Here is a 144,179-nt window from a genome sequence, read left to right as displayed (position 1 = left end):
ATACTTGCATCTGTGGTTTATGAAGACTCTACATAGGCATAATGGTTTCATACTGTACAAACTGTATTTTCTATCGCCCTACACCTAAAACCTACCCCCTTCAGAAAAATACTGCCAATTTTTAAATTTCATAAAACACTGTTTTGTATGTTTTTTTGTTTTTGTTTTTTTAAACAGTTTGTTTTACAGGGTTCCATTTCATTATACTCATTTGTGTCCTCATAAACCATGTATACCAGTACACACACACACACACACACACACACACACACATCCAGTTCTTATAAATCACTGTAATAGACACTTTAACTGGCCTGACAAAAACAGGCCCCATTGAAGAGCACTTACGGGTGACTGCGGTTTGTTAAATAATGCCTAGAGACGACCCCTGACACGATTGGCAGTGGTTTTGAGATTTTTGAAATATTTTTTTTAATGATGTCAGATGACTTTTTTTCTAAAGTATTTTTGATGCCACCAATGGATTTTTCACACTAACACCATGGACGTATGAAAAAATTAAAGTAAGGGTCAATGGGGATATCTGGCTGATTTACACTATTAAAATTATGCAGTTCAACTTTTAGTGTACATTCTAATAGACCCACATATAAGGCTGCAGGATGAATAGAATTATGAAATTGCGAAGGTCAGCAGTTACATTCAATGTATGCGCAGAACATTTCAGAGGGAAGCACAGCACTTTGTTCATTTACTCGCTAACAGTTGGTAGTTGCTCGGTTCACAGTAAATTTTGAAGGAAAAAAATCATAATGTAGAAGTAATGGGCTATTTTCTATCTTGTTTTGGATCCTCTCTGCAACAAATCCTATTTTTATGAGCGGGGCGCATTCAAGGCTCGCAAGTAAACGGCTGCTGCTATGGTTGGCAACAGTTTTGTTTCTTAAAATAACAGATGGATGCTGCTGTGACATACTCTGAAAACATTTGGCTTAAAAATGTGTAAATACTCCATATAAATCAAACGGTATATATCAAATATATATAAAACAGTAGCCTTTATATAAAAAATATAAATGTTGCAATAGTTACATTTTTTAAATGTATTAGATTTAGTATTAATTAGTCATTTATTCATATTTTATTATTAATTCTTAATAATTGTTGCTATTATTAAAATTGCAATCACAATTATTATCAGAAAAATTGCAATTTGATTAATTTCCTCCCAATCATTTAGCCTTACCTACCTATATGAGTTATGCGTATTTGTGCAATAATGCCTTTTTGGATTTTATTACAACACATGTATGATAAAAATAAGAGATGCAAACTTCAGCTACATCAATGTTTGCATTATTGCATAAATGTAGAATTTGCGAAAATGTTGTTTTAGGCCAGTCGTCTTTCTTGCCAGGTCTAGCCTGGTTTCTCCCAAGGTTTTTTTCTCCATTCTGTCACCGATGGAGTTTCGGTTCCTTGCCGCTGTCGCCTCTGGCTTGCTTAGTTGGGGTCACTTCATCTACAGCGATATCGTTGACCTGATTGCAAATTAAAACAGACACTATTTCAACTGAACAGAGATGACATCAATGAATTCAATGATGAACTGCCTTTAACTATCATTTTGCATTATTGAGACACTGTTTTCCAAATGAATGTTGTTCAGTGCTTTGGCGCAATGTATTTTGTTTAAAGCACTATATAAATAAAGGTGATTAATTGATAAGATGTGAAAACCTATTAAACATGACAAACCTGCTCTGCTGTTTTATTCATATAACACAAACCCAGTTGAGTATAATTTATTAATACAGGCCGCCAGATTTAGCTCTCGTTTTAGTGACGTTAGCCTTCACAGTTGAACAGCTACTTCTGCAAAAGAGTCCGACAGTGTGATCATGTGATGCAGGGACATTTGCGATGAATAAATAATCTGCTGTGTTTAACCTGGGGGGGGGGGGGGGCATTATCTTACTCTCTTTTTTCTGTTTTTTCCCTTCTGAAGTTTTAGAAACAAACCAGGGTAGAACCAGGGTTTGAGGCAGTCTGTCTGGTGTTTTGAATTAGAATTTTCATACTACAGAAACTTCACTCTCAGCATGTAGAACTATTATGACTATGTTGCTATTATACTGTCAGGTCTACATGCTTAAAGTCTCAATCAATCTGTCTTTTATTCCAGGGGAGCGTTTTCAGTGGTGCGACGATGTGTGAAGTTGAGCACGGGCCAAGAATACGCCGCCAAAATTATCAACACGAAAAAACTCTCCGCCAGAGGTTAGTCAATTCCTGAACATGTTTTTCTTTTTCGGAACATTATAATGGATGGGTTTTAATTCTAGGAACAATTTTACAACTAATATACAACGTGGTAAAACATTGTCCTTTAAAGTTGCAATGTTACCAAAGTATTCTTCTGTACTGTGACATACTTCTGAATGAAATGGATTATTGAAAAAGAAAAAAAAATGTTTTAAGGGAATTTGGCTCTATCCATCAGTTATGGCATTTTGATTAAAAGGTACAAGGTCAAAAAATATCTTGAAAATATGAAATGTGCATGAATGAATAGTTCACAGTAAGATCTTTAAGATGCATTTAGAAAATGGATGATGAATTTCCAGCTCGTTCCATTTTCACTATGTGCAGTGATGGTAGATGGTAATAGTATGATTCTTTTATATGCAGTATGGTTCTCAAAAATGATAAGTTTCATGTATTGTTGTATTTACATCAAAGGATACTGTGGTACCAGTAGGGTACCACTCTCAGAAATTCAGTTACAGAACATTCAAAGTAGACTCAAAGTTCTACAACATGCTGATAACTATATTTAAATCTGCTTCCATGGTTACTGTCAGTGCCAAAGGCAGATACAGACATCATGGTAATGAGACAGAAACTACACCAATGAAATGGCAGAAAGAGATTTTCAGTTTTTACGCCATCCCGCTGTTGAGGGGTGTGAATCTTTTTATGCCCTTTTGTCCTCCCTCCTGAAACTTGAAGCCAGCAATTGCTTTGCCAAAGTGTCATCCTCGTCATGTCCCTTCAGCTGTGTGGTCATTGTAGTGAGAACGTGTAATGTGGAGAACAAGCACTTGACATGTACTTGATTCCGCAGGCACTGAAAAACATTTTTAAAATAGACCCAACAACCCTCTAAATACAGCTTGTGTGGAGAGACACAATGCTTTCTGATTTCTGGTCAGAGGAAATCAAATTAAGGTTGGGAATGTACTGTAGATTAGTAAAATAGATTAGTCTTTTAAGTGTTTACTTTTTTGATGCACTCAAGACTGGTTATTATAAAACCTGTCAAGATTGTGTCCAGGTTGTCTTTTCGTTTGTGTGTGTTTTTCACTGTGATATGATGTCATATACACTACCATCCATAAGGGTCAAGATGATTATTTTAAATGCTTTTAAATTCTCTCTCTCTCATTCATCATCTCTCATTTTTCTTTTTTGTAGCTTTGTGTTATTGTACCATTTTGTCACAAAAAAGCAAGTATAGGATGATGAATGTTTACAGTGTAGAATTTAACATTTATTTGACAAAATGTAGCGCTGTGTCGGGTCGTGTAGATTAGGAGGGACTGTCTTTAGGCTGAGAGTTACTCTGAGGAGAGAGAAACAATATGATCTGTCAAGAGGTTAGAAGGAGGGTGGGCATGAGAGAGGGAATGTGACCTAGATATACAGAAAGGGAATGTGTGGGAGAGAAAGAGAGAGAGAGATAAGGAATCATCATGAATGACTGTTTGAAAGAAAGACATAAAGAGAGGTCTGACAGTGAAAGCACCTTTGGCACTTGGCAACTGTGTGTGTGTGTGTGTGTGTGTACGTGCATGCGTGCGTGCAAAAGAAGCAGAGAACAAGCATAGTTACATGCCTGGAGCACGGGACTCTCATCTGACCCAGAGAGATGGACATGACCCTGGAAAAACGAGCAAATGAGTTCATGAAATGTGAATTGTAATAAGACCCATTAGAGTTGCGTCGTAGTAATAGTCTAGTAGTCTAACCATTGATTTGTCTACTGGTTTATCTTACACTAATTATTTTAGTTATTATTATATTTTAAGAATGCTGCAGTTTAGTTGTATGGTTTGTTGTGCACTTCGCCCTGTACAATCATCTCAAAAATAGTTGGGTACTTAAAGGGATACTCCACCCCAAAATGAAAATGTTGTCATTAATCACTTACCTTCATGTCGTTCCAATCCCGTAAAAGCTTCGTTCATCTTCGGAACACAAATTAAGGTATTTTGGATGAAAACCGGGAGGCTTGTGACGGTCTCATTCACTGACAAGTAAATTACACTGTCAAGGTCCAGAAAAGTATGAAAGACATCGTCAGAATAGTCCATCTCCCATCAGTGGTTCAGCCGCAACGTTATTAAGTGCTGGGAATACTTTTTGTACGTGAAGAAAAAAAAAAATAAAAAAACTTTATTCAATTAAGCGTAAATGGATGTAGAAAATGTATTCTTGTGTCGCGGCTGACACAGAATCGTGTACGCAGTTTGCGTTCAGCAGATGTTCTTTGAAATGGCACTGCGCTAATGGGGAGAGACACAGAGGAGACAAATTGTTGTATAAATCGTTATTTTTGTGTACTTTGCATATGGAAAGTATTATTTTTGCTTCATGAAATTAAGAAGGAAACACCCAGGGGAATCACTGCTAGATGTTGTTCATTTTGAAAATATCTAGTTTTTCCTCTTTTTTTTTACTAGCAAGGCATGGTTTTAACCTTGAAGTTTATATTTTGTTTAGGAAATTAAGTGTGTAGTGGTTTATTAAAGGTATTATGTAAAAGTGGTATAGGAAGAGAGCTTCTGTGGGGAACTCATTAGCTCCACTGGAGCTCTATAGCTGGGTTGACAGTGTTTGGTGTTGGCGTTCTATTGTTGCGACAGCTTCAGGAGTATGTGTACAACTCGGAGAATGCCCAGCAGCTGAGTTAAAGGTCAGTGCACATCAGCAACAGACAAAGGGGTGGGATTCCAGAGACATTTTTTTGTTGTTGTTGTTGTTAGCCAATCAAGAAGCCTATCTCTATGGTAGGGGATAGTAAGAGTAAGATAAGGCATTGCAAAGCCATTAAAGGAGTCCTATTATGCTCATTTACAAAGTCTTGATTTAGTTTTGGGGGTGTACTAGAACAGGCTGTCACACTAGGTTGTTTGATTAAAAAAAAAAAAAAATATTTTTCACATTTTATATTATAACAATATCTCTCCCCAGTCTGGCATGAACGGCTCGAATAGTTCCTGTATCAAATGAAGGCCGGCCTTCTGACATACGATATGTGCTGTGATTGGTTAGCTGGGCCAATGTATGTTGTGACTGGCACTACTTGACACCTGGTTGGGAAATGTCATGCTCCTTACCATAGCCGCCTGCAAGCTTCAGTGTAAATATTGATTCAAAATCAAATCAGTTTGAGTGCGATTTAAACCCGGATGATTATAAATTTGTCTGCCTTGGGAAAGCTAGAGTGTTTTCGACACTTAGTGACAAAACGTAGTGATATCACAAATCCCGGGAAAATATGCGTAGTAGTCCAAACGAGTCGTTTGTTGAAAAGGGATTTCTGTTAACAATAAAATACTGAATAATAGGTAAAGGTGGAACATGATTAAATGAAGAAAAAAAATAATTCTGAATCTGAACCGTGTAATTGGCTCTTCATATGAAACTCCCTATGTCACTGGGTGATGTATGCCGCGTTTCCACTGAAATTACCCAAAACAAATGTACCAGTAACTTTTTTTTATGGCAGGAAATCCCCCTTCCAGACCTGTTGCTTTCTGCGTTTCCACCACAGTCAAAGTAACCATTTTCCTCACTTTATATTTACAATAAGATGAAATATGATATAAAAGAACACTGCCTCCTTTTGTTTTCATTTAAACATATTAATAGCTACAGAAATGTCGTTCAGAGAAATATGTAGACTAGGGCTGCATGATATTGGGAAAAAATGACATTGCAATATTTTATTTTTCTGCGATATATATTGCGATATGAAATCTAATAAAAAAAAATTCTTACAAACAAAAATGGGGTGAGCACACTTACATTCTCATTTTAAATGATTTAAACATCGACACCATCATGTCAATTGATTAATATGCGCGAGGGAGAGAGAGCAAGACAGCGCTCATGTTGTTTGAAGATGGTGAGCGTGCGGCTCTCTCACTCGCGCTCTCTTGCTCTCTCTCTGTCTCTCTATCACGCATGCTTTCTTGCTTTCTCTCTATCTCTCTCTCTCTGTCAAAACTTTCACTCTATGATAGTTTAGCTGTGCAATTAATCCGCAAATCACATTCGTCAAGGGCCGGGGAGCAGCTGGCCGGTACGTACGGTTAATGAATAACGGATCAACTATGACAGCCTACATCGCACATCCTACGATGTGACTATCGTGGATTCGTACATCGCGATATCGATGCTTAAACGACACATCGTGCAGCCCTAATTTAGGCCTGTATAGCCTGCGTTACAATGAAACGAAATATCATATAGAATAGTATTGCCTCTTTTTATCTTAATTTTAACATATTAATAGATTAATTGAATAAAGACCTAAGATTACCTGTTAGATTTGCCCAAAATTAATTATATTTTGTTTAGCGACTAAAGTCAGAAGGACTAGCCGAGTCGAGGCTGCTTTCGTTGGTAAACATGAGCACTGAGCTCCCACTGATCGTCTCCAAAATTGACAAAACAAATTTTTAAATATGCGCTGTCTTCAAAAATAAAACGAATATTTGAGTTTTAAACAACTTTTTTTACCCCCAACTTTATTTAGATCCTGGTTCCTGCGGTGGAAACACACCGAGTACCAGCCCAAAGTCCCTAGTTCCTGGGTAAAGTTCCAGTGGTGGAAACATGGCTATAGTCAGAGGTGTAAAAAGTACTCAAACATTTTACCAAAAACATACTTGAGTAAAAGTAAAAACTTACAACTTTAAATTGTATTCAAGTTTTAAAAAAGAAAAGTACTTTTTTTTTCTGACAGACATACAGAAGTTTGAATAAAGGGAGAAATCAAAACAAAATGCACTGGTCAAACATATATCTAGGGCAACAACAAAAACAATTCAAATGAAGCAAAGTGGAACACACAAAACAAAAAAAAAATACAGGGAATGGGATTAAAAGGAAACTCAATCCTTCCAACCCTCATGCCATCTCATATATATATGACTTTCATTTATCAGATGAACAAAAACAAAGAGTTTTAGAAAAGAACATCTCCCTTCGTATAATGCAAGTGTATGGGGCATCCAAAAATGACACTTCAAAAACTACTAAAGTGAATATGACAGTAACTCATACAACCACTGTTGATGAATCAACATATTCTTATGCAAAATTATAGACATGTGTAAAAAAAAAAAAAAAAAAAAAAAATTAACTAATAAGATTTAAAGAGTGACTGTCTTATTACACTTTGTGTAGTTTCTGAAGTGGTCCTGTCCCCTTGCATTATATGGACTAAAAATCTTTTGGATGACATGAGAGTGAGTAAATGATGAGAGAATTTTCCTTTTTGGATGAACTATTCCTTTGAAAAGCAAAATGTGATGGAGCGGCTAGAAACATATTCCAGGCAGAATTCAATAATGTGTTGAATTAATGAGGAGAGTCATGGAATTAAAAAAATACAACATTAATGTTTTAAAAGGCCACTTTTTTGTGTTGTCTATTCAACATCACTGTCTAAAAGATAAATGAAACTTTTAATTGTTTATTTAGGGCATTTAGAGTTTTTCTAAACATAAACATCACTAAACATGAATTACAATTAATTTGATATACAATGTTCATTTAAACACTTTTTTTGAAGCTGTGTAATATTTAATAAAAAATAAAAAAAACAATAACTCCCACAAAAATATTGAGTCTGTGTCTGTCATTAATGAAAGCTTTTTTTTTTACTATTGTTTGTGTTGCTGTTGCATTTCGTTTTTCTGATACGTCTTGAGGCGTTATTTGTGCTGCTATCAGTTTGCGGAAACATTAGACGCCCTTCTAGAGCATAAATAATAAGCTTAAGACACATTTTGTCGCCCTCATCCATCTTGGGCTTGATGGGGTTTAATGCCATCTCTCTTAATTTTCTCTGTTGATTTTCAAGAAGGGAGCATTTATTCCGCTCTTATAGTAACTCATCATCATTTGCATCATCATCATTATTGTAATTAACAGCCTAGTCAGTTCATTGTCTGTCGAGATGGGCTAGTTGAGTGCTCTTCAACAACCATGACCTATATTGAAAGGTTTGTTGATATATATATATATATATATATATATATGAGACATATGGACAAATGAAGGGTTGAGATCAAGCCTGAGATGACTGATCAGAAGAAATATAGATTATATATTAGTAGGAGTGTAACAATATTCAAACGTAATAAAAACCTGCGATACATAACCCAAGATTACTGTTAAACACCCAAAATTGTATCTTTGCTCTATTGTGTTTATTTGTTCTGTTGCATCTACTTTTATTTTATTATTATTTTTTTTTATTGTTATTTTTTACATTTTATTTGAATATAGTCCTTTTTCTTTTCTTTTTTTTTAGCATATCAAACATATGAACCACGAGCAATTTTTTTTTTTACTGTCTGAACCTTAAATCTAATCTGCAGTAAAAGTGAAGGTGTACATCTAAACATTGTGCTGAGTCTCTAACCATCCTCAATTCTGGGCCATACTGACCCTTTTATCAAGACTGAATGAGATCTAGGACGTTGATTTAGCGCAACTGTGACAAGCTTATAGTTTGTGATATCTACCTCCTTTTATGGTTTTGTGCCAAATGCTCAAGACTCGACACAGGAAATAGTGATGATGACATATTTAGAAAACATAATGGCATATCAGGTTGGTGATTATGTCATTACCAATGGAAACATGATCTGTAAGTCGTTTTGAAATGCACACTTTATTGGTACCATGTCAAGTCAAAGATTTATTTCATTTTATTTTAATCAGTATTTATCAATATAATGTGATAAAGAGATTTGATTTTTATCATTTTATTGTGTTAGGACATGTAGCTTCAACATCAAAATAAGTACAAAAAGAAGGTTTATCAATACCAATACCTGGGCAGTTTCTTTACAGCTGATATCACACCGTTCAGTGATTTATAATTTCTGCTTTTCTGTGTTTGACCCTCAGACCATCAGAAGCTTGAACGGGAAGCTCGAATCTGTCGTCTGCTGAAACACTCCAATATCGGTGAGCTGTACCTCCACCAATTAGAATCAGAGACATGTATATTATTAAACAGCATTTTAAGCATTTAAACTCTTAATGGGCTTTTGACAGTTTATTATTCTCATACTCTTATGTCAGGTGGATGTTGTGTGATTTTGTCGCTTCAGCCACAATAAAATCTAACTTCAATTCTCTGTTTTTGTTTTAGTTCGTCTGCATGACAGTATATCAGAGGAGGGCTTCCACTACCTACTGTTTGATTTGTAAGTGTCAGTGCACTTCCTGTCAGAATGTTCCTCAGTTTCCTGTCATCAAATTAGCTTTGACGTGAGGAAGAGCGCAGCTTAAAATGGTTCATACTTCATATGTTATGTGCCTCCTGAAGCCTTTCATCAACATTCTGATTTTCTGCACTGTTAAATGGATAGTTCACGTCACTGAACACTGAAAGATCGTTAAAGGAGCACTGCAGCTGAATGATTGTATTTATGATATAGGACACATGCACAAATTGTTATTGATCATAATAAGTTGTAATTGCTGATTAATTTTACAATATAGTTTATATGTATTTTGTGCACTGGTTATGAAGACCAGTGATCAAATTGGCTAGAAAATACTATTCATTTGCCTGTTTATACACGGTGAAAGGCTTGCATGGAAAAACTGGCTTTCATGTGGCAGCACAAGTGTGATAAAATACACTGAAAAAGCATAAATTCCACACCTAAAATGCATCTAATCACCGAAGTTCTATTTGCTTTGTTCTTAATTTTGCTGTACTATACTAGAATAAAGCTTATACAGTATCTTTGACAGAAAGTATGGGTGATAAAATTGGCCAAGACATTTGTTTTTTTATTTTGATTGATTGGACATACATCCCATCGTAAATAGTTTTTTTTAAGTAGGAAATTACCAAGAGGACTTTAAAACATCTAGCTGTCATTCAGGCTGCTGTTTTCTGATGAAAGTGGATAATAACTAGTGGCTGTCAAGCTCCAAAAATGTCAAACAAAGTGGTACATGTGACACATGTTCTGTTGTGTCATTCAGTATTATTTATATGCTATTAGAGTATTTGAATTGAGTTATTATTATATTTTCAGTTTTTGTTTTAAGTGCTTTTGTCAAGTTTATTCGTTTTTATTAATTTTTCTATTTGGTTTAAAAATGTATTATTACTTTTTTTTTTTTCAGTTTAAGAATTTTTCATATTTTTAAAAAAAGTTTTTTTTTCCGTTTATTTTATTTCAGCTTTATTTAAATGACTGTAAGCTATTTTTAATAGCTTATTTTTGTAAACCATAATAACACTGGAGTGCTGTATTCAAAGTCTTCAAAAGCCACTTGATGAATTTATTAAAAAAACTAATTCTCAAACCATCCTTTTAAGAATATATGGGCTTCATAAGTGATCATTTTTAAGAACTGAACTAAACCATGTTGATAGTAAGTGTATTATGTTTTAGGATAAAAAGTTATCATCAAATAGGCAACAAAAAAAAGTGCCTCCCCGATGGCATGCCTTCTTTGTGAATCTTAAAAACCTTCTACTTGGTTTTCACAGTTCTAGCTTTCTGGAGATTTTTTACATTGGATTCTCGTCTCCATGGAAACTAAGCTTGAAGAAGGGATGTGCACTAGAACATGAATTCTGTTTGAATTAGCAAATAGCCAGGCTGAACTTCCTGTGTTTTAGGGTGACTGGAGGTGAACTGTTTGAAGACATTGTAGCCAGAGAGTACTACAGTGAAGCAGATGCCAGGTAAGAATGCTTCTCTTAATGCTTTCCTTTTCTCTGTGCCTCTCTTCTGCCCTTTCTTCTCCTCTCTTATTGGCCCTAGCTCGTTACACCCATCTCCACCAAATACACATTGCCTTTGAGTTTGTTTTGCATTTGGAGATGTTGTTTGAAGCAGCATCTCCCATAGTGCAATACACAGATCTTGCTCGTTGTCCATCACACTCAAGGACGACAGAACTGGTCACTAACATTGTTTGAGAAAATGAACTGCATCCTGTTGTGTATAGTTTAGGTGCTTTGTGTAATGATATAAAGTTCTAGAGTGTTGCTGTTGTGTCTTTTGTCTCTCTGTCTCTGTCTCTGTCTCTCAAATGTCTTCTCATGTTTTTTCTATTGATCTATCTCTGTCCTTTCATCATGCATTATGTCTGTCTCCCTCTCATACACACACTCGCACAAACAAACACAGACACAGCCCTTCTGCAGGCATTTTTGGCTTTCCTGTACAGATCACTTTCCACATTGTGTGAGTGTGTTCTTGTCACCAGGGTTTGCAGTATGTAGTTGAAGGTGTTAGTCCTGAGCATTATCACCTTCGAGGTCCAGCCCATATATGCAGTTTCACATAATGACTAACGCTGACTTCCTTGCGTACATCGTGTGGGTGTGTGTAACACATTCATTTTGACCATCTCACTTGTGGGTTTTTTTGACCCAGTGCTTGTTCCATGGTATTGTTCATGTTGGGAGGCGTAGTTTAGTAGATAAAGGTCTGACCTGCTTACTGAAAGTTAGAGATGAGACGGTCAATAGACTGTCACTATTTTGCCCTTGACATTTAATAAAATTTTTCTTTTAGGTTAGTGTATTTGTGCCATTTAAATTAATAAGCTATATATATATATATATACAGTACAGACCAAAAGTTTGGACACACCTTCTCATTCAAAGAGTTTTCTTTATTTTCATGACTATGAAAATTGTAGATTCACACTGAAGGCATCAAAACTATGAATTAACACATGTGGAATTATATATGGAATTATATACATAACAAAAAAGTGTGAAACAACTGAAAATATATCATATTCTAGGTTCTTCAAAGTAGCCACCTTTTGCTTTGATTACTGCTTTGCACACTCTTGGCATCTTTCAGAAATCATTCTAATATGTATATTTGATGCTCAATAAATATTTCTTATTAATATCAATTTTGTAAACCTTTTTGCTCCTAATATTTTTGTGGAAGACAATACATTTTTTCAGGATTCTTTGATGAATGGAAGGTTTCTAAGAAAAGCATAACCATTAATTTGAAATATTTTTTTGTAACAATGTAAAATATTTATTGTCATTTTTGATCAATTTAATCCATTCTTACAAAAAAAAAAAAAAAAAAAATCCATATACGAATTTTAAATTGTTTGTTTATTGAGCTACTTTATAAATTATATATATATATATATAAACTTTAATAAAAGTATAATACGTAAATTAAGGATTCATGATATTGGATGTTTGCTGATATCCGATATGCTGATATTTTTCAAATAATTTTGGCCAATACTGATATATTTCCTTTTTGTTTGGAATTTGTTTGTAGAAACAGTCTCTCCTTTGCAGAAATTATAAGCAAAATATTTTTAATGTTGGTTATGTTTTTAACAAGAATTTATTTGTTAGAATTAAATTAACAATAATGAAGGTTTTTTAACAGTACATTTGAAGCTTTGAAAATAACTATAGCCTAAATAAATCAACATAGATAAAATAACTGCTGATAGTGAGCTATGATGTCAGATTGCTCTTTCAATAGGACAAAATGTCTCACCTTTTAATAGTCAATCATATTTACAGTACAAACCTTGTCAGTGAACTATGAGGGCAAAAAAACACAACAGAAACAAAATAATCGTTCATTAATCGTATTCGAGGTAAAATGTTCAATTAATTGAGGTTTTGATTTTAGGCCATAATCGTCCAGCCCTATTAAGATATTTAAACCACAGTTACAGAGCAACACCACCTTGATCTGTCAAAACTATTAAAGCTGAGTGGTGTGTTCTCATGACCCAGCTGTTAGTTACAACTTTGCCCTTTAGCAGGCGCTCCGTTAAAGTGTAGTTTATGCTCTTATAATGCACTCGCATGATGCTTTTACACTGTAATTACTGCAATTACATTAAGTATATTGCACAGGGGCTCTTATAGTTGATATATATAAAGCACACGGTGGCCTCTTGAGATGAAATTATAGGCTGATAACTGTGTCTGGTTGAATCAAGTGCTAGCTTGTAGCTTCCGTTCCCTAGATATCCTTGTTAAATAAAGTGCAGGTTATCACAGCACAATTGTGAGTGTGAACATTATCTTACGTAACTTACATTTCAGATACAACAACAATAATAATAATAATAACAATAGTAATAATTATTTTATTTTATAATTATTCTTATTGTTATTAATGCATTTTAAACATTATTATTATTATTATTATTATTTTATGAAACGTGCACGTAAAATTATCAAGTAAAATTATTATTACTTTTCATATACCGCTTTATACAGATAACATTTTTTATTTAAATATAATTTGTTACGGGAAAACAATAAAATAATAATAATAAAAAAAATCTATCTTTAGGAAGTTATATTAAAAACATTTATAGCCTGGATACTCTGTAAGTTGCTTTGGATAAAAGTGTCTGCTAAATGCATAAATGTAAATGTAAAGTTCAAATGTGACTGAGAAATCAAATATTTGTGTGTTTCTTTTGTAGAAATAGATGCAGGGAAACATATCAGCTTCTTCTCTTTTGTTCGTCTCCTGCTGTCCTGCTTCCAGGCACCTGCTGCTCTTCTCTCTTTCCCTTCTTTCCTTCTCTGTTCTTCTTTCTTTCACTCTAAATGTCCCTCTTCTTGTGAAGCCCTGCAGCCTTGCGCTGCCCCCTGCCTCCTCAGAGAGAGGGAGAAACTAGGGCTCCAATTAACACAAGTAATTAGGGCTTTATCTTTCTCCCCTCCTCCCATTCTCCACCTGTCTCTCTCTTTTTCTGTCTGCCTTCTCTTTTATTCAGATATTTTAGCTCTCTCCGTCTGTGTGTGATAGTGTCACTGACACCTTCTCCACTGTGTTGCGGCTCTTGTTGTTGGATGTGTGACAGAAACAGGGTATGACGCTATTTTGTATTTAAGTGTATTTAAGTGCAACTTATAACATCCAAGTGAAAGATATAACACCAATATGCCAGAAAAAAAAACAAAAAAACAGAATAACGGAGTTAGAAAAAGGATCACCTCCTGCTAAAAATGACTTGTAAACTCAATCAGGTGTAGCTAATCACCTTCTCAATGTCACACAAAGCCATTTGACTTTCATCTGTGATCAGCTGTGGTCATTCTGATTAACTCTGCATGAAAAGAGCTTTCCTGGAGCATTTTAGTTCTTGGTAATACAACTGAAACAATCAACAATGGGTGGCAAAGCACTATTAGAAAATATTTATAAAACTTTTTTTTTTAAATAAATAAATCACAATATTTCTTTCATGTTTTAATTTTAAAATCAAATCCCCTTTATTTACCAAAAATAAAATGTTTACATTTCATAAATTAAAAGACAAATTAAATTTGGGTGAAACTTGTTTACTATTTTTCATAATTATATAACTTGTAGAAAGCTTTAAACACAATTGTAAATAAGTATAAAGAATGGCATTGGTTTATTTTTAACGTTAAAACGTTTTTTTTTTTTTTAATTAGCATATTTTTGTGTTTTGCTTTGGTACCAAAATTGGTAGCGAGAACCGTGGATTTCCACTGGTATCGGTACCGAATACTGAAATTTTGGTACCATGACAACACTAGTAGAGACAAATTGCAAACAATCTGTAATTAAGGTGTTTTACTAGAAATGTTAAAAGTACTAGCGCAGGTAGACAAAAACAAACATATCAGTTATTAAACTTGTGAGAAAGTTTGTATTTTTGTCTCACTGGATAGTGGAGTCAGCTATTATGTTTTGGTCAGGCATATACAGTATATATATACTTTAGGGCTGCACGATGTGTCGTTTAAGCATCAATATCGCGATGTACGAATCCACTATAGTCACATCGCAGGATGTGCGATGTAGGCTGTCGTAGTTGATCCGTTATTCATTAACCGTACGTACGGGCCAGCTGCTCCCCGGCCCTTGACGAATGTGATTCGTGGATTAATTGCACAGCTTAACCATCATAGAGTGAAAGTTTATCATTGACAGGGCTGAAAACCACATCCAAGTTTAACAGGGCAGAGAGAGCGCTCGCGCGCGAGAGAGAGACAGAGAGAGAGTGCGCTCGAGAGAGACAGAGAGAGCATGAGAGAGAGAGACAGAGAGAGAGCGAGCAGTCTTCAAACAACACGAGCGCTGTCTTGCTCTCTCTCCCTCGCGCATATTAATCAAATGACACGATGGTGTAGATGTTTAAAGCATTTAAAATGAGAATGTAAGTGTGCTCACCCCATTTTTGTTTGTAAGAAAAAATATCGCAATATATATCGCAGAAAAATCAAATATCGCAATTTCATTTTTTCAATATCGTGTAGACCATATATATATATATATATATATATATATATATATATATATATATATATATATATATATATATATATATGTGTGTGTGTGTGTGTGTGTGTGTGTGTGTGTATATATATATATGTATATATATATATATGTATATATATATATATATATATATATATATATATATATATGTGTATATGTGTATATATATATGTATATATATATATATATGTGTATATATACACACACACTACCAATTAAATGAATGGAGTCAGTAAGATTTTTTTATTGTGAGCATTTTATTCATCAAAGAATCCTGAAAAAATGTATCGGTTTCCAAAAATATTAAACAGCATAGCAAGCAAGTTTCTTGAGCAATATCAACAGCATATTTTTTGATTCCTGAAGGATCATGTTATGTTGACTTGAGTAATGATGCTGAAAATTCAGCTTTGCCATCACAGGAATAGATTACATTTTTAAATATATGGAAACAGAAAATGGTTATTTTAAATTATAATAACATTTCACAATAACATTTTTATTGTATTTTGAAATAAACCCTTGGTGAGCATTAAATACTTATTTCAAAAACATCTTTGACCCTGAACCTTTGAACAATATTACGTAATATATAAAACATATCGTTATAAATATTGTATGAGACAGAATGCCCTTCAAAGACACTGTATGTATGTATGTATGTATGTATGTATATAATATAGTAAATCTCCCCACACCAGCATTTATATATATAAATACACAAACACACACACACACACACACGCTCACATCCTACAGATTTAAAACTCACACATACACACACACAATCTACTTACTACACCTGTTCTTCCCCACCTCACCTCCCCTCTCTTACTGTCTTTCCTTCTCTCTCTGATGTTGTTCTTATTGTTGACAGTTGTGTGTTTCATGTCTAAATGGTTCTGTCTCTTCACCTCCAACATTCACTTTCCTCTCTCCTTTTAATTCCTCCCTCCATCTCCCTCTTTTCCCAATCCTGTATGCGTCACTCCTCCCATCCCTTGTGTATCGATTCAACCTTGTTTTTTCTTATCATATCCACTGCTTTTGTTCAATGCACTGCCATCACTCCATCAATTGTTTGATTCCACTCTATCCATCCTCACGTCTCCACCTTCACCTCTCATTCCCTTCCTCCCTCTCTCCCTTCCCCTCTTCTTTTTCTTTTCTTCCGTTTTGTCTTCACAGTCACTGTATCCATCAGATTCTAGACAGTGTCCATCATATTCACCAACATGACATAGTGCACAGGGACCTGAAGGTCAGTATGTAGCTCACACACTGCCTGTAAATGGCCTGTCTGTTTGCCCCTGCTTGCTCTTGTCTGTGTGTCTGTTGCTGTAGCCTGTCTGTCTTGTCTGTCCATCTGTGTTTGGCATCATGGGCTTCTCCTAATCCATTGACTGCCATCCCAAAATTCCCAAATCCTTACATCCTGCTCTTGATGCGGTCATGCAGAAGATCAGAACTCGTGGATATTTTTGCTTGTGAGGTTTTTCTTTTTCTTTCTTTTTTATTGCTCCCTCAACTATTAGAGATAATCCACTCAAAACTGAAACGTTTGTCATTATTTACTCATCCTCATCTTGTTACAAGCCTGTATGTATTTTTGCATGTCCACAGAAGACAGTTAGCCGAATAGGTTTGGTATGACATAAGGGTGAGTAAATGATAAGAACTATGCCTTATATTATATTTCAATGAATATTTAGGCTAAAGTATTATCATGGTTTTTTTGTATAAACATCCTTGAATTACTATAAGTTAAAGTGTTCGCTAGTATGTACCATGTTATCTTTGTCAAAAACACTGGACAAACAGTTTTTAGATGTAGTTGAGCCCTATTTTAAAGATTTAATTAAATTTTAATCAATTTTAATCAAAAGCATGAATGAACTTGAACAACTTTTAATAATGTATCTTTTTATTTATTTTTTACAGTAATATGGCCCTATGAAATGTTTTATTTTTTCCAGAAATTGTGGTCTGTTTGAATTTTTCTGGATTCCGTGCTTTATGATTTAACGCAAATTTTTTAGGAAAAATGGTGGTTATCAAATAAATGCATACAATTTTATCAGTTTAATTAATCTTTTAGATATAATGAATTTTGAACAATTTGTTAAATTTTTTGGCAATCGAAGTGCTGCACAACAATGGTTAAGACAAATTGTATAATGTTATATGTATAACGTAATATTCCTTAAAACAAAGATCAGTTTCAGTACAGTGTATCAACAGTATTATGAACGGCCAATCATTCTTATTTCAAACAATAGTAGGTTTTACTGTCTTTACACAGATACATAATTGTAGATTTGTAATTTTACTTCTTGCTAAAGTTAGTGGTTAAATTGCTTATTTACATACCCTTATGAAGCGTGGAAGAAGAGACTTGAATACTGTAATATTTAGTGATGTTAGTACAGGGAATATAGCTAATATTAGAGAAGGCAGCACAGTGAGTTCCAGTATGTCATTTTTGTACATGTTAATGTCCACACACAGCAGTTCTTTCAAGTGGAGTTTTTGTGCTGAAACACATTGACACTTCCTGTCTCACCTCTACACATACACACAAAATCACACAGTCATACACACATCTTCGCTTGCAGACCAGCCATGATCAGCAGCTGACACTGGGGGAGGTGTGAAGAAACACACATGCACACACTGTGATGAATGCACAAAACATTACATGTTTTTAAATATATAAATATCCGTATATGCATTCATGCATTTAAAGGCAGGGTAAACCGACAGATTCACTCTCAGAAATGGGTTTATTCAGAAATGTCTTGCGCTTGCCGTGACTATATGTCATTCTTTGTGGTGTTTTAATGGTAGACATTTACAGCCCTGAAGTTTACTGCCATGCCTTAACTTTACACATATGCATGTAGTATAACTCATGTAGTGCACACTGCGCATGGATAATAATAATCATGGCTATAACTCTATCTAGGCAGCACAGTCCCAATCAATAATGTCTAAACGAGATTAGATTGCTTTAGACTAGATTGATTTAATTCGTTTTATGTCAGTCTAATAATGTAGACTGTTTGCCTTTTAAGGGCAGATGAGAATGACAGAATCATCTTCCAGTATGTGTGAAAGACATATTTTGCTGATTAAAATGGTTTTAATTTGAATTAAATGCAGCCTTTTAAATTTGCAGTTTATTAAGGATAAACGAGTCAGCAAATTGACCAGTTAATGCTAATTGTAATTACTAAATTGATTTCAAGATTGACAGTGTCAGATGCAAAGCTTAAGTCCAAGAAAAAATCTAAACATTGATCCTGTGCATATTAGTCTTACAAAAGCTTTTATGTCTTCAAATAGCACAATGTCAAACACGATATCGCCTAACTTGTCAGTGAACTACGGCTCTGTGTAGTGAATGCCGCTCAAACTGAAAGCAGGTGATGATGATTTACTACTAATCACTGGACCAGCTTTACTGATGAGATGCGCATGAAAATCAATGCGATTCCTTTCACAGCCCTAAGTCAGTCTGCCAAATCTATTACATCTTAATATAGGAGTTTTCTTAAATTATAATAGTCTATATGATCTAATTTTGCTTCTTGCAAGAATGTTATTTAGGTGAAAGGCATTTGATCCGTTCAGAATAAAACTTTAAATTATTTATTCGAATGAAATTATTGCCTACACTACAGTTCAAAAGTTTGGGTCATATTTAGAAAAATTGTTTTTGAAAGGTCTCTGATATTCACCAAAGCAGCATTAAAAACAGTAATATTGTGAAACTGTTTTCTATTTTTATATATATTTAAAATATAATTTATTCATGTGATGGCAAAGCTGAAAATTCAGCGGCCATTTACTCCAGTCATCAGTGTCACATGATCCTTCAGAAATCATTCTGATATGTTACTTAAGAAAAAAAGAAAAGTTGTTTTTTTGTTTTTTGTTTTCAAAACCATGATAAGAGTTTTTCAGGTTTCCTCGATGAATGAAACGTTTAAAAGAGCTCCATTTATTTGAAATGGAAATCTTTCGTAACATTATAAATGTCTTTACTGTCACTTTTTTTGTATTAACTTCTTTCTCAAAGAAAATCTGACTGAACTTTTGAATGGTAGTGTAAGTCAGTTTGTAGCTTTAAAGATTTCAATACAGCAAATGTCATTCACAGTTACACCATATCACATGTCCTGCGCACACACACACACACACACACACACTGCTCTCTCACTTCAGCATGCAAACCCTCTTACTGTTCACCCTCCATGTGCTGTGTGATTGTAGAGCAGCTACAACACCCCCCATCTTTTTCTTCCAGCACCGACTGATTTGACTCATGGGATATGCTGTATATTGGAATAGCTTTGACCTAGAGAACCATTTACAGCATTAATTGATTTACACAATTGATGTCTTCTTTTCCTTTACCATCAACCTCAGTCACCCTCAGTGTATTATCACTAGGGTTTCGGATCTGGGTTTGGGCTGTTAAATAGCGAAATCATCTTTCACCCTGGTGTAGGCTGTACCTGTGCATAGCAACATTCAGGGGTCTCTTGGCAACCAGCTCATATGCGTGCGTGCACGTGTCACTGCTATCCTACACTCCTTAACACGCACTCAAACAGCAATCACATTACACTCCCATGACACTATATTTATTAAAGACGTGCATAGATATACAGCTGTGTTACTCTGTATGGTTTACTACAAGGTTTAATTTCTAAAACGCTATTTTACTGCCCTAGGGAGGAGAAGAGTAGAGCTGCAAGCAGCAATTAGCAGAATCAAGCTGCCATTTATTTAACAGCCGCTAGATTTTCAGCAGTCACTACTCCAGTTTTCAGTGTCACATAATCCTTCAGAAATCATCCTAAAATACTGATTTGGTGCTCAAGAAACATTTCTTATTATTATCAAAGTTGACAACAGTTGTGTGGCATATTGTTGTGGAAACCATGCTAAGTTTTTCTGATTCTTTGAAAAAAAGTAAAAACGGATATTTATTTAAAATTAGAAATCTTTTGTAACAATGTGCAAGACTTCACTGTCACTTGTTTAAATCCCTGCTTAAATATTAGTATTAAGTTATTTTAGTTTTTGTAACTAATAATTAGCATTTTTGGCTTTTTAGTTGATCTCAGATCCATTTTCTTGCCTTCAAGAAAAAAATATGCTTCCTTGAGGCTTATTATTATTATTTTTATTATTAAACTGAAGTTTAAAGCGGTTCATACTTAATAATAGGCCAGTTAATAAGCTATAGGAAACTAACACAGGATTCGTAAATATTTGAATCTATGATCTGTTTACCACTTTTACACTGAATCATAACAACATTACTGTATCCACCAAAAAAAAGTATTTTGCTACCTCTTATATTTATAGTAATTTTTAAGTCCTACATATGTTGGCATAAGAAAATAAAAGTAAATTCTCAAAAGACGCAAAGCATTGCCTCCATTATAATAATGTTTATATTGTACCCAAATTTAAATAGATCACAATTGAATCAATTTATATTAAACAAATTTTTTATTTCTGAGGGGATGTTTTGCTTTCAAACTCTTAGGGCCCTATTTTAATGATCTAAACGCAAAGTGTGAAGCGCAAAAAAACTTTGGACCGAAAAACGGTTGTCCCTATTCTCGTAATGAGTAATGGGTGTTTTTTGTGCATAACGGGCAATAAACCAATCAGAGTCTCATCTTCCATTGCCTTTAAGAGCCAGTTGCGCTCGTGCCATGACGGATTTGCTATTTACACGGCGGAATTTGGCAAGCGCAAAGACAGAACATATTATTTTATTAGCCTACAAAAAATTCTTATATATTGCAATCCTTTAATTTTTTATATTTGGCATGTTTGTGTGCTGCTGTGCGTCCCTGTGTATAATAAGCAGCGTGTACGCTCTTTAAATAACAGAAAAAAAATTTCAGCTCCTTAAAATAGCAATGCACCTGAACACACCTCTTTTTTAGACCAGCACGCCCATGGGTGCACAAATGGGTGCAAATGCATTTGCTTATTAAATGACGTGGCGCTGGATGGGAAAATGCAAACAGCGACGGACTGAAACTAGCAAACACACTTGCGCTGCGCCTCCACCTGCAGTTTTGCAACTGTTTTTTATTATCATTATTATTATTTCAGTTATTGTGTGCTTATATTTAGCTACATGGAGGCAAGGTTGAGTCTAGAGAAAGATACCCTTCCCCTTCCCTTTTACATTTTTACCTGCCCCAAATACCCATCACCCAAGGCCTGTGCACGGGACTGTAGCGCTGCTCAAACTAACCTACGCCCCCTGCTGTTTGCATGCAGTCACTGCATCCAGCAGATCCTGGAGGCGGTGCTTCACTGCCATCAAATGGGCGTGGTGCACAGAGACCTGAAGGTAAGTGACAATTGTGATGTGTGTGAACTTGTGTATGTGCTCATAAACTTGCTATGTGGAAATCTGTGCCTACTACTGTGTAGATTTAAAGGGCACTGACATAATTGCTGATAGGAACTCTTGGTCTCCCTTCGAAAATGGGTGGAAAAAATATTTAGAAATGGGAGGTCAGTCCGATTTCACACAGTGATAGTGCATGGCATACATGCTTGAGTGTTGCAGTGTTTGACCATTGCTGGTAATAAATTCACTTTCATGAATGTTCAGGTAAGACTGCGCTAATTGGACTGACTTAAAGAGCTACATTAATTTTAGTTTATTGATCAAGACAAATGTCTCTTTTGCACTTCAAAAGTGTTCCCACTAAAATGAATCCCCTGCAATTATTATCATATAATAATATAAATAAATATAGACCAAATTGAATGAACTATGACAATGTAACTCTTATCTAGATTGCTTTTATTGACCAGAGAGTCAGTGTAGACATCAGGGTCCCAGTCCCAGACCAGTCCTCATGTCCAGGTTTGAGTGCACTGCAATGCCATTTGACTGCTCCCTTCTGACCTTTGACCTTTTCTAAAATGCAGTGAGCTTCGGGAAAGTGTTGTTCCTAGACATAATTCAACTAATCTCACGTTACCTGGCATGTTTTGCAGTCGGATTACAGTGCAAACTGGCCAGATATTAGCCTAGGATGCTTATCGTAACTGGCACAAAAAAATGTATGACTGCTGGGTGAACACCGCTTCAGAATTTATGCTGCATGTTTATGTATGCATGTATAAGTGGTTTGATTGTGACTTGGATCTGTGATGTCACTTTATAAATACACATTTATCTGCAGCTTTTCTTCAATATGCACAGATCCGGTACACTTTATATTATGTACTTTTATTGACATGTTGACTCCGTAAAGAGCATGTGCAAAATAATATCCAGATGTATATCAATAAATCAGGTGCTTTAATCTGATTTAATTAGTAATGCACAGAAGTTATAGTTTTAGCGAAACATGAGACTGAAATTTAAATTGCCACTGAAAATTTTTTGTAATAATTACATTTGCGTAATTTGATAATTGACCTCGGTATGCTGTTAAAGGTGTTGTGTTCTAAGATGATAAATTAATTTAGTCATAGTAGTTTGGCAACAAGTCGCCTCTCAGCATTTCAAAATGATTTAATCTGAAACCAAAAAATCATTACTTCTTTTGCTGTTTTAGCCAAATATTGGACCGTGAACACTTGACATTCCTCCCTAGTACAACTGCAGCCATAATTATTTACAAGTATTAATGTCTAGATCTGCGATAGACTTGCATGAAATAGTCAAACGACTCATTTAAGAAACGCCAATTAAACATCACTCATTTCGATCAATGATTTTGGCGTTTTAAAACCTTTTCCTTTGAAAACTGAAATGAGTTCTTTTTTGCAGTTTTAAACCAAATATTTTAAATTGCTTTAATTTTGGTGCATCACTAGATTTAATCCGTATACATTTAGATTCAAGCCTCAGTTTCACAGTAGCAGCATCAAGAAAAACGAAACCAGGTAAATGCTAAAAATGGCATTTTGGTTTCACGCTCTCAGTGTCTGCCCTTTAAAATGGAAGCCTGGGGCACGCGATCTTCCACAGCTGGAATCTGAGTGGGCATGACAGGAATGCCACTGCAGAAAAGAGCAGCGGTCTTGCACATATATTATTGCACATACACACAATCTCACACATCTACCAACACCCATGATTTTTTGGATTTTACTGAGCAAAGCAAGTAAACTAAACCAACTCATGCCAATTTAATCGGTGCACCCAGCTGTGCTTTTCAGTATATGCATATACATGTATATAATGCATATAATTTGATTCGTAGCTGTGCCCATGCTGATGAGATTTTTGCTAGGAAGTCATGTCATTGATTTCACTGCAGAGGTTATACACTCGTGAAAGAGCATTGGAGAGCTAGATTTGTTCTCAGAGGGTGCTGTTCATCAAAATTCCTCCCACTACTGAGCTTTAAGGCTGGGATTAGCTCCTGATGTTCCAGCCCTTAACAGAGTGCATGTTTAACCTCTTTTTTTTGGGGGGGGGGGGGGGCAATCTGCATTAGCTATGCTATATGAGAGCTGCTGAGGATGGAGACAAAATCTAGGAAATTTTTAATGAAGGGAAGGTTGTGAAGTAATTGTGATAATGAGTGTTATGGAATGTTATTAAAAAAGTAAATGCCCCCTGGCTTAATTAAACATGGGCAAGCTGGTCTGTGAGCATTTGAGAGCAAGTTGACTGTGTATCTGCATGAACATATTCAGATGTATTAATATCTAGATGTTTTTCATAGGACTTAAGTTATAATTACAAATGTTAGATTATTCTGCATATGCAAAAAAAAAAGTAAATATTGATGATAATCAGAAAAAACCTACAGTCAGTCTACTCTTAGCTTCTAATGAAAGTAGTGAATTAATTATATATGAACGAATGTATATTTATTTATTTAATTATTTTTCCTGTGATCGCAAAGCTGTGATTTTATCAGTCATTTATGACTCTTTAGTATTGCTTGATCCTTCAGAATCATTCTGATTTGAAGGTCAAGAAACACAGTTTAATATTACAATTGAAAACGTTTTTGCTAGTTTATATTTTTTGTGGAAACAGTGACCTTTTATTTTTTATTTCTTAAAGAAACGAAAGTTCAAACTAATGCATTTATTTGAAATTGAAATCTTTTGTAACATTATAATGCGTAATGAGAAACATCTGTCACTTTTGATTAGTTTAATTCATCCTTGCAGCATTAAAGTATTGATATCATTTTAAATAGTCTTACCGACCCCAAACTGTTAAACGGTAGCTTATTTTTTTTAGTTGTCATTTCTCTCAGTTTAAATCATTTTAGTAGCAGTCTACAATGTGAATAAGAGAGTGAGGGAAGTGGATGTTAGATCAACCAGACCCTGCAATGCAGGAAAATCTCCTTGAGATTTCACTCTCTGCTGCAGAGCTAAAGGTGTGTGTGACTGATCTATAAGGGCTAGCTAACAAACCAAATAGCCTGAGTTGCTAGCACTATGATTTATAAGATCGTGTCATGTGTGTGCTAGCAGAAGGCACTAGAGGAGATATCACATTATTAGCATCCATCAGTGACAGAGAATAATGAGGATGGATAATCTGGGTCAGTTGGGAGGAAAACATGCCCGCACAAACACACTTATTACCAGTGAAGAACTTTTTTTTTCTTAATCCTTTATTTAGAAACATTCTGCAGTCTGAAAGTTCAGCGAAACCCACCATTCAACTAATGTCTAACAGAATCTGATTTGGGGAGGTTGATTATATTATACACATTTAAAATGTGCGCTGGTTTTATGTTAAGAACACGTGATAGGTATCTGACTATCTATTGTTGTTGTGAAGTGTGTGTCAGCATGCACAGTGTGTTTGTTACTGTGAGTGTAAAGTTGTGTGTTAAGGCAGGAGAAATGTTGTCTTCACTCTCCCCTCAGCCAGAGAATCTGCTCTTGGCCAGTAAGTGCAAGAATGCCGCTGTGAAGCTGGCCGACTTTGGACTGGCCATTGAGGTGCAGGGAGACCAGCAGGCATGGTTTGGTATGAAGATATTGCTACAATGACACAAACCTGTAGTTTGATATTGAGAGACGCCCACACGATTTATAACAAACACTTTAGAACTTGTTTGTACTGCTTACACCTTTATTATCCCATTTTACTGTGCATTTACAGGATTTGCAGGGACACCAGGTTACCTGTCCCCTGAGGTGCTGAGGAAAGAAGCATATGGCAAACCGGTGGACATCTGGGCCTGCGGTAAATAAACTCAAATTCAGTGACAAGCACATGCTCCTTTTGAAGAAATTACAGGAGTTTTATGTGCTTTGTGCCAAATCTAAGTGAGCTGCCTTGCTGTCTGCTTCACCGTCTACCTTCCCTGCTGATATAAAGCTATTTAAACCAGCCCTAGAGGGTTTTCTGTTCTCAGTTGGTTTCCTCTTCTAGTCAAGCTGGTCTGGTTGTCTTTGTTTTAGAGGGGTTTTGGACACTTTCTAATTTTTTTGGCCCGCCAGCTAAACAATCTAAACACCAGCTTGACCAAGATGGAAGAAATTGGACTTAGGCTGGTTTATTTGTTTTCAGCAGGGTCCTAAAGGGATGTTCATACATTCAGAGATTTGCAGTGACAGATAGAAGTAGTCATTAATTTTCAGTGAGAGTTGGTGATTTCCATTAAACCTGCATGATACCAATTAAGCCTACAAGCAAACAAAGGCAAAGAGACTCAGCAACCTCATTTATTTCGTACTTGTTTTGAGTATAGAACAAATAATATAACTGGCAAAACAGTATAACTGGCTGTACTGTATTCAACAGCCTTAAAATTGGTGCTTACCTAAGCTCTACTTGGAACAGATAGATAGTTTTTTAAATTTATTTTTTAATTGTCTTTATTAAGGTGTGATTCTGTACATTCTGCTGGTTGGATATCCACCTTTCTGGGATGAGGATCAGCATAAACTTTATCAGCAGATCAAAGCGGGAGCTTATGATGTGAGTTTTATGATCTTTTCAGTTTTGCGTTACTGTATTTACCAAAAAACGCCAAAACTTTGATATGATGAAATGTGTTGGTTTTCAAATTATCAAAACACTTAACTGCTATCACAAGTATAGAATATCATATTGAATGTTTTATTAATTTAACTTTAGATGGCACAATCAATTTTTTAACACTTAAAGACATTGTTTGTCTAATAGACTGCAAAAAAAATTACGTGATACATTTTTAAAATAGAAATTGCCTATTTCATAGAATAGACTGATTTATTTGATAGATGCAGCACAAGTGGGGGATTTTTGATAATATTGATATATTAAGTACTTTTAGCATCATTTTATATGGTTCAAAATTTTTTGGGAATATTGATTCATATTAGTTGTCGACTGGTATGGTTTTTTTCAGTTTTGCTTGACCCAACATTGATTCATGCATCTTCATAATGCCAGTTCATTAAATTGAGAAAATTGAACTTCAATAGGTGTTTACATTTTCTTAGAAACGCACAATTTCTAGTCAAAAGTTACAGAAATTGCTAATTTCAATAGATGGTTTATATGATGCAGTGCTTGCTGACAGAGCTAATCTGTTGTTGTATAGTAATCGCATTTTTAAAATGTATTTCTCTAATAGTTTCCATCTCCCGAATGGGACACAGTTACTCCTGAAGCCAAAAATCTCATCAATCAAATGCTAACCATAAACCCTGCCAAGAGAATCACTGCACAGGAAGCTCTCAAACACCCATGGGTCTGCGTATGTATTCACCAACGCGCAAATGCAGACATATAGAACACTTAGACAAAAGCAGCAAAACGCAGATGTAGATATACAGTAAAAATCTTTTCCCTATTTGTTTCCATAGCAACGCTCTACTGTGGCTTCCATGATGCACAGACAAGAAACTGTGGAATGCCTGAAGAAGTTCAACGCCAGGAGGAAACTCAAGGTGTGTTTCTTGGTGACACACACATGCTCACTCAATTCTAATTTTACACACACACACAGGTTATATTTCCTCATTGTCCTCACAGGGGGCCATCCTCACCACCATGCTTGTGTCACGGAACTTCTCTGGTAAGTTATTCGGGTGTGACGAAGCTGCAGATTAACCTTGGAACTGTTTTGATTGACAGCTGAGTTGATGAATATGTGTGATTTCTGATTGGTCTGTTCTGTGTATGTTCTGATGGTTCTCCAGGGAATCATCTGTGTGTCTTTTAGATCCCCACTCCGTCTTGATGTGCTTTTGTTGTCTGTTGTCTGTCAAATAAATACTTGAAACCTCTTGCTCTCATTAAAAGTGACCTTTGGGCAAGATTTGGGCTGCACAGATTTTGGGGCCATAAAAAGTATTCGATGACTTAAGTTGTACTTAGTGTTATAATGTTATTGCATTAGATATCAAACCAAATGGTACCTAAAAACAAATGATGATAGAGAGTTTCTCCAGTTTTTTGTGATTCTACTATTGCAAAATCACCAATGTGGTATTTTCATGATCCTGCATAATAAGCCATTTAACCACCAAAAAATTCAAAATACAAAAAAGGCAGTGCTACTTAATTTTATTGACATAGTGTCATTGAAAACATGCATGAATGAGAAAATATAGTAAAAAAACAATTAGATTTGATTATTCAATTTCTGAATGCTTGAATATTTAACCAATGTGAAAAACTATTTGTCCTATTGTTTGTAATTTATTTTAAAAAATCATAATTATCTTGACTAAACAAATTACCACCTATGAATGCCACTTGGGTCAATATCTAATGTGATGACATTGATACATTTTTAAGTGTGGTTTAACGGTCCACATACTTTTTGGGACAACTTTCTTTATATTTTTACGCCCTGCCCACCACTTACTGTACATACAACCTTTTCCTCTCCATCTTGCAGTTTGCAGTTTTAATGTAGCTCTGACATCACAGATCTCATGCATAATTCAAAATAACATGCATTTCTAGACTTCTCCCTGCACATGTAAATTGCCTAACTCTCTCTGTCAATTCTCTTTTTTTTTTACTCTATCCTTAATGAAAATTCAAGTACCGGTAGTTATAGCAGCACTTTCTGCCTTCTGAACTCATCTGTGATGCCAGGGCTCTGCTTGTAACTGCTTCAGATGATGGTCCAACAAAGGACATTGATAAATATATGTGGTTTGAATGTTAGGATTTATGATTCCCTCTGGGTCAGAGTCTTGTTTTGTTGTACTTTGGTTGTAATTAAAGTATGGCTCTTGTTTGAGTGGGGATCATTTTGTTACAAGCCACCTGTCTCTCAAAGAAATAAAAAAAATAAGAAAATTGGTTTGACGTGTTCTTATAACTGACCGTTTCTTCTCCTGTAGACTAATGAATGGTTCTCTTTCACTCTGCCCCCTTTCCTCTTCCCTCTCTCTCTCTCTCTTTTTGTTCCTCCCTCTCATTGTGTGTGGGTGGGTATGTGTGTGTTAGTGGGTAGCAGACAGACCACGGCTCCCGCCTCGGTCACTGCGGCTGCGGCTGCAGTAGCCGCGGCTGCAGGCACCACAGCAGGGCTGGTGGAACAAGGTAGCGCCGCCCTGCGGGGCACAACTCCTCTGCCCCTTTCTGTCTCTCCGCTCCTCTGGTTATTCCTACCATTCCATTATTCTCTATTCACAGTGTGCTCCACAGTTTTTCTCCCCCCCCCCCCCCCCCCCCCGTTTATCTGTTCTCTTTCCCTATTGTCCTTGAAATTTATTTTTCATTCTTTTATTTTTTTCCTCTATTTTCCCTTGTTAATTCCTTTTTTCACTTCCCATATAATTTCCTTTCATTTCCTTTTAATTACCATTATCTGTTTAATGTTTCCTTTCCTTTCCTTTCCTTTCTTTTACTATTTCCCTTTTACTTTGTTTATTTCCTCTCTCTCCTTTTCATTTTTCCTTGCTTTACCTTTTCCATTTCCTTTTCTGTCCTGTCCTTTCCTCTTTACTTCTCTATTAATTTCCCTTCTTTTCGGTTTCCTTTTTCCTTTGTTTTCCCTTTATTTCAATTAAAATTGCCCCTTCCCTTACCCTTTATTCATCCTTTTCTTTCTTCTTCCCTTTTTCTTACCCCTTTTCCTTCCATTTTCCTTTTCTCTATTTATATCTTTTCTCTTTTTCTGATTAATTTCAGCTTTTCTTTCTTATTTTTATCTTATTTGTCTAATTCATTTCTTTTTCACCCCCCCCCCTTTTTAGTTAGTTACTTCTACAAAAGAAAACTTTCTGTATTTCATCCTCCCTCTACATCCTTTCTGTCACTCACTAGTCCATGATTGTCTCTGCATGGGGCTAAAGCATGAATGATGACTCACCCTCTACCTCTCTTACCAGCTGTTTCTTCTGTTACTTTCTTGTCCTCCACACTTTTGTGTCATTATTCACCTCATTTCTCTTGTGGTTCATATCTTATAACATGTGTATTGGTTATTGGTCCTCTCAGTGGTCTGTCATTGTCATTTCATTCATCTTTCATTTATTTCACAGAGGATCTACACCAAGATCTTTACATGATGAATGTATTTTCCCCTCCCACTCTCTTTTTTGAGTCCTGTTCTCTCCATCATTTCTTCCTTTCATATGTGCCATAAATCACTGCCTCTTTTTGGTTTATTCTTAACCTTCTCTTCATTGCCTTTCTTTTCCATTTTTATCTGACACCCATAAGCCTTCTTCACTTTCATCCTCTATATTCTTCCTTCCTTCCTTTACTCTGTCTTTAATATGGTCTGTGAAGTTGAAGTTCACCCCTGTTTCAAAGGGTGGAACAGTCTGCCTGCTGTTGTGCTGAATGCTGCATGGGAGGTTGGACTAATGCATGTTCACTAACTTGGGGGTGTGATGTGCTGAACGAATCTGGTGCACTCGTGCATGGTCAAAGCTTCTTGACAACAGTTTTGTTTTTTTTAGCATTTTTTTAATCAGGATTTCATATTTGTGTATGGACAAGATGTAGAATTATGTAGAATTTTAGTTAACATTACTTGTTGTTAACATTACTTGAAACTGGATCCACGGTATGAGGGGAAATGCATGGAAACAAAATCTCTTTATTCCATTTTGGGCTATAGTGGATATACAGTTGCAGTATACTGTATTTGTTTTATTTTGCAGGGTTTAGCATAGATGACTACACTATGTGTGCAATTTACAAGCCTGTCATTTGGAATCTTTTTCTTGCGCCTTACTTTAAAAATTTTATAATCATTGCATCTCCTCCAGAGCAATACAAAGAAAGCCACTGCTAATCTATCACAAAACAAATCAATTCCAGAGCAAAGTATTATTTTTTATTTTTTTGACCCGATAGTAAAAGAAAAGCTGATGACAAAATACAAGATGGGTTTGATTTGTTTAATATTTTCTGGGTCACTACATTATTCCTCCACCACTCCACTAGTGTGGAAGCTAATAGAGTTAATTTTGTAGTTTCGACTGGATGTGTTGTAGATTGACTTACTGTATAGTAGATATTTTTCAGCTTTTTAATTGTATTCAATATCTTGACATTTATTTATTTATTCTAAAATGGCTTAAAATGGTGTTTTTCTATCAGTGGAATTATCATTTCGACCAAACAGCCTTTGGCATTTAAGCGTATAGGCAAAAAAATGTGATCATTTAGAATTTTTAGATTTATCCAAGCAGTTGTTCTGGAGGAGCCAGTGACATTGTCTTGCCATTTACCTTTTTGAAAGGGCAAAACATGATTTGGGTTTATTTTTCAGCTTTTCTTTTTCCTTTCCTTTCCTGTTTGTTTTTTGTTTTTTAACATAGAGTGCATCATGAGTGAGGCAGAAGGGTTGAGCTGGTACATTGAGCGTGTGCTGTGGCTCAATGTGAAGGCTGTGCTTTATATTCAATGCTCCCTCCACATGCCTGCAATCAAATATTTATGTAGTGCTGCCTCTCTCTGTTGTCCTTCTACTACCCCCAGCCTGAGCAACCAGACTACTGCACTATAGGCAGTTACACTACATATGGGACTGACACCTGGATCCCTTCAAATCCTCATATATGACTTTAATATGGTGCATATAAGAGAATATATTTATGTATTATACTTTAGGTTATGTGGACACCCATTTTTTAGTTTGGGCATTTTAGTGGAAGCTGTTATAACCGCAAATGATGGATCAACTCCCCATTTATGCCCATAATGTTGCAAAAAGCTGTCTTCTCAATCGATAATTATGCTTAGTTTTGCTTGTGCAACTGCTATACATTGCACAAGATGGATTGAAATTTTCATATATATATATATATATATATATATATATATTTTTATTTCATTTGGTTGTATGTTTGTTTAATAAAAAATATATTGTAATTATTAATTTATTTAATGTTTACTTATTTGAAAAGCATTGGAGAACATTTGAGGAATAGGTTTTAGAGTAGTGAAACTGCTTATACAAAACAGCCTGGCAGAAACCTGTTTGCCTGCTATTTTTTGCTAAACCTTATTTGCTGACTCTCTGCAAGGTAGATAAACTCTGAGATAAATGATGACTACTGAAAACAAGTTGACATTTTTTTTGTTCTTGAGTCCATGGATATAGATACAGCTCCATAAATAGTCGTTTAGTTTCAGCATTCATAGATAAACCACAAGAGATATTTTGACCTCTTCTCCAATACTCTTTCTTTTTCTCTCCATTCTCTCTTCCTCTCTTTCTTTTGCTTTCTGTGTTAATGGCAAGGTAAGGAGCTCCACTCACTTTAGAGTATTAGAGGTTACTTCACTTCTGCTGCTCTTTCTACAGGGACACATGCTCATTTCTTCTCACTGATCTCTTTGGGCCACCAGATGGGTGGATTGGTGGCCCAGATTCAGTTCTAGGAGGATCTTGAGTGACCCTGTTCTTTTGTTTATTATCAGAAATACAGCAAATACATTCAACTTTGACTTAATTTCTTGTGCAACCTCTTGCTATGTTGTACCTCTTGCATTTTTTAATGCATAATTCCAGCTCATGCCATCTTAATGATGACACCGCTGTATCTGTAGGATCATTTTACAGAATTTTCTGAATGACAGAGTTTTGCTGAAATTATTGTATTAAATGAACAGTGTCTAGAGCTGTTGTCTCAACCGAGACGTTAAGATATCCTTAATAGGGATGGGCACGAGTACCAGAGTACTCGGAATGTAAATAATGAAAACACATTTGTTTCGTGTCTCAGTTTGAATTTGATGTTGTGACAGCTATACACAAACATACCCAAAAGGTGCTTCAAAGGTGCTTGACAGAGTGCGTGTGCATTTATTTGCATATTTATTTTTGATCATGAAGTGGTACAAGAACCAACCATGAATGACAGTGATTGTGTCAGATGCTTCTTTATACTCATTAATGATTGCTTTATATTAATTTAATGAATGTTGTTCACCATGATGCTGTACAGAACAATGAAAAGCATAAATGTATTTATTTTTAAATTATCCTTAGTCCTTGGATGGATAAATTTCACTGTAATCTACACTGTTTGGCTGAACCTAAAAACGCTCATTTTAAGTATTCAGTTGTTTCCCTTCCATATGATTGTTTCTTTTCCAAAAGGTTTATAAAATTAAATAAAATGTTAAGAAATGTAGATTGAGTAATGAGATATTTGTGGCAGCGTTGTTTCTATGATAATGAAGCAGATAAAAATGTGTAGCTTAATTATAGATTTCTCTGCCGCAGTCTTTCCTGTAAGATGTATTTTTAAATGTTATTTTTATGATTTAGACAATGGGGAACTGTTCAATCTGAGGGGCCAGTAATAAATCTTAATCTGTTTAAAAGTCATTGTTACTTTTATATAGTACTTAATAGATCATTATTTTTTAACAAAAAAATAGTTAGTTATCATGAAACATTGAATTGTATTTCATTTCATACACACCACCCTTCAAAAGGAGGGTTGGTTAAATTTTTTGTATAAGTGATTAATTTTTTTATGATTCCTTGAGGAATAGAAAGTTCATTTTAGGAAATATAGCCTGGGTAAATGGAAATTTTGTAATATGCAATGTGGTGTTGCTGATTTAACGTCTCTCTCTTATTTCCTCCCATTGTAGCAGCCAAGAGCTTGTTGAACAAAAAAGCTGACGTTAAGGTAAGACGATCTGTCGAACTTCTGACCTCTGGGACCCAGACATGACCAGATGTCTTCTCTCTTTTCACTACTCCGTCTCTCTTTCCTTTTATCTTCCTGGCTAATCTGTCAGTGCTTGCTTAGAGTGTGTTTAAAGTGTGTTCTTTATTGCATGATTGTTTTTTACACAAGTGTTATTAGTTGATATTGTGTTTGATGTGTGTGTATAGATGTGTTTGTTTTAAGACATGAGAGATTTAAAACCTGACCACTGACACCTAAAGTCACCTTATAAAAATACAGTATATTTCAGTGTCGTTCTGATTAAGTCTAGTCAACCTCTACTAAAAAATTACTTTACCTTACTGACAGATAAATAAAAAAAAAGATTAGAGATGTCTAGTCATCATTTACTCAAAACTCATGTATTTCTGATTGTAGTTTTTACATTAAACACTAGAAAAGTTTAAGCTAGCTTAGCACAAAATGTTTAAGCTGCACTTTTTTTATACAAGGAAAGCTGATGGTAGATAATGGCTGTCAAGCAAATTTATGTTCTTCACGCAAAGCTTTCGCATATCTTCAGAAGACTTGTAAGCTAATTTGTTCATTGACAGCTAATCTTTACCATCCACATTCATTTTAAGGAAAAGAGCAGGAAGACTGGACATCACCTTTTGTGTTTCCATAAAGAAAAAACAAAAAGGATTTGGACCGATATGGTAAATGGGTGAAATATCCCTGATTTTTAATTTAAGGGTAAAATGTAAATATATTTTGCTAATTTGCTTATTTTTCAAATGATTAATCGCATCCAAAATAAAAGTTTGTGTTCACATAATATATGTGTGTGCGATGTTTATTTATTATGTGTATATAAATACACATACATGTATATATAAAAAAAAAGATTTATGTATATTAATATATAATTTAGATTTATATATAAATATTTTATATATAAATACTTAATTTTTCTTATATATGGACATGTGTGCGCATCATCTAAACACAAACTTTTATTTTGGATGTGATTCATCGTTTGACAGCCCTATTATCTACCATTAAAACCTTCTTTAAATCCGTCCCCAAAGATACCACACATTCACATGGAAATGTAAAAGTATAAATGCCTCTGAGTATTTTAGTGAATTTTCACAGACTCTCCAGCAGTCATATGAGCATGAAAATCCATGATTATTAAGCTACCAAATGAAACCTACCTTTAACACACCTCTCTGTATTTAAATACATCCCACAGAATTCCACACATTAGCCAAAAAGTAAAAATCAAGTGCAGTTTACACAATGAACCTTGCTGTGAGAATTTCAGTGAATTTTCCAGGCTCTCTAGCTGACATAAGAGCATTGAAACATCAAGTATTACCAAACACTATAATAAGCTCTATCCGGTCATGAAGCCAGCAATACCACTGAAAGATGAGACGAAATTAAGGTTTATTTCCATCACCACCTTTAGGCGTGTGGGAGACATTTAGGTGAATGATATAACTATGACGGCTGTAATGCCATTGAGGGATCTATCTAGAGTAATTTGATTCATGAAAAGGGATTTTCAAAGATGAACTGCGCTTAACACTTAGGGAAGTGTTCACAGACACACACTCAAACACATTTTTCTACCTGTGTTTACTTTGTCGTCACCCCACTACCCACCTATGTGACTCACACCTGCTATCTCCATGTGTATGTGTGTACATATGTGTGTTTGAGCTGAGAAATAGTTCAATGGGGAATGTGACTCTGCTTCCAAGAATAGCCCCGAGTCTGAAACCCTGGAAACTCTGAGACGAAAATAGCAGCACAGCCCTCCTCTCGTCACCTAGCAACAGGCTCCCCCACGTCCTCTCCTGCCATTTTAAAATATTTCTTCTGTCCTTTTCATGATTACTTTGCTCTCTCTCTCTCGCTTTCCTCCTTTCACCTTTATGCTCCATCGCTGTCTTCGGAGTTCAAGCCGAGCTGATCTTTATTTAGTCTCTTGTCACTATTTTTCATATTAACGGAAGCTGACTTATTTACTTTTTGTCTAAATCTTTGCACTACCACTGGTTATGTAATTCTGCTTTAGAATTGGAGGCATTTTTATGAATTTATTTAAATATGGTAGTTGCAGCGATTGGAAGTTGTGCTGCTTCGTTTTCAACCAAAGCGCTTCTGAGAACATTCTGTGCTTAATATAACTTGTTCTTGGCTGCCCTTTTTTTTTAGGACAAAAAATATCACTGAACCGCACAGAATCTGCTTGCTTCCTCTCTCAGCAACCCTACCTGTCCTTGCACGTCTTTCCTACTTTGTGTAAGCTCCTGCATTGTTTTCCTGCTTCAGGTTCAGGGCCAGATGTCTCTGAACGGTAACTGTCATATGTCACAAACAACTGACCCCAGATCAGGTAACTTTGGTTACGCTGATCATTCCTCAGGTGCACTTCAACTACTCTTCTTCTAGTAGCATGTTTCTCTCTCCTTTTTCCTCCACTTGACCCACTACCCTTCCTTGTTCCTCTTTCTCCAAATCCTCTTGTACAGAAGAACCTCTACATATTTCCTTTCTCTGAACCCAAACTTTCACATGCACTCCAAAATAATTTTTCAAATCATTTTCTTTGACTAAAATACACACAGCTCTGACTGCATTTGAGATCTCCTCCCAGCACTTTTCTCTTCACTCCAAATGAACATGGTTATCAAACAAGCCAACAGCTACTTTTTTATATTTCGTCTCACAGTTTGCACCATTTTTATCACTTCTCTCCTTTTCATTCTCTCTGTAGAAGCGGAAGTCGAGCTCTACCATTCAGTACATGGTGAGAATCTTGTTTCATTTGCACCCTTCTTTTTACTTTCATCATCCTCTTCTTGTACCTCCACCTACTGTACCAATGCAACGCTTTCTTCGAACGTCTTACTTATGAAATTATTGCCAGCATAAAAAAAAATATATATATATATATATATATATATATATATATATATATATATATATATATATATATACAGTGGGGATCGAAAGTTTGGGCACCCCTTGCAGAATCTGTGAAGATATGAGTAATTTTCAAAAAATAGGAGAGATCATACTAAATGCATGTTATTTTTTATTTAGTACTGTCCTGAGTAAGATATTGTACATAAAATATTTTAACATTTATTCCACAAGACAAAAAAAATGCTGAAATTATTAAAATAACCCCACTCAAAAGTTTGGGAACCCTTGGTTCTTAATACTGTGTTCTGTTACCTGATGATCCACGACTGTCTTTCTGTTTTGTGATGGTTGAGCATGAGTCCCTTGTTTGTTCTTAACAGTTAAACTGAAAACTGTTCTTCAGAAAAATCTTTAAGGTCCTGCAGATTCTTCAGTTTTCCAGCATCTTTGCATATTTGAACCCTTTCCAGCTGTGACTTTATGATTTTGAGATGCACCTTATCACACTGAGGACATTTGAGGGACTCAAACACAACTATTTAAAAAGATTCAAACATTCACTGATGCTCCAGAAGGAAACAAGATGCATTAAGAGCTGGGGGGTGAAAACTTTTGGAATTTGAAGAACAAGGTAAATTGTACTTAATTTGTGTACCGGGAAACATACAAGTATCTTCTGTTGCTTACGAAGGGCAGAACTAAATGGAAAAAAAAGTTCCTTGGCCAGAACGCTCTGTGGACTAGACTTTTTGGAGTTCAGATATGGCTTTGTGAGACCACTTGGTTGCAGTAAAAGTGTCCTGCTTTCTTGAGTGTTTTCTGACAAACACCAGGTTCCTCCTCCTCGTTGTTCTTTCCTTTGATTGAATATTTTTGATTGGCTTCCATGGACACCACGAACCTCCTGGATCTCATGGTTAATACTGACCACTCTGGAAGCTTTAAAAGCAGGTTTAGGAGAGGCCTTTCTGTTCATACACAGGTAGGTACTGGAGTAGTCATGCAGAGTAAGACCCTTTGTTTTGCCAGTGTTTTTCCCAATATTTCCATAAGATCTGGAAAATCCTATTTATACACATCCCAGGGTTCTGACTGCACCAAATCTTGCTTCCTTTAACTTACATTTTTTTTGCAGGATTGAGGCTTATATTCTCAGTGTTCAGGAATTTTTTCTTATGGGTCCCATAAGAGGATAGTATTGCTGGTTTTCTTTCCTGACAATATTCCAGTTTACTTGGATAAAGTTGGTCTTCAATGGAGATGCATGACCATCTCTGATAAGTTTTTGAGAATTGTTAATGAATTCTGTAAGTTACTAGGAACAGTGTGTATTTGAATGGATATGTGTGCCCAGATGTGTTTTTACTCGTGTATGTGAATTTATTTCATCCAGTAGTTGTGGGCTGCGGTTCATTCATCTCCCTTGACCATGCTTCCCGCTCATAGACGCATTATAACGACATTCTCGCATGAGTGCCGGAGCTGTACAAGGGAAAATGGACCGTTAGATACCACTGCAAGCTAATAGACATGAGTCCCGAGGGACACTGAGTACAAATAAACACCCCTAGCTAATCCGCCTCTGCATGTTATGTAGCTGATTAGCAAAAAACATTTTATAGATTTTAATAATGACCCTCCCTCCCCTTTCCCTTTCGCTGCTAGAGAACATTGTGCCTCAATGAATAACACCGTTTTCATGTAAATGGTTAGTTGGCACTACATCAGTCAGTTACTTTAAAACAGATAATGACAGTACCCTACTGCATGTGTTTGTGTGAGAGTGTTTGTGTACATGTGCATGCCGGACTCTCCCTCGTTCTTTCTTAACTTGACCCTTGCTTAACTGAATGTATGTTGTGTTTTCCTGCACAGCCCCAGACAAACAGCACCAAAAACAGCATAGTCACCAGTCCCAAGGGAAACCTCCCCTCTCCTGCACTGGTATTTACCTCTCTAGTCCTTTTCTTTCTTCCAATCTATCCTTTTTTCCTCCCTCTGTTTGTGACTGTACTTGCAATCTTTAGGACAATAAGGATTTTTTTTGTTTGTTTGTTTTCTTATGTGCTGTTTTACCAAATTTACATTGCATCTGAGTGCAAGCCGACTGTATATAAAAAATAAATAAATTGCAGTTTAAAGCTAGTAGTAAAATGTATTAAAATAAACTATGTATTTTGCATTGAAAATGTTAAATGCAAAGATATTGTGTTTAGAGCAGAGAATAACATGTATGTAGAGTATATACAGTGCATACAGTGGCCTTTGTGTCTTTGCATTTGTGTACTGAAGCTGCCCTTAAATGGTATAAATTTCAGTGAGTTGGATATCAAACCAGTTGCATTTTATATTAAGGATATTTGATCTGTGAGCAGTGTCCAGGCCATTTGCAGCATCATCATTATGTTCTGGATTGGTTTGGGGATAGGAACTCCTCCTAGAACTCTTAATCAGTAATTAAGCTGTTCTTACGGTTTCCTGGATGCAGTGTTGAGAAGAGGATGTTTGGTTCACGGCAATCCTTAATGGTGTTCCTCAATTAAATCCACTGGGTCTAGTATACTAGTTGTCAAGTGAGTTGAATGTTTACAGTCCTGAGCAGTGCTGTTGCCATTCCAACTGTGTTTGAAGTTTGAAGATCAGCATTTATTTGTAAAAATTTAAAGGTGCAGCTCTATTCCATAGCAGGTGCCATCTAGTTAAATGCTATTATAAGTGCTTTATGAACATTTTAAATGACCCAGCCTTAAAGTGGCACATCTTTTTTTTAATTGAGCCCTCAACTTTTTGGCTCTGTCCATGGACCCAATTAATCTCTGTTGATTCAGTTGCATGCACTCTGTCATTCTGATATATTACTATACACTATAGGGCCTTTCGCACCGCTTTAGTTCCAGAACTAAATGTACAGTACTAAATTACTGGGACGATTTTGTGCGAACTATTTCCCAGTGTTTCGACAGCTATGTCATTTCTGCGTGGTGTTCAACAGCGTTAACAAACGGAGGATGGAGGATGCTGTGATCGGAGCTGTGTTTCGTGGGTTTCACTAAAATGGATGTGGAATGTAGAATTATAAGGGATTGAAAGAACGTAAAAAAGGAATCGCCAATGACAACTGGCAGTGCTACATTTGCTACAAGTGTATATTTATCGCCATTCATCATACTGCAAACACTGCGTCTAATTATCTCGCAAGTGTCTTTAAATGCCATTTTAAATCGTGGAGGGTGAGGGCATTTTCGAACATGTCTGGCCAATCAATGTCTACTTACGTCATGGTTAGTAAAAGTTGTGCTGGTTAGACCCTGCTGTGGAGTAGGAGCTAATTTGGTTCTCGAAAAAGGTAGGTCGCTACTAAAATTGCACCTAGTTCCGGAGGTGCGAAAATGCCCAAAAGTGGGTAGTTCCAGTTTGTTTTGCGAAAGGCCCTACTCTAGCCACACATTTATGGGGTTGTTTTTTTGTTTGCATAATGCCAGTTTGTCTTTCAGTGTCTGCTTTGATCGGTAGATAATGAAGGTTGTTTATCGCTTGGAGCTGGCAGGGAATTTAATAAATGTCATTATGCCAGCATGGAGGGTACATGGGTGATGTGATTATTTAATGTTTAATGACATGCTTGAGTGATACAGATGGATAGTCTATGTTCTGAGGGGAATTTTGTAGATTTTCTGTGGTCTGTAAAAGTACTGTGAAGAGGTTTTAGAGTGAGCCACGAGCATTAAGGAAGGAAGCTCCTAATGAAAGCATGACATGCATTTCATGATATATACAGTTATTGCAACACGTGGCTCAATACATCAGAATTTTAGGATCTTTTATAGTTGCCCTTTAATGCAGCCACTGTGGAGTTTGTGTTCTGTTTGTGTTTGTGCGTTTTATGGAGCAGATTTAGTTACTCAACCTTGAAGTGAAGTGAGGAGGTGTTTATGGTCAGTAAAGACTCAAGCCTTAGTGCTTCGTTCCATGGGTTCCCTTCCAGCTTTACTATTAACTCTACAGTTATGTAGGACTGGATGATATTTTTATTTTGCAATTTTCATTTTTGGATGAACTTTCCCTTTAAGGGGGAAATTAACGGTTAGCATTTGCAGCTTCTTATAGACTCTTTTGTATATATATATATATATATATATATATATATATATATATATATATATATATATATATATATATATATATATATAAAATCATTATAATTATTATATTATGTTCTTTATTATAGCTCAGTGGTTCATAGTAACCTTAGCATGCAATTGCTGCCTGTTGCACGGGGCAACGGTTGTCATGGTGATGAATACCTGATAATGACGGGGACCACAGGCTGCCGATTGGACAGTGAGGGAATGTTACTTCCTGCAAGAGAGAAGTGTTCATTACAGATTTATGCGGTCTGATGTGTGTCTAGCTAGCAGGTTTCTGGGTTGACACATAAGGAGACGGATTAAAATAAACATGTTAGTCTAATGGCTGCGATAGCATCCAAAGTTGTTCTGTCAAAATACCGCTATTCCACTTTCAGCGGTACGATGCTTGTTTTGTGCATTCGTAGTTGGTGGTTTAGAAAAATTAGAGCCCAACATGCAGTAATTTGTTTTCTGAAGCTCTCTGCTGTTGAACCTCTGGTGGTTTTTGTGCATGTTTTGTTTGTTAATTTTTACTGGGTTGGCAATCACAAACACCCATCCACCCACACACACATACTCTCTCTCTCCTCTTTTTTCTCCTCATGTTTTTCCACCCCCTCCCCTGTCGCTCTGTAGGAGGCACAGACCACTGTCATCCATAATGCAGTGGATGGGATTAAGGTAACCCACCACCACCACCACTCTTTTTCTTTCCTTCCCACCATCCGTCCTCTGTTTGATCTGCATCCCCACAATGCATTTCTGCTAATGTGTCCACAGACTATGACATCATCTGAGCGTGTGTGCCTGTTGGCTGCATGCATGACCTTTTTGAAGTTTAATGTGTTCTCTCACTAGTACTCTTTAAATCTGGTTGAATAACAAATTGCATGTTTTAATTAAACATTACATGCAAATGAGTATACATGTTCCTCTCATGAAACGCAATTCCAGTTGTTTGTGTGGCGCTCCTTTCCGTGCTAGTGCGATTGTTTCGCGATTAATCGACGGTCTGTTTAGTAGTGATGTTTATTCATGATTGTGATGATGGGAAATGACTCTTGACACATCAGACATTTGCAGTATTAGGCCGAAGAGCAACTTTTAGAAATCTGTGTCATGATGAGAATATTAAACCTGCTGTCTCGGGTCTCTTTTGCTTCCGGCTGTGTGGCGTAGAGACCTCTTGTGGTGCTCATTGATAGTGCGACTTGCAAAACTATCTCCCTTGACATGAAAACATTTATTTTTGACAGTAGCATTTTGTAGTACTCCTAGTGGAAGATAATTCTTTTAAAAAATAAAACAGAATAGAAATCAAATGGAAGAAAATAGGTGTCGCATACAGTGATGTCGCACATCACACTTTGATTTTCCCAGGAGGCAGTAGTGAAGTCTAGATCTGGGCCGAGTTGTTCTGCCAATGGTTGCTGTTCTGTGTGAATTCTGAATTGGTCCTAAAATTCCCCTTAGAAAATGAGCTACTAGACCCTTGCGTGGGACACTGTCTGTTTTGCTAAATTTGCCACTTTCTTTATATAGGTGTAACAAGGTCTGTAGTGCAGCATAGATGATGGAATAAGAGTACAAAAGCCTTTTCAGGAGCACCTAATAATATCGCCCCACATACTGATGGCCTATTTACAGCAGGAGCTGGTGTCCTTGGTGATTGCTACAGTTACGCTGTGACAGGTGCACAGTCCCGTATGACAGGTGACCGTGCCCCCCTCCTCCTCATTTCCTATTGAGACATCATTCTGTCGATTAATTCAGCTGAGCGATAAGGTACAATGAGAAGTGCTGCCGTGTGTAAATGCTTACCACAACAGTGTGTTTTTGCAAACCCTTCAGCTTTGACTGTTTTCTCAATACAGCTGGGCTCATTTGAAAATAGTTGTTAAATGCTTTAGTAAGAATTGCAAACCATCAGGACTCTGCTTTAAATTAGACATCAAGTGGTGACGTAACACAGGACTGAAATGATTTATAAAACAGGTGAATGCTGTTCCTTACACCCATATGCTGCACGTTGAAGCGTTTGCCGTACTCTTGTAAATTAGTGCATCTCTCAGATTTAAGCACAGGATATTGTGAAATTAGGAAAGAGTATTGAGTTCATAATGTTCATTCCTGTTGGAGGTGTGGCCTGTGTTTAATATCGTTAAGTAAAACAAACATAATAAGCCTCTTCTAACAGTCGTGCTGACATGGACATGCATTATTGAACGGTTGATTGTGCGTGTGATTCCCCAGAGTTCTGCTGTTTACATGTTCATTTATATTGTGTGTATAACAATGCGAGTGAGGACTTTGGCACTAGTTGGTATTCTTTCTGAAAAATGTTAATACCTCGTGAGACTAATTGGTGTTCTGTGTCTGAATATCACAGGAGTCGTCGGACAGCAGTAATGCCACAGTGGAGGATGAGGAAATGAAAGGTAAGACTCAACTATAAGCATTTGTATGGAACAACACACACTGCACTAAGGTTGCAAAAATATTATAGTTGTTTCTAGTCTGAATAGCAAATATAATATAATACTGTATTTAGTTCAAAATCCCAAAAATATGTTCAGTACGTGTTCAGTACATTCAGGTTGTCATCTTTCTACAGTGACGTGCTCTCTTATGTGTTTTCACATTGGGCTGATTTGAAAGGGGGTGTTTGGCAAAAAATGGAAATTATGTATTAAATCTTTCAAATGAATAATTATTTACTCAATCTTGTGTTGTTCCAAACCTGTATGTCTTAGTTTCTTCTCCAAAACACACACAAAAATTTTAAAGAATGTCCATACAGTGAAAGTCAGTGAGGTCCAAAGCAAAAACATCTTCAGATTAATTTTAAGATTATCTTCTTTTGTGTTCCACAAAATAAAATAAAAAGGTACTCATCAGATTTTACATACTTACAGAGCATACAGTCAGTCCTAAAGTTCATATTTGAAAAAACAAATCAAATTTACACTACCATTTAAAAGTTTGGGATCTTTTAATTTTAAGGAAAAGTGATCGTAATAACATTTACAACACTACAAAATTCAGTTTCAAATAAGTGCTGTTCTTTGGAACTTTCTATTAATTAAAAAATATATATATTATTATCTAAAATTTTATGCAGCACATTATTATTATTGTGCAAAAAATTATTAGAATGATTTCTGAAAGATCATGTTACACTGAAGACAGGTGTAATGGCTAATGGTAAAAAAAAAAAAAAAACTTTTAAAATGTATTAAAATAGAAAACATTTCTTGTAAATTGTAATAATATTTCACATTTTTACTGGTTTTCTTGAAATTTTTATCAAGTAAATGCAGCCTTGGTTAGCATAAGAGACTTCTTTCAAAAACATAAAAATTTTACTGATCCCAAACTTTTTAAATGGTAGTTTATGCAGAGTATCAACAAAAATATAAACATTTAGATTCACTTCATGGTCCGTTAATATTAAACTGAGAAATGTAGTGAAAAGTTTTAGCCTGAGCTCATTCAGTGCTCACTTGGTGTCACTCCTACTTTCAGCGTTTGTGTTCAGCTCTCTCTGCCCCAGAACAAGGCAAGGGCACCTTGTGTTATAATTAAGCTCAGTGGGAAACAGAGACCCTGGCTATTTCAGAGCATGTGTGCAAGTGTGCGTAAGAGCAGAAAACTTGCCGCCAAATTTCTGGGCAGACAATGTGCATGACAGGAGCGTGATGTCTTGTTTTCGAGATCACACTAAAGAGACGATGAGAAGGGTGTGAGTTTTACTTCGAGATGGTGTTTGGAAATATCTGGCTGAAATAGTTGAGTGATGAATTCTAGCACAGCTGTGAGAAGTTAGCTTAATAACATCTAAGCTAGCTTTACTGTAAAGCACTTCTGTTTAAATAAGTTATTTGAATAGAGCCAGTTTATAAGGACTATAAATAAGTGTTTTCAAACTCTGAGTATGTTGATTTGATTTAGTAAAACTTTCTATTTTGTTGTGTTTGCCAGTGGAACGAGACAAAATACAATGCAATTAAATTAAAGTTTATTTGTATAGCGCTTTTTACGAAACAAATCATTACAAAGCTACTTTACAGAAAATTATGTTTCTACAATATTTAGAAGTAGCTTATAAGTGGTGACTGTCAGTTTGTGTGCATATGACAGGATTTTTCAGAAAAATTAATACAAGACGTAGTCAGCAAGACGATGAACATTATTAGCAGCAATTATTGTATAATGCAGTCACACTTGTAGCAATATTTGTTAGTTCTGTTTGTTGATTCAGGGTTAGCATCATCTGAGGTCCTCTGAGGGGTTGGTATCATCTCTTCTCATGTGTTCTGGATCCAGACTTGAGCTTGTGTAAATCCTAGTTACCACGGGATGTAAATGAAGTTAGACCTGCACAACTGCCATATCATTTTTTATTTTAGGGTGACATATTCCATTAAGGAACTTTGATTGAAAAAATTGGATTTTTGCATTTCATTTCATTCATCAGTCGTGTATACTAAAGCAACTCTTAGCTGGGACTACTAGGCTAGAGAATGGCTGCAAAAACCAAATTGATGTCAGTATGCTTTCTGTGTTCCTTCTCTCTCTGTGTGATTTTGGGAGGGGTGTCACAGGAAAGCTTGTAGATAACAGTTCAGTTATGCCTGACTCCGCCCACACACCTCCTGGCCCCTCCCCTGCTCTTTTCAGTAAGTGCCCTCTGACTGCCATGACCTCACCCATCTTACCATAATCCCCTTTTGCATGTGTGTGATACAGATCAGCACTAAAATTTGTGAAGTAGTGCCATTAAATGAGTTGCATTACTGAAGATAATTGTCATAATTTGTGTTCTCATTAGTAAACAGATAATTTGTTTTTAATCAGATCTAATCTTGCCAATTTCTGTGTCCTGATTGTTTAACCAGTTTCTCTGGATTTCTTTAGAAGTATAGTAAAAAGAAAATAAAATAAAAAAAATCTGTTAACATATGCTCACCTTACCTTCGTGTCTTTCCGGGTATGTATGGATTTCTTTTGATGTTTAAACCAAAATGCCTATTTCAGCTAAAAACTGAAACCTTTTTACACGTTTTCACCATTCTTTTACAAGACAATGGTGTTTCGGGTGCCTGACAATTTAAGCAATTGAAAACAGGTACCATTATTCTCTCCAACATAATCAAATTCATGATGTCATGGACATATGTATCACAGTACGTGTTTGAATAGTCCTGCTTTAAAAATATGTTGCCAACTACTGGCCTGGTGTGCATAAGCGTTTTAAGTCATTTTCATGGATCCAGGGATCATTTTGACACTTGTCAAAGTTGTCGTCTTTGTACACAAAAACCCACTGGAATAGTTTTTCCTTTTTAGCACATCGTTGCAGCGTGTACGCTCTTTAAATAACAAAGAAAAAACATTGTGCTCGACTTTAGACCAGGTTTGAGTTGGTCTATGGCGCAGTCTATTTTCAGCTCCTTAAAGTAGCAATGCGCCAGCAATGTGCCTGAACACGCATCTTTTTTAGATCAGCACGCCCATAGGCGCAAAAATGAGCGCAAATGCATTTGCTTATTAAACGACGTAGCACTGGACGGGAAAATGCGAACGGCGCCAGACTGAAACTAGCAAACACACTTGCGCTGCGCCTTGCGTAGCATTGCGCTGGGTGAATGATAGGGTCCTGAATGTTTGAATGATGTATGGGTATACAATGATGAAATAGATTTTCATTTTCGAGTAATCTGTTCGTTTAATGCCACTGCACACAGGACTGCTATTATTTGTTCTGCTCCTTCTCTAAGCTAAGCTCCACTCTGTTATTTCTGTCCTGCCCTGTCTGGGCCCACAGCTGCCTCTAAGTTCACTGATCTATTGGGTGTGGTTCGTCGGGGCTCTGTGCCCACATGTGATGCTGAGGGGGGAAGCACTATCACTCCAGCTGTTGTTTCCGCCCCCTTCACACCCCAGACCACCAATATTCCCACACAGAGTAAGTCCCAAATGAACCAGCATGCAGACAGGTTATTCAGAAGTTCTGCTGAGTCCATGTTTATTAGAAACTTGTTTAGAGTCCATGTTTATTATCTGTCTTTTCCTGTCATCTGCCTTCTGTCAATTATGCATCCAGTGTCACGTTTGACTGATCTAGTGAGCAGTGTACGCAGACCTATAGCCACCCATACAGACAGTGAGCCATCAGCAGCCAGCAGACCCCTTACTGCCCCGGTATCTGCCCCATCACACCCCTCCCCTCTCCCTGCCCAACCATCCTCAAGCCCCCTGCTGTTAGCACATTGTGAGTATGTGGTGTCAGTGTCCTGCAGTACTGGCACGGCAGCATGAGTTTTTGATTTCCAGGCAGCAGTGATGCTATTGGACTAACATGCATGCAGTGTGGATTTCTCGGGTGATTTAATCACATCACTGTGGACACCTGGGAGTAACATGCGTCTCAAATAAGTCATCTCTGACCACTTTTGTGTTATGAAGAGGAGAGTCTCTCTCAAGTGTTATTGCAGGTCGATACAGGAGTTGGTTTTTATCAAATAACATTAATAGAAAAGATACACTACTAATCAGAAGTTTGGAATTGGTAAGATATTTTTGTTATCGACAAGTCTAACATGGCTCCCGAGGCTGCATTTATTTGATGAAAAATACAGGAAAACAGAAATAATGTGAAATATTATCACAGTTATAAAAAGTTGATAGTTAAAAAAAAGTAAAAAAAAAAAAAAAAATGAATATATTTTAAAACAGTAAAAAGTCATTTTTCCTGCATTGGCAAACTGAATTTTCTTCAGTGTCAAATAATCCTTAAAAATAAGGATTAAACCTTCAAGAATCATTCTAATATGCTGATTTGTTGCTGGAGAAGCATTACTTATTATTATAAAAAATATATGATATTATGTCACATTAAACCACTCTTGGAAACCTTTTTACCATGCTGTCATAATTATCAGATTTGTTTTGCGTCTTTTCACATACCCTTCTTTAAAGCTTCTTAATGTAAAATATGTAAGTCCAACATAAAATATATGCATACTGTATATATTTAAATAATCTAAACAAACTACTTGTGATTGGAGCACCTGGTATTACAGAGAATCTTTGAATTGTGTTTCCTCCAGAGATTGTGTTGTATCTTAACCTTCAGTTGTTTGAGCTGTGGTATTTGGAGTCCTGTGACTAACAGAGCTGGAAATGAAATGCTGTGTGTGAACGCACGTATGGTAGTGTAGGTGGCTGAAATCTGTTTGGGTGGATGTTCAGACAACCTGTTTTTTTATTTTTGTGTTTATAAGCTTCTGTCTGTCACAGCAGCTTGTGTACTGATGCAGAAAGACACACGTTAGAAATGAGTCTGCTGAATAAATAATAGTGAGCCTGCGGAACATGTTTGCAGTGTTTTAAAAGATATATAGGCCACTTACCCATAATGCTCCTCCTTCGTGTGCATACTAATATAAGGGAGTTTGGATAAACTGGCTTCGGTTAACACTGACTTTCTCTTTCTACAGCACGCAAACAGGAGATCATCAAAATCACTGAACAGCTTATTGAGGCCAACAACAATGGCGACTTTGAAGCCTATGCGTAAGTTACTTGTGTGTAAAGGTGTATTTTTAACTTTATTTACCCACAACTGACAGTAAATGAGATGGCACTGAAACAATGGTTTTAATTCTTTCCAGTAAAATCTGTGACCCTGGACTCACCTGCTTTGAACCTGAGGCCTTGGGAAACCTTGTGGAGGGGATGGACTTCCACAGATTTTACTTTGAGAACTGTAAGCGGAGTCAGATTACTCTTCACCTCTACCCCGTTGTTCATGACGTCGTTTTTTTAAAGTGTGGCCGTTTCTCACTCTGTCATAGTGCTGTCTAAGAACAGTAAGCCCATCCACACCACCATCCTGAACCCTCACGTGCACCTGATTGGAGACGAGGCCGCCTGCATCGCCTACATCCGCCTCACGCAATATGTGGATGGGCAGGGCCGGCCGCACAGCAGCCAATCAGAAGAGACGAGGGTGTGGCATCGCCGGGACTCTAAATGGCAGAATGTCCATTTCCACTGTTCGGGAGCTCCAGCCGCCCCTCTACAGTAAAGGTACATCCTTGTATTGACAGATTAATGGTACAGTCTATAACAGATGCTGATGGTGCAAACTTTGTGCACAACAAAGTTTGCGGTCAGATGTTCTTAAACTTATTGAAACTCATCTAAGAATCCTGAATAAAATATATCACCGTTTCCACTAGGGGTGTGCAAGGATAGTCGAACATTTTAATATTCGTTCTGCTCTAATTATTCAATAAATAAAAATTATATTAGAATTTCGCCAAAAAAAAAGAAAAAAAAATGTAACAAAAAAACCTAATTTGGTCACTTTCTGTGATTCTCCACGGCATATATGAAGATGTATGAAAGCAAAAATCGCTTTCAGTAGCTCTGCTACTAAATTTATTTCAAAATGGCAATCCATATACAGCTGTGATCAGCTGTTCCTTCATCATGGCTGAGCTTTCAACGTCGTTACGGGAAAGGATGAAGCTGAATGTTTAGTTCTTGTCACTTGACCTGTGGTGAGCTTGCGGCATTCTGAAAAGTTGAGATGTTTTTAACTCGATGCAGTGCGGACGCGCCTGGAAAAAACGGGCGCATCGCACCGCGTGCGCATCGCGACCGTGTCTCTTCCATTATGAGCCCGTATATCTCGTGCCTACATTGGAAATAACGAACTTGAGCATGCAAAAGACGCGATATGTGAACGGCCCCTAAGAACTGCGGTCTTCTAACAGTACTTCAAATATGCCGTGGAGAATCACAGAAAGTGACCGAATTCAAGAATTTTGTTGCGTCATCTCTCAAGCAACGAACATGTAAAACAATAGGAAAAAAAGCAAAAAAGATTTGCTGACAGTTTAAAAGTTTAAAAGTTAAGTGTAGGCTACCTTCTACAATAGCCTAATTGCTGCAGGCTGCTTTACGTTTTTTCTTTGTTCACTTCGAATATTCATTTTTTGTGAGCTCAAATATTCGAATGTGATATTTGCGGAAAACGCTCATCCCTAGTTTTCACAAAAATATTTAGCAGCATCTTCATTATATAGTAGCCTTAAAATATGCTGATATTAAATAATTCACCGCTGTTAGAGAAAACATTTAGGTTTTTTTCACAGTTTTCACAAAGCTGTTGTGGCAATTACAATAAAAAAAATTATTTATTTCAGATTTTAGTATGTTTTACTAGAAAATACCATTTCAGTCTTTCTACTTCTACAAATTTCTGCCTAATTCTGCTTAATTTACTGGCAATTTCAGAGTGAAAATTGTTTCTACACTAGTTTTTTTATGTTGCCTTGGTCTGCTCATTGCACATTCTTGAATAGACTTTGTTTTTGTATGCAGCTGACAGACATTTTTTCCTCAGGTTGAGCTCGTTGTAGCCACATCTAACAAGAGTGCCCAGCCAGAAATGGAGAGTGCAAGAGTGAAAGAGAGCGTGAGGGAGGGGGGAAGTTGGAGAGAGGGAGGAAGGAAAGCAAGCCCAGTGATGGGTGGCTGTGAGTCTTCAGTGCCTGACCCTCCCACACTGGGCCCGGCCCCCTCACCTGTCAATCACTTCTGTTCGTCGTCTTCTGTCTTACCTTCAACTTTCCCCCCTCCCTCCCAGACACCGTCCTTGTATCTTTACACCCGTGCAGAGACTCCCCTCGTTGTGCACATGTGCTGTGTGGAGTTGGACAGTCTTTGATAAGTACAGATAATAAGGCCTCAGCGAAGTGCTTTCTGTTGCACCTTCCCAGTGTGAGTTATGTTACACTGATTCGCCGTCCTCACTTACAGTGTGTAGATTTTCAATATTGTTGTTATTATTATCATTATTATTATTATTATTATTATTATTAACATTGTTCTTACTGTTGTTATTAGTATTAAAACAAAAGCAATTGTAAAAGTAATTTTTCACACAATTCATGTTCTGGATGCCAATGATTTTGAATTTATGCCTTTTCTTTCCTAATGTTTTTGGGGAGCATGATTTTTTCAGTATATCAAAAGCGTTTATGTACAGGCTTCTCCGTGTGATTCACAGCCAACTGATGCGTCAGTCCATGTGTGTTCAGACGTTAGTGGACATTTGTTGGTATGTGTGACTGTTTTGGGGCAGATTCTACCAGAGCCTGATAAAGAACGACGTGACGTCCGGGGTCTTCCAGCTTATACCAGTCATTATTTCTCACATCATTAGCTCCGATTTGGAATAATTCAGCAGATTTGCTGTCAGTTGGCGAACTGCATATTGAATGAATAACTCCTTTTTCTGGAAAGCCACAATCGTGCTTTATATGTAACTTGTTACACCAATTGCAATGTTAGTGTTATTTTAATGTTGCAATGTTTAGAATTTTTTTTTTGTTACTTCTTCAGCCAAGTCAGTGGTATTAGGAAAGCGCCTATTCAAGTTGGGCCGATTGAATCAAACTAAAAGCATACTTCAGTTTAACATACAGTAGGGATACCAGATTACCTCTTCATTTCTGTTTTAAGACTATGGAAAGATGTGGACATCATTAGAGGAAATTTTTCTTAAAAATAAAACTCTTGTATCTCTACACTAGTCATAGTGGAGGTTTAAAATCATTGGAGGCCATTAAAGAGCAGCTGATTGGAGGAATTTTGGTGGTTTTTAGCTGACAGTTACATATTTCTGCTTTTTTAAATTTTTTTAGATGTTGACATTTATATTCTTCGTGGCATATTGTTGACTTATATTACTTATTCTATTTTTAAGAGTTTATATGTATTTAATTTGTCGCCTGTGTGTGAGATTTTAAAGGAGAGTGAACATTTTGTTACCCTGGAACCTTTTCAAAGTGTGTTTACTAGTGGTTGACCGATATATCGGCCGATATTTGTCATTTTTCAAATATCGGCATCGAGCTGATAAGTTTTCCTGCTTAGCCGATGTGTTCGAGCCGGGGCTTTTATTTTGACGGCTCTGAGAGCGGTAGCACCTGAGCACACGCAGTGCTCACTCTCTCTCTTGTTCATCGTCATCATTAATCGTTCTGTCTAATACAGATAAAAGTCTGTCTAATTATAAGATAGAACGGTTAAACAAAGAAATTAATGTATACAGAAAGTATTATAATGATTGCTTTTATATTAAGACTATTAGTAATAGAAAGGCAAACATTAAAATACTTTAGCGTTTGCCGTCAGCATTAAGCAAATATGCATTTATATAATTTAAACAAATCTTTGAATGACTAATGAACATTTAATTTCACAAACCTTGCAAACTTAGTCGAATCCATCTGTGAAATCTTGTGAAGTGTGCATTTTTATTTCAGCATGATCATGTTCGCTGCGTGATGGTCCGTCAGTGTTAATTGAATGCTTTAAAATATAAACTGGTGATTTCAAATAATACTGCGCTTTATGCATTTGCCCACTATCATATTCATGTCATTTTTCACTGTGTACTGTATGTAAAATGAGGGTTACCCTGGCTTTATTTGAAAAATATGATTCCGAGTGCACACAAACTTCCCAGATTACTGAGTCCCCAGTTGGTCACAGTGTTTACTTTCTTTTTAATTATATTTTTATTAAATATTTATTTATTTGTGAAACATACTGTCATATAAAGCATAAGTTTATTTCTTTTACACATTTATTTTTTAATCCATAGTCAAATGATTTCAAATTTCTTAAATATTAATAATAATAATTTAAAAAATCGGTTTTATATCTGCTATCGGCCCCACTGATTTCCAAGATATTGGCATCGGCTGTCAAAAAACACATATCGGTCGACCACTAGTGTTTATCCTTTGGATGGGCAAAGTGCAAGGAGTGTGAAAGTCTTTGGAAGAATGAAAAGGTTCGCAGTCAAAATCTGCAGCAATAGTTTTATATGTCAGAAGATGATAAGATAGTTTATGGAGTGCATGTCAGACCTTGTGAACTTTATACTGGTTTCACTCTACTTTGAAGGGTTTGAACTCTGGTTAACTGACGTGTCAGTGTGACATCGTCCCCCGGTCATGTGACTATTTTATTGACCTTGTGTCCTCAGGTTGTATTTATTTATTTTATATTATTATCGCAGCTTCTTACATGCTTCTTAATTTTCTCACACTTTATCTAATGTTTGAACTCACTAGTTTTGAGCCACGTCATATCAATGATGACTACTGATCTTTTTCCGTTGTTGGTATTTGAAAATAATTTTTCCAAAGCGCCTCTCACACAGATAAAAAGAGGTAATCTTTTAAAATCCAATCAAAATATGTCTCTCAAACAAAGTGACCCCGTGAGGCACATGTACTTGTGTTAGTGCTCCGGTGTTCTGCTTCTGTTACAGTTGTGTCTCATTCTTGGATGTTTTATCTCATGCAAAAAAGTTCCACACCTGTCCGCACACCGCTCCCTAAAAAATAAAATAAAATAAAACAAAACCGCATGTAAAAAGTGTACTGTTCTCTGTGTGTTTAACCACGAAAATAAACGTTGAAGAGTGAAAGTCACATCAATATAAAAACAGGACACACAGTACTGAAACTGCAGTTTATTTCAGCTGGAATTTCTTTGCATGATAGTCACTTGAACACTAAGTTTGGTGTTATTTAACTATTTGATTTCATTTTTCTATTGAATGCTGGTTTACCTAAACCTTTCTCATATCTGTCTTACCATCTTTGTTAAGTGCATATATATATAGATATATACATATAATATTTTTGTCCCAAAATTATGCTGACAATGGCAGCGTAAATGACGAAGACTATAGATAGCTAGGAAATGTCAATGATATTAAGATTATGGAAATGGTGATATTTCTACTGCATGCTTTTGTATTAAGCTGATTGTTGTCAATGCAGGGTGACTGATATTTATATTAACGATTATAAGATTTCTCATTAGTATGAGACTGCTTGACTTCAGAGAAGCACTTGCAATATTAGCTAAATATGCATGTCTTTTTTTTTCTTTAAATCACTAATTTGTATCAAAGATCTGCTGTTTGTGCTTTGCGGATATTCTCCAAACCTGAATGGGCAATAAAATTGGGGATTGTTTCTGAATTTTATCAGTCTTTTATGACTAATTTAACAACTACAGCTCAGTAAATAGCAGAGATCCAGTGTATTTTTGCCTGCACCGACAACATTGTCCATCTTTAAGCACAGGACTGTTTCCGTTCGACTCGTAATATAATTTCTCTGATTGGAAACGGTACCAGATAGTTTCTCTGAAGTTGAGTTTTCTCACAGTAGCCCTCTGTTAGTTTTGTTTTCCTGTATAAGAAGATATTCTTTTTGATTTCTGATGATTCTTACTCTTGTTATTGCTGTTCTCAAACATGCTCTGTGTATTCCCTGACTTAAGCAAATGTGTTCAAAAGATATAAATAAATGAGATGATTTAAATACTGAAGAATCTTGTGCATGTATTCAAAATTTACAAGCAATATGTTTTTAAAGGGTTTTTACTTGAAACTACGCAGGCTGATGGCTTATACAATCAATCAACAACCTCGTAGCTCCCAGCTGGTCTATTTCAACATATTAAAAATCAGTTCTGCTATTGAGAAAATAACAGAGATTTTTATTTCCTTGAACTGACTATTGCATTCTATATCAGGGATTTTTAAAACTTTCATTTTTTAGGTCTGTTAGGTTATGGAAATAGGTTAAGGCAATAAGTACAATCTGTAAAATCACATAATATTTAACATTGTCACTGCTCAGTAAACTGTAATTCTAATGGGAATAGCTTTTTCAACCACTTTTTTTTATCTTTATTTTTCCATTAGCATTTAAAATGCTTTTTAATTAAAGAATTCTACCTTGGGGGAAAATGAACTTTTTCAAAGTTTAAAAATGTCACCTCTGACATGGAGTGTTCAAATGTATGAATGCAAAAGTCAATTGCTTTGGATAAAAGCATATGCCAAATGCATTAATGTAACCTTTTTAATTCTGCTAGATTTATGTGCTTTCTGGCTTTGTTTGCATTTATAAATGTTCACCCTCCATCTTCTTAAATGGAATTTGTAGTGACCTATTTGCATTCTTCACTAATTAAAGTGTTTAATGAAAACATTGGCAGTTCAATACTGCAGGTCAGAAACCACATCAATCATCATCAAGTAAAAGTAATTTGTAAAAATTTGTACTGTAAAAAGCAACACACAAACACACATCAAAACTCTAAACAGTGCCATAAAAATCAAATTCATACAAACCAAAAACAAAAAAGCAATGTATACAGTTATCAGGCCAGTTGAACTAGTCTCTCACTGGCCTCCCAAAGTTTTTTGCTACTCCAGATTCTCTAGCGAAGGCTCTTAGATGAGCTGGCCGACAGTCAGTGAAGTATCCTCCGTTCAGGATCCGGAACAGAACTTAGTAATGACAGGTCCAGTTACTCTGAACGTAACCTGAATGAGACATATGACACAAGATGAACTTCACAATAATCCGTTCAGACAATTACAGATTTTTGGTAAAGGTAAAGATCACTATTATTACTGCTCACACTTAAGGACACCAGGAACATCCTAGCAACCTTTTCTGCAGTTGTAAATGTTAAAAATATTTGTGCTGCTTTTGATTAACAGAGAGCTTCTATTTGAAATATACATAATTTTTACATTAGAAATGTCTTTATCTATAACGTACGATTTAACTAACTGATTTGCTTGGTTAATTGTCTGTTTCCATAATATGTGAATTTTGTGCATCTCAGAAGCGTGGAGATGGAGAAGCGTGACAGTAGGTGAGCTATAGGTGGACTGTCATCCCAGACATCAGGACAGAGTGGACAGACTGGCTGTTTGCAGGGGGTTGTTAACTTACTGCAGAAATGACATTCTTGTCAGTCACCATGGCAAAAAAAATGATACATAAACAGCACATAGATTTTCTAAGAATGATCCAAAGTGGAACATATAATTACTTACTCTTTCTTTTGTTTTATCAGCCTTGTCTTCTCCTGAATGGGTTGTTCCCCTTCATCTCAGCTCTTTGTGAAGAAAAGCTTGACTGTCATTACTATGTTTTTCATGGTTCAAGCTCTCCATCAGCATTCTGTAGATCGCTGGGTCCGTGCATGACTGCAGTGACAAAGGTTGTGTGAATATGTGTTTTGTAGTGTTTACCATATGGCTGAAGAGGCTGAAAGAGTGCTTCAGTGAGTTTTTGGACAAATCATCTGGAGCAATTCAGAGAGACAGCCTAGTAAGCCTTTTGTGTACAATGAACCTAAATATTCTTTATTTTAAGGTATATGGATTTGAACAAACCCCTAAGGTCCATGTTTTAAAACCACTCAGAACACTCAAGCAGTTTTGTACAGGCAACCACTACTCACACTGCAATTCTACCATACGCAGGAACAGACGAGGTAAAGAGGAGTGACCCTTATTCGTTCTACCCCATTTTTGTATTTTACTTTTTACATTATTTTATTTAGCTATTGTGTTATTATTAATAATAATATAATGTGCATATTATAAATAATATTGTAGTTATAACTAGGTTTTTTTTAAATCATTTGAAATATTTATACATTTATTCTTATATCCATTATAATATACATTTGATATAAATGTAAAAAAAAATATTTGTAACAGAAATACATTTGTATGTAATTACTACATGAATTGGAAAATAAGCTTTATAAAATGAATTGTAAATAGATGTAAATTTAAATGTAGTTTCTAATCCTAAAAGGATTTGGAACTGTATCCAGCTCTTCCCTCTAACATCCTAAAATGCCTCTCCACCAATCACCTTTCTCCATGTGCTTTAGAAGTCGGTGAGGAATTTTGAAACAAAAATTTTATGAAAAAAACATGTTATATTTTTTTATATTTGATTTCAACACTATTTAAAAGGTGTAGAAATAATATTTGTCACCAATCAACAATAAGCGTACTCTTATAAACTGGGCTAAAGAGAGGGAAAGTGGGATTTCTTCTCAAAGTCAAAGATATTTGTCCTGATTGGCTGTTTAGAAGATTCAACCAATGAGGTCAAACTAAATGAATATACACTACTGTTGGATCAGGTAGATTTGTTTAAAGAAATTAATACTTTTATTCACCAAGAATGCGTTGAATTGATCAAAAGTGATGGTAAGGACATTTAAAGAAAGCAAGAAAGGATTCTTGAGCACCAGAACAGCATTTTAGAATGATTTCTGAAAGATCATGTGACACTGAAGACTGAAGTTAAGGTTGCTAAAAAATCAGCTCTGTTGTCTTAAGAATAAATTCTAAAATATATATAAATATAAATATTTATATAAAAATATATACTTCTCTGAATTTTTCCCTCATCCCTAATGATGTCACAGCTGTGCTGTTGAGCCGGGCAGAAGGGCTGCTTGATAAATTGATCACACTCCTTTTCACCAAACTGGTGATCTTCAAACTTCAGGTATTGTAAGCACTGTGCAGAGGGGGTTGCTGGAGGTGCCCGGGTCCTAGTAGAGTCAATGACCCAGAGTATTGTAGGAGACATTGTGTCTTAAGTAGAAAAGCTCTCTCCACTGCTGCTATGTGTGCTGTATGGGGACCAGGACACTGAGGGGAGAGGTACGCTGAAACTGCAAATGTGATCCAAGTTATAATGAAAAAATATGTCTAAAGATATTTTCTTATAAGAATATACTTTTCTTTTTTTGCCACAGATGTGCCTCCATCATTCTATGACATGAGGAATGCAATCAGTTCTCTGATTGGTCAGGGTGAGTTGTGTGGGCGGGGCTTGATGAGGATGGAGAGGAGAATGTGCTGCTCTCTGAGGAACATAGTCTTGTGCTGACGTGTTGCTGGGTTTTCTTGAAGGTAAAGCTGCTAGAAGGATGACAGAACATCAGCATACTAAGTTTAAAGCTGTGGTTTACAAAAAGCATTGTGTATGACTAAGATACAGTGGATGATTTACTTTCCTGTTAGGAAATTGGTATTTTTCTGGGCTCCCTGGTGGAGAGAATTCTGTCACTCCACTGTAAAGAACTGACATGGAGTGTGAAAGAGTCCCAAGGGGCTTCCAAAGTGTTTAAAGACAACATTCTGAAATGTAGACACTGGGGAAGACAGATTTGCTCTTTACACACTGATGTACACCTTTGTTTCCTCCAGTAACATCTGTTTGTGGTCCTGTTCTCTCTTTTTCTCTCATCTTCCATTAGGGGGCAGTAGAGGTCTGCTGTTTTGGCTTCACTAAAGTACTGCAGAGCTCTACTGAGCAGCTCTGACCCATGCTCTGACCCAGAGATCAGTGAGATCCCACCCCTCATTTACAACAGGTAGAACAGAGTGAATGATTCATTTTCAATAAGGAACTCATGAGATTCTAATCAAGTTAAATTATGTGAGTTTAAGTAGCCATTAAACATTTTTGTTTTATTTTTATTTATTTTATTTAAAAAAATCATATAGTGCTCTGATGACTCTAGCAAGTCTCGCCCCTTTTGGCCGAAACCATTAACACCCTACTGGACACAGCCAAAGTACCTCTTCCCCAGGACTGGGACCAAACTCTTGACTTACCACAGGTGGAGTAAATGATCTACTTATTAAATATATCTACAGTTTTGCTGGATCAGACATATGTCAAAGGTGTGTGCTGTTCACACCCTTCAAGCGCTGGTGAAGGGCTTCAGTCTGAGTGTAGCTGTTCTACAGTTTACCCCTGTGGAGGCCGTCCTGTCACTCTCACTCCCCAGCTTCCTGTGCTGGGACATGAGAAACACAGCCCTGCAGCTCTACAGTATGAGCCAGTCATGCTCACAATTATTCTCATTTCAACCTTTGTGAAGTAGTCACTTGTTTGATTCTCATGGCACCAGAATGTTGGGTCGACAACAGCCGACCGGTGAAGAGGGCTCATTCCAGCATGTCTTCTCCTTCCTAAAGCCTTTCCTCCAGGGGGCGCTGGAAAGCAGGGCTAAAGACCTTCATGATGTCACCGTTTTTCTACACCCTTTCCTCTACCCTGACCTCACCCTGCTCGACAAAATACAGTCTGGTGCTGAGGAACAGACATGGTATGATGGTGTACTGCTGTACAGTCAATCCATGCATACAGTTGCATTAACATAAATGCATTATATTGTATAATAGGCCTGGGCGATAAAATGCTATCGATATTTATTAACGGTACATCTTTGAAATCGATATAAAAATGTTCGATATAGCGGACAATATAGGCACGTACTGTGAGTGACGCAGAAAGCACACACAAACACGAACACGTTTTCACATGCTTTTGTTAATGGCACTCATTCTGTGCTGCTTACTTTTAGTCATGAAAACATTCATTTATTTACAAATATTTTATTATTATTATTTCAATTAATTGTCTTGATTTAACATTAACATTTAACATTCTGTACCTATAGGGCTTGGGCGCCGCGTTGCATTCTGGGACGTGGCAGTCCTGCTGGCAGCCTCTCGAATGTAAACATACATCAAGACGAACGAGAAGAAGCAGAGTTAGGAGAAAGAGAAAAGATGGTAAAATCGTGAAAAGGTTGTGGGATTTATAGGGATACGCTAAATATGGATGCCAGGGACCGGTATGTGGACAAAATCGTTACTATTAACGGTTTGGATCCATATGAAATTCCCAACAAATAGTGGTACCGACGGAGACTTGCTGCCGCACTTTTGCATAATAGATATCTTCGGCTACCTTGTTTGTTTTGTGAGCGCCTACACTTCAGAATAGTTCCGAAGCTACAAGTCATTAAATCGCTTAATGTTAGTTAATGCAGCAGTTTTGTAGTTGTAATTTTTTTTATGTCAGCAGAGTGATAGCAACAAAAAGATGAATGTTGAAATTTCCCGTATTTTGGATGAGTAACCCAAGAAATTTCCCTTATTTTCAATGTTGACTTAAGCTATATAAATGAATATTCAGATGTTATGGTCTCCGTCGCGCCTCCAAGCAGGAAAACGGTGTAAAGTTAATCCATTCTCATTTTATTTTCCCCATGGCGATTATATGTTGTGCTATTTAAACCCCACAATACAGCAACGGTTTACCATGGTTGAAATAGATTTTTAATTAATCAAATTAAGATACACGGATGAGAGGAAGTACGTCTAAACACTGCGCAGTAGCCCGAGTAGGAGTAAAGGAGGCTGTCAATGTGGTGGCCACGCCAAGTAATGACGTCACGACGCCCAAGCCCTATTGCTGTAGCCTCACTTTATAACATATTGCCCTGAAATCAGCCTGTAGATCTTGTTACACTCTTCATGTTCTTGAGTGAGGGGCGTTGTGCTAGACATTGTATTCAGTAATCTTTAAAAACAGACTTGGTTTGGACTTGGCCAGGATTTCCACCCAGCGCTGATGTGAGGTCAGTGAAACACCAAACTGCTCTACATGTCATGAGAAAATATACCATAGCCTTATAATGTTTTTAAATCCCTTCTCATTAGAATGAAAATATCATGATTGCAAGAATATATATATATATATATATATATATAATTGTATTATTATTATTTTATTTTTTTTACAATGTATGGAAAAGTTATTTTTGTTATTTCAGCGTCAGTCACCTGCAGGCCAACCTGAAGTAGGCATTGTTGGAACAGAACATGCCAAGGGAGTACAGGGGAGCATACTTGACTGCATTAGTTGAGGTTATGACCTAAGAGGAAGAGAGTCTTGTCCTATTCTTCTGGGTTTGAGGAGACATGGCTGCAGGAGTGTGTGGAGCTTCTGTTTACTGATCTGGAGTCAGAGGAGGACCTGTGCAGATCTCATGGCTCTGTGTGCAGTCTGCCTTCTCCTTTGTCACAGATAAGCTCACCTGTCATGCAGCCAAATGTAAATGTGCTTAGCTTGATGTTATTAAATAGTCTTAATGTTCTTCATATTTGTTTATATTTAATATTTTTGTGCAAACTGATAAAACATTTTTTTCTATTTTATCTATATTTTTAATAGGGCTGCACGCTAAATCGCATGCAATATTTAATGTGCATCTTGTCAGTAAAGCCGGTTCTGTAATCAGTGGTAAATCTCCATCACCTACGCACTTTCACATGAGCATTTATTACACAGGACCGTTGTTCACTGACAAGCTGTACAAACCCACGATCATATTTTGCCAGTTTTGTACAGCTTGTAAATGACAATATGATCTGGCATGTAAGAATGATGTCGGAAGCATCATGTGACAGAGAAGACTGTATAATTGTTGCAGAAAATTCAGTGTAGTTTTCAAAAAATCTCATATTCGGTAGGTTTTAATCTTTATATCATTTATTATATTTTACCTTGCTTTTTCTCGTATTGGTGAGAGGACACAGTTTGAATGAGCGAGACGAAGCAAAGGTCTCAGGTCTTCATTGATGCAGGACAGATGAATCCAATGTTGTCACAGATCAAGGTAGCATTATTGCAGTTAAAGGCTTAATTGAGTAATTATTATCCATTGATCTGGAAAAGCTGGCTCTTTGTTGACATATTGAGGTTAATCTATTAGAAAGGAAGAATAACAGTCCTTTGTCTTTGAAACAAGAGCGATAATAAAGAAAACTTGTCTACTTCACCAGCCAAAATCAAACACCAACTCCAGATAATTCAGCTCTGTAAGTGTAGCATATCTAAATCTGAAATGGCTTGTTTCTGGATGGGTGGTGATTTCTGAAATAGAGCACATTGCAGGGGGGGGGGACAAAGTCTCAGCAAGCATCTGAGCATGGTACATACATTTTTAGCTAAATCTCTCTTTTGAACCAAATGTGATTCATGCTTGTATATTGATATGTTTTACATATTTAATAAATAAAGATTGAATCATTTTTAGAACTTACTGGCTAACACTGATCTGTGATCCCAATAACAAATATTTGTATGCCAGAAAATGAATGCTGCTTATCTTTAGCTGATTGAAGTTTTGATAGCCAATCTCTGCGAACTCAGAGACTCATTTGGTTTTATTTGGAGTGGTGGCTCACGGTTCGCTGTGACAACACATCACAAAAGCCCAAACCGGTTTGAGCTGCCTCACACCAACCTCACAGCATCTTCTGATACACACAAAGCAGCCGCAATCAGCTGCTCTCATTCACTCCTGTGGTTCATTCTATCCTAATCCTTTCTTGTATTCCCAATACATGTTTGATCATTTTAACCCCTCTGTTTTTATATTTTTGTGACTTTCTGTACCCCTTTTTCATCTTCATCGTATCTTTGCGAAGGCCACTTCTACTCTGGTTTCCACTGCATGGGTAAATGCATCAAACACTGATCTAATGGTTTTTGCAGCAACAGTAAAGTTGCCCTACGATAACAGCAGTAGAAGAGTGTATGCTTTATGCCACATTTGGGGGTCTTCTCCCAGGTTAAGTGTCCATTTTCTGCCCTCAGCACAGGGCTTTTTCATGATTCACGGTTGGAATATGTACTCAGTTGCTGTGGACACAGTGTTGGGACGCAGCTGGGTATCCCAGTAGCCATCCGTGGAGCAGATGGTCTGAGTTTACAGCAGACGCTGAAGTGATTCGCACTCCTCTATGAATGCTGCAATTGTATTATAAATGACATATTGATTATTTTAGAGTCTAGAGGACATTCAGGTGGATTTCTTGGGAGGGTGTTATTTTAAAATCTGGAGAGAAAAAACAACTAATAAATAATGACAAACAATAGCAGTCTTTATACCTGTTTTTATATTATTTTAAAAAATTTGCCTCTTAAAAAGACTTTCTGTTTCTTTATTAATTCAAGCTGTTTTAAAACAGAGTTGTTGAATGTGAGACATCTGCTTGTGCAAATTAAATATATGGCAGTCTTTTTACAGGATTCAACAGAACAATCTGTTTGGCTTGGCTTTTTCCACTCATTATCTTCTGTCTTCTCCATAGTAACCCACATTTCACTTCCTGTTTACCTCCTATGGAGATCCAATATTAACTGAAGAAATGGTAAGTTATTCTGCCTCTGGATTAGTTATTTTTTATTCACAGTAGTTATGTTAGATTTTAAGAAATGTCTGGACAGTATATTAGACATGGTAATGTTATTGTACCATTTGTCCTTGGTTCCATTTAAATAGGTAAATAGGAAGTTTAATCATGTTTCTTCACTATATTGTTTATGACTATGCATGTGTGTTCTATTCTGAAAGCTTTCAGAATGTTTACATTATTATTATTATTATTATTATTATTATTATTTAAATAACACTTTTTAAACAAACCAGTCAAAAAGCTTTTAAAATTAAGGTAGACTTCCTGAAACAAACAGGAGTAATAGATGGATGTCAAAAACAGCAATCTTCAAACTTTAAAACAAAGTAACGCTGTAGTGATTGAATGTCTGAGCTCTCTCACACTCATCTGCTTGGGTGCACAACTCACAAATAAAAAGCTGCCAACTTGACTGGGGTTGGAAACTTTGTGTAATTTCTTGGAAAAGAAAAAAGTGGGTCAGTTAGCCTAGCAGGAGTATCATGGAAAGGAAGCAGACAATCTGGTCTAATTAAATGTAATTGCTTACTTCCAAGCTCCAAAATGTATTTATTATATTATTTATATAATAATAATCATTATTGTACAGTTTGACACATGAATTTATGAATTCTGCTGCAGGTGCATCTCAATAAATTAGAATGTTGTGGAAAGTTCATTTATTTCAGTAATTCATCTCAAATTGAAACTTGTGTATTAAATAATTTCAATGCACACAGACTGAAGTAGTTTAAGTCTACTTAATTTAATCAAATTTTTAGTTTAAATCTAATTTAATCTCAACAAATTAGAATATGGTGACATGTCAATCAGCTAATCAACTCAAAACACCTGCAAAGGTTTCCAGAGCCTTCAAAATAGTCTCTCAGTTTGGTTCACTATAGGCTAAACAATTACGGGGAAGACTGCTGATCTGACAGTTGTCCAGAAGACGATCATTGACACCCTTTACAACTTTGCTAAAGAAGTTGGCTATTTGCAGAGTGCTGTATCCAAGCATGTTAACAGAAAGTTGAAGGAAAAAGTGTGGAAGAAAAAAGATGCACAACCAACCGAGAAAACCGCAGCCTTGATGAGGATGAGGATTGTCAAGCAAAATCCATTCAAGAATTTGAGTGAACTTCACAAGGAATGGACTAAGGGTGGGTTCAAGGCATACAGACATGTCAAAGGAATTTGACTACAGTTGTCGTATTCCTCTTGATCAGCCACTCCTGAACCACAGACAACGTCAGAGGCATCTTACCTGGGCTAAGGAGAAGAAGAACTGGACTGTTGCCCAGTTGTCCAAAGTCCTCTTTTCAGATGAGATCAAGTTTTGTATTTCATTTGGAAACTAAGGTCCTCAGGTCTGGAGAAGTTCATAGCCCAAGTTACTTGAAGTCCAGTGTTAAGTTTCCATAATCTGTGATGATTTGGGGTGAAATGTCATCTGCTGGTGTTGGTCCATTTTCACTGCACCCGCTCACCAATACATTTTGGAGCACTTCATGCTTCCTTCTGCTGACCAGCTTTTTGAAGATGCTGATGTTCGTTAAATGACCGTGGTGTTGGTATGCTTGACCGAATCTTTAAATCTAGAATATTTAAACAATACACAATTCTATAAGAACGTTTAAATATGAATACAAATATTCATAATTTTTATATAAATTCTCTCTCTTTCTAGATAGATAGATACATTCGATTTATATTTTATTATTGACCAGACTAACATTTAAATAATATATTTATACAGAAAAAGTTTCTTGAAACAAATTACCTTTGTCAAATGTGAAACATTTGTGTGTTTTTATAATATATAACACAATAAATCGTTTGCTGGAACATTCCAGTCATTTCGTCTATTATAATTCACATGAACCGCCCATGCATCAGATTGTGAGAGAAGATGGTGTTTCTAGGACCCTGAGGACGCGGCGTCACTGCAAGGCATCAGTGCACAGACAGAAGGGCTGTTTACCAACTCTCACTCAGAGCTCGAGTCAAAACAAGAGAGAGCAGTGTGGCTCGGTTTACCACAGGCTCTTCCTTTTAAAACAGATCTTTTTCGTTTCGACCCGTCATGAATAATACTTGTTCTTGTTAATAACATCGACGAATGAAAATGTGTCAGCTGCTGTACTTTGTGTTTCTGCTGAGCTCTGGTTTGGTGGATGGTTTGTCTGTTGTTGAAGGTAAGATCCATTTCAATGTCTTGCAGTTACTTTCTAAAAAAAAAAAAAAGAAAAAGAAAAAAGATAATATAAATTTAGTTCTAGAGTATAAGTATTGGAGTTTATGAATGAGGGTATATATTCTCACCATTTTGCATTTTACATCACTGTTTCTAAATAATCATTCCATATCTGTTCATAACAAAGGGTGTTTAACTGGAAAAGTATTAAAGGATTATGTTTAGTTTAGCAAATGTTGAAATTTAAACATGAACATGTAACCAATTTTTTCTAAACTGAATGGAACTGAAACCAGTCTTCCAAATCACATGAAGTTGATTTGTTTTCCCCAGAGTGTATAACTTCTAATGGAGAAGACTATAAAGGAATGCAGCAGAAGACATCCACAGGGAATATCTGTCTCAACTGGAACAGTTTAAACTCTCAGTCAGGTAACTTATGTTTCTACATTTCATGATATATTTGTACATTTTTACTTAAAAAAATTGGAAATCAAACAACACCCCTAAACAATGTTATCATATTTGGGGAAATCAAGCTAGGATGCATGCAATCATGCATATTCACAGACTGTATCCATTAATTAGAGAATGCAGTTTTGCAAACTGGTACACATTATGGTTATGTATGATGTGGGCATGCTGCCCAGATTATATTATGAGCACAACTCAAAAAGCGGAGTAATCACTCTTCTATAATTCAGACAAGGGCTTTTATGGGGATGTGCATGTGGGACACATGCTCACACAAACAAAATGTGTTTAGATAGAAAATATGAAGTATCCATTAAATCTTATTTTCAAAGTTGATTGTTTTGTTTACTTCTTGCCAGATGTTGGAGATCACAATTTTTGTCGTAACCCAGATGGTTCAGAGAAGCCCTGGTGCTATGTCTCCGGGTCCGATGGAGTGACCAGAAAAGAAGCGTGTGATATTATGACATGCCAAGGTAGCCATGTTCACTCTTAATTAAACAAAATATTTAAAAAATCACAGCAGCTCCTATGCATTCATATAAATGTTCATTTTCTAAATTCTTGGCATTAAATTGAACCTAAGTAATAAAATATCACAAATCACTTGGTGTTTTGGGGGGTTAGATAAACCCTTAAGCATGAAATATGATTTTGATTTATGAAAGTGATTTATTTAACACGTCTTTCTCAGGCATTTCAAAGCTGGGTCTCACTAACGTTAGTTAGAAGTTAGTTTTAAAATATTTGCATGATGCAGAAATGTGCAATCTTAGTTTTGTGGGAAAAAGCAAATGGCATTATGAAAACATTCTCTAGGGACTGAACAAGGTCAGCACCAAATATTTTAATGTATTCACTTTCCCTTGAGCTTACACTAAACGGAACTTTTCTTGTGCTCTTAATCATTTTTCCAGAAGCTAGCTGTCTTTTATTTGGTTTATTAAAAAGAAAACTCTTGCTGAGACTATTAGGCCAGTTTTAATCCATGCTTATGCAGTTTCTTTAGAATTATCTTTTGACTTGACATGCTGCAAGGAAGAATTACTTTGAACAACATAAGCCTAAACTCATCAGCCTCGGTTTCCTCAGCCGGGGCAGACAAAGGAGCAAACAAGGAAACTTGTTCTGCAGCTGTTTAGGAGAATGTGTAGGCCTCGCCCTCTGGGATTCTGATTGGTCGTGATGAAGATGCACACCACGGCAACAGCCACTGATTGGCTAGCTGAGCTGTGAACTCATGTTCTTTAATTCTTCTCGAGTTTGTAAACAACATTTTCAGAGTAGGAGGTGGTGGAAAAATTCTGAGAGCTGGACATCAGCAAGAGAAGTAAATGTTTATGTGAATTCTCCCCGTGGGACCTCTGAAGCATATCACATCCACCTAATGTCCCGTGTAAATAAAAATAGACAAAACTGATCTCATTATGCATGCTTCAAAAACAAACAAAAAAAGTCTTAGTAATGGCCTGATGTGTCCAGTAAAGACTAAAGCTTTGTTTAGAAAAGTATAACGGCTATTGAAAAGTTTTTCTTTTTCAAGAGTCTGTTTTTACTCTGGATGTATGTCACAACAGGGATGGAAACATTTGTTGCTGCATATGTTAAAAAAAAAACCTTGTTACAGTAGGAGAGACATGGATGGTAGAGAACACAATTGTCAGTTGAGAGCACTCGCTCCCAGACCACAGTAAAACTGTTTAGTATAAATATTTGGTTAACTAATGGGAGTGTAGAGCTGACTTGCATTAGCAGCACAGATTGAGAAAAAGCTGAAAAACACTCATATCCTGTTTATCATGTCACCCCATAGACCAAAACTCCACAGAAGCCACGGCTCCAGAAGAGTATGTCCCCACTCAGGGACTCACCCCAAGAATGGTAGTGACCTTCGAAAACGCAGACTCCTTCCCCTCGCAGGTGGAGGGTGTGGTGGTGCAGCCCGTGAAGGGAGTCCATCAGCAGGTCAGGAGTGGACCCAAGAAGAAGAAAGACCTTGGGACTCTTGGTAGGTGTTGGGTTGACATTACTAAAACCTCAAAATACATTCAAGAACTGAGAAGTTCATAGGTATACTGGTTGTCTTTGCTACCCTGGCAGGTTATGTTCTCGCTGTCTTCATGATGGCCATTATCATCCTGCTTGGAGGTGGCATCACAATAGGATACTTCTACAAACGGTCAGTATAACCTGAAACACAATGTCCCATTACAGTGCGCACTTAAGAATGGAGAATAGACAGCTGATTTCAATAGAAAAGGACCACAGACAAAAAAAAAAGGCACTTCGGTTCTTCAGAGTGAGGATACTTGAGATGAGATGTGTGGCTAGTACTTCATGTACAGTTCATAATAATTGTAGTCTCTTTTTTTGCTGGAGAGCACAGTTGTTTGGGATATAGTCTGAACTTTTGAGATGTTGGTTTTGATCTACTCTGAGTAGCTCGGAGGTGCTTTCTAAAGAGCAGAGATAAAGGATGTGATTGGGTTTGCTACATGCTTTCAAGGGAATACAATTTTACTGAACACAAGATCAGGCGTTAGCTGGAAACACATACAAGGTTCATGTAACACTGTCATTTTAATGCCATCAGACACATGAGAGAGATGGCGAGTGGGTGTAAATATTGGAGTCATCTGGACTGTCTATATTTAGGAGGGTGTTTTGACGTATAGAAGTAGGTGTTGAGTTTGAGGAGGAACAGAAGGACTCTGAAAGCTGATATCAATATTGATATAATAGTAAATGTACCCAAACCCATATTATACTAGAAGTGCTGCAAATGCAGGTTTGTAAGCTAGCCATCAAATTTGAGGTTTCACTGTTGGGTAAATTTTACATTTCACCCTAAAATCATTTTTAAAATAACTGATCTTATTGTTGGACCATGTGACATACATAGTCATAATTTATGAGAAGAAATACTGTAATACAATGACTTTTTTTATTTAAAGACACTAACAAATACTACCATGAACGGTAGGAAACTATGCCAAATATAAAATGTAACCGTATTAAATTTTAACAATAAAAAAATGTTTAATCTTTATAATTTCCTATTTTATTATTTTTTACATTTTTGGTGACATATGGATTTTGGTGATATATTTGGTGACATGGACATACTATTGGTGGGTTTCATGTGATTCACCCTCTTTATAGATGATAAACTTCTGAATTTAAGTCTGAAACAGTTATATCTTGTCTCTATCTTGTAAGTAGTTTGGCATGGGACTCGATAGCTTTGGGCAGCATGCACTTGTGCACCAGCTGATTATGTGTGTAATAGGCATGGGCCGATTACTGGTTTCAAGGTATTCCACGATTGAAAAATTTCACGGTTTCAAATCCACTAATATTTTCCAGATATGCTGAAGATGGACGCACAGAAAAAAATTGTGTAGCAAGCAAATAACTCATTGTTCGTGATGCAAAAACCATTGGAAGAAAATCCTCAATATTGATTTGGGGGTTTATATGAATTTGTTTCTGAGGGGAGCTGAGGGTCTTCTGAAAAATTTGCGTGGTATAATTTCACAAAGCTTGTCAGAACATTCTGTTTTTGCTTCAAATTAGGTTATTATTAAATCTAATTATGTGTATGATTATTATTATATAACTAAATTATATTAAGTTATATAAATGATATGTATATGAATCATATAACTAAAATTAAATAATGATATTAATAATGATAATAGTTATATTTTTGCTTATCATACCATCAAAATCTCATATAGTGTGTAATATGACATAATTTATCTAGCAATTAATTTGCTTAGTATTAAAAAGCAGAGGCAGGATGTTGGCTGAGAGGAGGGTTTACCTTTAATACCAGGACAATGTCACCCATGTTATAATGTAACAGCACATGGATCTCATATATTCAAACTCTTCTTCAGTGTCTTTACTTTTTTGCAAGAGCGGTAGTGCTCAGTTCAGTTGTGATGAAGCAGAGCTGACTGCAAACACTCAGGCTGGAAAGTGCTGGGTAAGTGTAGGAGGATTTCATAACGCCGCAAAACTGCCACGCAAAGTCTGAATGGCTAGAGATGGAGTGAAAGGAAGGATAAGATGGGGTGTGTCCTGTAATATGACATTTCTGCATTATTCATTCCATCATCTTGAATCAGTAAAGGAGATTGGTTTCTTCTTTGGCAGCAAATTATGAATTAAAGCTGGTCCTCTCCACAGTAGCACATTTATATCTCAATGCTAAAAATAGATGATACTGGAGACAAATCTCTGCTTCTGTCTGTAGTGCGTCACTTCAGAATATTCAAAGGAGATGAAGTAGACGCACTGAGGAATAAGTCATTCATTTTGATTATGTAATTCAGAATGGCTCTTCGAGTCTGTGTTTTCAAGACAGCAAGTATGAATTTGGAGAAGTCTCTTTGGAACATTTAATGTAAATCTTAGATGTTTGATAAGTTTAAAAACAGGGTCTTAATAGTTGAAGTCCTATCATCTTTAATCAAAGATCATGAGAACATAACAATGGCGGCCTAAGCTCTTTTCCATTCTTCACCATTTCCTCAGGGTTCAGGCACAAATGATTTTTTTTATGTGAAAGCATAAAATTGCAATGTAACATTCACTTTTTGTTTATTCAGGCCACAAAAACAAAAGTTAAGCTTAATTACTATTACACTTTTAATCAAGCTTTTAATTAAATGTCTAGTACCAAGCAACTTCTAACTTCATCAGATTCAAACTATTAACATTTACTAATGTCATGTGAAAGAGTATAGATATTCAAAATATACATGTATTATATTGTTATTTGTGGCTTTACGCAGAAGAAACATTTGAACCGCACTATGTTTTATGAAACTTTACACTAAAAATGGAATGCTAAAAAATTGGTCATGAAAAAATATAAAAGATTTTGAAAGTTAAAAAATGTAAAATAAAAATAAATACTTTTTTATACCCCATTCTCTTATTCATTCAGTTGATGAGTGACATAAACATGACGAAATCTTGGTGTTGTGGTAGTGGTTGAAGTGAAATGGTTTTGTTTTTGTCCCATAGGGGTCGTGACCTCAAGAAACAACACGAGCAGCGGGTTTACGAGCGGGAGATGCATCGCATCACTCTTCCCCTCTCTGCCTTTGCCAATCCCACCTGTGAGCTGGTGGACGAGAACACCATCATCATCTCGGCTGAACCAATCAACCAGACCCCCACTCAGGAGCCGGTCGAGGGAGCCGACCCCCTTATGGGGACGGCGGGGACCCCTGGAGCTTGATGGAGGAACAGGAAGAGTGCCTTGAAAGGCATCTCATTGAGACTTGTCTATGCAGCTCTGCAGAATCTCAGCGGACCAAACCCCACATCCACCTCCTTCTGCCTGTTGTCTCTTTTCTCTTTACAGCACAGTTTCATGGTAAAGGTATGGCATATGCACTGAGAGAGCGGTGGAAACTTTTGGCTTTTTTGTCCCAGACAGTGTCCTTATTTCCTCAGCAAAGTTGTCGAGGAAATTAGGACTTAGGCAGAGAAACTGGAAAAGGTGATATGGTGGTTTTGTATAAACATGCATGTCAGGGATTGACCTGGAGAAAAATTGCAAGTACTTTTTATGCATATCATCACAGGGCATGCGTTTTCCCTGTATGTTGAACTCCAATGAGAGGGTGACAGTCCCGTTAACAGATCCACGTCCTCTTATGAAGTATCGATGGATCAGATCATCTGATGTTCTGGCGTTTTGAAAGAAAGACAATCCATTCTTATCTTCTTCCCTGACTTTTTTGTTGTTTATGTTCCTAATGCAGTTGTGGTGGAGAGTTGAAACTGAAATTGTACCTGTGTAACTGAATCTGTTGCTCTACAGCTGGGCTGTTCATTCTGCAGGGAGCTTTGGTTAGCAACTACAGCTAATTGAGTTAAATGCCTTTGATAGCTCTTTTCCAGAAATTGATATTCGTTAGGCAGATCATGTGGCCTGGGATGCTAGAGCTAAGCTAGGTGAAGCTTTTGACTGAATAAAGTGGAACACTTTCCGGAGATCTTGCCTTAGTAAATTACATTTGAATGTATTGTTCCTCCTGTGGCCCCAATCTGATAAAGAGCAAGTGAGCGCGGTCATCACTTCAGTAAACCAGTCAGAGCGAGTCCGATTAGCGTACTCTGGTTACATTATCTGTATCAGTGTTGATTTGTTCCTGACCGTACAGATGTTCAGAAATAAGATGATGGACTTTAAAGCATGCACCTGAAACAGAGAGGGTACAAGATGGCGTTGTAAAATAAAGTACTGTGGTCTCATTTTACAGAGGTTTTTTTTATTGTATTTTTTTTTATGTATGCATTTGATTTCCAATGGTTGATTGTACAGCTGCTTGAGGTTCCAGAAGATCTTTTGTTTTTTTTTATTTTCAGCAGTTTGAATAAAATTATATTGATGGCCTTTTTTGGACGTTCTTGCCGTATTGTACACTACGAGTTCATGACATGCTCCAATGTTCACTTAGTTGCAATGTTCACTTTCTTGCACATTATTAATGGAGCATAGGGGCAAAAAAAGTTTTGCATACAGTGCAGTATACACTGAATATCACTTATTTGTTTATAGTAGTTATTAAAAGTACATATAGTTATGAAATTATCAAGTCACTTATTATTTTAATTATTATTATTCTTTTTTAAGAATTTGTTCATTAAGGCTTCATTAATTTGGCAAAAATGTAGTTAAAAAATACAATTGTGAAATATTAACATTTAAGATAACTTTTTTAGTACATATTTTATCCTTAAGAAATAATTATAATAAGCAGATTTGGTATTTTACAAACCTATTTATAAGTTCCAAATGGTTGAGTTACTTAAGTGTGGAAACCACGATACAGGTATTTATTTTATTTTTTAAGAAAGTTTGAGATTTGAATAGAAGCACGTGACCATCAACGGCAAAATGACGCGGTGACCACGGCGTGTAGAATTTAGTAACGGCCTCGAAAATAACCCTTACAGCAAGCATTCGGTTGTCCACTTTGGTTTGAAACGAGCCTTTAAGCGGTTTAAAATGAAATCGAGTTTGGAAACTATGCTAAACGTGCAGAGCCGGGGATAATCCAGGAGCAGGTTTGGAAAACACTGCACTATTAATTCTGTGTGTTGTTTCGACTCCGATAGAGGCTTCTGTGTATTGAATTTATTAATCAAGTGGAAATACGGGTCAAGAAAATATGTTAAAAGTCGCAGATATAACGTCCAGTACGTTTTCTCACAAAAGAAAAGTTAAAGACAAGGACACTGCATTATGGGATAGGCTACGGTTTTGGTACATTTGAGCAAATCTGGTAGGTCATCTGCGTTTATTGTCAGTATCTTATACAACAGCGCTTCTCTGTGGCTGATTAAACACTTACTAGAAATATTAAATTGTTGGTGAAAAAGAGAACAAATGAAGATGAAGCCAATACGTACTCATCTTTATTCATGAAACATTAGTGTGAGAAATTCTGTGGCGTACAAGTAGTGGTTATAATTTTGTACGTGTCAGTACCTTTGACAGAGAAGATTAGAAAAAAAATGCTCTTTTACAGCTTTTCACATTCTATAAACATATGCAAACTACAAATCCACATTATCCCAACACATGAGATCAAATCTATACAAACATGAACAATATATATCCAGTTAATTTAAACGTTATTTGTTATCCAAGAATGGATGACAATCATTTTCAAACGTCCTCACAAAACGTCACTCGTTCAATTCTGTGTTGCAGACATTTCGATAACAGCCTGTTTCAGTACAGACACAGCTGGTCAATATCCAGCATTACGATCTCACTTATCATTTCACTTGGAGAATACAACTCCAGAACAGGTTTAGATACGGAGAAAAAAAAAGATCCTTACCCTGTCATGTTATATTTACAAGGTGAGTCCATAACAGTAAAATAAACTCCAGTTTTCAAATTGCTGATGTACCAAGAATAATGTAAGAAGCATTTCCAAGAAACCACACATAGGAAATCAAATCTGATCTCAGAAACATTATTACTTCCTTTCATAAGAGTTTTATCACTCTCTGTCTTTGGATTGTAAAGTTGCAGAGGTCAGGACCTCAAGTGCTAGTGGTAAAGGGATTGAGTGCACTTAAGCACTACTACCTGCAGGGGGCAGTGTGGTTCAACAATAGAGTTTCAACATGGTGAGTCAAAAGAACCTTCCATATCTTTTATTATTTGAAATAAAGAGGTTAAACACCTGAAAACATGTCAAGGTCACATTTGATCCTATTTTTTAAAATAAATTTCCATGACAACTAAGCACTATAATTCCCAATATCCTCAATGGTGTTTTTATTATTTAAATCAGCATTAACAATAAAACTTTAAATATCATTACTGAGAATCTGGGAGGGGGGTGAACATAACGATCCTAAAAGTCAAATCTTAATGGTCTCAAATTCCTCACAACATTTTGTTATGGGGGGAACTATATGACCCAGACATGTTCTTGAAAGGTTTAATGACGAACACACTTTCGTTGTGATTGAAAAATACTCATTGATCAGTATAATGGATGCTACACAATTCATTTACATAAATCTGACACTTGAAACTTCATTAGGCAAATCTATAACTTAATTAGTGGTAGGCACTCTTAAAGGTTTTGTGATGCATGGTTAAATCATAACTAAACCATTGGAATTAGAAGGAAATAAAATGTCAGAAAGACGTTCAGGGTCACTGAAATAGTACCTGTTTCTTCAACAGACGTCTGCCAAGAACACTTCGCAGTTCTAGACGTTTTCTGAGTGTCATGACAGATCTCACCAAAGAACGCCAGCAACAGCATGTTCCCCGTATGCAAACCCAAGGTAAATGCTCCGATTCAGTTCTGTAAACTAATCCAGAATATAAAAAGGATTCCAGCCCATATCTCAGCCTGTGCTGCTGTTGGATTAGTTTATGATGTTTTCCTGGTTTTCAGACGCAATTTCACTGGGTCCATAAGTCCTCCAAAACTTCTGCTGAAGATCATCCAGTTCTGCAGGCAGTGGGATATTCAACTCCTGATTCAGAGTCAATGCCTCAAAACAGTCCTCCAACTTCTGAAAAGCAGGCCTGAAGGAGACCGGAAGTGGAAAGAGGTAAGAACAGGAACTATTTCTGTCTATTATAGGGTAATATTAAATCACCATTATTCATAAAATATCTAGATACACTACTGTTCAAAAGTTTGGGGTCAGTATGGCTTTCGAAAGAAGTCTTTTATGCTCACTTTTTTTCATCAAAAAGTAAAAGCAGTGATATTGTGAAATACCGCTACAATTCAAAATTTATATTTGAATAAGTTTGAATGTTATTTATTCCGGTGATGACAGCTGAATTTTCAGCATCATTACTCCAGTCTTAACATGATCTTTCAGAAATTGTTTGAATATGCTGATTTGGTGCTCAAGAAACATTTATATTATTCCCAGAAATTTCTATTTTCTATTATTATTATTATAAATTGAAAACATTCGGAATCGCTGAACTGAATGTTCAAAAGAACACCATTTATTTGAACAATACATTCACATAATAGTTGATCATTTTTAATTATTTTAATGGATCCTTGCTGAATAAAAGCATTCTCTGTATGATACCAACTCTAAAAATCCCAGTTCAGGGTTTTACCAGCGCAGATCTTTAATCATAACGCCACACCACCTTAACCCACCCCAGGGAAATGATCATTTCACATCTGTCATTTGTCTTGTTTACATTTTAAACTCACCTTTCATTATTACTGCTGAAAAAAAGAAAGGCGTTCGTGACAAAACATAGTGGCACTAACCTGTTGTCAGGGGTGAGATCACAACAAGCCACAGCCAATGCGAAGAAAGCCGGAGGACAGTGCTCAGGAAGAAATTTCTCAATGAATTTTCTCACATTGAGCCCGAAATCCAGCGTTCTCGGGAGACACTCGGGATCTGCATAAACCTGACCAATAATCTATACCAAAAGAAGAGTTCAGAATTAAGAAGGACAAATGGAAGTGAAGTAAACAGGAAACTTTTAAGTGTCCTCTTACATAACTGAAAATGAAATATAGCAGTGTTGACTCAAACCAGTAGAGCGTAACATTTGCTTTTGGCTTTCCGACATTCGTATGCAAGTGCTTACATAAATGACAGTTCTAAGAACCCGTGCTGTCCTCATAAAGTCAGAGATGTTTACCACAACAAACGACTCTTACCTCACAAAGCACAATGCCAAAGGAGAAAATATCCACCTTCTCATCGTAGCGTTTACCTGTTTACACACAGATAAAAGACATTCATTAAGAAAAACAAGCCTACAAAAACACCTATGTTTATAGCAGACTATGCCAATTACCTGGAGGAACACACGCACAAAGAACTTGAGCACAATATTCTCAGAAAGCAATAAAGGTGATTTTATTTATTTATATACAACTAAACTGTTAAATTAGATTAACAGAGAGGAAGTACACCATTCTAGTTACTGTTTGACATTTTTTTTATCTTTCAGATGCAGCATGTAAATGTTTCTGGGATTACCAGATTAACATTAAGATTTAAAGAAACAAGCATTGTTCAGTTGTTTGCTTTTAACCAGCTTGATTTAGAACCTTTCATCACTACACTGGAATTATTTTATCTTTGGCACCACAATCCAGGGTTGAAAGTGATACTACTAACCCAATTTTAAAATTAATCATGTATGTAAGTGAAGGTTATACCAGAGCTTGGAGTCTGGATTAAAGACGAAAAATCAAAACAAAACAAAAAGATGTTGGATTCAAAAGTTATTTGAAAAACCTTTTGTATAAATGATCTTTAATGGACCACCACAATTCATTACGTGACCATGGTGGCAAAATCTGAACTTAAGTCTTATGGAAGCACTATCTTTAGTGTAATACTCTCTTCTCACCATTAAGCATTTCTGGAGCCATCCAGTATGGGTTCCCCACCACCGTGTAGCGTTTCTTACGGTCAATGCGTCTGAACAGTCTTTTTTTATTGGCTGGTTTGTCAGGGGTTGGCTGTTTGACCTTGTCCTCCATGATTAGACGAGACAGACCAAAGTCTGCCACAACGACAGTGTTGTCCTGCAGGCGTCAGATAAGTGGAACAAAAAATATTAATATGCAAAAATGTTTAGCATGACAGGTAGTGCTAGGTGTATGATATAAATTCAAGGAGTACAAAGGAAATCTAAAGAATTTTGGGAAAAAAGTAAATAAATAAATGCAAATGTATTTATAAATAAATAAAAATCAATTTATAAATAGATTAAATTAAGAAAAACAAAATAAAAATGAAAATAAAATAAAAAATCTAATTCACAAAGTAAAAAGAAAGATTTTGATAACACCAGAAGTCTATCTTAGCTTTAAACTATTTGTGCTTGTCTAAATGTTTTACTAAGCCCCAAAGGCATGCGGTTTGTTCTCTTTAAAAAAGGTTCTTTAAATAGCTTGTCATAAGTGATTCACTCATGATATGTGAAACACTGAGGTCAGTAAGGGTCAGCCAGCATTTCCTGTCTTATCTTCTTTCCACTAACTAAACAATCCTCAAGAGTGAACAGATCTTCACCCTCGGGGCTCGACAATAATAAGGACTGCCCGATGGCCCGGGGCCAGCGTGAAAGACGTTCGGGACAGTAGATGGATCTGTCAGACGGATTTTGTCACTTGCCCGATCAGGCCACAACTTCTTTCAGTTCTGCCGCATGAACGGGCAAATACATACAAAAGTATGTCAGAATACCCGTACTGGCAAGTAACTTTGTAGCTTTAACAATGATTCATCTATATTGAATTTATACAATGGTGTACAGATGCACCGAGCGACTGTACATTTTTTGTTTTATTTCAGACTATCTTCTGTTCCGTGCTTGCACACAAACTGCACTACAATAATTCTCTCAAAATTGGCCATTTGTGTGGAAATATTGTTTTTATTATACTTGAACTGTAAACAGCCATTAACAGAGGCCAGATATCCTGAAGACGCACACAAAGAGGAGAAAATACTGTAGCAGGCCACTGTTCATGATGCACAAAATATAGAAAGAAAATCCAAACATTGAACTTTACAAGAATCCATTTCTGAGGGGAACATAAGTGACTGTTTTCAGATTGACGTTTTCTTTTCATTTTGTCTCAGTATAATGCATTTAAAATACACATTAAATCAAAATTGATTATATTTATTTTGTTAGCGCACATTGCTATTTTTGTGGTGAACAATCCATCCGTGCAAGTCAATCCACACAAAAAAAAATAGTTTGCCTTCGTAATCTTTAATACAAATCTGAGAATGCTCCTCTCCTCTTAAGCGACGGACCTTCTGTGATGACGTCAGTCTGACCTTAGGCATGAGCCTAAGCACGCCCCTCCAACTGTCAGTGCCCCGTGAACGTTGACATTGCGTGGAGGAAACAACACTTAACTAACAGAAATGGCAAGGAGGTGCGTTTTATGATGAGGTTCTCCCGAAACCCTATTTTCAATCAAACCATTTTCTCTTGGAAGTACGTCAAAATACGGAAGTAAAATCAGTCGCAAACTTTCGATTCACGCGGTCTTTAATTAGTGTTAATATGCGCACTCCTGCCATGTTTACAACAGTTACAAAGGAAACGCTGCATTACTGTACTGATCCATAAGCGCCACCTGCTGTCAGAGAGTGAATCTGCATCTCATTCAGCCCACCTGATGTTTCTGTTTCAGACAGAAGTTTTATGTAGCATAATTTCACAAAGCTGAAGTCAGGTTAATCTGTTTTTGCTTCTGATTTTGAAATTACACAATCTAATATAAATCAGAAATTGCACTTGTGAAGAATATGCAAATGTTATTTTATATGTGACTTTTCAATTTCTGTACCTAAACATCTACAAACATAAAAAAACCTAAAGCATCATTTCATTTCTATCTTTGTGCTATAGGCTTATATTTAATTGTCCTATTACTTGTAATTTGTTATACTTGTAATTTGTTAATTTGTTGTTATTTACTGGTTGTCACTTGTCTTTAATAATGTTTATTTTTGGCTAGTGATTTTTGCTGTTGTATCAAAATTGAAATAGAGAATTGTAAAATTTTATTTGTTTCTAAAATATTGATATCCTATAAGCTTATTGGAATACAAGATAAGAGATCAAAAACAATGTTAACTGAAAATGTTGGCAGGACTAGTAAAAATATAAAGCGTTGATCCCCCTTCAGTGAGGTTTCTCTCTACCGCTTAAGTGCTTGTCTACTTTAGCAGTTTTGTTTGTGCTGACACAAGCCTGTCAGCTCTTCTTGGTTATGAAAACCTGTTTCTAGGCCCTTGGCTCTGCAAGCAAGGCCAAATAAGTGTAGACGTTAATCTGAGTTAATATGTGGAATGGGTGCTCCCGTACCAGTTTGACCAGGCAGTTGTGAGAGTTGAGATCTCGATGTATGATGCTCATTGAATGCAGATATGCCTGAAAGAATAAGAGAATAAATAAACCATAAATAAATAAATCAGATGAGACAGAAAAAGAGCTTGCATCCAAGGAAAGACCAAACTGCATGAGACCTCTTGATCGCCAATACAAAAAGAAGAACAAAGACAAAAACTGAAAAGTGATGCAATCAGCAGCACTAGGCAACAGGACACAACAAATCCTCCTGCTAAACAGAAAGTTGCTTGTCTGTCTTCAACTACTCAGATGTTGTTGCATCAGACTGGTTGAGACACTAAAACAACAACATAATGCTGGAAGTACCAGACCCAAATTGTTGACACTTCACATGCAAAATCAACCTATGGAAGTCTTACTCTTAGTCTCTGAATATTAAGCTTGAATGGGATTTTTTTTTTTACATCCCCAAAAAATTAATAATCTCACAGTTTCCTTCAAAGTATGTATATATAACTGTCAACTCTGGACCAATAGTACCTCAAATATTTTACAACAATGGCTTTTATTGTTTACCAAGCTATATGTGTGCAGACCCAGAAGACCACTCACCATTCCAGATGCAATGCTTTTTGCAAAACTAACTCTCTGTTCCCATGAGAATGAGTCCTGTAGGGACAGGGAGACAAAAACATAGAGATAGAGAGAGAGAGAGATGAATTGCTGGCCTAGTTTATAACCACACTATAATACAGCCCAGTGTGACAAGCACACTATGCTATCCATGAATTAGAGAGGAAATCATACTCAACGGCAGCCACTTATTACAGACACACTTTTATAGAAAACATTATAGCGCAATAGAGAGACATAATGAAAGACTGAAGCAGAGGTATATCATCTGTTATCCTTGTGTTTTATGTTGAGACCCATATTTTAAAGCAAACCCACTGGGGGATCTGGAAAACATTCTCTAGAATCCCTCACCTGGAAACACTTCATACCTTTTTTACCTCTCATCCACTGCAACCACACAACTGCATTTTCTTTCTCTCATTTTTAATGACTGTTTGTATTTTATAGCCCCTATACCCTGTCCTTCTCCCTTCCACCTTATAAAGTTAATCTCAGGTGAACGAAGACAGTGATAAAGACTAAACCACTAACATTTGATATACAGTCCTTCCTAGAAGCAAGAGGAAAGGAAAAAGGGGATTTTAAAATCAGGACGCACCGTATCTCGGATAAAATCCTTTAAAGTGCCTCCCTCAATGAACTCCGTTATCAGATTAAGCCGCTTGTCCTTGTACAAAACCCCAATGAACTTCAAAACGTGTGGGTGATCAAGACTTCTCATCACTTTTACCTGCAAAAGAGAGAGGGAAAGAGAAAGTGAGGGGAGAAAATACTAATTGCTAAGATTCTTAAAATCTGAAAACTGTTTGAAACTTTTTTTTATTTTAATGTTTACTTTTTATGTGTGTGTGTGCAAATTGAAGTGTGCTACACACAGGTGAGTGGGCCTGTGCACTTTTCACACACTACAGTGTGTACATAATCCCAAAAAATACTCTGTAATATACGTATGTTTACATGCTCATGCACCACAAATCATCTTGCACTGTTCCCCAGCCAGCTGCTTGACTTATGATGTTTCCCTTTGCACATGTACAGTATTATGTAAAGCATTTGTGTAGTCTGTATTAGGGCTGCATGATATTGGGAAAAAATTACATTGCTATATTTTATTTTTCTGCGATATATATTGCGATATGAAATCTAATCTAATTTATTCTTACAAACAGAAATGGGGTGAGCACACTTACATTCTCATTTTAAATGATTTAAACATTGACACCATCGTGTCAATTGATTAATATGTGCGAAGGAGAGAGAGCAAGACAGCGCTCATGTTGTTCGCGCTCGCTCTCTCTCTCTCGCACTTTCTCTCTCTCTCTCTCGCTCTCTCTCTCTCTCTGGCCAATACAGTTAATGAATAACGGATCAACTACGACAGCCTACATCGCACATCCTGCGATGTGACTATCGTGGATTCGTAAATCGCGATATCGATGGTTAAACGACACATCGTGCAGCCTTAGTCTGTATTTATTTATTTATTTTTTTTAGTTTATGTATAAGAAAACATTTATATATAGTATATTTATTGTCAAAATCCATCAGTAGGTTAGTTGTTTATAGGTTTACACTTTTTTACTTAATTGTTGTATGTCTGTATTTATGTAGCACCGTGGTCCTGTGAGGCACGACATCTCGTTCCACTGTATGTCCACACATGTAACAGAATGACAATAAAGCCCAACTTGACTTGACTTGAAATTATTCATACTAAATACAGTCTGGATAAATCTAGACTAAGTCTATTTTCCTCTGAATACAATCACAAACGCTACAGCAACACTGAATCCCGGCGCCACATGGATCTGTTTTATCTGCTGTTTAAATCACCCTGATACTGGCCCTGAGCAGACAACAGTGGGATGGAAGGAATAAAAGCAGATAGGAGACATGAAGGAAAAAAATTACATGGTAATCAGATGGGAGAAATGAGTGATACATGTGGTGAAAGAAAGGGATGTTCATACCTCCTTTAGGAATGTTTTCTGTGTCTCCTCATCACAGCGGATCAACTCCTTCATCACCATCACCTCACCTGTGGCTTTATGGGTCACCTACAAAATAAATCAAAATCACACAGCATTAGGTTTGGAAGATAAATTATTTCCAGATCTTCCAAAATATTGAAACCAAATAGTTTTAATGAATTTCATCTGCATCCTTCTGCCAACTGTGAATGGAACTACTATGCCACTAAAGAAGTGCTTTAGCTAAGTTATTCAATAATACAACAAAGAAACCACAATTCATAACTGTGGAATCTGAATTACTTCTCATCATTTACGAAAGCAAATTCAAGCCTGTCTTCCAGCACTGAAATAAGCTTCAATGCAGTGAACCAGCTCTTCTAGACAACATTAAGGAATCAATGACCAGTTTTAGACATTGCAATAAACAGAAAATGAGGAAAGGTTGAATGAACACACACCTTGATGGCCTGTCCAAAGAAGCCTTTTCCTAGGATTTCTCCATGGATGAGGTCACAGGGACGGAATATACGGTGGGAGCAACTGGAAGTAGAACGTAGGGATTCAGAGCGCCCGATATCTCGAGTTAGAATCGGAGGGTCCTTTGGAGATGAAGACACTGGAGACTTGCAGGTGCTGTTGCTACGTCTACAATACACAAGACAAAAGTATTTGTACAAACTTAATATCAATTGGAAAAGGTTAATCAAGTGTATAATGTATTTATTTGCACCACCTTTGTATATCCACATCCACATGGAATCAAAAATATTAATTAAATGTGCTCCAACTTTGAATGTTGAACCTACACATGCCTCGTGATGACACCTAATTGGATGACATAAGTTACCTGAGGGACCTCCTTTTTAACGTCCCATTGCCCACTGTGACACTTCGTTCGATCTCAGCATCTGCTGAGGAGGACATACGCATACGGGAAGCTGCGGGAACACCCAGTTGATTGCGGGAGCCCAGGCGGAGTCGGTCCAGACGCTGTCTGACTGGATCATATTCCATCAACAGCTGCAGTGTCTGACTGGTCCGATGGATCAAGTCCTCCACCTTGAACAAACAATCCAAATTCAGAAGTTCATATACTCTTGTGGTTATTTTGATTAGGGTCACAACAACAGCAATAAAACCTAGAGGACAGCTTTAAGTCATAAAACTTCAGTATTGTGCATTAGTGCTGTTTACATAACATTTATTTTACTTCCAGTCAAAGTTGGTGCCACACAAAAGGTCTTTCTGAAGGTGCAAAAGATAAATGATCAAAGCCAGCACTGAAATTAAGATTATGTAATACACAGGAACAGTTGAATAAATAAAATGTTCAGGTCAACAAATCTGAACATGCAGTAATGAAGATGTTTGAAAGCTTTCTGTAATTGTTATTATGTTCATTTCAGGACTTTAGGACAGTGTTGTAGTCGAGACCAGCTCATTCGAGTCCGAGTCCAGATCGAGTCCAGAGAGGGTAGAGTCCGAGTCAAGACCGAGTTCAGAAAGGGTCGAGTCCGAGTCAAGACCGAGTTCAGAAAGGGTCGAGTCCGAGTCAAGACCGAGACCAGAGAGATTGGGTCTGAAACAAGACCTAAAGAAATCTTCAAGAGTATGTAAAATGTTTGGTGGAAAGAATAAAGGGTAAAAGGGCCACATAGTATGTGGTGTAAAGGTCATTTTATTAGTATTATGAATTGCTACTTGTCAATATTAAGTGCTAATTTTCACATAACATCGTTGTACCACTATACACATCCATATAACCTTTCTAGTACACATAACATTAGTGTATCACTCTATACTGTAATTCCACATAACACTTCTAGTACAAGTAACATTACTGTACCACTATACCTGTAAATGTTCAACTGTAACAGCTTTTACATAACTTTTAACCTTGAAGCTTAACTAATGACTGCTAATATCCTTACAATGTCTTGGATTATGTGCACTTTAGATGTTGTGAAGATTACAGATGGGCATAATTACTTTTCAAAAAAATAAGTGAGGAGACCATCCTGCTACCCAACCAAGCACGATGTGGTCTCATGATCAATCCACCCCAACTAAAAACTCTCTCTACTGGTGCAGAGGAAGCGGGGACTGACAACAGTTACCATTTTATCAGTTTCTGTAACAGCAACGGATAATCTAATGCTAATTTCCCTGGATGGTGCGTTTTAATGTAGGGTAAAATACACACTAGTCCAAGTTTTTTTTAGTTACTGACTGTCCAGGAACATTTCATGCAAAAGTGTGTATGTGCCAGGGGAAGAAAGCTGGATGAAATGCCATATCACTTCAATGCCTTCTGTCAGACATTTTTTGGGGGGGAGATGTTTAGTGTTGAGACAGTCAGTCTGTGTCTGTATTCATTATATAATTTAATTAAACGATATTAGTTTTTTTTTCTGTGACCATTTTGTCCTACTTTGTAAAAATAACACAGTTGAGAGAAATAATGTAGCAATGTGGCTTTCTGGAAAGCGGGATCACTACAGGCGGATGGCAGGAGGGTACCTTAAGGCCGGTGACACACTGGCTCCGTGGCGTCTCTACTGCGTGCCAGAAGCATGGTGGCTGCTTCGCGTTTTCTGTGTCTTTACACACCAGAAGCGCGCCTGCACGCGGCGCTTGGCGCGCTGCTGCGGCTGTAGGTGACATAGAGGGAGGCCGCCGAAAAACCAGGCTCTTGTCTTCATGACAACAATATCAACTTTTTTTTTTTCTTTTTCTTTTTTTACACACCTACTGATAGGACACCGTCAACAGTATTGACGGCAAAATAGAGTATGTTTGACAGGTGCAATATTTGAAAATCGATCATTATTAATTTATTTTTTAAATTACATTTATATCTGAATTTATGCCAACCTATAGACTTTCAAATATCAAAATGTCATGAATTAATATGTATTTGTGTACAAAATGACATATAAACATATTTTTCTAGTATATTTTGCCTGGAAACGCTTCCAACATGCACGCGTGTCGCGTCGTCGGTTCTATTTCTAGCATGCACGGATTTTCCGCGCGTCTCACGCAGGCAGTCTGCAAGATCTAACCTGTTAACATGGGAGCCGAATTAAAAACAGACACGCTACGCAGCTGAGACGCTTGCGCCACACATCCAGTGTGTCGCTGGCCTAACGTCTCACGTCAAAAGAAAATCACCAGTCACTGGATGTGTCAATCATACATCAATTTAAATAAACATTAATAAAACATTACAGTAATAATCATGAAATAGTTTGATTGGGACTCGAGTGGACTCGGGCATAAGTCCGATTCCTAATATGTTCGAGTCCGAGTCAATACCGAGTCAAAATGCACACGAGTCCATGACAAGACCGAGACCATTAAAATACGGTCTCGAGACCGAGTCCAAGACCGAGTCCGAGTCTCGAGTACTCAACACTGCTTTAGGATTTTCCATTTTTAGGATTACAGGACTTAAGGCAAGGCAAGTGTATTTATATAGCACATTTTGTACACATTGGTAATTCAAAGTGCTTTACATAAAAGAAAGTAAAAATCATGAAGAAAAATAACAAAAATAAAACAAGCAATATTTAAACTTATAAAATGATTTAAAAATGTACTTATTTAAAATGAATTTAAAAACAGTTATAAACAGAAAGTGATTTTACATTAAAAAAGTGTGAAAATACAGTGCAATCGGTTCAGACATAGCACAGTGCTCATTCAAGAAATGCACAGCTAAACAGATGAGTTTTAAGTCTAGATTTAAATGTGACCAGTGTTTTAGCACATCTGATCTCTTCTGGAAGCTGATTCCAACTTCGGGCGGCATAGTAACTAAAGGCAGACTCCCCTTGTTTTGTGTGAACCCTTGGTATTTCTAACTGACTCGATCCTAATGATCTGAGTGCTCTGTTAGGTTTATATTCAGTGAGTATATCTGCTATATATTTCAGTCCTAGGACATTTAGTGACTTATATACGATTAAAAATACTTTAAAATCAATCCTAAATGTAACTGGAAGCCAGTGTAAGGACCTGAGGACTGGTGTGATATGCTCAGATTTTCTGGTCCTAGTCAGAATCCTGGCACCAGCGTTCTGGATGAGCTGCAGCTGTTTAATGGTCTTTTTGAGGAAAGGCCGTTGAGGAACCTATTACGATAGTCCACCCTGCTGGTGATGAAGGTATGAACAAGTTTCTCCAAGTCTTGACTGGAAACAAAACATCTAATTCTTGCAATGTTTTTTAAATGATAGTATGCCGATTTAGTTACTGCTTTGACATGACTACTGAAACTAAGGTCTGTCTCCAGAATCACACCAAGATTCCTGACTTGATTTTTAGTCAAGGTATGCGTTCACCTTGAGAACTTCATCTTTGTTTCCAAATGCAATGACTTTATTTTTTTCCTTGTTTAACTCAAGAAAGTTCTTGCACATACAACTATAAATTTCATCAATGCATTGGCAGAGGGAGTCCATGGGGCTGTAGTCATTTGGAGATAAGGCTAGGTAAATCTGGGTATCATCAGCATAGCTGTGATAGGCAATTTGGTTCTTTCTCATTATTTGATTTAGTGGAAGCATATACAGGCTAAACAAGAGTGGTGCAAGAATTGACCCTTGTGGGACTCCGCATGTCATGGACGTCCACTTAGACTTATGCTCTCCTAGACTCACATAATAGCCTCTCCGTTCTAAGTATGACCTGAACCATTTTAGTACCATCCCAGAAAGCCCAACCCAGGTTTCCAGTCTCTCTAGTAGTATATTATGATCGACAGTGTCAAACGCAGCACTGGAATCATTTATTATCTTAATGAGTGCTGTCTCTGCACTGTGATGTGGTCAAAAACTAGATTGAAAATTATCCAGGTATCCATTTGAGTTTAAGTATTTGTTCAGCTGATTAAAAACTACCTTTTCTATAATTTTGCCTATAAATGGAAGATTAGATATTGGTCTAAAATTGCTCAAAATGGTGTTATCAAGATTGCTCTTTTTCAGGAGGGGCTTAACTGCTGTTTTCAGGGAGTTTGGAAATGTCCCAGAAAGAAGTGAGGCATTCACCACTTCTAAAAGATCTGCTTCTAAACAGTTTAGCACACTTTTTGAAAAAAGATGTGGGAAGTGTGTCAAGATAGCAGGTTGACGATTTTAGGTGCTGCACTATGTCTTCCAGAACTTTGCTATCACTTCCTTCAAAAATAGACATAGTATCTTTTTGATATCCTCTGCATGGCTTGAGGATGTGCTAATCGCCTTCCTGATACTGATGATCTTCTCAGAAAAGGAGGAAGCAAACTCATTGCATTTGCTGTCTGAGAGCATTTCACTGGGAATCTGACTTGGGGGAGGGGGGGGGGGTTTGTCAGTTTCTCAACAGTGGCAAAAAGAGTACGAGTGTTGTTTAAGTTACTGTTTATAAGGTTTGAGAAGAAATTTTGTCTAGCTGTGGCTAATTTCACATTAAGGCTGTCTTTATAGATGTTATAGTGAATTTCAAGTTTTGTCTTCCGCCACATCTGCTCGGCTTTTCTGCATTGTCTTTTCATAGTCTGAACTGCTGTTGATCTTCTCAAAACTGATTTATGTATGTTTGTTTTCTTACTGACTATTATTGGAGCAATATCATCAATAACATTCTTAATTTTTGAGTTGAAGGAATCAAGGACAATTTCAACAGAGTCTGCAGAAATGCTTGGTGTTAAAGATATAGCCTCCATAAATGAATTGTGTTCTCGTTAATGCATCTCCTTCTGACAGAGACAGATCTAGATTCAGTGGTAGCAGAGATCAATATATCAAAGATAATACACAAGTGATCAGATAGTGCTACGTCCTTAATAACAAAAAATCTTTAGGCTGCTTATTACATCGGGCAGAGGGCTGCCAAACAAAGTCTGTCCAAAAACCTCCTTGTACAAGATTAAATTAAGGCACAAATCCATGACAGCAGAAGTAAAGCAGTGGAATTCAGACGTTAAGGAGAAATGGTGGGAAAATTAAATTACATTTACAAATGCACAATGAGAATGCAAAGCACTTACATACTGTAGGAGCTGACAAGTCACTTTAGTCCAAGAGTCTACATACACATAACTCCCAAGATAGGTATGCATTACAAAGTTAAATTTTTGCACTACTTTTTAGAAAACTAAATACTGCTTATGCAACATCAACAAAGGCTGCGTTTACACTAGGCATCAACATGCGACCAGTATCCGGATGTTGTCCACATACACATTGAAAAGACAAGCGTAAATGCACTTGTGATCAGAATGTTATTCGATAAGCGTGTTCTGGTCCAGAGGTAGTCGGGGACGCATTGTGGATCTCAATGTAAACGCAATCCAGCCATCGTGTCTGCATACACAGGTCGACATTACGAAAAACGCTACCCCCTTTTCGCAAACTGTCATTAAAAAAAAATTGTGTGGAGCACTATGAGACTCCTACACCCCTCTCTGATTTGTAAAATGACCCACGACTGAAAATGATTTTCAAAAGAAAACCCACCGCTTCAGGTTGACTTTGCACTGGGCCATCCTCTGCAGATTTACTTAAATATTGCGCAGGAAAGACAGATCCGATTGGTTATCCAGACAGAAAAGTCAGATGATGTTGCCAAGTGTAAAAACACATGTTCTGATTGACTGATGATCCGATCTGCTTGATTGGATCACGATCATCGCGTGTTAATGCCAAGTATAAATGCAGCCATAGTGTCACATGTATTATGATCCAAAAAGAAACACATCAAAGCCATTTAACAAACACAGCCTGTTTCTAGGGAGTTGTGTAAATTTAGTGCATGACCAGGTTAAAATAATTACCATAGATGAACGGAGTGTCATTGTAAGTACTAGGACAAGCTATAGTATGAGTTTGTATTCCAAATGCTTACCATGCTGTTCCTCTGTACTGTCACATTGATTAAACAAGTTAACGTTGGCACAATTTCACCTCACCTCAAAACTAATACCAAGCATGGTAGTAGTAAAAATGCAAAGTACCTCCTCCTCCATCAGAGCTGACACCGGGAGTCCATTGATCTCCAGAATTCGGTCCCCAACATGGATGGCGTTCCGAACCTCTGGACTAATATGCATCCCTCTGACCCTATAAGGATAAGATTTTGGGAGATTCCCATCATGAAAAGACATGAATATGGATATGAATCTCATAGCTTTTTGTTATGGTTTCACATCTGAAGAACACAAAGAAAGTTGCAGTTTGTTCCCTCAGTCCAGCATACGCAGTCGTATCACCACAGTTATGCAACACATTCCATCTGTCTCTGGCACTGGGTGTGGTGACATTGTGGTGAATCTCCGAGGTGATAAATAACTTAAGCAAGTCTCTATTATTCCAAATGTTTCTAAACATATTCAGCTTTATTTGACTGCTTGCTTAACAAAGATCTCAAGCAAAAGTAATTAAAAAATACATCAAGTGTTAATTTCCCATGTCTTTACTTACTCTTTGACTTGAACACTGGCCGTGGCACTGGTGCAGTCTCTAATCACACTGACAGAGAAACCTCTTTTGCCATTGGTGGCAGCAGGCATGGACACCAGAGTCACTGTGTGAGGGAGCAGGTCCGTTGGAGAGTCAACCAAACCCCGCTTCTCCAGCATTGGTGTTAGGAACACCTGCTTGTAGCATTTACCACTGAGTAAGAGAGAGAAGTTGAAATGCATCACTAGAGTTCGAAAACTTTAGGACCTGAACTTTCAGGACAAGACCTGACAAGAGCAAGTCATTTCTAGACATGTTATGAAACACACAGATGTGTGTCAACCTGCCTGCGCTTTACTGAAAACAACAAATGAAGTGAAACTACAGTCAAAATAAATAAAGGAGATTGGGAGGTTATGATTAAATATACAAGTATTAAACATCGCTGCTTACCTGAACTCAAATATGCATTTAAGTTCCGACAGGTTGAATTTAACCTGAAAAGGCTACTTATGGGTTGTTCGCAGTTATGTGATGTTTCCTCAGTAAAATTTTGAACTAATGGGCATTATTCATGAAACATGAATAGAAAAAATGTGTGTACATAAAACCATTATTTTGTAAGTTGGTACTTTCAAATAAATGGGTCAATTTATTAAAGAATGAATCAATAAGATTATAAAATGAATGTCAAAAAGCCAGATTTGCATAAAATTAGTTTCCTTGCAAAAAAACTAAACGGACACACCTCATAAAACTGGGACATCTGGTCACCCTAGCTAAGATTTGTAAAGTCAACAGAGAGGAAACATCACTACAGTTTGGATCTAATGCGTGTAAAGTTTCCTCACCAATACAGTCTACAGTAAATACATGCACAGTTTGAAGGTGAAATGTGTAAAGTTGCTCACCAGTAGAGTTTAGTACGTTCCACTAAGGCATAGGAATCCTGATCCTCAATCACCACTCTGCAGCTTAAACACACGAAGCATTCGGGATGGTATTTATAGTCCCCTGCCACCTGAAACACACGAATGCCCAGTCCACATCAGAACACTGCCATACAGTCTTACAATAATCCTCAGTACCAGCAACACCAGGCCTGACAGTGGTCCAGATGCACTCTTTCTGGGATATTCCTGTATCCTGCGTGTATGCAGATTGCTCTCTCTGCCAAGCCCAGACATGGTGGATCATGCCCTCATTGTGCTTTAGCTGCTTTGTGTCAGTGCACGGTCTTCCTACAGTCTGCGTTCTTTAACAGTGACGTGAGTGTGTATCCTGTCTTTTTCTGTAACACCTGCATGTGTCTGAGTCTGTCTGTTATCAGAAGTGACATAAGGCTGCCAGACCCTTCTCCACAGCCATGATCCCATGCCCTTAGACAACACATAATTTCTGTCAATCTCTGTTTAACACCACCTATCTCTAACGCAGGCTCTTGAAAAATTAATAAACCGGAAAAAAACATTCAAATATGCAACCATACATAACATTTTAATCTGAGAATTTACAGGAAATACATTAACCATAAACATCTGTTTACTAGTTACTAGCAGATAAAATTCCACAGAAATCAACTGCATAAATCAAACACCCGCACATCTTTTAAATGTAAACAATGAACTACCCCAGATTCCTTTCTTTACAGCTCTAATTGTTTATATATATATATATATATATATATATATATATATATATATATATATATATATATATATATATATATATATATATATATATATATATATATACACACATACCACACACACACTGTATATAGCATAACTACTCAAAAAGTCTCAATACCAAACACCAATACCAAGATAAACACACGGTTTGCCCACTCTCATTTACTTGTATAAATTCAATATAAAAATAGCTGTCAATTAAGAAGGGTTAGAAACAACCTTTTGTTCTTTTATTTGAATGGAAAATTATTTAACCAATAACCCTCTGGCTCTTCCTTTCAGTGTGGCTGAATTGAGAAAGTATGAGGTCACGTTTAGGTTTCATTTAATGTGAACCACAAAAGGCAGATTAGCAGTTATGTTTACCAAGCTGTGAATCAACGGTCCCGGGGTTTGACTAACCAAATTCTTGGGTAATTTCTTGGCTGGGGAAGCCACACCCCCTCATGAAGTCTAAACTATACAACAATCAGAGTTCAGAACATGTAGACAGGCAAGTAGAGGATTTTATGACTACTTTGTCATTCTAGCAAAAAATGTCAAAGAATCTCACCATGGCAAATTACCATAACACTCAATAATAATAATAACATTCACAGAATTAATATATATATATATATATATATATATATATATATATATATATATATATATATATATATATATATATGTATGTATATGTTTTTTTATGCATTGTACTGTATATAAAATAATAACTCACCGTCCTGACAAAGTATGGGAGTGATGTAATCAAATGTCTACATTTACAATGGAAGTTAGTGTAACAGCTTGACACTTGGTTCAACCTGTGAGTAAGCATGGTGTTCTAGTGTTTTGTGCATATACATCATTCCTGTCTGTGTGTTACAGCAGAGTGTGAATGTGCATGTGAGAAAGACTGTTTCCCAGCAGTACTTTGTGAAAGAGCCTCCCCTCCCTTAGGACACAAGGAGTCATATCACCACGGCTAACTGAACACGGAACATATAAATAAATAAAAATAAATAAAAAAATCTACATTAGAGTTGGTCACCCAAGAATTTGATATGCTAAAAAGCGGTAGCAGATCCACAACATCAGCTTTTAGACAATTTAAACTCCAGGATGAAGAAAAGAGGTGGGGATACGATTAAAAACTGAACTCAGCTGAGCAGTGAGTAACTTTAATCCACCCAAAGAGAAGTTTTCATTATCATGGATGGTCTATGCAAATGCACAAACACATATAAACCAGCACTTCAGCTGTGCATGTGATTTCTTCCTGCCTGTCTTTCAGAGGTTTTGACACCCTGCCGGTTGTACTTCTGAGCCCACAATTGGCAACGCACCCTGACCAGAAATACTTGGCATCCGTCAATCTGGGCCCAAACAGAAAAGGCCCATTATGACATTTGCTCGCTGGCAAATTCTCTTCTCTCTCCCCCTTTTCTCTCTGAACCCATTGAAAAACTACCATTTTTATTTTTTTTTTGCACTGATTCGATTAAATAAAAGATGGATTTGAAAGTCTCTCTCACACATTGATACGGCTTCGTCATAATTACACAGCTCCTCATTGAAGACCATGCAAAGGCATTCCAGACGCATGATGAAACAGCACACAACACTGAGGCCACTCCAGCCTTCAGATCACAGTCACCCTGCTCACAGGAATGAGATAATTTATAATAGTCAGCAATAACAGCTATTCTGAAATCAAGACCGAGATATGATTCCAGTGAGATATGATATAAAGACCACTATGATTCAAAGACAAACGAATGAGTTATATATCCTAGGAGGAGAAGAAAGAAACACAAAACAAATATTTGAATAATGTTACAGCTGTCCATATTAGGGAGTCTTGGGAATCAATACCTTTAAGCTCTGAAAGCTTAATTAAGCTTAATTAAAATGTTCATTTTGGAGCTGGACAGTATTAGATTCAGTTGATCTTCGTAGATAAAATCAACAGAAACGTTCTTCAATAAATCTTTCATGTTTTGCAAAACAACATGAGGTTAAGTAAATTGTGATTCAAGCGAGAGACAGCTGCAGCGAAGTTTTAGAATCATAAGTATGAGAAATCATTTTGTAATAATGACGCAAGGAAAGATTCAAGCTTTGTGTGTTTCATATGATTTGCTCCCACAAGTATCACTTATGTGATTCATTTGCTCACATTAGGAGTGGAAAAGTGGAAAAGAAAGTTTAAACCACCCTTAACCTTATCAGTGACCTCTTCAGTACCATGAAACATCTGCACTTATTGACTTTTGCCTGCCTTCGTTAGACCTCTTGTTTTAGCCATGCAAATATTTACTTAATGAGACAATGGCATGTTATCTAAGTGGTTCTTGTGCAGGTTAGCATTTGCCTTGTGAAATCTTCTTCTTAAGGCCTTTCTAAGAATAGTCTAATTCTTTACTCTCTCAGAGGATTTTTTTTTTTTTTTTTTGCTGAAACTCTGAAAAATAAACACACTGACATGCAATTTAGACAAATTCACATGGCTTTTCTTACCATAGCAGGTCCAGTCATAAGCAGCGAGCAGCCATGGCACAATTCCCCAAACTTCTCGCAGTAGTGTTTGTGACAGTACAGCCTCCCCTCTTTCTCAAAGTACCAGTTTGTCAGGAGATCAAAGCAAACAGAACACCTGCAGGAACAAGAATGGAAAAATCTGTAAGTGAAACATTCTGCTTGTAGACATTCCCTTATCTGAACTCAGCTCTCCAAGAAAAAGAAGGAACCTGTGTGACTGAAATGTTTGGCAAGTGAGGATCATGGCTTTGTTGGGCCATAAACAGTACTGAAGCATGTGACTGCTTTAGGTACTTGACATGTTCACTGCATACTTGGAATTTCATCTGTAAAGTTTAAAAAAAATAATTAACCTAACAATCACTTACTCTGCGTCAGCTATGGAACACAAAAGGGAGAAAAACTGAAGAATATCATAGACACTATTCTGTTCCTCTTAGAGAAAAACAACTGGGGCTGCTCAATTATGGCAAAAATAACAACTTATTTATTTAAAGACGTGATATATATTTGATAAATATTAAATAATTTACTTTAAATAAGGTTGCTATGACGTCTACATTTTAGATACCAACTAAATTTCACTGCAGAATACTATGGTAATTCAGAAGTAAAAATTCAAACAAATCCTCAAAAAGTACTGAAAAATTATTAAACTAATTGAACAGTAATTTAATAACTTAGTAAAAAGAAATAAGTATAAAGATAATAAATATAGATAAAATATACAAAAATATATAAAGATAATAAATACAGATAAAAAGAAAAAGACTTGCAGTGGGGGGAATATTTATTTGATCCCCTGCTGATTTTGTAAGTTAGCCCACTTACAAAGAAATGAAGTGTCTGTAAATTTTTATGGTAGTTTTATTTTAATGGATAAAGCAGACAGAAAACCAACCAAAACAATCCAAAAAAAAACCCCATTATTTAAAGGTTAGAAACTGATTTGCATTTCAGCGAGTAAAATGATTATTTGATCCCCAAGCAAAACATGACTTAATACATGACATAAACCCTTGGCAAATACAGAGGTAAGACATTTTTTGTAGTTGGTCACCAGGTTTGCACACATCACACACAGCATGTTAAAGAAGACACATACAGTACATGCAAAAATAGCCGTTCACTTGTGACTGAGACAAAGTCCAACCAGGCAACACACAAACACTATAGTTAAGGAATTTGGGCCATGAGCCAAAACTAGTCATGAAACTCTCACAAACACACTCTCTCATGCCAGCCACCCTACCTACAATTGGAACCTGATGCTGGGACACAAGCTATGCCACATTAAACTATTATCTATTTCCCATGAGAAAAAAAAGAACCTAATTAAAGACTTAGAACTGCAGAGCACTTGTACCTTGAGGCTTTTTTGAAACAATAAAGGATCATTTATCCAGAGGAGACAGGGAAGGATGCATAAAAAGCAAAAAGTTCCTTTTTACATGCCACAACTTGTTTGCCAGACTAGAGGTGAGGAGAGGGGCAACTGGGACCTACATCAAATGTGAAACACCTAATGGGTACATAACTTTAGTAGAAAAAAATTACAGCCTTAGAGGCAAATAGCAGTACCTTAATGAATGCCCAAGGTATTTCCTCTAAATATACATCAGACACAGTCATAGTCACTGTATGTGTGCTGCTGTGTAAATTATCCCAAAACAACTATTAATATAATGAAATAAACACAAATTTAAACAATCCTAATTTTTAGGGATGTAGTGATTCACTCAGCTCACGATGCAATTCGATTTACATTATGATAATATATATATAATAAATATTTTAATCTCGATTAAAAAAAGTTTTTTTACACTACAATTCAGAAATTTTAAACAAACTATGTTACAGACTTTTCATTAAGACTCTAAAGAATCATATCAACTTGTGAAAAATGGGTATATCCTGGGACCCCTTTAACATGTAGTAAGAAATTTCACAGAAATTTAATTTAGTGTATAAAACACTGCATAGTCTTCACTGTATCAATCAAACTGATTCTTAAAGATCCAAAAGTGATTCAGTCAAGTGCAGTGAGTGATTAACATTAATCATGACAGACAGCAGCAGGTGAATTAGACTGCTATCCCTTTAAGACCAACTGATACACATCCGTTTTTCACTCGACTATTTACATTTATTTAAGACACAACTGACTATGTTTACACACGAAGGGCATTTTGACATAATTGTGTGCGTATTTGAACATTCAAGCACAAAAGAGATATTTTTTTGAAATTGCATGCTGTCTGAGAGAGGGTCTTTCTCAGTGTGTGTGTCAGTCAGCGCGAGCAGAGTATTGATTACTTTTTCACTGCTTATTGCACTTAATAAATTTATTAAACATCATGCAAGTCCCAATTGGCGATCGCATGCTGTCTGAGAGAGGCAGTTTCTCAGTGTGTGTGTGTGTGTGTGTGTGTGTGTGTGTGTCAGTAATCGCGAGCACTGCATTGAGATATTTTTCACTGCTTATTGCACTTAATAACTATCAACTATCTTTATTTTCTCATTCTTGCATGTTTCCTTGTCTCTCCAAGGTGTATATAACTTTTAAGTAGTACTATGGTTTCACAGAAATATTTGCATACTGAGGAATACACGATATAGCAAAATCTCTAATGATAGATATCCTGCAGTTAAGATATATACTGTCATAACACCCAGGATTTGACAGGTGTGTTAATTTTGTAAGCTATTTTTAATTTAGTCTTTAGTCCTGTGTCACATGTAACTTTTAGTTTTTATCATATTTAGTAAACTTGTCCTGTTAGTGTTTTGGTCAGTAGTCATATTTTAGTCATATTTTCATCTTACTGTTTGATGGTTAAAATTATAGGATATCAATAAACATCAAAGAGATATACACTCGCCCTGTTATGAAAACTAGCGTAACAAAAACCTACTCTCAAATATTATAACAGATAAATTCCTAATAGTAATTTCAATAATTCTCTTTTTAAACAACGGGGGGAAAACAAAACATTGTGCATAGAGGTTGCGAAAGTAACATTACAATCAGCAACTGCGATCTCAAACAATGCAGTCGAGATCAATTACAGAATACAGACTGGCTGAAGACACTTTCATTTTAACAGAATACCTCAAATGAAGATCACTGACATCCAGCTTACTTGTGCAGTACTACATGTCAAGTATTTCATAAATCAATTGCTAAAACACACTAACAGTACACTTGTTTACTGTGAAGTTATTATTCAGTGTTTCCCTGCCATTATATTATAATTTTATTTAAGAATATGTTCTCTTTAGTGCCAGATCACAACAGAACTTCAATTTAAAGTTACCTTTCTGATAGAACAGGTCTATAACTTGTTCTTTTATTCAACAAATTTAAATAGCCTTATGTTATTTATTTTATTTACATGACTGCATATGTCATTTCAGTCTTTACGTTATGGTCACGCACAGGAACAAATTGTGAATTTTTATTTTTTTTAGACGTCAATTTTCTATTCCCAAATGTGTTTAAAAACAGAATAAAATAAAATAATACAAATCTAAGGAGCAAATAAGGTCATATTTTCCACTAAGTGAAGCAACAATTCTGCACAGAATTTTATATTTAATCATGTTGTTTGGAAAACAGTTACCCAAATTTTTATAAGACTCTGGTCAGGAAAGGAGGTAGACAGCCAGGTCTGAACCAAAGCATTCAAGCAGGAAATCGTCTTCAGGCCATATTCCAGAAGTACAATGATCTTTATTTCCACAATGAAGCGCACAGTGCTGAAGGGATTAACAATTAATCTACTTAACTACCCTATTAAAACTGATTTGGCACACAGCATGAATGTCTTGGTGTGCGTTATGAATGGACATTTCTAAGGGTTTACTAACTAAAATTAAAGCAAGTTCTACTAGTTTTTATTTCCACAATTTTAGAACTCTTGCAGTTCACATTTAGAGCTACGCTTTGCAAAGTGTTTAGCATCTAAATCAAGGCCTGTAAACTGAAGGCCAACAATCACTTGAAAACAACTCTCTGACAAACCCAACAAGACAAAGTGCCAAAGGGAAGCATCTGGCATGCAATGTTCTGCTGAAGCCTGTGCTCTCCGGTACACCATGTGCTAAAAAAGGGGAAATAGAAGGAAAGAAATGGGGAAAACTGAAAGAAAAGAAAAAAAAAACACTCAATGGAATGAAAATGGGGAGGATATGGAAAAGCAACATAGTGCTGAGATGATCTGATAATGATCACATTATTGTGAGAAGGCCACAAAATCTTCAAGCCTGTCTACAGAACCAGCTAGATTTTAGTCTAGCCAGTTTTTGCCTTCGTTTGGAAGAATGTTGACAATCTCTGTTTCTATAGGGAGAAATAACCCAGTCACCCACGTAGAGTGGGCAGAACCTCATCATCCAAACATGGGACACCATTTGTGTGCCTGTAGGGTAAAACCTGCTCCTGAGTTGGGCAACCTGTGTTCCGACAGTGACATCATAGCAGATGAAAAGGTTTGTGAATCATTCTCTAACATCTGTGAGGACATTGCAAAGGCTGAGCAGGTGTGCACACATGACATAAACTTTCACCTGTGCACCAGATGCGACTGGTACATTTCGGTCACTAATTTCAAAACATGGCGTGTTCTAAACGGAGAATACCAATGATTTTTTTTTTGTTGCAATCTAAATGGTAAATTTAGGCATTGCAACATTGTAATGTAAACTGTCATGGCAAACATAATTTGAAAAAAAAAAAAAAAGCATCAAATCGGCGTATTTAAATAATTTCTAATGGATGATGTGACATTTCAAAATATATAAAAATAGTAGGTTATTTTAAATTATAATGCAGGGTTTCCGTGGGTCCTTAAAAAGTCTTAAATTTAGTTGTATCAAATTGAAAGCCATAAATTGTACAAGAAAGTCTTAATAATGATTTCAAGAGGTCTTGAATCTTGGGAGACGGAAAGACCAGAATTTTGCTATGGCTTAATTTGATGATTAAACCTCAAAAGGCTATGATTTGATTAAATAAACACCAGTGCTGCATGTTTCAGAGTGCTGCTTTGTGTTCTGCCGTTACCGGGGAAACTGTTATATTTCTGCCATTCTAAAAGCACCTTCTGCTGGCAGAGAATGAATGTGCATTTTCAATTAGCCTGTTTTATTGGAGTAGGGTATTCCTGCAATACTGGAGGCTGCAGTTTCAGGCCCTATATTTTTTTTCTTATTATAATCTTATTATATTCTTAGAATACAACATATTATTGATGACATATCAAATGTTTAAACTGAGAAATGTATCATTTTAAGGGAAAAATAAGTTGATTTTAAATTTAATGGCATCAACACATCTAAAAAAAAGTTGGGACAAGGCCATGTTTACCACTGTGTGGCATCCCCTCTTCTTTTTAAAACCGTCTGCAAATGTCGGGGGACTGACAAGTTTAGGTATAAGATTGTTGTCCCATTCTTGTCTAATACAGGCTTCTAGTTGCTCGACTGTGTTAGGTCTTCTTTGTCGCATCTTCCTCTTTATGATGTGCCAAATGTTTTCTATGGGTGAAAGATCTGGACTGCAGGCTGGCTATTTCAATACCCGGATCATTCTTCTACGCAGCTATGCTGTTGTAATTGATGCAGTATGTGGTCTGTCATTGTCATGTTGGAAAATGCAAGGTCTTCCCTGAAAGAGAAGATGTCTGGATGGGAGCATATGTTGTTCTAGAACTTGGATATACCTTTCAGCATTGATGGTGCCTTTCCAGAGGTGTAAGCTGCCCATGCCACACGCACTCATGCAAACTCATACCATCAGAGATGCAGACTTCTGAACTGAGCGCTGATAACAACTTGGCTTGTCCTTGTCCTCTTTAGTTCGGATGACATGGTGTCCCAGTTTTTCAAAAAGAACTTCAAATTTAGATTCTTCTGACCACAGAAGAGTTTGCCACAGGCCATTTTAAATGAGCCATGGCCCATTTTTAGATATGGCTTCTTTTTTGACCTATAGAGTTTTAGCTGGCAACGGCGAATGGCACGGTGGATTGTGTTCACTGACAATGTTATCTGGAAGTATTCCTGAGCTCATGTTGTGATTTCCATTACAGTAGCATTCCTATGTGTGATGCAGTGTCGCCTCGAAGGGCCCGAAGATCATGGGCATCCAGTATGTTTTCTGGCCTTGACCCTTATGCACAGAGATTGTTCCAGATTCTCTGAATCTTTGGATGATATTATGCACTGTAGATTAAACTCTTTGCAATTTTTCTCTGAGAAACTCCTTTCTGATATTGCTCCACTATTTTTCGCTGCAGTATTGGGGGAATTGGTGATCCTCTGCCCATCTTGACTTCTGAGACACACTGCCACTCTGAGAGGCTATTTTTATACCCAATCATGTTGCCAAGTGACCTAATAAGTTGTAAATTGGCCCGCCAACTGTTCCTTATATGTACATTTAACTATTCCAGCCTCTTATTGCTACCTGTGCCAACTTTTTTGGAATGTGTAGCTCTCATGAAATGCAAAATGAGCCAATATTTGGCATGACATTTCAAAATGTCTAATTTTAAGCATTTTCTATGTTATCTAAATTCTATTGTGAATAAAATATAATTTTGTGGGATTTGTAAATTATTCCATTTCTTTTTTACTCACAATTTGTACAGTGTCCCAACTTCTTTGGAATCGGGTTTGTATTAGCAGTTCATACATTTTCATAGCACTTGCTATTCAATTCTCTATATTATTAAGTAATTATTGTCCTAACCACTCCTAAGCCTATAACATACCCATTGATAACCCTCTTGATATAGTTAATCTAAATTATTCCAATATATTATATATCTGTAACTAACTATCCATCTATAGAGATAATAGTTTAAAGGAAATGTGAAGTCTATAATTTTATAAAACTGTATTTTTGTGAAAACTTTTATCTGAACTGTAAATAATTTTATTTTACAGTTTAATATGTTACTATAGACATTGCCCTACCCCACTCATATGGTATTAATTTTATTTGTGCAGGTCTTCATATTCCTTTTATATGTAAACAGGTGCATCTCAAATTAGAATGTCATGGAAAAGTTCATTTCTTTCGAAAAATTCAACTCAAATTGTGAAACAATTAAATAAATCCAATGCACAAAGATTGAAGTAGTTTAATTCTTTGGTTCATTAAATTGTGATGATTTTGGCTCAAATTTAACAGAAACTAATTTATTGAGATGCACCTGTATATACATATACACACACAAAGACACAAATAACAAATAACCAATATATTGTGAATCCCTTTATTTTCAAACTCTGTACCATTTAAATTATTATTGCAGAGAATGAAGCCTCTAAAATACATATGACCGATGATAAAAATGATTTTTATTGGAACATTTAAATAATTCTCACAATGACTTGGGAGTACTGCCATTGTAAAGAACTCTCACACTGAACCTCTGTAATACCTATTTCAATGACCAAGTATCTCGAGAACTCTTTAGCTGTGTCTGAAACTGCTCCCTGTCCACTATATAGTGCACTATATCGGGTGTCAGCCATTTTTTTTATGCTGTCAGAATTCTGAGTGAACGACTTCATTCCCTACATTCGTCCACTACTTTTTACCCACAATGTATTCTGATTTCGAGTGCACAACCGATGTACATTTGCTGAAGCTTGCCTACAATCCAATGTGGAGACCCGGCGAGCTGGAAGCGAGAGTGGGAGCGAGTGAGTTTGATTGAGAAAATCCGTCCGTGTTTTTATAGAGTCTATGGTCAAGATACCAAAAAATACGTGTTAATTTGTGTTTATTTTTGTTCTCAGTGTTTTAATAGCATTTAATGATTATGAATATAAAAGCATTACAAAACAAATTAATATAGCATCAATGAAAAGACAAAGCTCACGTGAAGGTATGTATGATTACAATATTAAGTCATTTTGAGTGAGTGTTATTGCTATTAATATTATTTTCTAAAATAAAGTACATAGGCCTATGACTATGTTTTTGCAACAGCTCCAAGTCTCATGCGAAGAGTATAGCCTACGTCGCCATCTGAATCTGTTAACCCTTTTCTGATATAGTGCACTCAACTGCCACACACTTTATAGGAATTAGTGAATGAGTGAGCGGTTTCGGACTCAGCTTTTGTCTTAGTTCTGCTTGGAAGAGTCAACACCTGTTCTCTTTCCTGTTCCAGCTTACACCCAGAGGAAAAACAAGAGGCTTCAGGTGAAATAAAAGAAATTATTCAAACCTTGAACACTCCAAGACAAACAGTACAGATAAAGAACAAACACTCCTTTACTTCCTTCATTCCACTATAGCATTCACATTAACAAAGAAACATTCTGGTGCTCACGACTGGTATTCGGATCTTCTAAACCCTGCGTGTTCCCTGTCGTGTTTGTTAGCTCACAGTACCAAATGATCAGGATCAAAATAAATAAAGGGAGCAGACATAATAATGTCCTATCCAAATAATCAACTAGGATTCCAAATACCTAATAAGTCCTAGTGTTTAAAGATGGCAGATGTGATTATGGTCAAAACAGCCATAATGGACTCAAAAGGTAACTAAACTCAGTTCATACTATAATTAAAAATCATTGCTATCCGAATGTACTTTCAAATAAATATAATTTAATTAAGGAAGTTAACAGAAAATAACAGCAATAAACAACAAAAAAAATGGGATCACAGTAAAGATGGTATTAAACACTTTGGCTATAACACTATCCCCTAGTTTCAAAGACAAGTCCCAGACTAAAAAGCAAGTCTGAGCTGTTTCAACTGATATAAGAAGAATGCATCATGATCATTAAATGACAATACCATTGTTTTGCCTCAAGATACACGGTAATGTTTTTTCCTAAGTCATATTTATAAAAATTACTTAAATGTCTTAAATGAACTATAGCCTATTCCTGACTTAGTCTAAGCCCTGCCCGTGAAACCAGGCCTATAAAACTTCAAACAAAAAATTGCATTTTAATCACTAGCAAATGCAAGTTAAAAAGAAAATTCAAATCCAAGACGCATTCAGAGGAAATTCCAGCCCCTCCTATAGTTATATATAGTTATAGTTAGAACAGTCATTAAAGCATACAAGTTCTCTTTGTCCCTCCAATCACAAAAGGGGCATTAGTTGGACATTTGACAAAAACAGCTTTACAGAAAGGGGAAAAAAATAAAGTCTTGTATTTGTCTGCAAGAGCTATGAGCCGATGTCTGGGAATGTGACAGCTAACCAGAGAGGAGATCCTACCTTCAGTGCCACAAAACACTTACAGGTAAGTAGGGAATGTCTGCCATAATATAAGAGGGATTTCACAGAAGGACAAACAGTCAATTAAAATATCAATCAAATAATAAACAGTAGAAAGAAGTCTAAAGGTCTGACCAGCTGAAGTCAATAGTCAAAAAGCTTCTACTTTAATTCATTGAAATGCTTAATAAAGAACAATATGTAAAAAAAAAAGTTTGACGAACTACTGATAAGAATAGTACTTATAAATAGCTTCCTGAGGTCAGTTATGTTAAATGAGGTCCTTCATTCAACAATAAAAAAACCAAGAGCAATTTGGAGCTACATTTAGAAATACTGACAGTAACGACTCTGGCAGGCAGTTTTTTAACTAGGGGTGCAACTATTTTGATGACACATTAACCTGTCTTTTAAAAAAAGACCTTTACACTGGCACATGCCATTTGATAGTTAAAGGAAAGGTTCACCCAAAAATGAAAATGCTGTTCCTAATTACTCACCCTCATGTCGTTCCAAACCTGTAAGACATTCGTTCATCTTCGGAACGAAAATTAAGATATTTTTGATGGAAACTGCATAGTCAGCAATGCCACTGAAACATTTTATGGCCCAGAAAAGTAGTAAGGACATCAATAAAATAGTCCATGTGACATCGGTGGTCAAACCATAATCTTATAAAGCTATGAGAATACATTTTGTGTCAATGCAGGGTCACAAAGCGCTCAAATTTCATCAAAAATACCTTAATATGTGTTCTGAAGTTGAACGAAGACATTATGGGTTAGGAAGGACATGAGGGTGAGTAATTAATGAAATAATTTTTATTTTTGGGTGAACTAACCCTTTAATCACTGATTAGCTGGAAGAGAGCTGGAAAAAGCGTGGACACCTTTAGCCATTTCTTGGTCCCATTACCACTTTTCATAATTTCACTGTTTGTTTTTAATTACACAAACAAACATTTATCTCTTATATTTAAATAAACATAACACTCAAGCCCCTACATGAAGGTTCTAGGAGTTCCTAGTAGTTGCTGACAAACATTGAACTAAGTAGCCCATAATCCCTACATGTAGGTGTGAAAGAAAACAAAGCTTTCATTTGAATGCAATAGTCTGCATATTTTCTTCTGAAAGGGAAAGAAAATGCATTCTTCTTTGTCTCGGTGGCTGGTCAACTGAGCCACCCTCATCTCTTAGTAATTCTGTATAGTTGTGTACTTAGTTTGATAAATAAAACGATTCGCTGGCTAAGAATCTTAAGTTTAAAGGGATACTCCACCACAACATACTTTTTTTTCATTAATCACTTACCCCATGTCATTCCAAACCTTAAAAAAGTAAAAGCTTTGCTCGTCTATGGGAGGCTTGTGACTGTCCCATTAACTAATTAAGTAAATTACACTGTCAAGGTCCAGAAAAGTATGAAAGATGTCGTCAGAATAGTCCATCTCCCCTCAGTAGTTGAACTGTATCATTACAAAGCGACAATAATGCTTTTTATGCATGAAGAAAACAAAAATAATGACTTTATTCAACAATTTGTCTCCTATGCGTCTCTGCATCACTGAAGCTCCATTTTGGAGAATATCCACTGAATGCCATGTTCATCTGTCATGTTCTCCAAAACAAGTTCTCCAGAATGGCACTATGATGATGCGGAGAGACAGAGTTGTTGTTGAATAAAGTTGTTATTTTTGTTTTCTTTGCATATCTATATATATATATTTGTATTTTCTATTCGCTTCATGATGTTACAGTTGAACCACTGATGGCAGATGGTCTATTCTGACAATGTCTTTCATACTTTTCTGGACCTTGTTAATGGGACAGTCACAAGCCTCCAAAATATCATCCAAAATATCTTAAATTGTGTTCCGAAGATGAACGAAGATTTTACGAGTTTGGAACGACATGGGGGTAAGTGATTAATGACTGCATTTTCATTTTGGGGTGGAGTATCCACTTAGGCTGTCCATGCAGGCAGGGGCGTTGCACAAAATCCCAGGCCCTATGCATAAGCAGTCCTGATGGGCCCCCATGCCCCCCATTAAATTCCACTTACTAGCCAACAGACAAAGCTGGAGATTAAGATCAGCAAACCACTTCAGCTGGGGGAATATTTAAAAAAAAAACTTAAGCAATTCCCAGAAAAGCAACCAAACACATTTTGTTTACTTCGTCCCATTCCGCAGTTTAAGGAGAAATCAAGTTAAGACCCACTGAAAGCATGAGTTGTGCCAGGCGTCTTGAAGAACCTTCACATGAAACGCGTCCTGAATCCTCCCGCCACAGCCTGTGCACGCGCGCTCCGTCACATCTGTCAATCAAATATCAGAGGAACGTTCAGAACTGGCAGCTCATACACAGATCATGTTTGTTTACATAGGAAACCCCAGATATTTAACTTTCAATTCGACGTGGAACATTTTGAGCACGAAGTTTAAGTTATGTAATCTCTATCTAACGTTATTCTCGCGACTGCTGCAGTTTTATATTTATACAAATTATGAGATTTTTACCATTAAAACCTCATATAAATGCAATGGATTTTTTCCAATGGATTTTATTTGCTTTAACATCTTTCTGTAATGAAAAACAGCTGGGATCCATTTCATCTGTTTATTTACTTGTGAGATGAAAAGTATAGCGTTATTTAAAATACGAAGAAAAAAAAGATTATTAAAAGGAACCCTTTAAATATTTTTGAATTACATATTCAAATGTAGACATTTAACTGTTTAACGACAAACTTCAATATACAAACCCAAAAAAACTAACAAAACAAGCATTCGAGAAAACACATTCCTACATGTTTGTTTCTGTTGCATCTGTTTTGAAAACAATTGAGTAACTAACTTTCGTCTATGGACTGTGACAGCCTTAACATAAAGTACTGGTAAGTTTGAAAGGAGTTCAAGTGAACATTTACTGGAAAAAGCGTGAATATCGTTTGCACAATCCTCACCTTCTCGTTCGTCCATGTCCTCTTCTATCTGATTTAATTATATTTGTTCAAGCTCACATGCTGGTCCAGAAAAGTCTGAAGTTCAACACGCTGCACATCGGCGATGCTCCATTTCTGATCCATGTGTAAGACTCACAGAGGAAATCCGACTGGAAATTGAGTAGGAAACAAAATTTCATCCAGGTTCCAAGCAAGTAAAGTTTCTAGGTCCCGTCCGACTAGATGACGTCATAACACAGAAATGTACGGAGACTGGAAGGGATCAAACAGCATCACCTGAAACCAGCATGAAACAGGAGAGTTTGCAGCAAGAGCAAACTGCGCGACAAAGCCGGACCGCTTCCAATAATACCGCAGCGACATCTATCGATGATGCACCGAAGCGAATGCAGTGATTTTCTTTGTTTCAGAATCCTTGCTATATTTTTTCAGTAAGTAGGCCATTATCCAGTGCACAATCACAGAACCCGAGGAGTCTTGTGTCTTCGCCGACAATTTGAAGAGAATATGATCATATGAAAAATATAAACTTTATGACATAAAATACAAATATGTTGACACAACCCTTCTAATTAATAAGTTTGTCTGTTTCATTAATTTCTTTCTGCCAGATCTTGATGTTACAGTGACACTAATGTAAGGCTTGCACTGTGTGGCAACCGCAACATTTTAAGAAGGGTTCTTTCTGTTGACAATGTGTTATGCACATTTTTGACGTTTTACAAGTTTGTTGCAATAACTGATACGGTGGTCTTGCTTATGGAATGTGATACTCAGTGTTGGGGGGTAACGCATTACAAGTAACGTGAGTTACGTAATCAGATTACTTTTTAAAAGGAACTAATAAAGTAATGCATTTTTAATTTAGGAAATATCTGAGTTACTTTTTCAAATAAGTAACACCAGTTAAAAGCCATGTTTCTGAATGACAGAACCCAATGATGCCATGTAGACAGACAATAGAAGTGGACAAAGAATTGAGCCCTGAGGCACCCCAGTAGTTAGATGTCCAAGATACTTTGGAAGACCTATCTTATAGGTAACACTCAAACCACTGAAGTGTGGTTCTACAAACATGCAATAATTAAAGCTGCTGTAGGGAACTTTTGACGCTCTAGCGGTTAATAAACAGAACTGCTTGCGTCTTGCGGAAGAACATCGTAGCCGGAACTACTTCTCTCTGTTTATGTCTATGAAGAATCACAATGGTACTGGGTTACTCCGCCGCGGTATCCCCGAAGCAATCTAAAATAGTCTGAATATAAACACTTATTATAGGTGCACCCTAGTGATTCAGGACAAGCCAAAAACACGGTTTGGAAAATGGATTCATGGTGTACTCACTTATTATATAAATTTTTCTACATTTTGAACACAAACAAAGTTACGGACCGCAGCTCTGATTGGTTATTTTTTACCGGGAGCGATAGAGTTTCTGCAAATGGCAATAGGTCCACTGGCAGGAGCCAGAGGAGCTTGATTTTTTTAACAGATTATCTGTCTCATATTGTACTGTCAGGACATAATGACAGGTTTAATAAATATGTAAAAAAAAAATTTTTTTACAAAAGTTCCCTACAGCACCTTTAAATATGTTAAATAAGACATTTGTATTTAATCCTTTTTTATTAACCAATGTCTTTGCTACTGAACTACGATGACCCAATTCAACCTTACTAATAAGAAAAAATAGCACATTTGTGTATGATTTTTGTTATTGCTGAATAGTGTTTTCTCCTGGGTCATATTCTTCATGCAATTTGATTAAGCTGCGCCCTCTACTGTACAGACGTCAATTTACATTTCCTTCAGCCTGAGGTGTATTCATTTCAGATTTGTTGTGACAGTGCTTTTACGTCTGTAAAAGAATAAATGTTTTATATAAAAAAAAACTTACAAGCAATCCCTGCCCAGATTTTAAAAAGTAACATTAAAAGTAACGTAACACATTACTTTACACAAATGTGTTACGTTACTTTTTAGGGAGTAACGCAATAAATGCATTAATTTTAAAAGAAACTTTCCCCAATATTGGTGATACTTGAGATGGTTAAAAGTTTTGTGCAAGCGTTTCCCACCCCGTGTTGTATGGTGTAGTATTGAGATTTATTTTCATAGCAATTACAGTAATACCCAAACCTGCTAGTTAAAAAAGGTGTGGCCACATACTTTTGCCACAGTGTATTAAAATCCCTGTAACACCATTTGTAGGTTCTCAGATTGCAACACACAGGGAATCCTTTAGAGAATTTTTTCTCAGTTAAATTTTTTCTGGACAATGAATGTTTTGAGGTTGGATTTGAGGCACTTGAAATACACACTGAAGTCCCTAAAGTACACAATAGAATATTTGAGGTGCCCTCAAAAGTGTTCAGCCAATGTGACAGTCTGAGTATCGTTCAATGATGGCTTCATTGTTGGCACATATCTTTTCATTGTTGAAGTGTAGACTATTCAAATTTTCAAAACTCTGATAATAAATGTTAGAAGTTATGCAAACTTTTATTTGCATTTTTTATGCTTTTGACTGTGCTCTACTTTCATCTTAAACAGTTTCTTAAATCCACCCAACAGTCTTCAAACATGTTTTAATTTCTTTTCTCATGAAACTACTTTCTCACATTCCAACTACTCACTCTGTAGCAATGTATATTTTAGTGACAGAACCTAAAAAACTGAATAAATGTAAGATATGCTAATGTTATGTGCAATATCTGAAAAAGTGGTCTTTTCTCATGTAACTTGTTTGAGTTTTTGTAATTTTTGGTTTATATGGATCCTATTCTAGACAACTGAACAGTAGAGGGAGTTCATATAATAATCCATAACTGGATGGAGGGTGAGCTATGAACTTATTTCAGTTTTCGCAAGTCATTGGGCGGGTCCCACTCCTGATTATGCCATCTAGTGCACCTGTCTATATTGTTAAACTAAGAATCTGAGCAGCATATTCCACTTGTCTCATGGAGCACACTGAACCCCTCCCAGTGTATTTGGCTAAATGTAAAAACAGCAAATCCTAACAATGTGTCTGAAAGATCAAAAGGCTTTTCTGGTTTGCCACCCTTTGCGTTCAGATTGAATATCAGAATGAGATTGCTGAAATGAGGATGATAATAATTTTCCATAGATGAAAGAGTGTGGAAACAGGTCAAATGATGCTTTTGCAGGGGTTTGGCACTTTAGGAACAGGACAGGACAGAATACAGATTGTTTTTGTTTAAGAAAGATCATCACAAAGGAACTGACAAACTCACTGTTCATGTCAAAAGACTCAAATCTATAGAAGTCCTTCAGACATTATTTTCTACATGTTGAGGCCTGCTGCACACATTTGTATGCCTGTGTGTGAGCTGGATGTAATCATTTTGCAGCCCATAATCACAATGGCCACATCCCTAGACAGAGCCGGCCTTGAAGCACACCAGAAGCATAGGGCCAAGTAGTATCCTTTTTTTTCTTTTTTTTTTCATGATCAGAACACTTAACCAACTCAGCATGGTTGACTTATAATAGCTATTGTTAAAGGAAACGCTCAAATCAACAACCTAGAAATAACTTTATTTGCAGTATAAAAAGCTGCAGCTCTGTCAATGAACAGAATAGCAGTTTTGCTTCACTTAAACGATGGTTTGGATGATATCAATTTAGAAGGTATATATTCAAAACCAGAATTAAAAAGAAATAAAGGAGGTCTCCATCAATTAAAAAACTAAGCAAAACCGAAGAACATTGCGCCCTGATACTACTACTACTTTTTTACTAGTTTAATTTTTTAAATAGTACTTTTTTTTTATAAAGATCCACAGAAAAATGCTGTGTATACATTTTTGGTTGACAGTGGCTGCATGCGTCCAAAATTTTAGTTTCTTACGAAACTGATTTCAGACGGGCTTGCGAGGCAGCCTAATGGTTTAATGATCTACAAAACAGAAAGAGTTTTGGTGATAATTAAGTGAATATTTAAGTACTAAAATACTAATTAATCACTAGAAATAACATCAGAAGGGCAAAAAGTTAGTCAGAAACATACATTCAAACAAACATACACACAAACTGACCACCAAGCCCTACTTTCAAATGACATCTTTATTGTTTTTAGCTCAACCATCACGTAAATAAATATCAAAGCAGCGAAGGTACATCTATGCTGCCTTCAAACATCGACCAGACAAATGCTGACATTGGATTAGGACGTGCCTTGATGCCTTCCTATTTTGGAATGCTTCCCCTTTTGGACGCAGCCAGTGTTTAAAGGGGCGCAAAAATGGAGTATGTAGTGGATAGGGGGCGCAATTTTGCTGAACTTACTCTGTATAAATCTTTAATAAAACGTTGCAAATCATATCAATATTTGTTAAAAATCACGAAAACATTTTTATTCACTTTTGTTTAGCATTTTAAATTAGTTAAAGGTGTTTGACTATTAATAGAAAAGGGACTTTGGTACATAGGCTACCTTTGGACATTACACAGATATTCAGTCACAGATGCCAAATAGAGTAGAGGAGGAAAACGTTCTAGGGTGCAGAATAGAAAAAGACAAAGCAATAATGAAAAAAATTGCATTAGAACAAAATCAAAGTGGTTAAAACAGGCAATACACTTTTCTTTCTTTTATTTTCCTTTTTTTTTTTTTTTTTTTGCTACTCTATCAAATCAAAAATGGTGTCGGGGGGTCGTATCTTTGTCCCTTTTTCCCCCACACCTGATGAGTCTACAGCCTTTAAAGCTAAAAACGGAAATGTGCGGAAACTGCCATACCTTTTATGAGTACTTCCTTAAACTCTAAGGTTTTGTGTTTGTGTTGGGTTTGAATGAACAAGAAGAGGAAATACGTATAGATTAAAAGAATGACTTAAATGCAGTTGTGGGTGGGTTTACTTTTTTAAATTCCCGCCTTTCCCTTATCTTTTGCCTAATGACGCCTGTCTTCCTCTCATTTCTGCAAACTCATGATGAATCGGCAGTACAATCCCATAAGTGCATTTAGTCAGTACATGAAAGAAGAGGATGTTGCGTGTGAACTTAAATTACTGACATACTGGTCTACAGTAGGCTATGGCCAATCTAAATGCTCTATTCGTGTCCAGTATTTACATTTATTCATTTAGCTGAGGCTTTTATCCAAAGCGATTTATAATTGCTACATCTGGAGCAACCAGGGGTTAAGTGTCTTGCTCAGGGACACATTGGTGTTTCACTGTGGATTCGAACCCGGTTCTCTCACACCAAAAGCATGTACCTCATCCACTGCGCCAACACCAATCAAATGTTTTTACTGTATCATCTCCAGTAATGTTTAACAATGTAAGATATTCCAAGTCGGTCAAATAGTATACATAATACAGGCTACATTAATTCTGCATGAAGCGAACAAACCCCGACACGTGCATGCGCGTTATGTGACTCGATTCTAAATTCGCACGTGAGCAAAAATCATACAGACAGTAGGCGGGTTCGACTAGAAGCAGCGCTGAACAGAATGATAACTATATGACATCAAAGTATCGCGAGAGCGATTCGAATGCATTGGATCCGTGTGCTCTCTTATCGCTCGCGCTGTAGCTACCTTTTTGTCATACAGTGATCATTCTGTGCAGCACTGTTTCAAGTCGAACGCGCCTAGACAGAAGTAGCGGACTTTTAAAGCGGACAACTACGACACTAAAAGGGCGGAGCCGAAGGAGGTCACTATCGTCTTGACAACATTGGAAACTATAGGGGGCTGGTCTTAAAAATTGTGTAACTGAGATATATAACCAACGACTTATATATGTGACTATTCTGTGTTAAGAACCGTTATAGACAATGCGGTAGCGCGTTGTTGTTTTATGAGGACAGATTTATTTAATATACTCGGCACCATTCACCTCTTTTAATAAAGCGGTGATAGTGACGCTGGGTTAGGCAGCAAATTGGAACAGTCTAAATCTGATTCGTAAAAAAAAAAAACTGTCCGCTATTTTAAAAACTGATTGTATGTGTGTATGAAACGTTTGTAATGATGGGAGTCGGAGCTGATAACAAAACCGTGAGCACATCCAGTAAGTTTACACTACAGCCGTCTGAAGAGGAAAAAGAGGAGGTAGAGATCGACAAGATGACACCCGGCAGTGCTGAAGCCACGAGGCTGCCAAAAGCTGAACCCCAGGAGACGGAGACAAGAGAAATGTGGGGTCGGCGCCTGGAGTTCGTGCTCGCCACCATCGGTTATGCTGTGGGGCTGGGAAACGTGTGGCGCTTTCCGTACCTGTGCTACAGGAGCGGGGGAGGTGAGTGACGTGACGACACTCCTGCTCCTCTCTCTGTTCTGCTCTGTGTGCTTGTATTCATCTTATTGCCAATAAGTCAGTGTGGTGTGGCCAACTAAAATACAAGAAGCCATTTTGTTATCATGTGACATAAGAACTACAAACCATGACCCCAAGAGTTCCCTTTATACTGGCCTGCAAGTCAAGATCATTATTATTATTATTATTATTATTTAAGTTTGGCACAAAACACTGGACTTTTTATGAAAAGGCACTTTTCTTGATGTTTGTTGATATTTGGTTTTGATTTTATCATGATTGCATGCATGTTGTAACGTAGGTCTTAATCATTTTTACTTAAAGACTTACCAACTTTTTAGACTGTAAAAAAAAATATATATTTATAGAAAATTTTATAAATTATTTTCATGACCTACATTTTCAAACTGTATTTTTATCACCATTATTTTATTTTTATTTTATTTCTATTACTGTAATTTATTTGAAGCTAAGGTTGCAGCAGTTGTGTAACTGTAAGATGTAACAATAGAAACTCCAGGAGTTGGATGTGCAATTGGATATGTCTCTTGTTCTCTCACGCTAGCCTTTGTTTCTGTTTTTTATGATGTTTGTTTGACCGTTTTTCCATTGTTAATTATTGACTTAAATCATATGAGTTAGAACATAAGGGGTTGTTGGTTCCCAGAATATTTATTAACATTAAAATTTCCTTATCGGGTTGGAAAAATGCCATATGCAATATTTTCAATTGTATATAATTATTATTATTTTTTAAATGTGTACCAAATACGTGTCAGTATGATTAAAAAATAATAATAATAAAGTCTGAAGAGGTGCAATATATACTGTCCCAAGAGTAATAGTGAATAAAACTTAATTTCTGTAAGCAGTGATCTGTGATATTTAGGATAAACATGTTCCATAGGACAATTGTCACAAAGTTCACAGCAGATAATCCTGCTTCCCACTGCTTCATGTTTATATTTCTCCATATAGTTTTTGTTTGCTTAATATAAATGCATATTGTCCAGACAAAAGTTAGCTTTTTCCACCTGTTTTTAATAGAAAGTGAAACCATTCACTAACCCAATGATTCTTTATTTTTATTTTATTTTTTTTAAGTTTCGAAGTCAGAAAGAACAGATTTGTGGCAATAACTTTTATCTATCTAGAGCATGTGAATAAATCATCTTGCTCTTGTGAAAGACGCTTCCTCCTTTCATGATAAATTTGCATTAATATGACTTGCAAGATAATAGTTTTAACCTCACAGAATGACTCCCATTCAAAACAAATTGTAGATTAGAAAATGAGATTACAAGACTATTTGACTGCTCTTTTGATGTATCCCTGTCAAATTTCAGAAGACAAAAAGTGCATTTGTGTCCCTTTAAGCAAAACTATTTCTTTTTTTTAAATAATGGTGTCAGTTTTATTTAAATAATATTTAGTCATTTAATCTGTCATTATCATCTGTCCACATGTTCCAGGTGCTTTCTTGATTCCCTACATGATCATGTTGTTTCTCTGTGGTATCCCACTGCTGTTCATGGAGTTCACTGTTGGGCAGTACACCCGTCTGGGGCCGGTCCACGCTCTGGCTAAAATATGTCCCCTTTTCAAAGGTGAGTGGTCCGTGTTCCCCAATCCCTCACATCTCCAGTGTTTAAATCTACCATCTAAACATAGTCCAAAAAATGGGCAGTTTTTATTTTATTTTTATTTTTTATGTTGTGTGCACATTCCAATATTTCAATCACACAAATAGCCTCCTGTTCAACACTGTTTAAACCTGTTCAATGATAATTTGACATTTAAAGATACATTTTTATATATTCCCTGTAAAACCTCTGGATGGCTTTGCCTGCTGTGTACCTTGGTTTTTTCTTAATAGTGATTATTTATGTCCTGCTTTGTTTTTCTGTTGTTTACTGTGTCAACAAAAGTGAATGCTCATCATATATCATGGAATTTTGGTTCTTTGCATACAGTACATGGTTACTGAACAATGTTACAGTAACATATTTTAAGCATTACAACTCTTTTTAACTGCATTATCATTTTGCTGGACTATGAATGATCTCGTCTCTTTGCTTTGACATGGCATGCATTTTGACAGCAGAGCTTGTCTTCTCCCCTTTACGTTGGATTTTCCCTGTAAAATGTGTAGACCGCAACTATATTACACTTGATCTCTGATGATCTAGTGATGGCTGATCTTATTACTACTCAGTTTTCTTTACCTAATCAGCTTTATCATATTTGAATTCCTGTGTTTATAAAAACATGCATTGTTCATGTGCAAACAACAACATTTCCTCTACAATCCTGATCACTTTAAGTGAAAAACGGTTATTACTGAACCTAATCTGGAAGAACTATGTTTTTTTTTGTTGAATTAAATCAATCCTTTTCATAAATACATTTTAGTTTATTTATTTGATTATAGATTTATTGTGATGTGATTAAAATATAAAAATAAAATGACTTAAAAAATAAAGTGATTTTTGTGGAAATTAGTCATTTTAATGGAAATTGAGGGTAACCTATTTATAACCAAAGTGCGTGTCAACTTTAAGAAGTTCAGCCAACACTATTCGTCATTTGGGTTTCTTCATTTTTTTTTTAATTGTCATTCTTTCACCTGCTAACCAGGACTTCTTTCCTCAAAGACAGAGATAGTCTACCCGGTCAAATCTTTTGGGTCCGTCCGTTGATATAGGGCTCATTTCAGCCGATTATTGCTCCTTGGTAGCAGAGGGACTGAAGCAGGTAGTTCTTTCTGTATATTCTTTTGATTGAAATGTCCACTTATGTCACATTCTAAAAAAAAAAAAAAAATTGAGTAATGGGCTATTCAGTGGCTCTCCTTTGTAAAAAAGCTTATCCTTTTTCTTCTGTGTTATCTATCTTGGTATGCTTCGTAAAGTAACCTCACACCTAAGTAACTTTTCTGTCTCCAGGGTAATCATTTCCTAACGGGTTAGTCTTTCACCAGGTGTTGACTTCAGGGTTGCATGACTTGCATGACCATGGTCAAAATGGCACCATTCAGCTCAGTACAAGCATAGAATGGAGTAAGATGGAGTAACAATGAAAAAGAGAGAAAAAGCATACAGTTGTTTAATCATGCAACATTAATGTGATTCTCAGAATGTTGAACTTGTGGTGGAATTGCATGTGGTTTAACAGAAGATTAATTCTGTGGGTTCTTTTCTGCAAAAGCAAACAGAAGAAAAAATACAAAAGATGGGCTTTTCTCAGAAAAGTCTCTTTCTAACTGTCTTGGTAAACCTGTGTGACGGTCAGCTCTAAAGTCGTTCTCCCTGCTAATACCAGCTGGTTATTGTATTTGTCACAGAAACGGAATTCTTACATATATTTTTAATTAATGCAACTGAATATCCTTTAATGCAGATCTGGGTTTTGTCTGCAAATCCAGCCTTACTGTCTGTTCACACAATTTAAAGTGGAGTTGTATAACTACTGTGGCTGATCTGAAGAAAACATCTGTAGATGTGAAATAATATAATAAATATTAACATGCAAAGTAGTGTTTTCTCTTTTAAAGATATGTGATGCCATTTTAGGTTCAAACTTGTTCTCAATTAATAATGCATACAAATAACATTCTTAATAACTTTAACAGATCTGGTTATGAAATAAAATTCAGAGCAACACAAAGTTTACAATAAGGTTATGTGCAGTGGATGGCTACCATGGTCATGCAAAAAACAAACCGTTTGGATTGACTTTTGATTCTGGATTTCCAGTAGAGCATCCAATGATCCCATAATGCCTCTGGTCTATAGATTCGCTGAAGCTGTGGACTCGTAAGGCTTAAGTTCAGGAGACCAAAAGGCACTGAGGGAATCTGGGTGACCTTAGAGGGCACCACGGAACGTGCCAACAACAACATTCCTGTTTTTAGAGCTTTCTACTATTCAGGCCTGAAACAACTAATGGACATTCCATTTAGACGGTGGGAAAGGGACACAAAATAATGCCAAGATCCACAGAGTGATGCCAGAGTGATGATAGTTAATCCATGGATTTAAAGCGGGCATCAAAATATGAAAAAATAAAAATTAAAAAATCTAATCGGTGATCTTTGCACTTTTATCCTCCAACCAAGTTGATTTGGGTTACAAGGTAACTACTGTAGGTCACACTGAATGATTATACTGGCCTCACACCCCTATCTATATTTGGCAAGTAAATCATAAATAGATTACTAAGAATGCATTTACTTTCTCTAAAGCAATTTTTTTTTTAAACTGTGTCTTTGAGATGTTTTTTTGTTTCATTCTATGTGGCTGTTTATTTGTAAACATCATCTTGATGTTCATATTCAGTTTCTAAATCAAATTTTGTTTCACTACAGTCTTCTGTGAGATTTCATTTTCAACCCTGATTACTGTATTGCAGTAATACATTAAAATCACTGGAAGCAATGCTGTTGTGATTATATTAGAATGTCAATGTGTCAAAGTGTATTACTGTACATTTATTGTGGGTCCTCTATGCCCCGTTTCTCTCAAACATGTCGTTTCCAAAAAGTCCCCTATATATTCTGCTCTGATTGGCAAACTGGCCCAGTGCATTGTAATTTGCCGAACACTGCAAGCACTCATCAGAAATGTACTGTAATGCCTCTTTCCATAATCGCTAGCTTCTTTCAAAATAAATGTAAAGACCATTAATAAGAGTCTTAACTTTGATAAAAAAATATCTCTTTGGATTTGAGACTTAAGTCTTTGCAACTTTACATGTCTTCTTCAAGCACTAAGAGCTTGTAACATTCCAAAGAGAAATGAAAAATTGAAATCTCCTCATATGACCCCTTTAACACTGACCATTGAATCCTTTTGTGAAGAAGGCATATTCTGTGGATTGCTAATATTCCTGTTTATTTCTCAGGATGTAATTAATACTTGAAATCACTGAGAAGCAGAACTACTATTTAGCTACTACTACTGTATTCAGCTTTTGTTTGAGGTTAAAGCCAGCGCACTCAAATAAGCACAATGATATTTTGTTGTATTTGTCACTTTGTGAAAACTAGCCAAAGGCAAATATGTAAACTTTTTTTTTTTAGACATTCAACTATGATTTTCTCTTGTGGACATAATGTAAACATCTTTATGTGAAATATTGTATTCAGGTCAGTACTAAATACAACATATATATATATATATATATATATATATATATATATATATATATATATATATTTATTTATTTATTACAGGTAACAAGTATACAAGAAATATTTAGCTCTTCATTGCCTGAGATCTTTTGAAATGAAGTCTTGTGTATCTTTGAAATTTGAAATCTAATGTTTAGCAGAACACTGAACAGCCGTACTGGATTTTTTCATTCGATCCTAAATAATAATAATAAACTATTTTCTGATACATATCTCCTAGAACCTCTTGCATTATCCATGGTTGTTTTGGCCAACCACCAAAAATATTCAATAAAAAGGAGAACGGACGAATCATGTTTTTTTTTTTTTTTTTTTTTTTTTTAGCATACATTTGGAAATGTTTTCAGATAGAGCCCTCTTAATATAACTTGACCAAAAACATCTGTCTTAAAGTTCTGCTTTGTTCTTTTGGAACTTGTATATTACTGTACTTCTGGAGGTCAAGGGTTTTATTATTTTTCTTCTAAAACAAAAGCTAAACATTTCAGAGCCTCTGAAGAGCCCTATGTGCTGTTCCAATGTGAGTCTGTTCAGCAGTGAAAGACTTGGACAAGGTGGCAGAATACGGTGGCGTCTTTTGGTGTCTCACTCTTTCTTTGTCTGTCCTCAGGTGTGGGTCTTGCCACAGTGGTGATTTCTTACGTGCTCTGCACCTACTACAATGTGCTCATGACCTGGGCTCTCTACTACCTGCTTCACTCCTTCAGCCCCTCATTGCCGTGGCAATCCTGCAACAACACATGGAATGAAGTTGGCAACTGTTCCACCGGTTTTCCTGGCAATGCCACACATCTGAAATCCGCCAGTCAACAGTTCTTTGAGTGAGTAACAGATTTAATTGGTTTACTGTCTTCAATGTTTATTCCATATTTGATGAGAATACTTTATTTTCTGTCAGAGATCGATTATAGTTGTGTTTCACTCTCTATTGTTGACTTTTCATATTCAATGTAAATGGAACATTTGGAGTACTTTCTTAATGCGTGTAGGATTTGTGGATTTCAAATGAAATTATGGACATCAATGAACCTTTGAGTCTTTAACAATATATATTTTGAAAGTATGTTCATTTAATCATTAAGTCAGTGAGTGTGATGTTAGAGTCCTGAGATTTGCTCTGTTGTGTGACTGTGCTTTGTAAAATTATGTTTCAATGTTTTGTTTTTCAGTCATAAGGTGCTAGAAATGACCGCAGGGATTGAGCATGCTGGAGGGATTCGTTGGGAACTCTTTGGTCTTCTAGTTCTGGCCTGGGCCATTGTTTATTTCTGTATCTTTAAAGGGGTCAAATCCACTGGAAAGGTCTGAGCTCAGAACTCACATTATTTCTTAACTGATTCAATGCATTTGAATAATCTAAATAAAGCCTTTAGTATGGGAAACAATAGCATATCATATAACTATATATATATATATATATATTTAGTTTTGCCTTATCATAAATATAAAATTCCTCTATTGACTCTGTCCATAGGTTGTGTACTTTACTGCCACATTCCCTTATTTCATACTGTTTGCATTGCTGATTAATAATGTTCAATTGCCTGGAGCAAAAGATGGTATCCTCTTCTTCCTCATGCCGAACTGGAGTAAACTCTTGGAAGTCCAGGTGAGATTATATGTGAATGAACATACATTAAATCACATAGTGTTAAAAACAAGCTAGAAGCTTTTTACATGCTACCACATCATTACTGTAGTACCGCTGGACAAACAACAAGATTACTGTGGGATCTGTGGTGGTTTACCATTTGACATGTAATTAGCACTTCTCAGCAGGTCCGGAGGAGGTTTGAAATAATAACTTTAACACCAGAAAATCTTTGAAAACATCTATGATTCATGTAAATAATAGGGCACTGAATTCTCGTGACACACTTTTCCCCTGTTTCTATTGATGTTGCTTGTATAAATGCTTCTACAAATTGCCAAACCCAATAATTTCACATTGTTTTTTCTTTTCATAAAAAGGTTAACTGCAGAATTAAATTACTATTAAATATTCAGATCAGTTGAGAATTCTATTAACTCAATATAATAAAGCAAACATGACATATGATTCCTGTTAATAAAACTCAAAACATTAGATAGGTTTATGTTAGCAATATATAAACAAAGGGCAAAAATAAAACCTTGCGCTTGGTTGTCTTTATTGATCTTATGTTGTAGGTGTGGGTCAATGCTGCTGCTCAGATCTTCAACTCTATTGGCATTTCCTTTGGTTCTATGATATCCATGGCCAGTTACAACAAGTTCAACAACAACATCCTCAGGTAAGAAATATTGCAGTGAAGGGGTTTTAATTATAGTTGTTAGGGGTATTGGTTGGTTTTGTCCCAGGTACTGATTTCACATTTTAAAAGCTTATTTAATTAAAATGGGAAATAATGGCTTTTTTGTACAATACTACATAATTAGGGACTCCAGTTATGAGCAAACTAACAAACAACCTTGAGTGTGAAACCAGACTTTATTAACTAAACACTAAACACTTATTAATGCATACACATTAGCAATGGAAGGAGAACTTAATCAGAGTACAGGAATGCAAGGAGTAATAGTATTGTTTGAGATTCAGCAGATCAACAGCCATGAGCAAACCACAAACTATTTCTAAGTTAATTTCTTCTTAAAAAGGGGTGGGGATACTTAATGGATCGAACGATGAGCCTAAGTTTGATTCTTTCGTGTCTTGTCTAGTTAAATAAAAGTGTCCTGATGCCGTTTGTTGAGGCTCCAGTTGATCTTGGCTGATTTTGTCTTTATGAGAGCGAACCAGCTGAAGTCTGAGGATCTTTGGTGAATGGAGAGACAAGACCGCAGCCTGGCACAAACTTAGGGATCCTTAGACTTCTAGCTGAGTGTCCTCATCTTCTCAGAATCTAAAAACTGCCCTGATCTTGTTTTCAGTGATCTTTAAAGTGAGGATGTCACACCCTCAGGATTTTAGTGAGCCAATAAGGAATGGTACCTTTGGAGGGAGATTTACTTTCCATTGCGCATAGCATCTTTCCACATACTTTTGAGCAGTAAACAGTCTTATAAAAACAATAAAAGTCCAGTCATTACAAGGCACTCTTTTATCATCCATGAAAACCTGATTCTTTCTCCTCATCACTTTTCACCTTTTATTTTACAGGGACACATTTATCGTCTGTCTGGCTAATTCAGCCACTAGTATCGTGGCTGGGTTTGTCATTTTCTCTGCCATTGGGTACATGGCCCACATTCACAACCTCCCTGTAGATGACATTGCCACTGATGGTAGGTTTGTTTTCCTTTTCTTTGTAATAACAGTTCCTGCAGCTGTGAATCTAGTCCTCCCCTGTCCTTGTGTGTTTCAAGGTTTTTTCACATGCAGGAAATTAACTTAATCGCTTGGTCTGGTTGAACCAATTTTACTGTCTTGGTTTTAATGCCGTGTCTCTGTACAGCAAAGAATCACAATTTAGTTTTAAGGATCACAAAGGATCTCTGTTATCTTTTTGATGTGCTCTTTGCCATTGTGTTCTTGTGATCATTGGAGGTCTAATGCACTGTACATGAGGAGGGTGATTACAATCATCCAAATCCTAATTAATTTACACAGAACAGGACACTGGCAATGTAAATACTGCCGTAAACCATTAATATGGGCATTGACATAAATATGCACTACTTTCTTGCCTAAGAATGTCTGTGTCAATGCAAGCTAATGAAATGAGAATGCAGTGGGAAAATTCCAGCTTCAGAAGTTGAGATGAAGCAGGATAATAAATGAAATGTTCTCCTTCTTTACTGCCAGAGAGAGGATAAGTGTGAGAGGAGGTGAAGGGTGGGGAGGATTATGCCAAAGAAAAAGAATAAAAGGGTCTATTCATGGAAGAAAAAGAATCGTGAAGAATCAAATGAAGGTAGACAAAGTAGTACAGTTTTAAAACATGATAAAAGCATGTCATTGAGTTGAGCTGCCCTCAAGAATACTTCACAGCAGTTTACAATATTATAATATTTTTGTGTTTATATTACAGCACAGTTTATTAAAATCATTCAAGTCCATCAGTTTCCACAAGTTTAACCCATTAAGACCTCATCTGCTGTTGGATAATGTTATACTTAAGAAAAATGATGTTTTCCTCTGAGAAATGCAATTAGAAAAATACATTTCTCTGGTTTCTCTAGCTTCTTTCCTTCCCTTCCTGTCTTATTTTGGGGTTTGAGTACTATAGGAATCTATCGTCTGCACTTTTTTTTTTTTTTTAGCAATTTCTGTAATGATTTGGGGGGGAAATTACAAAACATAATGATTTAAACATACTAAAATGTGGTAATCTCTTTTCTCTTATTATCTCTAAGTACTAATGTCTTACCGGGATCTGAAAACTGTTAGGTTCTCTAAGAGAGTGAAAAATATGGTTCTCCTCGTTTCCCAAGACCTCTGTAATTACCGTATTTTCGGATTATAGCTAGAAGTCGCATCAGACGAGCAAAAAAAACATATATAAGTCACACTGGACTATAAGTCGCATTTATTTAGAACCAAGAGAAAACATTACCGTCTACAGCCGCGAGAGGGCGCTCTTTGTTTTCAGTGTAGACTACAGGAGCACTGAGCAGCATAGAGCGCCCTCTCGCGGCTGTAGACGGTAATGTTTTCTCTTGGTTCATTTCTCTAGGTTCATGCCAAATTTAATTTTGATAAATAAGTCGCACCTTACTTTAAGTCGCAGGACCAGTCACTAAGTTATGTCCGGAAAATACGGTAGTTGTTCATGTTGGCACAAGTGCTGGTGTCATCTTTCTCTACGTCAGTGAGAGTGATGTTGTGTGTGTGTGTTTTCTTGCAGGGCCTGGTCTGGTGTTTGTGGTGTATCCTGAAGTTTTCTCCACTATGCCAATCTCTCAGCTCTGGGCTCCTCTGTTTTTCATCATGTTACTGTGCCTGGGACTGGACAGTCAGGTAAAATAGGCTTCAAAACATAATTTTAATCCAGAGTAAGCTTTCTTTCTGTCAAATTCCTAGAAAAAGCAGACAGCTACTATTTAAAAAGCCATTCACACATGATATGCTCTTGTTTTGTCAACAAGTGCTTAACAGACACCTTTAATCTTTGCGGTGGATCTCACTGCTTTTCAACATCTTAAACTGTATATGTAAATATGAATAATTGACAGTTCTTTGCTTTCATATTGAATAATTTTTGTCCCAGTGCGTTCTAGAGTTGTCTTCTGTGCAATGTATAAACCTAATGCTGCCCTGGTTAGTTGGTAGGCCACAGATGGCAAATTTCTTTGTTTTATTTTCTTTCATCTGAACAATTATATGTGTACATGTACACTGTGCAGTTTGCCATGGTGGAGGTGGCTGTGACGTTCATCATGGACGGATTTGGCAAGAAAATATTGCCCGTTTTTAAGAGAAAGGAGCTGATCGTTCTGGCAGTGTGCAGCTTTGGGTTTCTGCTGGGGATTCCTCATATTACTAGGGTAAATATGATCTAGATTCACTTCATTAACAAGTATTGTGCTCTTACAGTTGAGATTTTGTTATACTTGGATCAGTTGGATTCACGACTGGACCTGGAACTGTTTACACATAATTTTAGTTTTTAGAAGAAAAAAAAAAATAAATAAATGTGTGTCTGTGTGTGTGTATGTATGTATATAGTTTTAAATACGGACACGCAAACCTAACCCTCATTTTGATGTGTGCAGGGTGGGATATATGTGTTTCAACTGATGGATCACTACACAGCTGTGGTGTCTCTAATGTTTCTGGCCTTCTTCGAGGTGCTCGCCATCACTCTCATATTTGGTGAATTTCACTTCCTTCAATCTGATCATAGAAACTCAGACCAGATGTAGCCATTGTACCACTGCTTCTATTTAGATATGACAGTTTATGCTTTTATCTCACCTCTTTCTTGCTCTTTTCCACAACTTGCTTTCCCTCGCACATACACAGGAGTGAGACGGCTCAGTATAATGGTGGAGAATATGCTGGGAAAGAAACCAAACCTCTTCTTCCGTGTTTGTTGGCAGTTCCTGTCACCCATGCTTGTGCTGGTGAGGAAAAGAAAACAACAATTTTGGGATCCTCTATATCTCACAACATTGACAACTATATAGATGTGTGTTCCGGAATGGCTTCAAAGCTCAGATGATTTTACAATAGTCACTTTATCCCCAATAAGACAAATTTTGCATTTAGTAGCAGTAAACTGAAATTAAATCAATGACAAAACTAATTTTTTTTTTGTCAGATTGCATTGTTCACACATCCTAAGGATGGAATCCTAAATGCCATTGCATCACCTTAAATCCACTTTTTTTTTTTTTTTTTTTTACAATTTGAGGACATTCTTAACATTGAAAATACATTTATTTTTAGTAATCGACAGAGTTAAGCCTGGTTTGTGTCTGTTCAAGTGCATATAATGCTTTGTTTTGAACTCATAATAATGTCCTCTTTCCTGGCTCTCTCTGCAGGGTATTCTGATCTCCAGTATTTTTCAGTATACTCCAGCTCGATACGGTAAGTCTTACAAATACCCGTTCTGGGCAGAGGTGGTGGGCTGGTTCATCTCTCTCTTCTCCATCATCTGGATTCCACTTGGGGCTCTACATGAGCTTTGGACCACAGAAGGGTCTCTGCTACAGGTATGTACAGTGCACAGACATTCACTATATCAATATTTGTTTTGTTTCTTCATGCCAAAATGAACCCAGTGCCTCTCTCTGTCTCTGACGCAGAGGTTGAAAAAGTCCATAACACCAACTTTAGATCTGGAGTCTGTTTCAGAGAAGCCATCTGCTGAGTCCATAGCGCTGTTCACGGTTGCTTAGACGCTATTGTTTGTGGTATTATTGTTTTTGGTATGTTTACTCATTAGAAGTACAAAGTAGCTTTGCTTAAACTGTAAAAACTATCATTTTATGTTTTATTAGTGTTCATATTCTATTTATTGCATTTGAGATTAATGCTGAAAAGAACAAACACCAAAAAGGTCCCAGAATTACAATTTTGCATTAATACTGATGAAAATCTGTTTTTTATTGCCTAATTGAATAACTGTATTACATGTATTTATTTGATTGTCTGACAGATGTTGTTTTTTTTATGTAAAAAGATTAAGAGAATTTATTCATATTTTTCTTCAGGAAAAGAAAAATGTAAAATATATGATGATTTAATGAGAGAGAAATTAGAAGATTTTGGTTTTCTCCGTTATTTAAACTTTAAAATAATTATTCACTGAGCTTGAAATTTGATGGAATATATCTTTTCATACACTGAGCTGAATGACTGACGAACCTTTGAATTTTAAACAGTTCAAAAATGGATGCCAATGCACTTACAAATGCCTGTTTTCATGAAACTCAAATGTCAACATCAATTTATTGTGGGTACAACAGCATTCACTCTCATGGGCTTTAACTCATTCAGATTCTATAGATTCTAAAAAAAGAAATACAGAGTGCTGCTCTCAGATGCCTTTTGTGTTCACAGTGAACCAAGGTTATATGAATTGAACTCTACATATTCAGCTGCTTATGATGACTCAGCTTTTGCTCTCTACTTTGTAACTTGAACTGTTGCACATACTTTAAAACACTTAGCCCAACTTTACAGAAAAAAGAGGAAAAGGATAAAGGATGCAAGTAAAAATGGATGACCTTATTAGTAAGCACTTTCTGATGTCATCCATAAGGCTTATGCATTCTGATATAGAAATTCTACTAAAATCCATGTTTGCTATTTTTAATATTTTTATTTTAGTTTTAACTATTTTACTACTATCAATATAGTTCAGATGGGGTATAATGCTTAATTTTGAACTCCTAATAATGTAAACTTTTCTGCCCCTCCCCCCATCCCCACCCCACCAAAAAAAGTGGCCTTTATATTAAAAATGCATATTTACAAAGAAAATACTTTTGTTTTAAGTGCAACTCGAGGACTGATTATTAAATTGTATTTTTTTTTTTACATCTACATATCAGAATGAATGCTTATTTTGTGTATATTTTGTTGTTAATGAAACCACAGAAGGATAATCATTCAAACTGTTGTTGCTGTTGTTGTTGTTGTTTGTCATTATAAACTGTCTAAGGTGAAACATTTTTGTATATTTAAAATTGTCGCTTTTATGTCATGACTGGCAGTTTTTTATGCAAGTGCTCTCACCAAAATAAAAGTCTTTGTTGTCAGTTTCAGTTCCGTGTAATGACGTGCCATACTGCCGTTTACCACAAGATGTCATCGCAGCACAATTAACTACTGATGTCAAAAGTATTCATTTGTCACAAACACGGCATTCATAGGAAGTAACTTTATATAATATTATTTATACAATATCGTCATTTATTGTTTAAAATAATTATTATAATTTCATTTTTATAAATGCATTACAAAACTATATATTTAGCTTGTATACATAAATAATTTTTAAAACAAATATAGATTTAAACGTGCATTTATTTTGTCACATTGCAAAGCTTGATGGGGGTTGTGTAAGTTAAAAATGACTTCTGGTGACCTCTTCCTCTAGATCAATTGCGTTTCCTGTGTCTGTGCACTTTGAAACTGAAAAGCGGAAGTCAGTTGAGACTAGGGTTCAGATGGCAGATCAATACCCTCACTCAAAGCAAACGGAGGCTGGATGCCACCACAGCGGCTCATTTATTGCCAGCAGCAGATCAATACACTACAGCCTGTGACAGAGCAGTGCCTCTGTGGGAGAGATGTGCTACACTGCTGTTAGCGCCCCTGAAATAGCACAGTGTGTGCAGGAAGAGGACAGGGACAGGGTGCAGGGTGTGTCTGCAACAGAGAAGATGTGTTGGTTAGCTTTTTAAGGACTGAAAAGACTCCAATATGTGAATGTGTCTGTATAACTGAGAGGACCTGGGGCATTGGTAATTGATATATTTGTGACCTGACGGCCGGATAAGAGAAGCGCAGGTCTTTGCAGAGATGCCCTAGGGCTTGGCTGACCTTTCGGTCACCTCTGGCTGACCTGTGGGATACCTTTGCAAATGAAGCCCAGCCAAATCTGCCTTCTCTTTATCTTCCCTGCCATGGAGGAGCGCAGGTGTGCTATAGCACACTCAGAGTCACTGCAGGGGAGGGTTCACTTCAAGTGAAAAAGGAAATCAGGCATAAAGGGAAATGAAGACACATGTCCCTCTTTTTACCCTCCACACACACATACATATGTGGTTCAGATGGAAAACAGGCATGTGAGCCTTTGCATTGACTTTACATAATAGTAAATATTGGCTTGCATTGAAAGAGCAACCACAGTTGTCCAGTTTTCGTTCAAGAATCTCAACCTTTTATCTTTTGTGGTAACATTAGCAAAACATCACAGGCAAAAAAAGGTCTATTTTCAGTAGTTTATTGATAAATCAGAGTTCACACAAATCTCATTTAAAGCAAGCAGTATTCTGTTGGTCAACACTGCAAATTCATTTGACCAACTGAACCTGGTGTGAAATCTGCAACTTCACGCAAACTTCCCGATCACGTGGATTTCTAATGAAATTACTAGATTTCACCAAGTTAAAATTCAATGAACAGTAGCAAATATGAACACACCAGCAGTTATCTGACATGAAAAAACAAACATTATTTTTTACTTCAACTGGTTGGACAAATGGATAGTCCCCAAATTCACAGACTCATAAGGTAATTTAACAGTGGGAAAACTATTCACTTGCTTTATATTTGCCAAGATACTGAAGTCTGCAATCAAAGTTGCATCTTTCAAGAGATATTTCACACTTCTCATCAAATTCCTTCTACTCTTCATTTGAAAATAATAATAATAATTATTTTGCCAGTGTTTTACAATAATATTACATTTATTGTTCAACCATTTAGAATTATTCACATGGTAAGTTACAGTTAACCAATTAACAGGAATTTTTGTACAGTTTTTACAGTCTTTTTACAGTGTTATCCACAATACCCCTGTATTCTACTATAGCAGCTCAAGGATTCGCTCATTTGTTTGTATTTTAATTTTTCCAGATCAATTAGTGGAAAATGAGATGAAGTTGATACTCAACTGAAGCATAACTGAGGTCTCTTGAGTTATGAAACAGCAGCCTCTGAGCAATAAATACTTCCTCTGTGATGCTAATCAAGAAAGACAGCAATAGCTATGACCAGTTACATAAAACCACAAGCAAGTGATAAAATGAATGAATGAATGTTTAAATAAACGATACTCTTGCTACTGTGTATTCCCATCAGGCAATGAAGGGGCAGCTGTGTTAGCATTAACAGTTGAGTGTACGCAGTCTGCCAATCTGTGTGTGTTTGTGCCTGTCTTAGAGTTTGCTGAAGGGGGAGAAATGTGTTTGTGTAATGAAGCTGTGAGTCTGAAAACCATGATAAGGATGAATCAGAGCAGCTCAAAGGACACAGAGAGAAGTAAAGCAAGGCTGAAAATACACACTCACTCAGTCACCTTTAGTCTTACCTCACCGTCTGGTGCCAGTGTCCTTCTCAGATCCATTAGTTGAGGAGATGTTTTCTTCTCTTTCTTCACTCTTTCTGACAGACTGATCTAAACTCTCTTACAACAAGCATTTCCTGAAAGTGTCTAATAACAGTAACCAACAGTCTATATAAACTGTCTTTAGGAATAATTTTATAGCCGTCATCCAAAACACACACAATTAAGACTTTAATAATACTTTAATAAATTACAGCTTGATGTTATGTTACCACTTTAAATTGACCCTCTTTTTATTAGTTAATCATAATTTGCATTAAAAGAAAAAAATTCACCAGGGTTATTATATTTAACTGAAGCCTTTAAAACATTTAGTTACTATTTTAAAAACCTTGTTACAGTTTATATCATTTATTATGAATATATATATATATATATATATATATATATATATATATATATATATATATATATGTAGTTAATATAATAATGTACTATACTAAAACCATAAAAACCATTTTTGTTACTTAAAATGTATCTTACTGAAATAACAAAACTTATTTCAGTTCATGGTTATTTTTTTTTAAATAACGAAAATGTTCTATGGATTTAAGATGTAGTTAAGTTAAGTATTATAATACTGCATGGTGAAAATTATTTGTTATTTTTTTACACAGATGATGATTATACACACACACTGATATGGTTGTGTCTATGCTGGCTATATTTGACTTGTGGTGGATTACAGGTCAAGGGCTTGATCTTTTGTGTATTTTTGAGCTTTATCTTTCCTTATGTTTTCCCCCACATCTGCTGCATTGCAGAACCCAGTGCACCAGTGCATTTTAAGAAGAAAAAGATTTACATTTGTTCGCAGTTGAAATGTTGGTGAGATGGTGAGCAGCGGGCATGCAGATGTGACCTTTGGATGAAAGAGTGCTATGATGTCTCTGCTTACTATGATGAATTTTCTAAGAACATTTGTGTTGGGTTGTGTGTGTGTGTGTGTGTGTGTGTGTGTACAAGACTTTAAACCAGACTCTGGTCTCCTAAAATAGAGCTTGCCTAAAGTGTGCATATTTGTGTGACTCTTCTGTTCACAAGATTTTAGCTGAGTGCAGATCTTTGAATTTAGCCTCTAGTCAGCTAATTGTAACAATTTTTTTAGTAGGTTTTTTTCTCCCACTCTGCACAACAATGTTAGTGAGTTTATTGTTTGCCACAGTCTTATGTGTAGGAAGCAACAACAATAGATCATGCTGACCTCAGGTCTGACCTTTCCTGGTTACAGGAAATCAGCAAATAAATGCATTCCTTTATTTCTCATAGCCTTAAGTACACTAGAGTAAAGCACTTTCTGTTTACTTTGCATTTTAAAGAGGTCATATGATGTGATATACATTTTTCCTTTCTCTTTGGAGTGTTACAAGCTCTTATTACACAAAGAAGATCTGTAAAGTTGCAAAGACTAAAGTCTCAAATCCAAAGAGATATTCTTTATCAAAGTTAAGACTCTGCCACACACCCCTAAAGCGGCTCGTTCAAACACGCCCCCACATGTCTACCTCACAATGTGGAAATATTTGTGTAATGCCACCCAATTATTCATGCAAAGAAAGAAGGTATGGGTTTAGTGATCACAGTTAATGTTGAAGCAGCCATGTTAGGGAGATGCTGTGTGATTCTAGGCGAAAGCAAAAGTGTGTGTGTGTGTGTGTGAGAGAGATAGAGAGAGAGAGAGAGGGTCACACAGTGGAGTCAGCAGTCTTAACCATCCATGGCTTGTGTACTGTAAACACATAAAAGCTTCATCACTATGTCTTTCACGACACTCTGTTCCCCTTTTGGCTTTGAACTGATGGTAAAATCATATAAAAACATGGATGTAGTGTCTGTGACGTCACCCATAGGTTTCTGAAGAGCATTTTTGAAGCCAAAAGTTGTCAGAGGTGGCCATCGCCAGCAGGGGCAATCCACCTGTCACTCAAGTGGCCATGCCATTAAATATGCAGAAATTTAAGGCTTAATATAATTTAATTTAAACGGACGAGTTAGAAGAAAAAAATTCACCCCCTCACAGTTGCTATAGACAAAAATAATTTTTTGAACCAGGCTGTAAACGTGTTTTTTTTTTTTTTTTTTTTTGCTGTAAATGTGTGCATTTTAACATGAGGAGCCAATGGGATTGACTCCTTTTTGCAACCAGCCTCAAGCGGCTAGTTGACGAACTACAGTTTAAGGCTTCGCGAGAAATGGGAGGTTGCCGCTTGCAGTGTTCAGCCAATCACAATGCACTGGGTCAGTTGGCCAATCAGAGCAGACTGTGCTTGTCGGAGGGAGGGACTTTTGTAGAAAACAATGTGTTTGAGAGAGACTTGGAGGACATACAATAATATACAGTATTTGAAAGATAATGTGTTTTTCTTTACGTTAAAGCATGTCAACATACTTGTTACAGCAAATACATAAAATAATGATCTTTAAAAAAGCATCATATATGACCCCTTAAATTATAGCATATTGCCTATCAGCTTTCAAAGAGAGTAATGTTAAGAATACTGTATATAACACTTCTGTTCTATGCCATGAGCTGTATTTGGATAGAAAAACATTGTTCTGAATTTAATCTAAATACAGTACTTCAATCATTTCACAGATCTACAGATATCAATATTGCATTTAAATCAGCGTACAGAAGTAGTATACATTAACTAGGGCGGAGGAAAATAACATGGTCATTTTTGCAATTAATATTGTCTGTTTCATGCTTTTAAAATAATTCACAAATGCATTGCTTTTTTTAACTTCATGGGTTCCAAGATTTTTTTTTTCTCCAAAATTGTGATACTGATGTTATTTAGAGAGAATAGAGTCTCACATAAAAGTATTGTTAATAAATTGTTAATTAGTCATTGTATTACCCATGACTTTCAAAATTTAAATCAGCATTTAATATCCAAAATCTACATTAATTTGTAACGTGTGTTACATTAATTAAATGTGTAAAGATATTTATGATTAATTAAACGGTTGAATTGATTTGCACCCTACAAATCAATGTATAAAATCTTTAAATGTTTATTTGGCTGCTTATACAGCCCAAAACAGCTATTTTTCTCCTGTTAAAATTTTCAGCGTTAAGATGGTGTGAAAGTAAGCTATTTGTATTTCCCTGATAACTGTAAACACTGTGGCTCTCCAAAGCTTTCAAAGCATCACTTTGTTTCCTTAAATCACTTCATTTGAATGCATATGACACTTCTGAGGTCTTCTGTTAGTTGTATGTATTTTGCTTTTTACATAATCATATAACATGCTTCTCTTTTTTAGTACTTTTGATGCAAACCTTTTTGGTGTGTGTGAGGGCCTACCATTTTCACTGATTATCTACACAATGCCACAATTCTCAAAGTATCTGCAAATCTGCAAGTATCTAACATAAACATAATCCTTTTTCTTGTCCTTGTCAGATGATTTGTTATAAACACACACACACACACAGGAGCCTACTAAGAGAAGAAATAATGAAGGACGTTCTTGTTTTTTTATTAGTTTATTCTAATTTCCTATGAGGGTCCTTTTCCTCTTGGCTGCTTGCTTATGATGACTCAGCTTTTGCTCTCTACTTTGTAACTTGAACTGTTGCACATACTTTAAAACACTTAGCCCAACTTTACAGAAAAAAGAGGAAAAGGATAAAGGATGCAAGTAAAAATGGATGACCTTATTAGTAAGCACTTTCTGATGTCATCCATAAGGCTTATGCATTCTGATATAGAAATTCTACTAAAATCCATGTTTGCTATTTTTAATATTTTTATTTTAGTTTTAACTATTTTACTACTATCAATATAGTTCAGATGGGGTATAATGCTTAATTTTGAACTCCTAATAATGTAAACTTTTCTGCCCCTCCCCCCATCCCCACCCCACCAAAAAAAGTGGCCTTTATATTAAAAATGCATATTTACAAAGAAAATACTTTTGTTTTAAGTGCAACTCGAGGACTGATTATTAAATTGTATTTTTTTTTTTACATCTACATATCAGAATGAATGCTTATTTTGTGTATGTTTTGTTGTTAATGAAACCACAGAAGGATAATCATTCAAACTGTTGTTGCTGTTGTTGTTGTTGTTTGTCATTATAAACTGTCTAAGGTGAAACATTTTTGTATATTTAAAATTGTCGCTTTTATGTCATGACTGGCAGTTTTTTATGCAAGTGCTCTCACCAAAATAAAAGTCTTTGTTGTCAGTTTCAGTTCCGTGTAATGACGTGCCATACTGCCGTTTACCACAAGATGTCATCGCAGCACAATTAACTACTGATGTCAAAAGTATTCATTTGTCACAAACACGGCATTCATAGGAAGTAACTTTATATAATATTATTTATACAATATCGTCATTTATTGTTTAAAATAATTATTATAATTTCATTTTTTATAAATGCATTACAAAACTATATATTTAGCTTGTATACATAAATAATTTTTAAAACAAATATAGATTTAAACGTGCATTTATTTTGTCACATTGCAAAGCTTGATGGGGGTTGTGTAAGTTAAAAATGACTTCTGGTGACCTCTTCCTCTAGATCAATTGCGTTTCCTGTGTCTGTGCACTTTGAAACTGAAAAGCGGAAGTCAGTTGAGACTAGGGTTCAGATGGCAGATCAATACCCTCACTCAAAGCAAACGGAGGCTGGATGCCACCACAGCGGCTCATTTATTGCCAGCAGCAGATCAATACACTACAGCCTGTGACAGAGCAGTGCCTCTGTGGGAGAGATGTGCTACACTGCTGTTAGCGCCCCTGAAATAGCACAGTGTGTGCAGGAAGAGGACAGGGACAGGGTGCAGGGTGTGTCTGCAACAGAGAAGATGTGTTGGTTAGCTTTTTAAGGACTGAAAAGACTCCAATATGTGAATGTGTCTGTATAACTGAGAGGACCTGGGGCATTGGTAATTGATATATTTGTGACCTGACGGCCGGATAAGAGAAGCGCAGGTCTTTGCAGAGATGCCCTAGGGCTTGGCTGACCTTTCGGTCACCTCTGGCTGACCTGTGGGATACCTTTGCAAATGAAGCCCAGCCAAATCTGCCTTCTCTTTATCTTCCCTGCCATGGAGGAGCGCAGGTGTGCTATAGCACACTCAGAGTCACTGCAGGGGAGGGTTCACTTCAAGTGAAAAAGGAAATCAGGCATAAAGGGAAATGAAGACACATGTCCCTCTTTTTACCCTCCACACACACATACATATGTGGTTCAGATGGAAAACAGGCATGTGAGCCTTTGCATTGACTTTACATAATAGTAAATATTGGCTTGCATTGAAAGAGCAACCACAGTTGTCCAGTTTTCGTTCAAGAATCTCAACCTTTTATCTTTTGTGGTAACATTAGCAAAACATCACAGGCAAAAAAAGGTCTATTTTCAGTAGTTTATTGATAAATCAGAGTTCACACAAATCTCATTTAAAGCAAGCAGTATTCTGTTGGTCAACACTGCAAATTCATTTGACCAACTGAACCTGGTGTGAAATCTGCAACTTCACGCAAACTTCCCGATCACGTGGATTTCTAATGAAATTACTAGATTTCACCAAGTTAAAATTCAATGAACAGTAGCAAATATGAACACACCAGCAGTTATCTGACATGAAAAAACAAACATTATTTTTTACTTCAACTGGTTGGACAAATGGATAGTCCCCAAATTCACAGACTCATAAGGTAATTTAACAGTGGGAAAACTATTCACTTGCTTTATATTTGCCAAGATACTGAAGTCTGCAATCAAAGTTGCATCTTTCAAGAGATATTTCACACTTCTCATCAAATTCCTTCTACTCTTCATTTGAAAATAATAATAATAATTATTTTGCCAGTGTTTTACAATAATATTACATTTATTGTTCAACCATTTAGAATTATTCACATGGTAAGTTACAGTTAACCAATTAACAGGAATTTTTGTACAGTTTTTACAGTCTTTTTACAGTGTTATCCACGATACCCCTGTATTCTACTATAGCAGCTCAAGGATTCGCTCATTTGTTTGTATTTTAATTTTTCCAGATCAATTAGTGGAAAATGAGATGAAGTTGATACTCAACTGAAGCATAACTGAGGTCTCTTGAGTTATGAAACAGCAGCCTCTGAGCAATAAATACTTCCTCTGTGATGCTAATCAAGAAAGACAGCAATAGCTATGACCAGTTACATAAAACCACAAGCAAGTGATAAAATGAATGAATGAATGTTTAAATAAACGATACTCTTGCTACTGTGTATTCCCATCAGGCAATGAAGGGGCAGCTGTGTTAGCATTAACAGTTGAGTGTACGCAGTCTGCCAATCTGTGTGTGTTTGTGCCTGTCTTAGAGTTTGCTGAAGGGGGAGAAATGTGTTTGTGTAATGAAGCTGTGAGTCTGAAAACCATGATAAGGATGAATCAGAGCAGCTCAAAGGACACAGAGAGAAGTAAAGCAAGGCTGAAAATACACACTCACTCAGTCACCTTTAGTCTTACCTCACCGTCTGGTGCCAGTGTCCTTCTCAGATCCATTAGTTGAGGAGATGTTTTCTTCTCTTTCTTCACTCTTTCTGACAGACTGATCTAAACTCTCTTACAACAAGCATTTCCTGAAAGTGTCTAATAACAGTAACCAACAGTCTATATAAACTGTCTTAGGAATAATTTTATAGCCGTCATCCAAAACACACACAATTAAGACTTTAATAATACTTTAATAAATTACAGCTTGATGTTATGTTACCACTTTAAATTGACCCTCTTTTTATTAGTTAATCATAATTTGCATTAATAGAAAAAAATTCACCAGGGTTATTATATTTAACTGAAGCCTTTAAAACATTTAGTTACTATTTTAAAAACCTTGTTACAGTTTATATCATTTATTATGAATATATATATATATATATATATATATATATATATATATATATATATATATATATATATATATATATATATGTAGTTAATATAATAATGTACTATACTAAAACCATAAAAACCATTTTTGTTACTTAAAATGTATCTTACTGAAATAACAAAACTTATTTCAGTTCATGGTTATTTTTTTTTAAATAACGAAAATGTTCTATGGATTTAAGATGTAGTTAAGTTAAGTATTATAATACTGCATGGTGAAAATTATTTGTTATTTTTTTACACAGATGATGATTATACACACACACTGATATGGTTGTGTCTATGCTGGCTATATTTGACTTGTGGTGGATTACAGGTCAAGGGCTTGATCTTTTGTGTATTTTTGAGCTTTATCTTTCCTTATGTTTTCCCCCACATCTGCTGCATTGCAGAACCCAGTGCACCAGTGCATTTTAAGAAGAAAAAGATTTACATTTGTTCGCAGTTGAAATGTTGGTGAGATGGTGAGCAGCGGGCATGCAGATGTGACCTTTGGATGAAAGAGTGCTATGATGTCTCTGCTTACTATGATGAATTTTCTAAGAACATTTGTGTTGGGTTGTGTGTGTGTGTGTGTGTGTGTGTGTGTACAAGACTTTAAACCAGACTCTGGTCTCCTAAAATAGAGCTTGCCTAAAGTGTGCATATTTGTGTGACTCTTCTGTTCACAAGATTTTAGCTGAGTGCAGATCTTTGAATTTAGCCTCTAGTCAGCTAATTGTAACAATTTTTTTAGTAGGTTTTTTTCTCCCACTCTGCACAACAATGTTAGTGAGTTTATTGTTTGCCACAGTCTTATGTGTAGGAAGCAACAACAATAGATCATGCTGACCTCAGGTCTGACCTTTCCTGGTTACAGGAAATCAGCAAATAAATGCATTCCTTTATTTCTCATAGCCTTAAGTACACTAGAGTAAAGCACTTTCTGTTTACTTTGCATTTTAAAGAGGTCATATGATGTGATATACATTTTTCCTTTCTCTTTGGAGTGTTACAAGCTCTTATTACACAAAGAAGATCTGTAAAGTTGCAAAGACTAAAGTCTCAAATCCAAAGAGATATTCTTTATCAAAGTTAAGACTCTGCCACACACCCCTAAAGCGGCTCGTTCAAACACGCCCCCACATGTCTACCTCACAATGTGGAAATATTTGTGTAATGCCACCCAATTATTCATGCAAAGAAAGAAGGTATGGGTTTAGTGATCACAGTTAATGTTGAAGCAGCCATGTTAGGGAGATGCTGTGTGATTCTAGGCGAAAGCAAAAGTGTGTGTGTGTGTGTGTGAGAGAGATAGAGAGAGAGAGAGAGGGTCACACAGTGGAGTCAGCAGTCTTAACCATCCATGGCTTGTGTACTGTAAACACATAAAAGCTTCATCACTATGTCTTTCACGACACTCTGTTCCCCTTTTGGCTTTGAACTGATGGTAAAATCATATAAAAACATGGATGTAGTGTCTGTGACGTCACCCATAGGTTTCTGAAGAGCATTTTTTAAGCCAAAAGTTGTCAGAGGTGGCCATCGCCAGCAGGGGCAATCCACCTGTCACTCAAGTGGCCATGCCATTAAATATGCAGAAATTTAAGGCTTAATATAATTTAATTTAAACGGACGAGTTAGAAGAAAAAAATTCACCCCCTCACAGTTGCTATAGACAAAAATAATTTTTTGAACCAGGCTGTAAACGTGTTTTTTTTTTTTTTTTTTTTGCTGTAAATGTGTGCATTTTAACATGAGGAGCCAATGGGATTGACTCCTTTTTGCAACCAGCCTCAAGCGGCTAGTTGACGAACTACAGTTTAAGGCTTCGCGAGAAATGGGAGGTTGCCGCTTGCAGTGTTCAGCCAATCACAATGCACTGGGTCAGTTGGCCAATCAGAGCAGACTGTGCTTGTCGGAGGGAGGGACTTTTGTAGAAAACAATGTGTTTGAGAGAGACTTGGAGGACATACAATAATATACAGTATTTGAAAGATAATGTGTTTTTCTTTACGTTAAAGCATGTCAACATACTTGTTACAGCAAATACATAAAATAATGATCTTTAAAAAAGCATCATATATGACCCCTTAAATTATAGCATATTGCCTATCAGCTTTCAAAGAGAGTAATGTTAAGAATACTGTATATAACACTTCTGTTCTATGCCATGAGCTGTATTTGGATAGAAAAACATTGTTCTGAATTTAATCTAAATACAGTACTTCAATCATTTCACAGATCTACAGATATCAATATTGCATTTAAATCAGCGTACAGAAGTAGTATACATTAACTAGGGCGGAGGAAAATAACATGGTCATTTTTGCAATTAATATTGTCTGTTTCATGCTTTTAAAATAATTCACAAATGCATTGCTTTTTTTAACTTCATGGGTTCCAAGATTTTTTTTTTCTCCAAAATTGTGATACTGATGTTATTTAGAGAGAATAGAGTCTCACATAAAAGTATTGTTAATAAATTGTTAATTAGTCATTGTATTACCCATGACTTTCAAAATTTAAATCAGCATTTAATATCCAAAATCTACATTAATTTGTAACGTGTGTTACATTAATTAAATGTGTAAAGATATTTATGATTAATTAAACGGTTGAATTGATTTGCACCCTACAAATCAATGTATAAAATCTTTAAATGTTTATTTGGCTGCTTATACAGCCCAAAACAGCTATTTTTCTCCTGTTAAAATTTTCAGCGTTAAGATGGTGTGAAAGTAAGCTATTTGTATTTCCCTGATAACTGTAAACACTGTGGCTCTCCAAAGCTTTCAAAGCATCACTTTGTTTCCTTAAATCACTTCATTTGAATGCATATGACACTTCTGAGGTCTTCTGTTAGTTGTATGTATTTTGCTTTTTACATAATCATATAACATGCTTCTCTTTTTTAGTACTTTTGATGCAAACCTTTTTGGTGTGTGTGAGGGCCTACCATTTTCACTGATTATCTACACAATGCCACAATTCTCAAAGTATCTGCAAATCTGCAAGTATCTAACATAAACATAATCCTTTTTCTTGTCCTTGTCAGATGATTTGTTATAAACACACACACACACACAGGAGCCTACTAAGAGAAGAAATAATGAAGGACGTTCTTGTTTTTTTATTAGTTTATTCTAATTTCCTATGAGGGTCCTTTTCCTCTTGGCTGCTGCTTCTCTGCATGGGCATCCCATATTACTTGCTGAATGAGATTTGAGCTCTTATTTCCTGTCTGCAATGCTGATAGTGGACTGACCTCATCATCCTTATGAGCCATGAGGCAATCACACTTCCCAGCACTGGCATTGTGAGCTGCTTCATCTTAGCACTGCAGATCTCGGAAATAATTTTTAAAACTGTAAAACTCACAAGTTTATATTAATAATATCTATTTGCAAGTTTGATTATTATAGTACATTATTTCTGTCACTACACTGCAACTGATTCCTGGTCGCATGTTTTCAATTATACCTTTGTCTTTCATTTTCAGCTGTAGTATTTGGATGATTTATAGTATGTGGGATAATCTTGGGTCATAACTCTCTTATACACACATGTGTAATATAAAGCTCCAGGAGAGTTCTTCTTAATGGATTGGCCTCAGGTTAAATGTCTCGATCTGATCTTTTGCAGGGACCAAGTAAAATATGATGTACTTGTAATACATGCAATTTAAGAAGCCACATATCAAGATGTGCTGATAGGAATTGAGATCACTCAAAATTACATGTATTAAGTTTCAACCCCCTTTAAACAAGACACACATTTGACCATCTGCTGATTTGGAGAATTTTAAAAGTAAGAGGACATGAACTCCACAAATGTTTGTGAATCCTCATGATTACATTCTCCAGCATGATTTGAGAATGATCTTGTGTTTTAATGGAAGCAGGAGCATCTGACTGTCTGTACAAAGGAGATAGACATAGTAAATATCAAATGTTACATTGTATCATTGACCTAAAAGTCATGCAGATATTTCCTTTTATGTAAAAGCTTGTTTTCTTCCCACCAGTGTGATTTTAATATTGTCTCAGACTTTTGGACCCACTGTAGGCTTTTTATACATTATATCACAGGCTAAGTAATAACATGTTATGAAACCAGTGCAGACTTTAAGTTGTGGTTTCAAATTCTAAACTACTTGGTTCGCTGCAGGTCTCTTCAGTTCATCAACTTAAGTCAGATGAAGTTTCGAAGAGACAGAGAAAGTTTTAATCTTCACAGGGAATTTCTTATGTGATGCTCATGAAGCTTTTACTTAGAACAGAGTTAAACTGCAGCTGAGACGTTGGTGAGTCAAACCCTGAACATGAAAATGTCAGACCCATTTCACACGACTGCATGTTTGCAAATCAGTGCATTGATTAGCATTTTTCAGCCTTGATTTAAATGTGTGATGTTACTGTCGATTTATCATGTTTTTAAATTTCTATGTGCAGTGAATAAATGAGCTGTCTCTAGACCTCATCAACATTCCCATGATTCCCAGCAGTAAATTGGTCGCTGGTAAGCGATATATTTTTAATCTAATTAATTACATTATGTAGTGATTAATTAATCAATTTAATCGCACATCAAATTTGGAGAAATTACCCACAAAAGATAATTTAAAGTCATTGTTGTGTAAAGCATTAAACAGAAATTACAAAAAGTAGGTTCAGCAAGAAATATTTTGTTTGATAAAATGTATTACGCCTACTCTTTTGAACCAGAACCATGTGAGTAAATGATGACACAATTGTCATTTTTGGTTGGGTGAACTATAACTTTAATAATTTATTTTCTTAATTTTATTATTATTTCTATGAAAATATTAAATAAATAATAAATTAAAACTGCCAGTAGGTGGTGGTAAATGTATTAATGATTAAGTCATCGAGTCATTTATTCATTTGTTTGATTTGTTCGAATGGCTAATTCATTCATTGAATCATTAAGATTGTTCGACTTGAAGCAGATCATCACCATCAGACCGATCGGTGTGTGACATCATAGTACTTTGATGTCATACACCGATCGGTCTGTGCAGCACCACTTCAAAGCCAACGCATATGCCAATGTTTCAACGTGCCAAATGGTTCACCAAATTCTTTCAAAACGTGCATTAAATGGATAGTTCACCCAAAAATGAAAATTTGTCGAATGTACTTTGTTCTTCCATAATAGCCCTCATTTTAAATGACTGGCGCCCTTGAGGGTCATGGCCTGAAACTACTGCAGTTCTTAAGACATCCTTAATACCTCATAGTCAGTCAATAATAATCACAAAGATCATTTTTATAAATGATGTGCCCAGTGGGAACTTGAACTTGAAACATTACCATGATGAATATAGACATGTCTGTCAATGGACCTTATTAATTAAAGAAACAGAAGCAGAACAAATACCTGAGTAAGAAGTTTGCAAACCAAGTATAATGTACATTGTTTTGCACAAAATTGAATGTAGGACATTATTAGAATGGTTTTCCAGTGTTCATGAACAAGGCTCAGCTTTTTTGAACTCAGAAGAAATAGAAATGTTGTCTGGCATGTGTCCAGTTTAAGGTGTGATTATAATGCCCTCGCTTTTCTATACCAGTTAAGTCACTGGCTTTGATATTTACCACAAACTGGAATCTTGAGAGGTCTCTAATCCCAAGGAAGTTTAGTGATATCTGAAGAGAGGAATTCAGAGTTTCAATGATTTGTGTAATAAATCCATGGCCCTCACTGAATGATTTGCTTAAGAAAAGCTGATCCTGTGGCCAAACAATGAGGGTTTGCTGAATTTAGATAATGAGTTCTACATTCCAGAACTCTAAGTCACCCCGCTCCCTGCTCTTGCCTGAGAAATCACCTATACTGGATATTTCTATTTCTGTCGAGGGCTTTGTGAATTAAAGGCAAGAGTTTAAGAAAATCTTGTTATTTATTCATCGGACTTCTAATTAATTCTTCATGTGCCTTCAATAATTCACAACCTATTTTTTTCAGCCATTTTCTGTGAGTGCCAAGATTAATAATTTATCCCAACAGACTTTGTCTGTAATCAATGCTGGTTGCTATCGCCAAGATGTCCAAAATGTCCTTGTTTTCCCTTTAAATTTGAATTCAACCCATTGAAACTCTATGATACTGAAGCATATTTAATCAGCATAATAGGGCTTTTATTCTGTTTGTTCATGTGACGTCTGCATGACTTCCATACTTTTATTTTTTATGTTTTTAAAATATTTGGATGAGGGGGAATTTTTTTTTAATGGAATATAACTTCACCTTAAATCCAAATAAAACAATGTAAAAAAAATATCAAATGTCAGCTGTTTTTCTTTTCATTTTTCATATTTCAGAATTTGTCACTTTAACGGTTCACTCAGTATTTTTTCCTCATTAAGACTGTATAATAAGACTGCATTCAGCGTGGTTTGAGGGAGCAAACTGACACTGTCTGTCCAGAAAGAATGTTTTAAATGAAGAAGAGTAGAGAGGCCCCATCCATGGCCTCCAGGTTGGGTTCACTTTTTTTATAACCAGTAAAAGTGGAGGAGACTGATCAGACCTGACAGTAACTTGGGGCCCAACACAAGAAACCAACCTTTAACCCGTCCTCCACTCCCTCTCTTCCACCCAGACTGTGATGTCATGTAGAATGTGCTTTGCTTTACCAGAGAAATCATTCATTCTCCGAAACAGCACTGTATCCTGTACTGCATTAACTGGCCTGAAGCAGTACAGAGGGGCAGCTGGCAGTAAGATGCTTTCAGCAAACATGTTTAATCAGCATGAATCATCACATTAGAACAAGAAATATCTGTTCAGTAGTCATTGTGTAATACATCATAAAACAGAAGTGATACCGAATTTTTTTTTTTTTTTTTTTTTCCAGATCTTTGCATTTCAGGAAGTTTTACATGTAATTTCATGAAAAAAAAAATAAGACTCATGCTTCTGACTCTTGTCTGATCATTGTCAGAACTGGTTACCAGAAGTCACTTAGTAAATGAGACATAAAGTTCAACATGGAAATGGATCAACCAAACAGAAGCTTTATTCAGTGCAGGGCATAAATAGAGCTTAGATGAAGTACTGCATGAACTCTCTGTATTCCTTCTTGAGTCGGGGGTCTGTGGGCAAGAAATGTCTTCAGAAGGATGAGATCAGCCTTGGATCAGAAGGGATACATTTTCATTCATTCCAGTGAGCTGGCAGGGGAACAGTTATCATGTGAATCGTTATCATAGAGCTAAAGAATCCTCAATCGGGTGATATAAAAGTAGAAGGCACATGGTGGGTAAACACTAAAAATTAATATTTTTCATAATGTGACAAACATTTAGTTTCATGACAACTTAAATTCCTTAATATATAGGCCTATAGCTTGAAAGAATCTGATAATCAGATACCAATGTGATTTATTTGTAACATTTCTGCTTTAAAATTATCACCTTTTATCAGTGAAATTATCAGTTCTCTATTTATTATGATAAAATATAACTATTAAATATAAAATAGCTTTTTATTATTTATTTAAAAACCCACTATCTTCTCTAATGTTTTTGTATTCTATCTATTTGTTTTCTTTTTATTTATTATATAATTAACAAAAGAAAACAAGGCCTCTAGCTTGCTCTGTTCTTTTTTTTATTCTATCTGTTTTCTTTTTATATATAATATAAAAAAAACTTGCTACTGCGTTAAGTTAACTGAGACTTGTTATAGTACTTGCATATCATTGCTCTCGTTGATTTTGATTGCTTCCATTGTCCTCATTTGTAAATCACTTTGGAAAAAAGCGTCTGATAAATGACTAAATGTAAATTATGAATCAGACATTTCTGAAATAGACTGTTCTTGGTTTTGGAGGACAACCCTTTAATAAATAAATGAATAAATAACTATCCCTATATTCATACATTAATAAATATATAAATAAATGTGCATGGATATAAACAAACAAACAGACTATTCTTGCTTCTGTAGGACCAGATCCATGATAATAATCATAAAAAAATGTATAATTCAGTAAACAACTTTACAAAATAAGTGTGCAACTAAATAAATGAATTAATAATTAAATACAATTAATAAATAAATAAACTAAATAAAACTTGAAATAATCCAGTCTTGTAATTAAATAGCTGTGGAAATAGGCCTAGAAAATGTTAATTTATTCTCTTCCTTCACTCAACATGTTAAAGTCAAGTCATGTCAAGTCACTTTTATTTATATAATGCTTTCAAACAATACAGATTGTGTCAAAGCACTTTACAGTATTAAATAGGAATATAGTGTGTCAATAATGCAAAATGACAATAGTAAATATGTAATTTTAAGTTAAAGGCAGTTCATCATTGAATTCGGTGATGACATCATCCAGCTCAATTCAGTTTAAATAGTATCTGTGCAATCAAGTTGACAATATCGCTGGATATTAAGTGTCCCCAACTAAGCAAGCCAGAGGCGACAGCAGCAAGGAACAAAAACCCCATCTGTGACAGAATGGAGAAAAAACCTTGGGAGAAACCAGGCTCAGTCAGGGGGCCAGTTCTCCTCTGGCCAGACGAAACCAGCAGTTTAATTTTAGGCTGCGGCAAAGGCACATTGTGCAGAGGACTCATCTGTTTCCTGTGGTCTTGTCCCGGTGGCTGTGTAGGAGACAAGGTCTTCACTGGGGAGCCGTCTCTGGGGCTCATCTAGTTTTCCTGGTCTCCGCTGACATTCAGGACTGTCTAGATCATATCTAGGTGCTGATTCACCATCTGGGCTGGATATGTATTGGATCCCAGTGACTGTAGTGACCCCCTGAGACTGGATCTGGTGGATGACCTCGGAATAAGAAATAAACTAATATTAGTGTATATGCTAATATTAAAGAGTTCAAAGAAAATTAGCACATAAATTACTCACCCTCAATGTATCTATATGACTTTCTTCTTTCAGACGAATCCAGTCTGAGTTATATTTAAAATTGTCTTTGATATTTCAAGCTGTTAATGGCACTCAGTGTTGCAGTGCATCAGCCCAAAAGAAGTTAAATAAAAAGCACCCATCTATAAAAAAAAAGTGTCTCACACGGCTCCAGATGGTGAACAAAGGCCTTCTGTAGCAAATCAAAGTGTTTTGGTAAGAAAAATATCCATATCAAAACGTAATAATCACTTTAAAGAGCCAGTAAGATGAAAATTCTAAGCTTCTTAACACTGTTTATAAGTCCTGTACATTAGGTTTAAATCCATCCAAGGTTAAAAAACATTGTCATTTTGTCAAAATATCATTTTAAAATTACCTCAATTCTCAGAGATCCCCAAAGTGTTCACGCGAACCTGTTCAAAAGATTCAGTTTCCTTAAACCCCACCTTTCGGTAGCATACTGTGTTCTGATTGGTCAACTGACATAGTTTTGATTGGTTGTTCGGCACACACCTCCACGGTAAACTATGAGTTAGCATCTGTTTGGGGTGATGAATTATGTCTTATTCCTCTCATCGCGAAGCAAACAGTAAAATAAAAAACTTGAACAGTCTCGTTGCTTTTTCTTCTGTGTGTGTGTGTATTCAAGCCGCACGCTTCAGTTTGAATCTGAATAGCGTGTTCAGCGCGGGGGCGTGGTCACATTGGATATAACGAAGGGAGACATGAAAAACAGACATTGCGTTGTTTTCATATGAAAGTGAAAGTGAAAGTGAAGTGACATTCAGCCAAGTATGGTGACCCATACTCAGAATTTGTGCTCTGCATTTAACCCATCCGAAATGCACACACACAGAGCAGTGAACACAAACACACACACTGTGAGCACACACCCGGAGCAGTGGGCAGCCATTTATGCTGCGGCGCCCGGGGAGCAGTTGGGGGTTCGATGCCTTGCTCAAGGGCACCTAAGTCGTGGTATTGAAGGTGGAGAGAGAACTGTACATGCACTCCCCCGACCCACAATTCCGTCCGGCCCGAGACTAGAACCCACAACCCTTCGATTGGGAGTCCAACCCTCTAACCATTAGGCCACGACTTCCATTGGTTCTTCTGATCTTCATTCTTTGGCAGTGAAAATAAAACAAACTTGCCTTTACA

At 36.3% G+C, this 144,179-nt stretch overlaps 4 protein-coding genes and 1 long non-coding RNA gene across 52 annotated transcripts in view; 4 read left to right on the top strand and 1 right to left on the bottom strand.

The window, feature by feature from the left end:
• Positions 1-54,154, top strand: part of LOC113098767 (calcium/calmodulin-dependent protein kinase type II subunit beta-like) — a 56,033-nt gene extending 1,879 nt beyond the window's left edge. The window contains exons 2-25 of one of the 48 annotated variants that reach the window (XM_026263802.1): positions 2,147-2,241; positions 9,175-9,234; positions 9,422-9,476; positions 10,916-10,981; positions 21,888-21,960; positions 25,476-25,578; positions 25,714-25,797; positions 26,441-26,535; positions 27,176-27,298; positions 27,408-27,491; positions 27,577-27,619; positions 29,008-29,103; positions 33,631-33,665; positions 36,439-36,471; positions 38,466-38,534; positions 41,357-41,401; positions 43,110-43,158; positions 45,325-45,399; positions 46,548-46,688; positions 46,827-46,994; positions 48,223-48,298; positions 48,397-48,491; positions 48,580-48,814; positions 50,139-54,154. In XM_026263802.1, the coding sequence (XP_026119587.1) occupies positions 2,147-2,241; positions 9,175-9,234; positions 9,422-9,476; positions 10,916-10,981; positions 21,888-21,960; positions 25,476-25,578; positions 25,714-25,797; positions 26,441-26,535; positions 27,176-27,298; positions 27,408-27,491; positions 27,577-27,619; positions 29,008-29,103; positions 33,631-33,665; positions 36,439-36,471; positions 38,466-38,534; positions 41,357-41,401; positions 43,110-43,158; positions 45,325-45,399; positions 46,548-46,688; positions 46,827-46,994; positions 48,223-48,298; positions 48,397-48,491; positions 48,580-48,812 (1,996 nt within the window). In that variant the 3' untranslated portion in view covers positions 48,813-48,814; positions 50,139-54,154. Of the gene's footprint in view, positions 1-2,146; positions 2,242-9,174; positions 9,235-9,421; positions 9,477-10,915; positions 10,982-16,760; positions 16,834-21,887; positions 21,961-25,475; positions 25,579-25,713; positions 25,798-26,440; positions 26,536-27,175; positions 27,299-27,407; positions 27,492-27,576; positions 27,620-29,007; positions 29,104-33,627; positions 33,666-36,438; positions 36,472-38,465; positions 38,535-41,356; positions 41,402-43,109; positions 43,159-45,324; positions 45,400-46,547; positions 46,689-46,826; positions 46,995-48,222; positions 48,299-48,396; positions 48,492-48,579; positions 48,815-50,138 lie in introns of those variants that run through there. The other 47 variants (XM_026263800.1, XM_026263801.1, XM_026263799.1 and 44 more) reach the window with 47 other exon arrangements.
• A 10,500-nt stretch (positions 54,155-64,654) lies between these two features.
• On the top strand, positions 64,655-71,791 carry LOC113098771 (phosphoinositide-3-kinase-interacting protein 1-like). The gene is made up of 6 exons (XM_026263853.1): positions 64,655-64,900; positions 65,233-65,331; positions 65,733-65,849; positions 67,187-67,381; positions 67,474-67,552; positions 70,411-71,791. Exons 1-6 carry the CDS (start codon positions 64,825-64,827, stop codon positions 70,625-70,627), a joined length of 783 nt encoding a protein of 260 aa, XP_026119638.1. The 5' UTR covers positions 64,655-64,824; the 3' UTR covers positions 70,628-71,791.
• A 1,003-nt stretch (positions 71,792-72,794) lies between these two features.
• Positions 72,795-105,712, bottom strand: LOC113098770 (LIM domain kinase 2-like). Its single transcript, XM_026263852.1, has 16 exons — positions 105,244-105,712; positions 104,499-104,595; positions 92,999-93,134; positions 89,717-89,826; positions 88,827-89,018; positions 88,361-88,466; positions 82,208-82,419; positions 81,819-82,005; positions 81,358-81,444; positions 79,986-80,117; positions 79,364-79,420; positions 78,767-78,832; positions 76,283-76,460; positions 75,582-75,637; positions 75,180-75,337; positions 72,795-74,461 (listed from the first exon to the last, which is right to left on the bottom strand). Exons 1-16 carry the CDS (start codon positions 105,257-105,259, stop codon positions 74,299-74,301), a joined length of 1,953 nt encoding a protein of 650 aa, XP_026119637.1. The 5' UTR covers positions 105,260-105,712; the 3' UTR covers positions 72,795-74,298.
• LOC113098773 (uncharacterized) lies at positions 74,113-82,816 on the top strand. The gene is made up of 3 exons (XR_003289196.1): positions 74,113-74,214; positions 74,328-74,487; positions 82,767-82,816. It is a non-coding gene; the product is annotated as an uncharacterized LOC113098773 (long non-coding RNA).
• A 5,033-nt stretch (positions 105,713-110,745) lies between the features above and the next one.
• On the top strand, positions 110,746-124,923 carry LOC113098765 (sodium- and chloride-dependent GABA transporter ine-like). The gene is made up of 13 exons (XM_026263797.1): positions 110,746-111,518; positions 113,009-113,143; positions 117,338-117,548; positions 117,897-118,029; positions 118,202-118,336; positions 118,897-119,000; positions 119,867-119,991; positions 121,554-121,666; positions 122,053-122,193; positions 122,422-122,521; positions 122,672-122,772; positions 123,196-123,366; positions 123,460-124,923. Exons 1-13 carry the CDS (start codon positions 111,248-111,250, stop codon positions 123,550-123,552), a joined length of 1,833 nt encoding a protein of 610 aa, XP_026119582.1. The 5' UTR covers positions 110,746-111,247; the 3' UTR covers positions 123,553-124,923.
• The last annotated feature ends 19,256 nt before the right edge of the window (positions 124,924-144,179 follow it).

This window comes from Carassius auratus, unplaced genomic scaffold (genome assembly GCF_003368295.1).
Source record: "Carassius auratus strain Wakin unplaced genomic scaffold, ASM336829v1 scaf_tig00216647, whole genome shotgun sequence".
NCBI lineage: Eukaryota > Metazoa > Chordata > Actinopteri > Cypriniformes > Cyprinidae > Carassius > Carassius auratus.
The sequence above is the reverse complement of the archived record's forward strand: the minus strand, read 5'-3'. Positions and strand labels throughout refer to the sequence as shown.

Bases quoted from the DNA above. Each gene is read 5' to 3' on its own strand.
- LOC113098771 (XM_026263853.1), top strand. From the start codon at position 64,825: ATGAAAATGTGTCAGCTGCTGTACTTTGTGTTTCTGCTGAGCTCTGGT. The intron at 65,850-67,186 runs GTAGCCATGTTC...GTCACCCCATAG, and splicing joins TGATATTATGACATGCCAAG to ACCAAAACTCCACAGAAGCC. The intron at 67,382-67,473 runs GTAGGTGTTGGG...CTACCCTGGCAG, and splicing joins GAAAGACCTTGGGACTCTTG to GTTATGTTCTCGCTGTCTTC.
- LOC113098770 (XM_026263852.1), bottom strand. The intron at 93,135-104,498 runs GTGGGTCTTAAC...TTGTTCCTGCAG, and splicing joins TGGCACAACTCATGCTTTCA to GTGTTCTGTTTGCTTTGATC. The intron at 79,421-79,985 runs GTGCGTCCTGAT...CTGTCCCTACAG, and splicing joins AGGATTTTATCCGAGATACG to GACTCATTCTCATGGGAACA.
- LOC113098765 (XM_026263797.1), top strand. From the start codon at position 111,248: ATGATGGGAGTCGGAGCTGATAACAAAACCGTGAGCACATCCAGTAAG. The intron at 118,337-118,896 runs GTGAGATTATAT...CTTATGTTGTAG, and splicing joins GTAAACTCTTGGAAGTCCAG to GTGTGGGTCAATGCTGCTGC. The intron at 122,773-123,195 runs GTGAGGAAAAGA...CTCTCTCTGCAG, and splicing joins TGTCACCCATGCTTGTGCTG to GGTATTCTGATCTCCAGTAT.